Source organism: Salmo salar, chromosome 28, assembly GCF_965601325.2.
Source record: "Salmo salar chromosome 28, fSalSal1, whole genome shotgun sequence".
Classification (NCBI taxonomy): Eukaryota; Metazoa; Chordata; class Actinopteri; order Salmoniformes; family Salmonidae; genus Salmo; species Salmo salar.
The window spans coordinates 7,543,787-7,687,965 of record NC_138318.1 but is presented as its reverse complement, the minus strand read 5'-3'; the positions used below and the strand labels follow the sequence as shown (position 1 = coordinate 7,687,965).

Sequence of the window (144,179 nt, the reverse complement as noted above, 5' to 3'; positions counted from 1 at the left end):
GAGGAGAGGACTGGTAGGGGGTAACAATTCTTGATCATTATGTCATTAAGGCCCCGGTAGTCAATGCACGGACGCAGGGTCTTGTCCTTCTTTTTCACAAAAAAAAAACCCTGCGCCGGCAGGGGATGCAGAAGGACGGATGCCTCCAGCAGCCAGAGAGTCCTCAATATACTCTTCCATGGTCTTGGTCTCCTGGGCGGATAGGGAATATAGCCAACCACGAGGCAGTGTGGTGCCTGGGAGAAGGTCAATGGCACAATCATAGGGGTAAGAGAAGTAGCCCATGCCTTGCTGAAAACCTCCAGGAGGTCATGGTACTCTACGGAGATGGCAGAGAAATCTGAGGCTTGACTTAAGTCCTGAGGAGGCCGTCTCGGGGAAGGCTGCTCTGCTTTGTGGCAATGGGAATGGCAGAACGGACTTCAACCCAGGTTGAACTCATGGTCCAGTCAATAACGGGGTTGTGTTTTTGTAGCCAAGAAAATCCCAAAACAGGAACATGTGGGGACTCAATGAGGAGAAGCTGTATAGCCTCACTGTGATTTCCTGAAGCCCACAGATTAACATGAACAGTACTGTGGGTAACTCTAACAATGGAGTGGACGTCCAGTGCTCTAGCGTCCATGGGAACAGAGAGGAGTTGAGTGGGGATACCTAATTCAGAAACTAGGGTAACGTCCATAAAACTCTTATCCGCCCCAGAGTCAATGAGCACCCGGAGAGACTTAGACTGGTCTCCCCACAGCAGTATCACAAAAAAGGGAGTGTGGTTGATGGGAATTAGAGGATTCTCAGTCTGGCTCACCAGAGTTCTTGTACCTACTAAAGAAATAGGTCTCTTAACCGGGCAGGTGGCTATATAATGTCCCGCAGTCCCACATTACAGACAACTGTTGAAACTTAGCCTATGTGAACATTCCCTAGGCGATAATCTAGCTCCACCCAGTTGCATAGGTTCCGGTGTATCTGACTCACCTGTCGCCGATGATCCTCGAGGGAACTCGGGTGGCTTTGGGTCTTCTCGGAAATACAGCCTTCGTGGACTTCCGGATTCCTTAAGAGATGAACGAGCAGCAGCGGATGAAGGAGTGTGCCCAAGACCAGACCTCCTCTCACTCCTGCGTTCCCGTAGACGCCCATCAATCCTAAGAGTAAGGGCGATAAGGGAATCGAGGCCCAACGGTAACTCCCGAGCTGCTAGCTTTTGTCTTTTATTTCCTCTAAAAGTCAGTGAAGGAAGGTATCAAATAGGGACTCCGGATTCCAGGCACTCTCGGCGGCCAACGTGTGAAAATCTACTGCGTAGTCTGCCACACTACGGGAGTCTTGACGTAATTCAAGTAGTTTTCGGGCCGCTTCTCTCCCGGATACCGGAGAATCGAACACCTTCCTCACCTCTGCCATGAAATCTTCCAGATGACGACAAATGGCGGATTGTTGCTCCCAAACTGCCGTAGCCCAGGAGAGCACCATTCCCGTCATTAGCGTAATAATATACTCTATCTTCGACCGATCCGAAGGGAACAAAGATGGCTGTAGCTCAAAAATAAGGGAGCACTGAGAAAGAAAACCCCGGCAGGTTCCAGGATCCCCAGAATATCGCTCTGGAGGAGGTAAGTGGGGTTCTCGGGGAGCCGGGGTAGGTTGTACAAACCCACCACTGATAGTAGACAGGTTACTGGGTGGTTGGGAGGTCTCAGAGGTGGCAGGCTGCCTATGAGTTAACTCACTGATTTGCTCCATAATAGCCTTGAACCCTTGGTAATGGTCGTTCCGTCAGGGAACGAAGCCCTTCCAAAAGGTCCAGCAGTATCTCCTCATGCCTTCCAATGGTGGCTCCCTGCAGGGAGACAGCGTGGCGGAGCTGGTCCAAGTCTGCTGTGTCTGTCATGGCCAGTTCGTACTATAAGGGCACAGGGCAAGACCCAGATGCAGACACGGGAGGCAAATGGTTCGAGTCTGATATTTATTAGTATCCAAGGGGCAGGCAAGTGAATGGTCGTGGACAGGCAAAAGATCATATCAAGGTCAGAGTCCAGGAGGTACAGGGCAGGCAGGCTCGAGGTCAGGGCAGGCAGTATGATCAGGCAGGCTTGTGCAGAGTCAAGGCAGGCAAGGGTCAAAACCTGGAGGACTAGCAAAAAAACAGAGAAAATGAAAAAGCAGGCGCACGGCGTAACACGCTGGTTGACTTGACGAAACAAAACGAACTGGCACAGACAGACAGAAAACACAGGTATAAATACCCAGGGGATAATGGGGAAGATGGGTGACACCTGGAGGGGGTGAAGACAAGCATAAGGACAGGTGAAACAGATCAGGGTGTGACACAGCTAAAAGGTGACACAACCAGTTATTGAGTGTAAGGGGGAATTGGGTTTTGCATAACTATGTTTATGAAATAAATTAAATAAGTATGTAATTGTTGTGTTATTTATTCACTCAGGTTCCCTTGATATACTATTAGGTTTTGGTTGAAGATCTGATAACATTCAGTGTCAAAAAAGATGCAAAACTAGAGAAAATTAGAGAGGGGGCAAAAACTTTATCACAGCACAGTACAGTATATATCAATATTCATGCAGCAAATTAACATATGGTTGTGTCACCTTTGTAAGTGATCTTCCCGTTATTTTTCCAATGTGTTACTCAATATGCTGGGGTGGTTGCTGGTTAAAACATATTGGTGGTGTGTTGTCAGTGAAGATGAGAACTAATGGTTTTCTGAGCCGCAGGGAATACAAACTCCAGAGGGTCTCGAAGCCAAGCAATTGCTGGTCAATCTGCGCTTCCGGGTGTGTGTGGGTGTCTGTTGCAGAGAGTGATTTGCAAGGGCCTTGCTAAATTTGAAGGCAACTGAATTACAGATATTTATTTCAATCATTTTGGCAACTTTTTCAGATTAAGTGGTATATTTGCAAAACCCTAAATATAAAACTTTAAACTCATAACACTTGTAGGAAGGCTCTATTTTAACAAACCTAACGCAATGGGAAATCTAAGCACATGGGTGTAGTGCTATAGATTCAGGGGTGGGTCAGGAATCTTTTTGCTATTTGACTATTACAATTATCGGTGAACTTGCTGGTGTTGGTATCATCAAGACTCTTGGAAAAATGTTCTACGGACAGATGAGTCAAAAGTATAACTTTCTGGATGACATGGGTCCCATTATGTCTGGCGAAAACTAAACACTGCATTCCACAGTAAGAACCTTATACCAACGGTCAAGCATGGTGGTAGTGTGATGGTTTGGGGTTGCTTTGCTGCCTCCAGACCTAATCCCAATTGAGATGTTGTGGTAGGACTTGAAACAAGCAGTTCATGCTTGAAAACCCACAAATGTTGCTGAGTTAAAGCAGTCCTGCATGCAAGGGTTGAGCCAAAATTCCTCCAGAGTGACATGAGACTGATCAACAACTACAGGAAGCGTTTGGTTGCGGTCATTGCAGCTGAAAGGTGGCACAACCCGTTATTGAGTGTAATGAGGCATTGGGTGTTTACGAAATAAATGAAATAAGTATGTCATTGTTGTGTTATTTGTTCACTCAGGTTCCCTTTATCTAAAATTAAGTTTTGGTTGAAGATCTGATAACATTCACTATCAAAAATATAAAAAGTAGAAAAAATGATAGGTTCATGGGTGTGTCAGATTTCTTTGGGCTATTTTCACTGTTACAATTATTGGCGCACTTGCTGGCGTTGGAGCGAAAGGGCTGGGCTTTGATGAATAAACAAGTTGTGGGTGCGTCTAGGCTTGGCCCCTCACTGGCCAATCAGAAAGCGCTCCATGGCGAAATATGTGGTTGCTTCAAGTTATGTATTTACGCTCTTTTATGTATTGCCTTGGAATCAAATTCCAATGTTAGTCCGTTCTAGTTTGTTAAAGGGCTTACAGAAACAAAATAACAAAATGTAGACCTACAGTGCATTCGGAAAGTATTCACACCCCTTCCCTTTTTCCACATTTTGTTATGGTTACAGCCTTATTCTAAAATAGAGAAGAAAATCCTCATCAATACCCCATAATGACAAAGCAAAAACAGGTAAGATCTATTTCTTTTTTTTTAAAATACATTTTAGAATAAGGCTGTAACATAACAAAATGTGGAAAAATACTTTCCGAATGCAGATAAATTGCCGAACCTGAAGTTAGGGCTGGAAAATGCCACTGCGACAGTTTTTACATGATTCAATTGCAAACTAAAGTACTTTGACACTAATGCTGCCATGACGCCAGCCGGAAATAGGGCCCCACTACGTGCTACCATTAGGAATTATAGTGTAGTGTACAACGCCCTGCTGAAATACCCGGGTTGCATTTAAAAATATATTTGGACTCATTGTCTGAATTTCATTGATACACTGTAAGGTGAGGAATGTCAAGCAGAGAGACAGGCGATATTGTGTCAGTAGACAAGTCACGTAGAAAACAATGTTGCATGGGGTAGAAATGGCATACAACACCATGCTACATTTTTACAGTAGCCAGATGCTTTACAATACCCTTATTTCTGCAGATTTGTCATATGTACAGTATATACATATGCCATTTGCCACATAGAAGCTAAATATTTGTATAATGTAATTATAGGTCGCCCTTTTTCTTTTATTCTAGGCTTTATCTAAATATTCCGCAAACAGAAATACACAATGGACAGAAAACCATTGCAGTTTCTCCTCAACACTCATCCACATAATGCCAGGGTATGTCTGAAGGGCTTTCTGGAATAAGAGCATGCGTATATCGTGGTAAAAAGGCTTTCATTCTCTATTTCTTCGAGGTCAAAATAGTTACACAGTCTTTCCTCTTCCATTTTACCACAATACCAGCCTGTTTCAATATGCAGGGGCAATATCCCTGATCTTACATGTGCACACAGCGCTCTCTTGCTTTTAGGTAGGTTATACATATTATATCTCTCACACACCAATTCACCCTTAATCAAACAAAAAGGTTCTCAATTTGGGTTAATGATTAATCTCCTCCACCCATGTTTTTTCATTTTGCAGGATCGGTTGTTTTTTAATAATATCTATGTCTCCCTTAATTTGGTTTTGGTACAGGTGTTGACTGTTGGAAAAGGTCAGACATTTCAGTTTCCCAGGCCCCCCCTATGGATAGATCCCATTGAAAAACTTGACTGGCTACTCTGGCAATTGGCATAGCCAACAGTCTATTCCAAAGCCTCACCATACACGCCTTCCATCTCACCTCACAGGGTTCCCAGCCTATGTCCCCAGTTATTGCAAGTATACAGTGCATTCGGAAAGTATTCAGACCCCTTGCATTTTCCCACATTTTGTTACATTACAGCCTTGTTCAAAAATATAAAAACATCCCTCAATCTACACACAATATCCCATTTTTGCAAATGTATTAAAAATAAAAACAGAAATACCTTATTTACTTAAGTGTTCAGACCCTTTGCTATTATACTCGAAATTGAGCTCAGGTGCATCCTGTTTCCATTGATCATCCTTGAGATGTTTCTACAACTTGATTGGAGTCCACCTGTGGTAAATTCAATTGATGGACATGACTTGGAAATGGCACGCACCTGTCTATATAAGGTCACACAGTTGACAGTGCATGTCAGAGCAAAAACCAAGCAATGAGGTCGAAGGAATTGTTCGTAGAGCACCGAGACAGGATTGTGTCGAGGCACAGATCTGGGGAAGGGTACCAAAAAATGTCTGCAGCATTGAAGGTCCCAAGAACACAGTGGCCTCCATCATTCTTAAATGGAAGAAGTTTGAAAGCACCAGAACCTTCCTAGAGCTAGCCGCCCTGCCAAACTGATCAGAGAAGGGCCTTAGTCAGGGAGGTGACCAAGAACCCGATGGTCACTCTGACAGAGCTCTAGAGTTCCTCTGTGTAGATGGGAGAAACTTCCAAAAGGACAACCATCTCTACAGCCCTCCACCAATTAGGCCTTTATGGTAGAGTGGCCAGATGGAAGCCACTCCTCAGTAAAAAGCACATGACAACCCGTTTGGAGTTTTCCAAAAGGCACTTAATGGAATCTCAGACCATGATGAAGATGAAACCAAGGTTGAACTCTTTGGCCTGAATGCCAAGTGTCACATTTGGAGGAAACCTGGCACCATCCTTAGGTTCACCTTCCAACAGGACAACGACCCTAAGCACACAGCCAAGACAACGCAGGAGTGGCTACGGGACAAGTCTCTGAATGTCCTTGAGTGGCCCAGCCAGAGCCCAGACTCGAAACTGATGGAACAACTTTGGAGAGACCTGAAAATAACTGTGCAGCGACGCTCCCCATCCAACCTGACAGCTTGAGAGGATCTGCAGAGAACAATGGGAGAAACTCCCCAAATACAGGCGTCACACCCAAGAAGACTCAAGGCCGTAATTGCTGCCAAAGGTGCTTCAACAAAGTACTAAGTAAAGGGTCTGAATACTTATCCAAATGTGATAAGGCTGTAATGTAACAAAATGTGGAAAAAGTCAAGGGGTCTGAATACTTTCCAAATGCACTGTTGGTGCAAAGTTGTGGAGACCTAAAAAGTAACGTACTGCTCTGTTATAGACATATTCATTTTGGAGATACCTCTTAGCACTCCACACTCCTGCTGAATAGTCCAGAACAGGACCCATGCATGTCTGATACAGTTTGGAATATGTAGCATAAGCAATATCTTTTTTTTCTTTCACCTTTATTTAACCAGGTAGGCCAGTTGAGAACAAGTTCTCATTTACAGAGACCTGGCCAAGATAAAGCAAAGCACTGCGACAAAAACAACAACACAGAGTTACACATAAACAAACGTACAGTCAATAACACAATAGAAAATAAAAATAGAAAAATCTATGTACAGTGTGTGCAAATGTAGAAGAGTAGGGAGGTAGGCAATAAATAGGCCCTAGAGGTGAAAATAATTACAGTTTAGCATTAATACTGGAGTGATAGATGTGCAGATGATGATGTGCAAGTAGAGATACTGGGGTGCAAACGAGCAAGAGGGTAAGTAATAATATGGGGATGAGGTAGTTGGGTGTGCTATTTACAGATTGGCTGTGTACAGGTACAGTGATGGGTAAGCTGCTCTGACAGCTGATGCTTAAAGTTAGAGAGGGAGATTAAAGACTCCAGCTTCAGAGATCTTTGAGTGTTTTTTGTTTTTTCCTTTAACTCCCCCAAGAACTCTACTTGCTGAGTCGGCCAAGGCAGATGTTCTGTATAGAAAAGTCATATGTTCATCAATAAAAATACTCCAATATGTATAATTGCTAGCAAACTCAAGAATGTCTTCACCAAAACCAAATAGAAAAACACTTAGTACCTGGTATTCTAAAATGCATTATCTGTGTTTTTGTCTGGTTGGTCATGAGTCTCCATCTTTTGCACCAATTGATTGCACGTAATAACATTTTCTGCATAACTGTATAAGTATGATGAAACTGTAAGTGACATATTCCTCAACATGCTTACAACCTGTCATTGGATACAAATTATTTAAAACATTGTGCATGTTAAGTTAGGCAAATACTGTATGGAAAATGGGAAATACAAATAGATAGGACCCAGATTGCAGTTCCCATCGCTTCCACTAGATGTCAACAGTCTTTAGAAATGGTTTCAGGCTTGTTTTTTTAAATTAGCAAGTAGTTGTAGTTTTTCCAAGGTGTCTCTCATTAGAAAAGTAGTCTTGTTGGCGCGTAAATGAGGTGCGCGCTCTTCGTTATTTATCTTACCTGTTGAACATACTATTCTCCGTCTTAAATATTATAATTTATTTAGATATTAGAGTACCTGAGGATTAATTAGAAACATCGCTTGACCTGTTTGGATGAACTTTACCGGTAACTTTTTGGATTCATTTGTATGCATGTTGAACGAGTGGATTACTGAGATCCTTGGCGCCAGCTAAACAGACTTTTTTTGGATATAAAGAAGGACTTTATCGAACAAAATGACCATTCATTGTGTAGCTGGACCCTTGGGATTGCAAACAGAGGAAGATCTTCAAAGGTAAGTGATTTATTTCATCGCTATTTGTGATTTTGTGACGCCTGTGCTGGTTGAAAAAGTGTTTTGATGTGGGGCGCTGTCCTCAGAAAATCGCATGGTATGCTTTCACAGTAAAGCCTTTTTTAAATCTGACAACGCGGTTGGATTAACAAGAAGGTAAGCTTTTAAATGATGTATGACACTTGTATTTTCAGGAATGTTTAAAATGACAATTTTTGTATTTTGAATTTCGTGCTCTGCAATTTCACTGGATGTTGTCGCAGGTGTCTCGCTAGCGGTTCATGCGCCCAAACAGGTTTAAGAGATTCAAAAATATACCACTTACTTCTGAAAAATTGCCCAAAGTAGCTAGGGTTCCAACCAATGGGCGACACATGTTCATGTGAATATTCTAAAACCTGCATAAAGAAAATGTTCATTTTCCCTCCAGTGATGAGTTTTCACCAAACTGACTTGTTGCAGAGAAAACTGAGTGCGTGATGACATAGTGCACACAAAATGTAATTTTTCGCTTAAGTTTACATGTACCGAATAAAAATTGAAACTTCAATGTGTTTCCATCACATTTTCAACTCTACCGATTGCTGTGTATGTTTTGTCACAAAAACTGTTGCGTTAAATAGCAAATGCGCCAAAACCAGATTAGGCACATGCGTTCTAGTCAAAAGATGGCTGATATTTGAGCGGGTAGGCTAGTCTACATTCTGAGATTATTATAGATAAGAGCGAGAATATTTGTATTTGTCAAACGGCAGTGAAACATCGATCATCATGTCACCAGAATAAGACCGTCGATATTTATTGGAAATGAGCATTTAACTCGTGGACTTTCGCCACCCTGTGAAGTTCATCATCATTGATTTCATCTGTAGCCTAATAAACTGCATGGTTTCCCAAATTGTAATGGGAGGACCACATACCATATCATTGCTCCTAGTTTGCTTCAGTATGATGGTTACTATATTTTTATTTATTTATTTATTTTAAACTTTATTTAACTAGGCAAGTCAGTTAAGAACAAATTCTTATTTACAATGATGGCCTACCAAAAGGCAAAAGACCTGCGGGGAGGGGGGCTGGTATTAAACATTTAAAAATAAATAACATAAATATAGGACAAAACACACATCACGACAAGAGAGACAACACAACACTACATAAAGAGAGACCTTAGACAAAAACATAGCAAGGCAGCAACACATGACAACACAGCATGGTAGCAACACAACATGACAACAACATGGTAGCAACACAACATGGCAGCAAAACAACATGGTAACAGAACAAAACATGGTACAAACATTATTAGGCACAGACAACAGCACAAAGGGCAAGAAGATAGAGACAACAATACATCACACAAAGCAGCCACAACTGTCAGTAAGAGTGTCCATGATTGAGTCTTTGAAGAGATTGAGATAAAACTGTCCAGTTTGAGTGTTTGTTGCAGCTCGTTCCAGTCGCTAGCTCCAGCGAACTGAAAAGACGAACGACCCAGGGATGTGTTTACTTTGGGGACCTTTAACAGAATGTGACTGGCAGAACAGGTGTTGTATGTGGAGGATCAGGGCTGCAGTAGATATCTCAGATAGGGGGGAGTGAGGCCTAAGAGGGTTTTATAAATAAGCATCAACCAGTGGGTCTTGTGATAGGTATACAGAGATTACCAGTTTACAGAGGTGTATAGAGTGCAGTGATGTGTCCTATAAGGAGCATTGGTGGCAAATCTAATGGCCGAATGGTAAAGAACATCTAGCCGCTCAAGGGAACCCTTACCTGCTGATCTATAAATTATATAGATATGATGGTTATTATATCAGTATTTGTGCATAAAAGCATATCCACCACCATTTTTCGCAGTATACATTTTAGACACAAAATGATCCCACCATGGAAAATTAACAAATTATCTGTAGGCATTTATAAAATTGTACCGAAACGTCCTGTTTCCATCACAGCTGTCCTGATTTTTTTAAATGGTACAACTTTACTCGCATGAAAACTGTGGATTGAAATGTGGTTACATCTAGCTTTCCATCCAATTCCATCCAATGCCAAGAGTATGCAAAGCTATTATCAAGGCAAAGGGTGGCTTCTTTGAAGAATCTAAAATATATTTTGATTTGTTAAACACTTTTTTTGTTAATACATGATTCCATATATGTTATTTCATTGTTTTGATGTCTTCACTATTATTCTACAATGTAAAAATAATAGTAAAAATATAGAAAAACATAAATGTCCTCTCACTGTCAACTGCGTTTATTTTCAGCAAACTTAACATGTGTAAATATTTGTATGAACATAACAAGATTCAACAATTGAGACATAAACGGAACAAGTTCCACAGACATGTGACTAACAGAAATTGAATAATGTGTCCCTGAACAAAGGAGGGGGGGGGTCAAAATCAAAAGTAACAGTCAGTATCTGGTGTGGCCACCTGCTGTATTAAGTATTGCAGTGCATCTCCTCCTTATGGACTGCACCAGATTTGCCAGTTCATGCTGTGAGATGTTACCCCACTCTTCCACCAAGGCACCTGCAAGTTCCTGGACATTTCTGGGGGGGAATGGCCCTAGCCCTCATCCTCCGATCCAACAGGTCACAGACGTGCTCAATGGGATTGAGATCCGGGCTCTTTGCTGGCCATGGCAGAACACTGACATTCCTGTCTTGCAGGAAATCACACGCAGAACGAGCAGTATGGCTGGTGGCATTGTCATGCTGGAGGGTCATGTCAGGATGAGCCTGCAGGAAGGGTACCACATGAGGGAGGAGGATGTCTTCCCTTTAACGCACAGCATTGAGATTGCCTGCAATGACAACAAGCTCAGTCCGATGATGCTGTGACACACCGCCCCAGGACCATCCACATCCAAATTGATCCCGCTCCAGAGTACAGGCCTCGGTGTAACACTCATTCCTTCGACGATAAACGCGAATCCGACCATCACACCTGTTGAGACAAAACCGCGACTCGTCAGTGAAGAGCACTTTTTGCCAGTCCTGTCTGGTCCAGCGACGGTGGGTTTGTGCCCATAGGCGACGTTGTTGCCGGTGATGTCTGGTGAGGACCTGCCTTACAACAGGCCTACAAGCCCTCAGTCCAGCCTCTCTCAGCCTATTGCGGACAGTCTGAGCACTGATGAAGGGATTGTGCGTTCGTGGTGTAACTCGGGCAGTTGTTGTGCCATTCTGTACCGGTACTGCAGGTGTGATGTTCGGATGTACCGATCCTGTGCAGGTGTTGTTACACGTGGTCTGCCACTGTGAGGATGATCAGTTGTCTGTCCTGTCTCCTTGTAGTGCTGTCTTAGGCGTCTCACAGTACGGACATTGCAATTTATTTCCCTGGCCACATCTGCAGTCCTCATGCCTCCTTGCAGCATGCCTAAGGCACGTTCACGCAGATGAGCAGGGACCCTGGGGATCTTTTTTTTGTGTTTTTCAGAGTGCGTAGAAAGGCCTCTTTAGTGTCCTAAGTTTTCATAACTGTGACCTTAATTGCCTACCGTCTGTAAGCTGTTAGTGTCTTAATGATCGTTCCACAGGTGCATGTCCATTAATTGTTTATGGTTCATTGAACAAGCATTTACAATGAATATCTGTGAAGTTATTTGGATTTTTACGAAACATCTTTGAAAAACAGGGTCCTGAAAATGGGACGTTTCTTTTTTTGCTGAGTTTATATGTTACGAACTTGCAAACATACAAGATGTTACAAATATGTTATGAATTCCAATTTCTTGTGGCTAAGTGTCTAGGTGACTAATGCCAGCTAGCTGGTGAATGTTAGCTAGGCTAAGGGTTAGGGTTAAGGATAGGAGTTAGGTTTAAGGTTAGGGTTAGGGGAAGGTTTAGCTAAAGTGCTAAGTAGTTGCAAAGTAGCAAGTAGTTGAAAAGTTGCTAATTAGCCAAAATGCTAAAGTTGTCCGTGATGAGATTTGAACGCGCAACCTTTAGGTTGCTAGACATTCATGTTATATGACTACCCATCCACCACGACCAACCACCACTAAGTAACCTTCTGTCTTATATAACCAAATCAAATCTGACATACTAATTTGAGTGTCCCGGATTTTGTTTACTATGTTTCTTCTGGACTACGAGACCAGGCTGGCCATTTTGATGATCGGTTTAGATTTTTGTGCCAAGAGTTCTGAAAATGTACCACATATTTGCAAAAATTGCACCAAAGCGATTTAAAAAACCGGTAATATGCTTCTGTATCTCCCTCTCTCTCTTTTTCTCGCTTGCTCTCTCAGAAATGAAAGTGTATTGGTGCCTCCTACGAGATTCATTATGGTTTACGCCTGCGTGGGTACATTGGGACAACACCGACTGTTGGAATATGTCAAAGGCTGTCTGAATTTGGCGCGATTGGAATGGCGTCTCCCACGTTGAGTGCTTAGGTGATTATGCCTTACTGAAATGCATCAAAAGGTAGAGTAATTGCACTAATTGCTTATATATTATCCTCCGAGTAATACAGATGAGCAGACATCAGCACAGGTCATCGCTTGTTGTTATGTGCTTACTTTGTGGTTTTTGCTGTCTCCACACGCACACATGGAGGGAATCAAAGCCAAGGCTGGTTTAGCAGAGAGGTTGCTCAGCCTGTCTGGGAATCCCAGTTCCCCACCTCATTCCAGAAAGGAAACAAGGATTTTTGCTCAAGTGCCACAACACCATTTCCATCGCTCTGTACAGGCCAATGTATAATACCATTTTCCAAGCCCCAAAACATTTAGATTCCACACCTTGTGTGTGGCTCTGTCTGACATAGGATTTCCTATGGAGAGACAGTTGTAGATCTGTGTGATGCCCAGGGATTGACTGTGAAGGACTAGGCAGGGAGCTGCGGGTTAAGCCCGCCTGGAGTGAGTGCCCTATCTATACTGAACAAAAAAATGTAACGCACATGCAACAATTTAAAAGGTTTTACTGAGTTACAGTTCATACTGTATAAGGAAATTAGTCAACTGAAATAAATGCAGTATGCCCTAATCTATGGATTTCACATGACTGGGAATACAGATATGCATCTGTTGGTCACAGATACCTTAAAAAAAAGGTAGGGGCGTGGATCAGAAAACCAGCCAGAATCTGTTGTGACCATCATTTGCCTCATGCAGTGTGACACATCTCCTTCGCATAGAGTTGATCAGGCTGTTGATTGTACACTGTGGAATGTTGTCCCACTCCTCTTCAATGGCTGTGCGAAGTTGCTGGTTACTGGCTGGAACTGGAACACAGTGTTGTACACGTTGATCCAGAGTATCCCAAACATTAAAATTGCCATTGATAAAATGGAATTGTGTTTATTGTCCATAGATTATGCCTGTCCATACCATAAACCCACTGCCACCATGGAGCATTCTGTTCACAACATTGGCATCAGCAAACGACGCCATCTTCCCCTTACAGTTGAAACCGGGATTAATCCATGAAGCGCACACTTCCCCAGTGTGTCAGTGGCCATAGAAGTTGAGCATTTGCCCACTACGACACCGAACTGCAGTCAGGTCAAGACCGTGGTGAGCACAAGAAGCACGCAGATGAGCTTCCCTGAGACGTGTCTGACAGGTTGTGCATAAATTCTTCGTTTAAGCAAACCCAAATTTTCATCAGCTGTCCGGGAAGCTGGTCTCAGATGATTCTGCAGGTGAAGGTCCTGGGCTGGCGTAGTTACATGTAGTCTGCGATTATGAGGTCGGTTGGACGTACTGCCAAATTCTCTAAAACAACGTTAGATGTGGCTTATGGTAGATAAATTAACATTACATTCTCTGCCAACAGCTCTGGTGGACATTCCTGCAGTTAGCATACCAATTGCACACTCTGTCAAAACTTGAGACATTTTTGCCATTGTTGTTGTGACAGAACTGCACATCATGGCCTTTTATTGTCTCCAGCACAAGGTGCACTTGTGTAATGATCATGCTGTTTAATCTTGATATGCCACACCTGTCAGGTGGATGGATTATCTTGACAAAGGAGAAAAGCTCACTAACATGGATATAAACAAACTTGTGAACATCATTTGAGAGAAATAAGCTTTTGATGCGTGTGGAACATTTCTGTGATCTTTTATTTCTACTCATGAAACATGGGACCAACACTTTACATGTTGCGTTTATATTTTTGTTCAGTATATACTGTTGACTACAAATGCTTGAAATGTTAAAAGTATTTAATGAACATTTAAGAGTAAAGGAGTTAAGAGTTAAGGACGTCACGCTGCTTGCTTAGCGAGTATCACTTCCTCCCATTTCAGCTCAAATCCAGGACTTCCTCCCGTTTCAGAACCTGGACCTTTTGCCTTTCTAGCACACATGACCGCCCCCCTAAAGTGTCTTACCAGTCAGGGCCAAGCAAAAAGCTAGCTATTCGGTGGCGCAAGTGGGGATACGTAAGGTTGAGGAGTAAATTTCACACATCCCCATGTGCTACATAAGTATACCCTTCATTTGTAAGTGCTTTCCCCTTTCCCCCGACCCTTTCCCCTCTGCATGTGCTTTCCCTCTCCCAATTCTACAAGAATAATATCACTGTATGGGATGGATTATAGGCTTCCACAAACATCTACTTTCTTGGAGTTTGAATAGTGAAGCAAGGATGGATGGAGCTTTGGAGGTTTGTCTGTCAGTCAACGGACACGGATAAAGGCAACCAGGCAGGATGGTAAAACTGCGGTTGGGGGGGAATATAAAGGGCTGTATAAGACCATGTTAAAGCCTGAGCCGTTATGTTGCCTCCGCTGCCTGTCACGTCACCCTGAGAAAGCCAATCTCATCTCATTAGACCCATGCTCACGCTGCCATCTGCTGGGCCCCAACACACACACACACACACACACACACACACACACACACACACACACACACACACACACACACACACACACACACACTGCCTGACATGCTGACAGCTTGAAAAAACTGTTGGTCGCTAAATCCGGCGAGAACTAGGACCATGAAAAAACGGCTAGCTGGAGCTGGTCTGAGCGGTTGGCTGTATACAGTATGCCCTCACCCACTATCTACTTAATTCTGATTGGTTTTGGTTCTGCCCACTATAGGGCTGTCCGGTTAGAACCTGATGTTGAGGCCTATCACTGTAACTTGGTCACCCACACACACACACACACACACACACACACACACACACACACACACACACACACACACACACACACACACACCATTTACATGGTTGTTGTGGTTGTAAGGAAAGGCAAAACAATACAGTCATTAGGATCCATTTACAAGAGACTCTTGAGATATGCAATAGTGAAAGTGAACTCTACATAATTAAGAATGCAATAACAAAAAGAGATGTACAAATAGAAAGCATGCTGTTCTAACAATGACTGCTATAATATAACATGCAAACACTGGATATTCACACAGCAGGAATATATCAAATCACCAGGGAGAGAAATAGAAGGCCAGGGTAGGCACTTAAGATGTATTTTCCCTCAGGCTTGGCTATAGATCTTATCTAAGGCAATTAGTTACTGCGCATGTGCAAGCGCACGAGAGCAGGCTGGAAAGTTAAAGAAATGACAGAAATTCTACAATGGCAGCCTGCTAATAACAGTAGCATATAATGCCTTACAAATCACTGCGGTAGCGTGTGATAAACACTTCCAATAAAGGTCATTAAACAACACTCAATGTGTGGAAATGAATTAGGCTACCAATAATATGTCAATACAAGACATGCATAATAGCGCTAGAATTAGCTACAAGCTAACCATAACAAACAAAACTCTTAAACCTAACAAATTGGCCTGGTCCTGCAAGTGGCAGACGTTGCAGCAGCGAAAGGACGATTGATACCGGAGCTCCGATGCAGTTTTCAAACTACTACCGACCCAATGTACCGATGCTCGTTTCAAAGTAACATTGTCACGTGATCAAGGGTGTCAGAAGCTTCTGATCACGTGGTTTTTCTGATCCGAGATCCCACAGATTTTGCTGTGGTTCCGGTGATTCCAAGTTGCTTTCAAACACGACCTCTGCTTGACACCTTACAATATAGTTAGGATTTTTTTTTGTTATGTAGAGCCACCTGAACGGTAGCTCAGAAGGTAGAGTTGGGGTCTCAGAGACCAGCACCACGGAATTGGGTCGAATCCTGGGGAAGGCACATTATTTTGAAAATTGTTTTACGTGAAACTACTTTTGGCACGTTGTTGTTCAAACAATTTATTTTATTTAGTAAAGTATACACTTCTGTATTAAACATCCTAAATAATGCAATATATTCAGTTTATGTAAAAAAAAGAAAAAAAAAGTGATTCACACTTAAAAGGGGAAGCATGATTGAAGGTGCTAACCTGTTTGGTAACTGATAGTAGGCTACTAAGATCCGCGACTAGCCGCCGCGCTATGGGGATTTGACATTAATCAGTGGCGTGTATTCATGGATGCCAAGGGAAGTCAGGCTTCCCCCCAAAAATGTATATAAATATATAAAAAAAACATAAAATAATTGATCTGTTTCTCATAATTTTCCTTCAATTCGCAAGAAGCTGAATGTATCTCACAGGAGAACGCATCCGAGCGAGCGAAACAGCGCCCTTCTGTCTCCCTACGTGTAGGCCATCTATCCGATACTGTCTGGTCCAAACAGGTATGACATTTTTGCCCGTAGCATTGAATGCAAGGGAAGCCAGCAAGCATTTGGCCTCACTTGACAAAAAAAGTGTAAAAAATTTGCCAATCAGCGTTGGGCTAAACTAAACGAGCTCAGCTGTCGATGGTCCTGGCAACAACAACAAAAATTGTGTCAAGGGAAGCCAGCTGGGATTTGGCGTCTCTCCTATCAAATCGCTTTGAGAGCATACAACAATAACAATAACAACTTGAATTGTTGCATCTCATTGTGTTGTTGTCCTCCGGTGGCTAGCTAGCTAAAATTGTTCCTTTCCTAAATTAGCCATGGATGGAGATAGGAATTTAGACTTGTGGTTTTACTTCATTCTCAGTACTGGCCAATGATTATAACAGCGATTCTGATCCAACCATTATTTCATACATTGTTGTGCCCCTGGCCAGAGAGGCTGGAAGTTTAATATATGCAGTAGCTAGATGTAGAAGGCTAATGTTAACTAGCTAACGTTGCCCATGAATGGAAGTTAGACTAGCGAGCAAGCATTTTAGCTTGTAGTGTATGACAGAGTGAGAGACCGTTTCGTCAACATGAAAGAGAGGATGACATTAGCTTTTCTCTACAAGTAGGGTGAGACAACATGTTTTTCTACTTGCACGAACACGTGCGCACACAAACACACGCACGGGGGAAAGCAGAAATCAGAACCATGGGCAGCCACATCATATTTAGCTTAAGTTGGTTGGACTAAATTGTTTTTGGTATCTTTTACTTGTCAGTGTATTAGACTAGACTAAGCAGAGGTGATTTGATGATGACATTTTGAATTTGAAATGATGCTGGATAGTGGAGGCTGCTCCTGTTTTCTTTGCGACTTGCTGTATCTCTCTGTGGTAATAAAATCAATAGTTGTTTCGTAGTCCGAAACGTTCAGAAACATTAAATTGCTTAACCATGTAGGTCATGTACCTGTCTGTTCCTTGCAATATGCGTTGTGGACTTCACCGGACAGGGGTTGCTATCCTGTTTTGTGATAAAAACAAAGGTGTGGTTGAATTTATTCTGCCACTGTCTTCTTATTGTCTCGGGCTTTAGGCCTATATGTAACAGTTGTTAAAGTACTATGTGAATTTCACCAGGTTCATATATTAATATGTCATGTTGATTTGTTATTATGCATGTCTGCATCCTGGGAGTAGGGGAGTGTGTACTTACGTTTTGCCCTGTGTGCTTGTGCGCAAATCATTTTGATGCACTATGAGAGGTAGGCACGCTTTTTATGTCGTCTTCAGAAAAGTTTGATTCTTTTAAGCACAAAGTCATACACACAGTGTTTTGTTCATGAATAATGTTGTATATTTAGAGGTTACTCATAAGTGGATGGTATTGTTAGGATGCACTTGTAATTGTACTTTTTAGGATGATGTCAACATTCTGAATTCAACATGTGGTTAATAGCTAGCTGAGGTATTAGCAGGCTATTGTATGTGTGAACGATGGCTAGCTCCTCGAATGATCCCAGTCCCTTGTATTGTGCATCTGTTGTAGAACGAGGAGACGATTCGCGGAACATATGTGCTCTACAAATGTTTTATTTTCTTTTGGATGCAGATGCAGGATGCAGAGAGTGAATTCTGCTTAATTAAAACTACCTGATCTCCAAAGTCCACGTCTATAGTCTCAATCAACCACGCACAACGCAGAGTTACAGCGGTGCAGTGCAGCACCGGTTACATATATATCACGGTCGCAAGGCCTTTGAATTAACAGCAAACAAAGCAATTATCATAACAAATACAGTGTAGATTGTACCCACGCATTGTTACTGCCATTAGTGGAATTTCACACAAAATATGAGAGTACACTGTCCAGTAAAGTAAACAATCATCATTGCCACACACATGCACATACACACACACACATAGGCAGACCCACACGCAAGAATGCACACACATGTAAATCATTATGACAGTATACTGGGTCCTGTGCATGCAGAGAGGAGGTGGAGGTTCAGAATTTCATCACATGATGATTGAACCCATTTGCAAAGGTCAGCCAGTTGGCTGTTAAAGCTATCATAGCTGCTCATACAACACACAGCTGAGTTCATCCTCTCTCATTTTCTCTCTCTCTTCCCTTTCCCCACACTCCCACATTCCTTCTCCTCATTTCGCCTTCCCTCCACACCCTCCCAGTCCTTACACGCCTCCCCCATCTCACTCTTCTCCCTCTCTCTCGCTCCCCGCCGCTCCGCTGACTCATACTCCAAAGCCTGCCAGCCATGCCACTCTGCCCACACAGGCTCCCTCTGCTCTGCTCTCCTCTTGCCACCTGCTGCACAACCAACCCGGGGAACACTGCAGCAGATAATTACGAAGACTCCCCAGGCAGAATCTGACTGTGAGCTCAGGTTTCCCCGATAGCAAGCATGTGCACAGATAGGACTGTGGCGAGCACATACCGAAGTAGCCTAGCACCCAATACCATGTGATGTATAGGCAACTACTTAGGCAGTCAGGATAAAGAGGTTCTGGAAAGCCCATCTCTGGTCCATTCGGATCCAGGTCTAATGAGTCAATTAGCTCCAGAATTAGCATGATTAAATACTAAAGTGGCTAATGAAGCTGGTAGCACCTAGCAGACCCAGAGTAGCCAAGGGAGGTGATAGGTGGAGTCCCGTGGTTGTAGAAAAAACGTATTTGAATTTATTGCAGTTGAAGAATTTCAGGATACATGGCTTGTCCTGAAAACAGTTGTCCATAGCAGCAATATCCAGGTTACAAAAACCCCACCAAAATGACGGATGACGGCAGGTCTAAAGCTCAGCCCTTCAATAGGGTTCCTACTGCAGCTAAGACCCCGTTTACACCTTGCATGATCCCACAGATGTGATAAGATAACGTTGCGAACATGGGCCTCGTAAATACTTGCAATTACACCTGGTATTAAAATACGTGGGCTCTGGATAGTGTCTGCATTGTATTCGAATCTCACTTTTCCCTCCCATTTAAGCAGATTTGTTTGTGGTCACAATTCAAGTAGTAAGTTAAATCTTGCCTATACATCACATGGGTGCTAGGCTAGTTCTATGTATTTTCCCATTTCCATCTTATAAGACAGTGGTAGTCAATATTTCTGAGGGAGACACTTTTGTAAAACAAAATCACTTAGCGAATTGCCTCATAGGCCTAATAACATGATATCAAATGTATTCATACATGATATTATTAACATTGACTATCAAGCTATTTGAATCTCTGGTTCTCTATTTAGGACACTTGGGGGTATCAGAAACAAATATGTTAAAATTACATTATGAATCTTTTGAATCTGACCTTATTGCCATTATCTCAGTAAAAGTTATGGCACAAAGATATGCCAAATCAGGTAATGGCATATTCCAGTCTGAAGGAAGTATGCTTTGGAGTAATTGACATGCATCAGAAAGGTATTGGAAAGTTCAGGAAAACATCAGGGATCAGGGCCATGCGCAGCCCTTTCAGGGGGAAGGTGCTCAACATTTTAAAAATTGGCACCCCACTTGAAAAAAAAAGTAACTTCATTATTCATATCTCGAAATTCATAACATACCATACCATTTGCATAGGCCTATTTATTTCTGCAACAACACAGTCCCTCATTAACATAAATTGTAAGCAAGTCAGGGGCTAGCTCTCTCCAGCATCCAGCAGTATTGTTGGATGCAGAGAAAGCTTCTCTGTTTTACACACTCTCTAAATTTGGTTTTGGGTCTGTTATTATGCAGTGGATTAGGACACTCTATCATCAACCTATTGCTTCAGTTAAGACTAATGGCATAATATCTGACCTTTCAGCTTTTCCGTTCTACAAGGCAGGGCTGACCGGCCTCCCCAAGTACATTAATTTTGGCACTAGAGCCCCTTGCCTGCACTATTAGAGCTAAGGAAGATATAAGGGGTATCACTTTGAGTGGTCATGACTTCAAAACCAACCTATATGCACCAACCATCTCCGTGGCCGACGTGAGTAAGACATTTAAAACGTGTTAACCCTTGAAAGGCTGCCGGCCAAGACGGCATCCCTAGCCGCGCCCTCAGAGCATGCGCAGACCAGCTGGCTGGTGTGTTTACGGACATATTCAATCTCTCCCTATCCCAGTCTGCTGTCCCCACATGCTCAAAGGTGGCCATCATTGTCCCTGTTCCCATGAATGCAAAGGTTACTGAACTAAATTACTATTGCCCCGTAGCACTCACTTCTGTCATCATGAAGTGCTTTGAGAGACTAGTCAAGGATCAAATCACCTCCACCTTACCTGTCACCCACTCCAATTTGCTTGCCGCCCCAATAAGCCGCCATCACACTGCACACTGCCCTATCCCATCTGGGATCTCAGCATTCAACACCATAGTACCCTCCAAGCTCATCATTAAGCTCGAGGCCCTGGGTCTGAACCCTGCCCTGAGCAATTGGGTCCTGGACTTCCTGACGGACCGCCCCCAGGTGGTGAAGGTAGGAAACAACAGCTCCACTTTGCTGATCCTCAACACTGGGGCCCCACAAGGGTGCATATTCAGCCCCCTTCTGTACTCCCTGTTCACCCATGACTGCGTAGCCAACTCAATCATCAAGTTTGCAGACGACACAACAATAGTAGGTTTGATTACCAACAACGATGAGACAGCCTACAGAGAGGAGGTGAGTGCTCTGGGTGTGGTGTCAGGAAAATAACCTCTCGCTCGATGTCAACAAAACAAAGGAGATGATCGTGGACTTCAGGAAACAGCAGAGGGAGCACCCCCCCGGTCCACATTGATGGGACACCAGTGGAGAAGGTGGAAAGTTTAAAGTTCCTTGGCGTACACATCACAGACAGTGTGGTGAAGAAGGCGCAACAGCACCTCTTCAACCTCAGGAGGCTGAAGAAATTTGGCTTGTCACCTAAAACCCTCACAAACCTTTATAGATGCGCAATTGAGAGCATCCTGTCGGGCTGTATCACCGCCTGGTACGGAAACTGCACCGCACACAACCGCAGGGCTCTTCAGAGGGTGGTGAATTCTGCACAATGCATCACAGGGGGCAAACTACCTGCCCTCCAGGACACCTATAGCACCCGATGTCACAGGAAGGCCAAAAAGATCATCAAGGACAACAACCACCAAAGCCACTGCCTGTTCACCCCGCTATCATACAGAAGGCCAGGTCAGTACACGTGCATCAAAGCTGGGAACGAGCTCAAGGACATCAGATTGTTAAATATTCGTCACTAGCACAGAGAGGCTGCAGCCTACATACACAGACTTGAAATCATTGCCACTTTAATAAATGAATCACTAGTCACTTTACTAATGTCACTTTAATAATGTTTACATATACTCATCTCATATGTATATACTGTATTCTATACAATCTACTGTATCTCAGTCAATGCCGCTCTGACGTTGCTCATCTATATATTTATATATTATTCATTCCATTCCTTTACTTAGATTTATGTGTATTAGGTATTTGCTGTGAAATTGTTAGATATTACTTGTTAGATATTGCTACACTGTCGGAACTAGAAGCATAAGCGTTTCGCTACACATGTATGTGACAAATAACATTTGATTTGATTTGATATGCTGATGATATCTTACTAACACTGTCAAATTCCAGCTGTTCGATACCAAGTGTGCTACAGCTCATAAGAGCATTTGGCCAATTTTCTGGATATAAAGTGAATTGTAAGAGTGAGGCTATTCCTCTGAACCATCCCACCTTTCCAACCCACCTTGGTACTGCTCCCTTCATATGGAAACCACAAGATATGAAATACCTAGGGATAAATATCAGGTCACCGATCAATAAGATATTTGATCTAAATGGACCCGGTCTCCTAAAAACCATTAGGGATGACATTAACCTCTTAAGAGATGGATAGTTCTACCTTTATCACTATGGGGATGAGCAGAGGTGATAAAGATGAACATACTCCCTAGACTATCGTTCCTTATGTCAGCTATACCACTTCAGTTCCCTCAGTACTGGTTTAAAAAGATACTTCGTTTATTTCTGGCTTTTTTTGGAAAGATAAGAAACCAAGAATTAACTATAAAAACACAACATCAATATCCAACTGTGTAAGGTATGAAATGATTCCAATTAAGGTCTTGCATAGGGCTTACATTACATCTCACAGACAGAAAAAAAATGATCAAAGCCTTTCAGATTTGTGTTAGCATGGCTTGGTACGCTAATGTGTCTGTTATAGAAATGTCCAGCCGTCAAACAACTTGGACTGAGGTAGATGATATGTTGTCTGGAATTTTGAATGTATGTATCCCACTTGGGAGGGATACATACAAATACAGACAGTTACTATATTAGGCTCTTTGATTTGTATATGTTCTTACAATGTCCCAGAGACCCTCTAGACCATTGTCATAGTCCTGGAGCGCTGATGTCATCTGTAAACATGTTTGTGGCAGTCTTTTCCCATTCAAATGTTTTTTTCAACAAAGAGTTCAGTAATAGACACATGTAATACCAGTTCATATTGCGAGGTTTGTTTTGTTTGCTCAATGTGCTGTCTGTACTTCAGCAGATTGTCTAAAAAAGTGGATCTTCGTGATTCAATTTCCTTCCTCTAAAGACCATATAATAAAATACTTCAAATGGTAGGATAACCGCTGAGTCAGTGTCTCTCTCTCTCGCTCTCTCTCTGTCTCTCACTCTCTCTGTGGTAACTTAAGGAGAGTAAAGTTAAGGCCTCAACATCTTGCTGAATTTCTCTGAACTAACATCTATCAGAATTTCTGTCATTGTCTATTTCAAAAGTGCTGAACGAATAGGCCTACCTCGTTGCAGCTCATTTCCTTGCACTTGCTTATACTTAGAGCTAAGTGTTAACGATATAAGAACAAAGCAGTGTTCATTTTGACATTCTTTTTAAGATTTAGTCTAGTCTGAGGCATTTTGACCAAAATACCATTACGTCTTAGTCACATTTTTGTCAGTTGAATATTGATTTAGTCTAGCTACTGTCAAAATAACGAATACAGTGGGCCATTTTAGTCAACTAAATATCCTTTCATTTTTAGTCACATCACATTTCTATTGCCTCATGAATCTATAGTAAACATAAATCACATAAATCATAAATCATTTATACCTGTGTTCTCTGTTTGTCTATGCCAGTTAGTTTTGTTCGTGAAACCTACCAGCGTTTGTTCCCCTGCTCCTGTCTGTTTCTTGCTCCTGTTTCCTAGTCCTTCCCGATTCTGACCCTTCTGCCTGCCCTGAGCCTGCCTGCCGTTCTATACCTTGCCACACCCCTGGATTATTGACCCCTGCCTGCTATGACCCTGAGACTGCCTGCCGTTCTGGACCCTTTGCACCTTCTCTGGATTACTGACCCCTGCCTACTTTGACCTGTCGTTTGCCTGCCCTTGTATTAGAAATAAACTTTTGTTTCTTCGACACTGTCTGCATCTGGGTCATACCTGAAACGTGATATAAATTCCTAATTCAGCCTGCATAAATATGGCACACTACTTACAAAACAAACAGACACACACAAGTGCAGAGAGAGAAAGAGAAAGAGTAGCACAGTCACCAGTGTTGACAAAGTACTATGGGTTGCACCTCCATCACTTGGTTGCGTCATTGCCATTGTTATCAATGTTCCACAGACGCCGCAGCCAAATTGATGTCTAAAAGTAGAATGGGGGCTAATGGTGGAACAGGAGCTAATATTATAGAACAAAGCCTTCTTAGAGTCCAACAAGCTTTCCCTGCCCTTAACCTTGTTCTGAACAGCTCCAAAACAAAGTGATTACTACCTCTGAGGGTCCCTATGGCTGAAGTCCGAGTCCCGGCGCTCAAGTCTGAGTCCATGGGTCCACATTAACTCAAAATAAAGTTATTTACCCAGTCAGATATAGCATAGTGGCAAGATTCATTTTGTCAATAAATTGCTTGCTATCCATTTTCCTTACTTTCTGTTTGCATATAGGCTACTTGTAATGTTAGCAGGGCCACGCTCAACAACCCTGCGTTTGGGCCCTTAAATATTTGTATGTGCAACCTTTAATGTGCAATAATCAGAACATAGGTTGCAATATAGCTTTTATCCTGGCTTGGCTCTCCCAGTGATTTTACTGCTTTCAAAACGCAGGGCTCACGGTTATTCAAATAACTCTACAAATTCACTGCAGTTTACAGCCTAGAGTGGTGTACTCACTTGAAAACAAAACAAAAATGTGTTATTGCATATTGTTGTAGGAAGATGGGTAGAATAACTGTCTTGTCCCTAAAAACATAGGCCTAATCAATAGGGGTGCTGTGTCGGGGTCATTTCATAATCTGATTTTTTTTTAATTACAAAACATTAGGAATACCTGCTCTTTCCATGACATAGACTGACCAGGTGAATCCAGGTGAAAGCTTGTGTCACTTGTTAAATCAACTTCAACCATTGTAGATGAAGGGGAGGAGACAGTTCAAAGAAGGATTTTTAAGCCTTGAGACAATTGAGACATGGATTGTGTATTTGTGCCGAGGGTGAATGGGCAAGACTAGATGAAGGGGAGGAGACAGGTTAAAGAAGGATTTTTAAGCCTTGAGACAATTCAGAGATGGATTGTGTATGTGTGCAGAGGGTGAATGGGCAAGACAAAAGATTTAAGTGCTTTCGAACGGGGTATGGTATTAGGACATCCAGCCAACTTGACAGAACTGTTGGAAGCATTGAAGTCAACATGTGCCAGCATCCCTGTGGAATGCTTTCGACACCTTATAGAGTCCATGTCCCGACGAATTAAAGAGACATGTTTTGTACATTCAGTGTATATACACTGCTCAAAAAAATAAAGGGAACACTAAAATAACACATCCTAGATCTGAATGAATGAAATAATCTTATTAAATACTTTTTTCTTTACATAGTTGAATGTGCTGACAACAAAATCACACAAAAATAATCAATGGAAATCCAATTTAGCAACCCATGGAGGTCTGGATTTGGAGTCACACTCAAAATTAAAGTGGAAAACCACATTACAGGCTGATCCAACTTTGATGTAATGTCCTTAAAACAAGTCAAAATGAGCCTCAGTAGTGTGTGTGGCCTCTACGTGCCTGTATGACCTCCCTACAACGCCTGGGCATGCTCCTGATGAGGTGGCGGATGGTCTCCTGAGGGATCTCCTCCCAGACCTGGACTAAAGCATCCGCCAACTCCTGGACAGTCTGTGGTGCAACGTGGCGTTGGTGGATGGAGCGAGACATGATGTCCCAGATGTGCTCAATTGGATTCAGGTCTGGGGAACGGGCGGGCCAGTCCATAGCATCAATGCCTTCCTCTTGCAGGAACTGCTGACACACTCCAGCCACATGAGGTCTAGCATTGTCTTGCATTAGGAGGAACCCAGGGCCAACCGCACCAGCATATGGTCTCACAAGGGGTCTGAGGATCTCATCTCGGTACCTAATGGCAGTCAGGCTACCTCTGGTGAGCACATGGAGGGCTGTGCGGCCCCCCAAAGAAATGCCACCCCACACCATGACTGACCCACCGCCAAACCGGTCATGCTGGAGGATGTTGCAGGCAGCAGAACGTTCTCCACGGCGTCTCCAGACTCTGTCACGTCTGTCACATGTGCTCAGTGTGAACCTGCTTTCATCTGTGAAGAGCACAGGGTGCCAGTGGCGAATTTGGGGGTGTCTTGCTAATTGCCTATAATTTCCACCTGTTGTCTATTCCATTTGCACAACAGCATGTGAAATGTATTGTCAATCAGTGTTGCTTCCTAAGTGGACAAGTGTGATTGACTTGGAGTTACATTGTGTTGTTTAAGTGTTCCCTTTATTTTTTTGAGCAGTGTATATACTGAACAAAAATATAAACTTAACATGTAAAGTTTTGGTCCCCTGAACAAAAATATAAACATTACATGTAAAGTGCTGGTCACATGTTTCATGAGCTGAAATAAAACATCTCAGAAATGTTCCATATGCACAAAAAGCTTATTTCTCTGAAATTCTGTGCACTCTAAAATGGTCAGTTTTGTCACAAAACACAATGCCACAGATGTCTCTTGTTTTGAGGGAGTGTGCAGTTGACATGCTGACTGCAGGAATATGGAATATGAAATATGAAATGTATGCATTCACTACTGTAAGTCGCTCTGGATAAGAGCGTCTGCTAAATGACTAAAATGTAAATGTAATATCCAAAAGAGCTGTTGCCAGAGAATTGAATGTTGATTTCTCTACCATAAGCCGCATCCAACATTGTTTTAGAGAATTTGGCAGTACGTCCAATCTGCCTCACAATCACAGACTACGCCATCCCAGGACCTCCACATCTGACTTCTTCACCTGTGGTATAATCTGATACCAGCCACCCGGACAGCTGACGAAACTGTGGCTTTGTGCAACCAAATAATTTCTGCGCAAACTGTCAGAAACAGTCTCAGTGAAGCTCATCTGCATGCTTGTCCTCACCAGGGTCTTGACCTGACTGCAGTTTGGCGTTGTAGCCGAATTCAGTGGGCAAATGCTTAGCTTCGGTGGCTACTGGCACGCTGGAGAAGTGTGCTCTTAACAGATGAATCCTGTTTCAACTGTACCGGGCAGATGGCAGACGTTGTGAACAGAGTACCACATGGAGGCGGTGGGGTTATGGTATGGGCAGGCATAAGCTATGGACAACGAACACAATTGCATTTTATCAATAGCAATTTGAATGCACAGAGATATTGTGACGAGATCCTGAGGCTCATTGTCGTGCCATTCATCCGCCGCCATCACCTCATGTTTCAGCATGATAATGCATGGCCCGATGTCGCAAGGATCTGTACACTATTCTTGGAAGCTGAAAATGTCCCAGTTCATCCATGACCTGCATACTCACCAGAAATGTTTGGGATGCTCTAGATCAACGTATATGACAGGGGGTTCCAGTTCCCGCCAATATACAGCAACTTCACACACCTATTGAAGAGCAGTGGGACAACACAACACAATCAACAGCCTGATCAACTATGCAAAGGAGATGTGTCGCACTGCATGAGGCAAATGGTGGTCACATCAGTTTTCTGATCTACACCCTAACTTTTTTGGGGGTATCTGTGACCAAAAGGTGCATATTCCCAGTCATGTGAAACCCATAGATTAGGGCCTAATTAACTTATTTTCAATTGACTGCTTTCCTTATATGAACTGTAACTCTGTAAAATCTTTGAAATTGCTACATGTTGCGTTTATATTTTTATTCAGTTTATATGTACAGTTGAAGTCGGAAGTTTACATACACCTCAGCCAAATAAATTTAAACTCAGTTTTTCACAATTTCTGATATTTAATCCTAGTAAAAATTCCCTGTCTTAGGTCAGTTAGGATCACCACTTTATTTTAAGAATGTGAAATGTCAGTAGAGAGAAGATGTACTTCAGCTTTTATTTCTTTCGTCACATTCCCAGTGGGTCAGAAGTTTACATACACTCAATTAGTACTTGTCAGCATTTCCTTTAAAACGTTTCAGGTAGCCTTCCACAAGCTTCCCACAATAAGTTGGGTGAATTTTGGCCCATTCCTCCTGACAGAGCTGGTGTAACTGAGTCAGGTTTGCAGGCCTCCTTGCTCGCACACGCTTTTTCAGTTCTGCCCACAAATTTTCCATAGGATTGAGGTCAGGGCTTTGTGATGGCCACTCCAGTATCTTGACTTTGTTGTCCTTAAGCCATTTTGCCACAACTTTGGAAGTATGCTTGGGGTCATTGTCCATTTGGAAGACCCATTTGCGACCAAACTTTAACTTCCTGACTGATGTCTTGAGATGTTGCTTTAATATATCCACATATTTTCCCGTCCTCATGATGCCATCTATTTTGTGAAGTGCACCAGTCCCTCCTGCAGCAAAGCACCACCACAACATGATGCTGCCGACCCCCAGGCTTCACTGTTGGGATGGTGTTCTTCAGCTTGCAAGCCTCCCCCTTTTTCCTCCAAACATAACAATGGTCATTATGGCCAAACAGTTATATTTTTGTTTCATCAGACCAGAGGACATTTCGCCAAAAAGTACAAATTTTGTCCCCATGTGCAGTTGCAAACCGTAGTCTGGCTTTTTTATGGCGGTTTTGGAGCAGTGGCTTCTTCCTTGCTGAGCGGCCTTTCAGGTTATGTCGATATAGGACTCGTTTTACTGTGGATATAGATACTTTTGTACCTGTTTCCTCCAGCATCTTCACAAAGTCCTTTGCTGTTGTTCTGGGATCGATTTGCACTTTTCGCACCAAAGTACGTTCATCTCTAGGAGACAGAACGTGTCTCCTTCCTGAGCAGTATGACAGCTGCGTGGTCCCATGGTGTTATTACTTGCGTACTATTGTTTGTACAGATGAATGTGATACCTTCAGGCGTTTGGCTGATTTCTTTTGATTTTCCGATTATGTCAAGCAAAGAGGCACTGAGTTTGAAGGTAGGCCTTGATATACATCCCCAGGTACACCTCCAATTGACTCAAATTATGTCAATTAGCCTATCAGAAGCTTCTGAAGCCATGATATAATTTTCGGGAATTTTCCAAGCTGTTTAAAGGCACAGTCAACTTAGTGTATGTAAACTTCTGACACACTGGAATTGTGATACAGTGAATTATAAGTGAAATAATCTGTCTGTAAACAAAGAAATTACAAGAAAAATCACTTGTGTCATGCACAAAGTAGATGTCCTAACCGACTTACCAAAACTATAGTTAGTTAACAAGAAATTTGTGGAGTGATTGAAAAAATGAGTTTTAATGATTCCAACCTACGTGTATGTAAACTTCCGACTTCAACTGTATATATACACTACCGGTCAAAAGTTTTAGAACACCTATTCATTCAAGGCTTTTTCTTTATTTTTACTATTTTCTACATTGTAGAATAATAGTGAAGACATCAAAACAATGAAAAAACACATATGGAATCAAGTAGTAACCAAAAAAGTGTTAAACAAATCAAAATATGTTTCATATTTGAGATTCTTCAAATAGCCACCCTTTGCCTTGATGACAGCTTTGCACACTCTTGGCATTCTCTCAACCAGCTTCACCTGAAATGCTTTTCCAACAGTCTTGGAGGAGTTCCCACATATGCTGAGCACTTGTTGGCTGCTTTTCCTTCACTCTGCGGTCCGACTCATCCCAAATCATCTCAATTGGGTTGAGGTAGGGTGATTGTGGAAGCCAGGTCATCTGATGCAGCACTTCATCACTCTCCTCCTTGGTAAAATAGCCCTTACACAGCCTGGAGGTGCGTTGGGTCATTGTCTTGTTGAAAAATAAATTATAGTCCCACTAAGCCCAAACCAGATGGGATGGTGTATCGCTGCAGAATGCTGTTGTATCCATGCTGGTTAAGTGTTCCTTGAATTTTAAATAAATCAAAGACAGTGTCACCAGCAAAGCACCCCCACACCATAACACCTCCTCCTCCATGCTTTACGGTGGGAAATACACATGCAGAGATCATTCATTCATCAACATCGCGTCTCACAAAACACGGCGGTTGGAACCAAAAATTTCAAATTTGGACTCCAGACCAATGGACACATTTCCACCGGTCTAATGTCCATTGCTCATGTTTCTTGTCCCAAGCAAGTCTCTTCTTATTATTGGTGTCCTTTAGTAGTGGTTTCTTTGCAGCAATTTGACCCAGAGGCCGGATTCACGCAGTTTCCTCTGAACAGTTGACGTTGACGTGTCTGTTACTTGAACTCTGTTACTGTCTGTCTGTTACTGCTGCTCTTTAATTACTCGAAAGAATTGTCCTTAGAGCGCTGAGACAAGATTGTGTCGAGGCACAGATCTGGGAAAGGGTACAAGAAAATGATGCAGCTTTGAATGTCCCCAAGAACACAGTGGCCTCCATCAATCTTAAATGGAACAAGTTTGAAACCACCAAGACTCTTCCTAGAGCTGACTGCCCGGCCAAACTGAGCAATCGGGGGAGAAGGGCCTTGGTCAGGGAGGTGACCAAGAACCCGATGGCCACTCTGAAAGAGCTCCAGAGTTCCTATGTGGAGATGGGAGAACCTTTCAGAAGGACAACCATCTCTGCAGCACTCCACCAATCAGCCTTTGTTGTAGAGTGGCCAGACGGAAGCCACTCCTCATCAAAAGGCACCTAAAGACTCTCAGACCATGAGAAACAAGATTCTCTGGTCTGATTAAACCAAGATTGAACTACTTGGCCTGAATGCCAAGCGTCACGTCTGGAGGAAACCTGGCACCATCCCTACGGTGAAGTATGGTGCTGGCAGCATCATGCTGTGGGGATGTTTTTCAGCTGCAGGGACTGAGAGACTATTTCAAATAAAATTTTATTTGTCATATGCCACGAATACAACAGGTGTAGACCTAAAAGTGAAATGCTTACTTACAAGCCTTTAACCAACAATGCAGTTTTAAGAAAATACCTAAAAAAAAGTAAGAGATAAAAATAACAAATAATTAAAAACAGTATTATAATATCAATAGCAGGGCTATATACAGGGGGTACCGGAACAGAGTCAATGTGCGGGGGCACCGGTGTCGAGGTAATTGAGGTAATATGTACATGTTGGCAAAGTTATTAAATTGAACATGTATAGATAATAACAGAGAGTAGCAACAGCATAGAGGGGGGGGGGGGGCAATGCGAATAGTCTGGGTAGCCATTTGATTAGATGTTCAGGAGTCTTATGGCTTGGGGGGTAGAAGCTGTTTAGAAGCCTCTTGGACCTAGACTAGGGTGGCTGGAGTCTTTGACAATTTTTAGGGCCTTCCTCTGACACCGCCTGGTATAGAGATCCTGAATGGCAGGATGTACTGGGCCGTACGCATTACCCTCTGTAGTGCCTTTGTAGTCTGTAATAGTTTGCAAGCCCTGCCACATCCGACGAGTGTCGGAGCCGAAGTAGTACGATTCAAGCTTTGTCCTGTAATGACACTTTGCCTGTTTGATGGTTCATCGGAGGGCATAGTGGGATTTCTTACAAGCTTCTGGGTTAGAGTCCCGCTCCTTGAAAGCGGCAGCTCTACCCTTTAGGTCAGTGTGAATGTTGCCTGTAATCCATGGCTTCTGGTTGGGGTATGTACGTACAGTCACTGTGGGGACGACGTCATTGATGCACTTATTGATGAAGCCAGTGACTGATGTGGTGTACTCCTCAATGCCATCGGAAGAATCCCGGAACATATTCCAGTCTGTGCTAGCAAAACTGTCCTGTAGTTTAGCATCTGCTTCATCTGACCACTTTTTTATAGACCGAGGCACTGGTGCTACCTGCTTTAATTTTTTCTTGTAAGCATGAATCAGGAGGATAGAATTATGGTCAGATTTGCCAAATGGAGGGTAAGGGAGAGCTTTGTAAGCGTGTCTGTGTGTGGAGTAAAGGTAGTGTAGAGTTTTTTTCACTCTGGTTGCACATGTAACATGCTGATAGAAATTAGGTAAAACTGATTTAAGTTTCCCTGCAATATAGTCCCCAGCCACTAGGAGCGCCGCCTCTGGATGAGCGTTTTCCTGTTTGCCCATGACAGTATACAGCTCATTGAGTGCGGTTTAGTGCCAGCATCAGTCTGTGGTGGTATTTAGACAGCTACGAAAAATACAGATGAAAATTCTCTAGGTAGATAGTGTGGTCTACAGCTTATCATGAGATACTCTACCTCAGCCGAGCAAAACCTTTAGACTTCCTTAGATATCGTGCACCAGCTGTTGTTTACAAATATACATAGGCCCCCGCCCCGTGTCTTACCAGAGGATGCTGTTCTATCCTGCCGATAGTGTATAACCCGCCAGCTGTATGTTATTAATGTTGTCGTTCAGCCACGACTCGGTGAAACATAAGATATTACAGTTTTTAATGCCCCGTTGGTAGGATATACGTGCTTTCAGTTCGAACCATTTATTTTCCAGCAATTGAATGTTGGCTAACAGTACGGATGGCAAAGGCAGATTATCCACTCGTCACCTGATTGTCATGCCCTGACCAGAGAGTCCTTGGTTCTCTATGGTGTTTAGGTCAAAGTGTGACTAGGGGGGTGTTCTAGTCATTGTATTTCTATGTTGGTGAGTTGTGTGGTTCAAATTAGAGGCAATAATCGTTGCCTCTAATTGGGGATCATATTTAGGTAGCCTTTTTCCCACCTGTGTTTTGTGGGATATTGTTTTGAGTGAGTGCATGTAGCACTACAGTACTTCACGATCGTTGTTTATTTCTTGGTTTGTTTAAGTTTCACTAAAAGATGTGGAACTCCAATCACGCTGAGCCTTGGTCCGTCTCTCCTCACGATCGTGACAGAATATCCCACCAAGCAAGGACCAAGCAGTGTGTAACGGAGGTAAAGGAGTTTTGGACCTGGGAAGAAATCATGGGAGGACATGAGACCCTTCCTTGGCGGGAGTCGCCAAGGAGCATAGGGGGACAGCGACGACGCCGGGCCACAGAAACCACAAGATTTTTTTTTTGGGGGGGGGGCACGAGGGGTGGTCGGCCGAGCCAAGGAGAGAGCCAGAGCCTGCCTGGGAGTCGATGGAGCAGTGTGAGGAGGGTTACCAGAGAATGACTTTGGCGAGGAGTATGGCGTGCTGAAGAGCGTGACACCAGTCCGGTGCCATCTGTGCCAGCTCCCCGCACTCGCCCTAAAGAGCCAGAGACCGTCAGGGGGGCGATGGAGAAGTTGGGAGAGAGAGAGAGAGAGGAAAGAAATGTTATGTAGGTGTGTTCTGCATGGCATTCGACCTGAAGAACCTGTCAGCAGTCTGGTGAGTCCTGTGCCAGCTGCCCACACTCGCCCTGAAGTGCGTGTCACCAGTCCGGTGCCACCTGTGCCGGCTCCACGCACCAGACCTCCAGTACACCTCCCCAGTCCGGTACATCCTGTGCCAGCTCCCCGTACTCGCCCTGAAGTGCGTGTCACCAGTCCGGTGCCACCTGTGCCGGCTCCACGCATCAGGCCTCCAGTGCGCCTCCCCAGTCCGGTACGTCCTGTGCCAGCTCCCCGCACTCGCCCTGAAGAGCGTGTCACCAGTCCGGTGCAACCTGTGCCGGCTCCACGCATCAGGCCTCCAGTGCGCCTCCCCAGTCTGGTACGTCCTGTGCCTGCTCCCCGCATCTGCCCTGAAGTGCGTGTCACCAGTCCGGTGCCACCTGTGCCGGCTTCACGCACTAGGCCTGCAGTGCGCCTCTACAGCCCAGAACCTCCAGCGACGGTTCACAGTCCAGAGCTTCCAGCGACTGTTCACAGTCCGGAGCTTCCAGCGACGGTTCACAGTCCGGAGCTTCCAGCGACAGTTCACAGTCCAGAGCTTCCAGCGATGGTTCACAGTCCGGAGCTTCCAGCGACGGTTCACAGTCCGGAGCTTCCAGTGACAGTCAACGGTCCGGAGCCTCAAGTGACGGTCAACGGTCCGGAGCCTCCAGTGACGGTCAACGGCCCGGAGCTTCCAGTGACGGTCAACGGCCCGGAGCTTCAAGTGAATCCAGTACCGCTCCAAGGCCGGAGTCTTCCTCTGCGCCGATGCACAGTCCAGGCACGGCGTTCAGCCCGGCGCCATGGCCGGATCTGGGGTCTGGGCGGGGGCTACAACCTGCACCGGAGCCGCCACTGTCACTAGGCACCCCCCACCCTCCCCATTTGTTTTCAGGTTCTGCGGCCGGAGTCCGCACCTTTGGGGGGGTACTGTCACGCCCTGACCATAGAGAGCTAGGGGGGTGTTCTATTCATTGTATTTCTATGTTGGTGAGTTGTATGGTTCCCAATTAGAGGCAGCTGGTAATTGTTGCCTCTAGTTGGGGATCATATTTAGGTAGCCTTTTTCCCACCTGTGTCTTGTGGGATATTGTTTTGAGTGAGTGCATGTAGCACTACGGTACTTCACGGTCGTTGTTTGTTTCTTGGTTTAAGTTTCACTAAAATAAAGATGTGGAACTCCAATCACGCTGCACCTTGGTCCGTCTCTCCTCATGATCGCGACACTGATCCTCACAAGGCACCCCGATCTCTTTCCGCGAAGTCTCAGTTTCTTTCTCCAGTGAATAACGGGGATGAGGGCCTGTTCGGGTGTTTGGAGGATATCCTTCCCATCCGACTCATTAAAGAAAAATGATTCATCCAATTCGAGGTGAGTAATCGCTGTTCTGATGTCCAGAAGCTCTATTCGGTCATAAGAGACGGTAGCAGCAACATTATGTACAAAATAAGTTACAAACAATGCAAAAAATCTAACAAAATAGCACGGTTGGTTAAGAGCCAGTTAAACAGCAGCCATCTTCTCCGGCGCCAGTGAGATCGAGACAAACATGAACGGAGCAAAGTACAGAGAGATCCTTGATGAAAACCTGCTCCAGTGCGCTCAGGACCTCGGACTGGGGCGATGGTTCACCTTCCAACAGGACAACGACCCTAAGCACACAGCTAAGACACCTTGAGTGGCCCAGCCAGTGCCCGGACTTGAACCCGATCGAACATCTCTGGAGAGACCTGAAAATCAAATCAAATCAAATGTTATTGGTCACATACACATGGTTAGCAGATGTGTAGTGAAATGATTGTGCTTCTAGTTCCGACAATGCAGTAATATCTAACAAGTAATCTAACAAATTCACAACAACTACTTTATACACACAAATGTAAAGGGATGAATAAGAATATGTACCTAGAAATATATGGATGAGCGATGGCCGTGCAGCACAGACGAGATGCAGTAGATGGTATAGAATACAATATATACATATGAGATGAGTAACATAATATGTAAACATTATTAAAGTGGCGTTATTTAAAGTGACTAGTGATACCTTTATTAAGTCAATTTATTAAAGTGGCCAGAGATTTGAGTCTGTATGTTGGTAGCTGTCACGGTTGTCGTAGGGTAAAGACCAAGACGCAGCGGGAAAATATGTACTCATCTTCTTTTTATTTGGTGAAGAAGGAAAACACAATAAACGTATACAAAACACAAACAAACTGGACAGTCTTGTCAGGCACACAGCTAAACAAGCACAATCTCCCACAAAAACCCATGAAAAACAAACTCCTAATTATAGGACCCTCAATCAGAGGCAACAATAACCAGCTGCCTCCAATTGAAGGTCCAACCCCAATTAACTACACATAGAAATACAAAAGACTAGATAGAACATAGAAAATATACTAACATAGAACATAGACTAACAAACCCCGAACCACATAAAACAAACACCCCTCTACCTAAATACATAGCCCAAACCACATAAAACAAACACCCCCTGCCACGTCCTGACCAAACTATAATAACAAATAACCCCTATACTGGTCAGGACGTGACAGTAGCAGCCTCTCTATGTTAGTGATGGCTGATTAACAGTCTGATGGCCTTGAGATAGAAGCTGTTTTTCAGTCTCTCGGTCCCAGCTTTGATGCACCTGTACTGACCTTGCCTTCAGGATGATAGCGGGGTGAACAGGCAGTGGCTCTGGTGGTTGTTGTCCTTGATGATCTTTTTGGCCTTCCTGTGACATCAGGTGCTGTAGGTGTCCTGGAGGGCAGGTAGTTTGCCCCCGGTTATGCATTGTGCAGATCGCACTACCCTCTGGAGAGCCTTGCGGTTGAGGGCGGTGCAGTTACCGTACCAGGCAGTGATACAGCCCGACAGGATGCTCTCGATTGTGAATCTGTAAAAGTTTATGAGGGTTTTAGGTGACAAACCAAATTTCTTCAGAAAATAGCTGTGCAGCGACGCTTCCCATCCAACCTGACAGAGCTTGAGAGGATCTGCAGAGAAGAATGGGAGAAACTCCCCAAATACTGGTGTGCCAAGCTTGTAGCGTCAGAGTACTGAGTGAAGGGTCTGAATACTTATGTAAATGTAATATTTTTTATTTATCGATTTGCAAACAAATCTAAAACTTGTTTTTGCTCTGTCATTATGGGGTATTGTTTGTAGATTGGCGAGGAAAATAAACAATTTCATCCATTTGGGAATTAAGCTGTAACGTAACAAAAAGTGGACTAAGTCAAAGGGTCTGAATACTTTCCGAATGCACAGTATATGTAGAAATATTGTCTCAAAAAGACCTAGCAAAATAGCCTTTCAGAAATAACATTACCTGCAGCCTATCAGATAATGTAAAGACACGTGTATGAAATGAATTGATGGGGAAAGTCTGATGGGGAAAGAGACACGGTTAGGCCTTATAGTGTGATAGTGATGACGAAAATGATGACGAAATTGAAAACCATTAAACAGAAATTATATGCCACCTGTCCTGTAGCCTATAAATAATGAGCCGCCGTCGATACATTTTAGTAAAGCAGGTGGTTAAACGCTGACACCACCTTTTCATTTGCGACAGTCTGCTCTGCCCTTGCTCTTTTTCAATAGGTGGAACACTGAGGCGGAGTTTGAATAACGCTGGAATATTCTTAGGTGAGGCACTGATGACGCTAACCACTGAACGTGGTCAGGCTGGTCTGATTGCATTTACACTGAGCTGATATAGGAAAACAATGCGAGCTCGTCCACCTCTGGAGGTGGTCAGGCAAATCTGTTTACATTCCGAACCCTATATGCATATGCAATGCAATGCAATATAATGTAATGCAATATGCATTGTGTGCATTTAGACTTTGCATTAACATGAGTTTCCTGTCATGCGAATACAAATGCAGATACAGTTAATGGGGTCTAAGACCAGGCCTAAATGCTAAACAGCTTACCTAGGGATTACCCTTTTTCCAGCTCTAAACAGAGCCTAACTCTCCCGCTTGGCAGGACTAAGAAGAGTCACCCAGGAAAGCTAGCATAAACTGCCTGTACATACAGGACACAACAAACAAACTGCTAGGGAACGAGTTGTAAATAGTATTCAACACTACGCTTTACTTCGTGAATTAGACCAGGCAATACAATGGAAACCATGATATGAGTTAATTGCATTAATTTGTTTAAATGTGCATATTTTAGTCAAGTACGCTTTAGTTTAAAAGACAGAGCTGCATCAAATAGGCTGCGTTTACACAGGCAGACCAATTCTCATCTTTGTTTCCCTAATTGGTCTTTTGACCAATTAGATCAGCTCTGAAAAAGACGTGATGTGAAAAGATTTGGTCCCCCAAAAAATATCAGAATTGGGCTGCCAGTCTAAACGCAGCCATTGATAGATACTTTTAAGCATTGTAGATGATCATATTGTTAGAAAGTACATTTTAAACACATTTTAAAATGGTAATGAGGCCAGGCTATAGGCTGCATCATCACACTTAGACAGCCACTGAAATTGATTTCAGGAAATAGAGTTGGCAGGGCTGTGGCACGGCATGATGGGAACGGAGAGAGGGGGTGGGTAGAAATAAAATGGGTCTGGATGGAAGTGGAATCACAGTGGCACAATCCAATACCAGAGCTGTTGAATACTGAGTGGGACATCATCATCACAGAGCCTGTGCCTTTGAATGCTTGCTCGCTTGTCAAATATTCTGAGTGCACTGCCTTTTCAAATAGCCTGCCTGCCCCCAAATGTAATGAAAATAATGATCACACCCCTGTATTGATGGAGAGAGAGCGATGGAAATATTGCTCTCTCCTTTGAGGAGAGCGCATCTCCTTCCCCTGTGTGTTGTACCTTTCCTTTGACATACACAACATCCGTCACACATTAGTTGCAGATGGAGGTGAAAGGAATTATTGGTTTAACGTGTGACAGAACCTCTGACACTCACACACTTTTAAAACAACTCTTCAAACAACCAAATGCACATGCAAACACGCAAAGGACACACACGCACACGTAAACACACACACAAACACACAGACCTAACCCTCATCAACTCAAGACATGTTTAGTTCTGAATGATGATTCAGAAGCAGAACTGAAAATGAAATCCTGCAAAAACATCCTCGGAGGCAGGCATTTGGTTGTGAGACGATCACCAAGAGGTATAGTCTATAGTGGATCATTTACTCATTGGATAATACAGTGCTTTAATCTATCTATCCATTATCCTGACCGGATTGAATATGTATGGGAATCTAATCTATATGAGTATGATGAGACAGAGATCAAACAAGACCATTGTGAGCGAGGAGCCAACTCTTTCTTCTGCATCTAGGAATTGATGCCAACAGTGCTGGAGCTTTGGAGCTGTGGAGCACTACTGCCTGTGGGGATATAGTGCCCACTACTGGCCCCAAAGAGCAATTCCGGAACAACTGGTCCATACCCAGAGGTCTTCTGAATGGGAGGATCACAAGTCCAAGAGGATGGCAAGAGTGTGCACTTGCAAACCTCCCCATCATGGATTTAAAAGCATAGGATTGATGTAAGCATTGGCTTGAGGGAGTTTCCACCATTGTTACATCAATGTGATAAAGTGTGCAAGTGCACACTTCAGAAGGAAGGTGGACAATGGGGGCTCAGACCAAGAAAGAGGTCTGTTGTTGTTGGAAAGTAGTGAATGTACACAACAGGTTAGGAGAATGTATTCATGTATTCTTTGATCCACATCAATTCTTACTGAAGGTCTTCATTGAGGGAAACCAGTGCACACTCATTATGAGGTGAATAGCAGTTGAAATGTAATGGTTTGGACAGAGCATTTCTAAGGTCTTCACATCACTTCACAGATCTCTAAGGAGTTACTCGGTTACAGTGGTAGAAAAAGAACCCCATTGTCATACTTGAGTAAAAGTAAGACACCTTAATAGAAAGCAAATTGGTTTTACATGTACTTATGTATCAAAAGTAAACGTAATTGCTAAAATAAACTTAAGTATCAAAAGTAAAAGTATAAATCATTTCAAAATCCTTAAATTAAGCGAACCAGATGTCACCATTTCTTTTTTTCTTTATGGATAGTCACGGGCAACAGTCAGAAATAATTTACAAGGGAAGGAATTACGTCAAAGAAATTGCACCAACTTCCTGTCCTGCTAATCATTCAAAATGTAACTAGTACTTTCGGGTGTCAGGGAAAATGTATGGAGTAAAAAGTACATCATTTTTTTTAGGAATGTAGTGAAGTTAGAGCAAAAGTGTAAATAGTAAAGTACAGATACTCAAAAAACCTACATAAGTAGTACTATAAAGTATTGTTACTTACAGTTGAAGTCAGAAGTTTACATACTCTTAGGTTGGAGTCATTAAAACTCATTTTTATGAGTCAATTGGAGGTGTACCGGTGGATGTATTTCAAGGCCTACCTTCAAACTCAGTGCCTCTTTCCTTGACATCATGGGAAAATCAAAAGAAATCAGCCAAGACCTCATAAAAAAAATTGTAGACCTACACAAGTCTGGTTCATCCTTGGGAGCAATTTCCAAACGCCTGAAGGTAGCACGTTCATCTGTACAAACAATAGTACGCAAGTATTAACACCATGGGACCACGCAGCTGCCATACTGCTCAGGAAGGAGACACGTTCTGTCTCCTAGAGATGAACATACTTTGGTGTGAAAAGTGCAAATCAATCCCTGAACAACAGCAAAGGACCTTGTGAAGATGCTGGAGAAAACAGGTACAAAAGTATCTATATCCACAGAAAAACGAGTCCTATATCGACATAACCTGAAAGGCCGCTCAGCAAGGAAGAAGCCACTGCTCCAAAACCGCCATAAAAAAGCCAGACTGCAGTTTGCAACTACACATGGGGACAACGATCGTACTTTTTGGAGAAATGTCCTCTGGTCTGATGAAACAAAAATAGAACTGTTTGGCCATAATCACCGTCGTTATGTTTGGAGGAAAAAGGGGGATGTTTGCAAGCTGAAGAACACCATCCCAACTGTGAAGCCTGGGGGTGGCAGCATCATGTTGTGGGGGTGCTTTGCTGCAGGAAGAACTGGTGCACTTTCACAAAATAGATGGCATCACGAGGAAGCAAAATTATGTGGATATATTGAAGCAACATCTCAAGACATCAGTCAGGAAGATAAAGCTTGGGTGCAAATGGGTCTTCCAAATGGACCATGACCCCAAGCATACTTCCAAATTTGTGGCAAAATGGCTCAAGGACAACAAAGTCAAGGTATTGGAGTGGCCATCACAAAGCCCTGACCTCAATCCCATAGAAAATGTGTGGGCAGAACTGAAAAAGCGTGTGCGAGCAAGGAGGCCTGCATACCTGATTCAGTTACACCAGCTCTGTCAGTAGGAAGCTTCCCACTTATTGTGGGAAGCTTGTAGAAGGCTACCCAAAACGTTTGACCCAAGTTAAACAATTTAAAGGCAATGCTATCAAATACTAATTGAGTGTATGTAAACTTCTAACCCACTGGGATTGTGATGAAAGAAATAAAAGCTGAAATAAATAATTCTCTCTACTATTATTCTGACATTTCACATTCTTAAAATAAAGTGGTGATCCAAACAGGGCATTTTTACTAGGATTATATGTCAGGAAATGGGAAAAACTGAGTTTAAATGTATGTAAGGTGTAAACTTCTGACTTCAACTTTAAGTACTTTACACCACTGCTCAGCTAAATGATAGCAACCTATGGTGAAGTCAGTCAATCAAATGAACCTTGAAAAAGAACACTGTGGTAAATATATTGTCAGTATATTTGTTATGAGTCACCTGAAAATAACAGACATCCTGGCTTTCACTAGCTCTTATCCCCCTGCCTTTGGTGGGCCTGGCTTCTTCCGCCCTCTCCGTGATTTTACGCAGTTTCCCAGGGACACAGCACCATCCAATGGATAATTGATGAAATCATCCCAGAGATCCCCAAAATGGAGTCTGCCTGGCCTGGGTGTGCCCCATTACACACAACAAGTGCCATCATAGGAAAAAAGTATGAAAATGTATAGTCTCACTACTGCAAATCACTCTGGATTAGAGCGTCTGCTAAATGACTAAAATGTAAATGTAAATCATAGCTTGTGGTCCAGCGACACGCTTGGGCTAAAATTTGACTATGGCATCCACGGGGTGCCGGTTTTGCCTGACGGCCACACACTGGGCAGTCTAGGATGATGGAGAGGGTGATTACAACACAACGGAGCCCTGTTAATACTGTATGAGGATGAGTGTGAGAGGGAGAGAAAGCTGGAGCGTGGGACGGTATGCACTACATGACCAAAAGTATGTGGACATGTGTCCGTCAAACATCTCATTCCAAAATCATGGGCATTAATATGGAGTTGGTCCCTCTTTGCTGCTACAACAGCCTCCACTCTTCTGGGAAGGCTATGTTGGAACATTGCTGCAGGGACTTGCTTCAATTTAGCCACAAGAGCATTAGTGAGGTCGGGCACTGATGTTGGGCGATTAGGCCTGGCTCGCAGTCGGCATTCCAATTCATCCCAAAGGTGAATTCAAACCAGGCGGCGAATCGCATCTCTGCATGTCTGTCAGACATATCAGTGTGGATGACGGATCACCAGCTCAAGCTGAACCTCGGCAAGACGGAGCTGCTCTTCCTCCCGGGGAAGGACTGCCCGTTCCATGATCTCGCCATCACGGTTGACAACTCCCTTGTGTCCTCCTCCCAGAGTGCTAAGAACCTTGGCGTGACCCTGGACAACACCCTGTTGTTCTCCACTAACATCAAGGCGGTGACCCGATCCTGTAGGTTCATGCTCTACAACATTCGCAGAGTACGACCCTGCCTCACACAGGAAGCGGCGCAGGTCCTAATCCAGGCACTTGTCATCTCCCGTCTGGATTACTGCAACTCGCTGTTGGCTGGGCTCCCTGCCTGTGCCATTAAACCCCTACAACTCATCCAGAACGCCGCAGCCCGTCTGGTGTTCAACCTTCCCAAGTTCTCTCACGTCACCCCGCTCCTCCGCTCTCTCCACTGGCTTCCAGTTGAAGCTCGCATCCGCTACAAGACCATGGTGATTGCCTACGGAGCTGTGAAGGGAACGGCACCTCCGTACCTTCAGGCTCTGATCAGGCCCTACACCCAAACAAGGGCACTGCGTTCATCCACCTCTGGCCTGCTGGCCCCCCTACCTCTGAGGAAGCACAGTTCCCGCTCAGCCCAGTCAAAACTGTTCGCTGCTCTGGCACCCCAATGGTGGAACAAGCTCCCTCACGACGCCAGGACAGCGGAGTCAATCACCACCTTCTGGAGACACCTGAAACCCAACCTCTTTAAGGAATACCTAGGATAGGATAAAGTAATCCTTCTAACCCCCCCCCCCCCTTAAAAGATTTAGATGCACTATTGTAAAGTGGTTGTTCCACTGGATATCATAAGGTGAATGCACCAATTTGTAAGTCGCTCTGGATAAGAGCGTCTGCTAAATGACTTAAATGTAAATGTAATGTGTTCGATGGGGTTGAGGTCAGGGCTCTGTGCAGGCCAGTCAAGTTCTTCCACTCCAATTTCGACAAACCATTTCTGTATGGACCTTGCTGTTGGAAGCACAGAAGCGTCTAGAATGTCATTGTATGCTGTAGCGTTAAGATTTCCCTTCATTGGAACTAAGAAGCCTTGCCCAAAGCATGAAAAACAGCCCCATACCATTATTCCTCCTCCACCAAACTTTACAGTTGGCACTATGCATTAGGGCAGGTAGCGTTTTCCTGGCATCTGCCAAATCCGTTTCCACTGCTCCAGATCCCAACGGTGGCGAGCTTTGCACCACTCCCACTGATGCTTGGCATTGCACATGGTGATCTTATGCTTGTGTGCGGCTGCTCGGCCATGGAAACCCATTTCATGAAGCTCCCGACGAACAGTTCTTGTGCTGACGTTGCTTCCAGAGGCAGTTTAGAACTCAGCAGTGAGTGTTGCAGACGATTTTTCTGCGCTACGCGCTTCAGCGCTCAGCATACCCATTCTGTGAGCTTGTGTGTCCTACCACTTGGTGGCTGAGCCGTTGCTGCTTCTAGACGTTTCCACTTTACAATAACAGCACTTAAAGTTGACCGTGGCAGCTCTAGCAGGGCAGAAATTCTACGAACTGACTTGTTGGAAAGGTGGCATCCTATGACGGTGCCACGTTGGAAGTCACTGAGCTCTTCAGTAAGGCCATTCTACAGCCAATGTTTGTCTATGGAGATTGCATGGCTGTGTGCTCGATTTTATACACCTGTCAGCAACGGTGTGGCTGAAATAGCTGAATCCACTCATTTGAAGGGGTGTCCACCTACTTTTGTATATGTATTGTATCTCTGGTTCTCCCGTCACCCCGCTTGTGACAGATGCGGGAAGCACTGGAACTTCTTCAGCATCGGCAGTGCCCACTGAAGGAATATCCCATGTCCTATTATACAGTGTCTCCATGGATTATTTATTGAAATATAGTACAGGGATATGCTGGGAGAGAGATTAAAGAACTATTAAAAGTTCTATAGAGCATTCCTTTAAAATCAAACCAAAATGTCAGCTTTAGATTCTTTAGAGGTTGGTATAAAATACTACCGGGGTTAGTATAGAAATGCTACTATTTGATCTAGGCTGGACATTTTCTATATCAAAAGATTCACAGATACCTTGGAAATCTGACTGACTGAATGTCTGACTTTCCTGTAATATTGGTATTCTCCACTGTCTGAACATTTTTGGTCGACACCCTGAACAGCAAACCACGTTTTTATGAGAAAGAAAAAGATGAGATGAATTTCAAATGAACCCGTCTCCCATGTTCACTGGAGTGAATGAGTCGGGAGGAGGACAGACACACAGACAGGCAGACACAGACAAACATATCGGACGGATGGACAGACTGAAGGACAGACGGACGGACAGACGGACAAACGGAAGGCCGGACAGAGAGGTTCACAGAGAAGGGTGTGTTGCTGAGCATGTTTCCTACTCTTTGGAAGTCAGTGTACCTGTCTCCCTGCTCAACAGGAGTGGTCAAGTCCTCCTCTCACACCAGACAGGGTTGATAATAGGACTTGACGTATATGAGGCGCCAGCTCTGAACTCTCTCCCATCTGCCCTAGCTTTATTCATAATTAACAGATCCGAATAGGAGGTGCTACGTTCGTTTAGGAAACGCAGCAAGACACAGATGAAAGGGTCAGGTTATAAAACGAAAACAACCTTTCCAAAAAAACTGCTGTCAAACTATTTTTTATGCAACAGCTCACTGCATATAGGCAGAGGAATTAAGCAGCGGGTCTATGTGCTCTCTGTTTCTACCACCTACATCCCTTTAGTGGAGTTCTTCCACTCTATCCGTCCTACACTAAGAACCCGTGTTCCACCACGCAAACATAGCTCAGCATGGTGCATCCAAAAAAATAAAAAATATCTATTCAAAACAATTTACCAACCATAGTTCTACCCAAAGCACAATCCAGCCATTCATTCTGAGTAGCTCATCCATCTGCCCTAAACAACACAGTCACCTTATTGCAATTCATCCACGAACACAGTGAAGTATCCATATATCCATCCACAGCCCAGTCCATCCATCTATCCTTCCACACTTCGTGGTATTGTTCATCTGTCTAGTACCCTAAATATAGTCCATCTCTGCCACAGACATACAGTGATCGATGGTACGGGGAAAATAATGCACTCCTCAAAAAAATGTATCTGAGTGAATTATCCAGGAGGATGCAAATAGGGGTCCTTGGTGTTCCGGCCTCCTTTTGGAAATGATTTGTGGTGGGGGAAGCTGCAGAGGCTTGGTTTGCTCTGAAATGAATTGTACTCTTGTGGGAATATGCTAGAGGTGTGCTGCTGATGAAATGTGGGTGGAATGGTGTGTTGTGCCTCCTTATCAACCCGAGATGAGGATTTCACAGATTTCACAGCATTCATTTCCATTACATTGCTGTAGGAATCCTCTATATTGAGCCCTCTGCATATGAGGGGATAATGAAAGCAGAATTTGGTAACCAGGTAGGTGTTGATTCTACCCCAAGGCTGAAGACCGTATACGATTTAAACAGCTAGTAGTTTGAAATGAATTACAACAGTAAGGCCTTCCAACACTGAATAGCACATGAGAAACATGAAAATGCAGAATTCAATGAAAAGTCTGTTGGTGAATTGGAGAAGGGATTCGAAGGGGTTGCATTAACGCCTGAAGGTGTTGAACATGGATTCATTTGTTCTGCCCATGACCTGCTTTCATCTGCTTTCCTGCCTGTCCGAATGACTAACCTGCCTTGGTAATTGTAATGATACAGCTAATGAAAATAGTTCCCCTGCCTGTCTGAATGGCTAGCCTCCCCTGCTAATGTCAGTCGTTTTTCTGCCTGTCTGAATAGCTAGCTTCCCCTGCTAATGTCAGTAGTTTTCCTGCCTGTCTGAATAGCTAGCTTCCCCTGCTAATGTCAGTAGTTTTCCTGCCTGTCTGATTGGCTAGCCCCCTTGCTAATATCATTAGCTGTGCAGACGTGTCTGAGGTCTACTAATGGCCTACTAAACACATTGAACCCAGCTGTACCGGAGCTTCACTGTGAGCTGTCTGACACACACACATCGCTTCCCATCACTTCCTCCCTGTAGAATAGCACTGTGCTACACCACTGGAGGGGAGAGAGAGAGAGAGAGAGAGAGAGAGAGAGAGAGAGAGAGAGAGAGAGAGAGAGAGAGAGAGGGGGGGGGGGGGGGGGGGGTAGAGAGAGAGAGAGAGAGAGAGAGAGAGAGAGAGACATACCAATTAGGAACTGGCTAAAAATACCTTTATGGTTGTGAGGTCTGGGATCCGTTCACCAACCAAGAATTCACAAAATGGGACAAACACCAAATTGAGAGAGAGAGAGAGAGAGAGAGAGAGAGAGAGAGAGAGAGAGAGAGAGAGAGAGAGAGGAGAGAGAGAGAGAGAGAGAATATCCCAGGTCCATCACCTGTTTCAGGCTGTTTTTATTTTATTTATTTAACCAGGAAGGGCTCATTGAGATTTAAGATAGGCAGCACCAAGTCATTACACCATTACAGACAAACTACAGGTAATCTAGTAAAAAAAAAAAACATAGAATTCACAGGAGTATAACATAATCATAAAACATTGACAGGTCAAGAAATCAGTCTCAAAATTCTTCATCGATGATTTAAAAACACCAATCGGGACAAGTTCTTCCAGTTTAAAAGAACTTTGTAAGGCATTCCAAGCCGACGGCTCAGAGTACTTAAAATCCTTTTGTACCAAATTCAGTTTGGTATCTTTCCTCATTTAATGACACATAAACACCCATACACGTGCGTGCGTGTGCACACACACATTCAAACACATCTTCATCCCCACACACCAAACTCCAAAGAAGAGTAGGATTGTACTTTTACACATTTTGCATTTTTAAAGAACACATGCTCACATTAACACGAGCAATTCATGTAATCTGGAGGATTAGTCACCCTCTATGTGCGCTCTGAAAGGAAAAGGCTTGGCTAGCTATCCTGGTGTGTTAACATGGTAGGTCGGCACCACGGGACACAGACCCCCACCATGCACCACAGTCCGCGGGCACCAAAGAGCAGTGTCTACTGTGTAGCGCTCCCCCCCCCCCACTCACTCGGCTTCAGATTAGAGCGGAGTGAGATTTGTTTGTGAGCAGAACAGAAGACAGCCCTCCAGTTTAGTATCAGTTTCATACAGCACAGCCTCATGCATATTTAATGCGTCACTGAGTGGAGCTCAGCTTCGGCGCTGTGAAAATGGGATCGCAGCGAGTCCAATCTCTCTCTTCTACCTAGACAGATCCAGCCTCACAGGGATGCGTGGGCCGTTTTACTCATATGTACCTGCCTGTGGGTGCGCTCCAGATTTAGTGTGTGTGTGTGTGTGTGCGTGCGTGCGTGCGTGTGTGAGAGCACGTGAGTGCATATGGGTATGAATTTGCGTGTTTGGGTGTAAGTGAGTGTGTGCATGTGCGAGTGGATGAGCGAGAGGACAGTGTGTGTCTGTGTATGATTCCGTGATTAAAGATTGCCATTAAGGAAAGAGCAAGATGAAGCTGACTCTTCATTCATTTTTAAACAGCCTCCAGAGACCTCGTCGTGGAGCACTCGCATTTATCTCCACAAGACAAATTCCCAAACCTTACTGGGGAACAGAGGCCAGCACATTACAGATACACTGTGGACAAAACATTAAGACCACCTTCCTAAAATTGAGTTGCTCTCCCCCCAGAAAACCTTACTTCAGAACAGCCTCAATTCATTGGGGCATAGACTCTACAAGGTGTCAAAAACATTCCACAGGGATGCTGGCCCATGTTGACTCCAATACTTCCCACAGTTGTGTCAAGTTGGCTGGATGTCTGTTGGGTGGTGGACCATTCTTGATACACACAGGAAACAGTTGAGCGTGAAAAACTCAGCAGCGTTGCAGTTCTTGACACAAACCGGTGCACCTGGCACCAACTACCATATCCCGTGCAACGCAATCCATGTCTCAATTGTCTCAAGGCTTAAAAAGTATTATTTTAATTATCTCACCTTCATCTACGCTGATTGAAGTGGATTTAACAACTGGTATCAATAAGGGATCATAGTTTCCAACTGGATTCACCTGGTCAGTCTAATGTTTTGTACACTCAGTGCATACTTCCATTCATTTCTTTAACTGGTAACGGGCTACCTTCAGAAGAGTCTTGTCAGGCGTCTTAGAGAAAAATGTGTTTGTGAGAGTCTCATCTTTCCATAGACGGGTTATATTAGTGTGTAGCACAAACAGTTCTGACGCTACAGACAGAAGTTGGCAGATCGGCAGTGCCGACTTCAGACGAGTTCCGTGACGATTGTGGGGGTCGTAGAGCAAAACAGAGCACACCATAATGTTCTGCACACTCAGTGTACATTTCCAGGAATAACGTTTACCAATTCTACGAGATTCAGCTCAGTACCCAGCACACTATTGGAGAAAACAATGTGATTCTTATATTCCAGTGCCAGGCTTAAGCACAACACACCCAAAATGCTAAAGTGTGAAGATCCATTTTGTGCTCACTCACTGACTGAGCTACCTCACATGATTACTAAGATGACTGCACTCAGAAACCACAAGCAGTCAGCCATGACCACACTGTCTGCACCCACACAAACATACAGAAATAAGGCTACACACCCACACACAAATAAACACGCGTAAACTCACGTCTCCTCCACACTTTTTTGCCTTCAGGTATCAATTGCTTAATAATGCCATCGATCCACATTGTTACTAATACATGGTCACTGCCATAATAATAGTTGGAAAGCAAGCAGAAATGTGATCCCTGTGGATGATATACAGTCTTGAAAAGTGCTTTGCAAATTAGCGACTCCTTGATGCATCCTAAAGCAGATATGATACAGTAATCATGTATGTCTCTCAGGAGTAGATGCAGCGTGAGAGAGGCAAAGTAAAAAATGAAGAAAAAAAAAAGAGAGAGAGAGAGAGAGAGAGAGAGAGAGAGAGAGAGAGAGAGAGAGAGACCAACCAGTGCATGCAGCAGAAAGAAAGAAGAAGCAGAGCTCTGGCGGAAAGAGGAAATATTGATCCCAAATTTAATTGGCTCCCCACCATCAGTGAGCAGCAGCCTTATGCCCACAGGCTGGTAAATAAACCCTCCAATCTGGCAACCGCTAGCTCTCAATATGCAGTGTTCTCCATTTATAATACATCATGTTATTTTCATTTTAAATACAAGTATGTTCTTTAAACTGCAACAGAAATGTGTTTTCAAAGTAGCCTTGACTTCTTTGTGCATAACAGTATGAAAGCCTGGTTTTCAAACGTGAAATGCCTCTTGGGCTTCTTTATTTGCGTTTTCAAAGAAAATCTACTTTAGGGACAATAAATTGTATTTGATAAATGCACGCAAGCGGAAACAAGAGATCCAGCCATCATGAAGTCTCATTTCTGTGTAAGTAAGACCTTCTGGTCATGTCATTTTTAGTTCTCTCTACCCTCTCTCTCTGTCTTTTTCTCCCTCTTTCCCCAAAGGTGCAATAACAGTTGAGGTTCATGATGTTCTGAGAGATAACAGAGATGTTCATCTACCTTCTGAGTATTCTCTGCCTCACCACTACTGTTAAAATAATCATGCCCTTCGAATCGTGCAGAAATCACATTTCTTCATGTACGTTTACCAGCTCTTGGATCTAGAACAACAATACTGAGAAAAATCTCCAGTGTTCTGATTCGAAACCCTGTATCCAAGCCATTGTCTGCATCCCAAATGGCAGTATATTCCCTATTTAGTGCACTACTTTTGACCAAGGCCCATTGGGAATAGGGTGCCATTTGCAACAAAGACATTTTTCATAATGTACTTGGAAGTAATCCCAATGCCTACTTCTTTGGCACACTGATAATTCAGTAGTTGCTAATTGTTAGAGGTGCGATTCACACATCATGCTCACACGTTATCAAACACCTGTTGCTCACAGATAGCAACAGGAGAGAACGCTGTGCCTGTGTGTCATCTGCTTAGTCTAGTGTACTACAGTCACTAAAACGTCTGAGCTGTATTGAACCCTGTAGTGCTAGAAAGAGACAGTGCCAAAATTCAGAAAGGGAAATGATAGATGTAATAAAAGGCTTCCATAAAATGTTATTGGATCGTCTCCCATCTCTACCAGTCGGATTTGGCTTTATTCACTGTGTTGATGGTGGATAAAAACACATCTAATATCCCAGTGCTGAGGATGTGGCCGGCCAGCTAAACTGTTTCTCATGTTCTGTACACAACATATAAATACTACAATAGCATACCATAGAATCCATACAGACATTACACAACCACTCGTTGAGAGGGTAAATATTACCACTATGTTATTACCTGGGGTTAGAACAAAACAGGCAAAGCTGAAATAACAGCTAAGAACAACCTGCCTGCCTTGCTGCATCAACCCTAATGGCTATGGCTATGTCACCATGAATGAAAAAGTAATTATCTTTCCCCAGAACAGGGCTGCTGTGGGCTGGGAAGGACAGCATGAGGACCAGGGGATAGGAGGGTTGGTCCTCCCCTGATCACCCAGGCACAGTCTCAAAGATCAATCAGGAATGCATCACTGCTAAGCAACACAATAGCACTGCATGGCAGGCGTCACGCTAAGAAAGCTGCTCATATAGGCTGTGCCTTCTACTGGTTTGGTATGCACTGGATGGCCGTCCACACGCATGTATAAACACACAGTCACACGTACAGACTAGACGCATGCTCATACTCTCTCTTTCTCTGTCTCTCTCTGTCACTCTCTCTGGCTGTCTCTCTCTCTCTGTCACTCTCTAGCTGTCTCTGTCACTCTCTCTGGCTGTCTCTCTCTGTCTCTCTCTCTCTGGCTGTCTCTCTCTCTGGCTGTCTCTCTCTCTGTCTTGCTCACACGTACGCACGAACAGACTCGCTCACTCACAGACACACACACATTCCTATGTGAGACCGGCTGGAGCCCTGACGAGGCGATAGGGGAGGCAGCTCTTTCATTAGCGGAGTGGCACGGCTGATTAAGTGTTCCCCAGCCCACATGCCTGGTTGGCCTAATCGATGATTGGTAATTGGACCTGTAGGGAGGCGACCACTGAGGCGACCAATGAGGGAGAAAGGAAGGCCCTCTGGTGTGAAATGAAACAAATGACCACCAGAGAGGAGGGTTGGTTGGTTGGTTGAGGATGACCACTCACGTCAATGGCTCCTAGAACTGAACTCCCCATCCTCTCTGTCTATAGGCCTACTAGGCTGCTACTGTTTCAACACATCAAAGTCTTTGGGCTGTTTTGGTTCACAATGACCACAGATGCTAAACGGGCCTTTAAGGTTTGGTTTTTGACAGGGTACCAAGGACGAGCAGTGGCGATTTACAGGTCCAATAGAAAGGAGATCCATATACAGTTACTATGTGCAGTTACATTGTATGTTCTCATGGAAAGGGTTCGTCAATTAGTTACAAGTGACAGAAGTGTGAGACATTGTGTAAAAAGCTATTCAAATAGCCTCCTCACCTCAGTGTAGAATGGATAAAGTGGTTATTTACTCACGTAAGTGGAGAATTTGGAAATGAGACAGAATATGCACAGTCCAAGATTATGATCAAATTGGAAGGGTTGGAATGGTAAACATTTTACGTGATAGCCAGACATGTTCTGTACCCACATAGTCTATGGGCCACCCCTCCTTCAGTGACCATAGCCTAATCTGATAATAATTTACAGTAGGCTACTGTAAGATCCATAATTACCTTCATGAAGCCTATAGATTGGGTGTCGCAAAATAACAGTAAGCCTTCAGGTCATGTCCATAGTTTAGTAGGCCTTACGTTTTCATATTCTATAGGAACTTGACTTTGAACGGTTTTCTCAAACTTTCCTCATCATGAAACATAACTCTGAAATATCAAGAAGACGTATCAGGGTGACTGATCTTTATCGATTATGTGGTCTACTTCTGTCTGTGCCTAGGATGATGGAAAGGGCTCGCTAGCACTGACAAAATGAGGCTATTAATGAAGTGGGCTCATAGAGAATGATAGAGGCTTCTAGTGGCCAAAGGGCAGTATTAACATAGGGAGTGCCATTGAGGGTTTCCACCATTTTAATGAAGTAAACTGGGTGGGCCTTCCAACTAAGGGGCCAGTGTTCCCGGCCTAAAAACACAGTTGACTGCTCCTACAGTTTTGCTTCGGTACTGCAGTTTAACTGACGCCCGGCCCAGAAAGGTAATTTCTATAGACGGCCACACAGAGAAGTCCAATTTTAAAAAACCTAATAAGACACTTTACTCATCACCTTTGTCCACAAAACATCCATTGAATTATTATAATAACTGTCGCTGAGGCCAATTTTTTCCCCAACACTCACAGCCGAAGATATTAACATTTTATATTCCTCCAATGTCTGCCATGTTTTTGGAAGACGTGATGACGTTGTCGCTGCTCGCGCTGCTCCCTGAATGCTAGTGCACATGTAATTTTGGTCCGTATAAACCGAATGCAACCCAGATATAGAAGGTCCATAAATTGGCGTATGAGAAGATTAGTAGATTACCTTGAAAACAACGGTCGACATCTTCGGCGCAGTCTCCAGTTCGTATTATACCTCACTGCTTCCAACTTCATTGGGTGATCCCTCCTGGTGACCCTGTTGAAATCATGTCCAACCGGGTCATCAGGGGGGATCAGTCAATCTTGAAGAAGAAAATTGACTACTTCAAAATAGAGATTGCCTTAATGGCGTGGCCGATGTGGTCACAGACGCTATAATGGCACAGATACAAAGATGGCTCCTCTATCTATCTCTATAAGTGGGCCCCGGATTATAGACAGAATCCAATTTACAACATTCTGACCCTATACAAATGATCAGGTAATAGCCTGGCTAGTTTATATTTTATAAAGGTGCCATGTAACCAACGTTCCTTCTAAACTGTGCACGTGTGCGGCTGTGCACTTCCTCCAGGACTGCGCCACAGAAGAAATGCCATGCCGCGCAGAGAGGCAAGATATTGAGTTCGCCCCATTAGTTTGCACTATCAACGTTTTTCAGTGATCGAATCAACACTATATCAGCGCCTTTTCAATGCAACAAGCCAAAACAAATCTAACTTTGCAAGACTGACTCTGTGATTTTGTTGTAGGTAGAGCCAGAGCTCAACAGAGTAGAATTCTATTGGCCGGGACAGAGCACCAGCGGTTTTTCAATCACCCATGAGTGAATGCACTTTTCAGATCAGATCAGAGCCTTGCATGTGCACATTTGCTGATATTCTTTGCAATTTAGCAATTTATTAGCCCAGTTATAGATAAGTATAGTTCAGCAATGGGGAGTTACTGCTTCCTGCAAGGGCACAAAAGGTGTAGGCTACATTTCAAGCTGTCTTTGAAAAGCCAGTCAGGTAAAAAGATTCTAGCTGTGTTCGAATACCCATACTAACATAATGTGTACTACATACTTAATGAGTATATACTACATACTATATACGATTAGTTCATTTTAGTATACTGTAAACGAAATGTATCGTTTCAGTTGAGCGTACTAGAAATGTGATTGTCTACAGGAAGTTGATGCTGTTGCTATGCAACCTCTTGCTAGCTTGTTAGCATAACAAATGTCTAGCTAAACATTTTACGATTTTGAGTGTGTTCGTCAACTAAATCTGGAGTGCCAGTGTGCGCTCTGGACGTTTGTAAATCCAGAACGTTGACAGATTGTCCATTCGTAAATTCAGAGTGCACACTGGACACTCTGGCCGAGGAGTAGGGTTGATCCTGTAGTCTATCACAGTGCCATCCGTTTGTCAACAAAGCCCCATATACCACCCACCACTGCGACATGTTTGCTCTCGTTGGCTGGCCCTCACTTCATATTAGTCGCCAAACCCAATGGCTCCAGGTCATCTATAAGTCTTTGCTAGGTAAAGCCCCGCCTTATCTCAGCTCACTGGTCACCATAGCAGCACCCACACTGGTCACCCCCAAAGCCAACTCCTCCTTTGGCCACCTTTCCTTACAGTTCTCTGCTGCCAATGACTGGAACGAATTGCAAAAATCACTGAAGCTGGAGACATATCTCCCTCACTAATTTTAAGCATCAGCTGTCAGAGCAGCTTACCGATCATTGCACCTGTACATAGCCCATCTGTAAACAGCCCACCCAACTACCTCATCCCCATGTTGTTATTATTATAATGTTTTTGCTCCTTTGCACCCCAGTATCTCTACTTGCACATTCACCTTCTGCACATGTATCACTCCAGTGTTTAATTGTTAAATTGTAATTATTTTGCCACTATGGCCTATTTATTGCCTTACGTCGCTAATCTTACTACATTTGCACACACTGTATGTAGACTTTTCTATTGTGTATTTACTGTATGCTTGTTTATCCCATATGTAACTGTGTTGTTTGTGTCGCACTGCTTTGCTCTATCTTGGCCAGGTCGCAGTTGTAAATGAGAACTTGTTCTCAACTGGCCTACCTGGTTAAATAAAGGTGAAATAAAAATAAAATAAATAAAAAATCTGAGCCTTCAACGATAGTCAAGCACCCAAGCTAACTGGCTAACGTTGGCTAGCAACTTCCAGACACAAACGAGAGAAATCCTCACTCTGACCATTTTACTCGCCCTAGCAGATCTGGTTAGGCTGTTTTCATGTTATCCAGAGGGTTGGTGACTGTAACTGTGCTGCTGGCAACACTTTAATTACGCCTTTTTTTGCCGACGTTTACACCGGCCATATTCAACGGGTGTTGAGCGTTTGTAAATGCATGTTATTCTGCGCGAAAATGCTCTGAAATCCGAGTAGATTAACAATGTCCATTGAAACACACAACGACTATATCACTTAGCTAAGAATGATGTGAATAATCAAGTCAATAAACGTTGGGTAGATAGATAGCAGATAGTTAACATACTGCCTGGCAAGTTCGATGTAGTTGTAGCCAACTAACGATAGGTAACTAGCTAACACACCGGTACATACACAAGTAGCACAAAACGTTCCTGGAACCTAAGCCAATGTTGGACTAGGTTGGGAAAGGTTGTATATTGGTGTTGCAAAAACAAACGTTGTAACAACGTTCTCTCAACATTCCTAGGGTTGCCAATTGGTTGAGATTTGGTACTGTTGGACACTTATGAAAGGGAACTCTTGGCCAACGTTTCTAAACATTGTCAGGCGGTTTCAAAATGAACGTTTAAAAATAAATGTATTTCAAACCTATTCCAAAGTAGCCAATAGGTTGGGATTTGGTACTGTTTGACACGTACAAGAAGGAACTCTTGGCCAACGTTTATAAACATTGTCACTAGGTTTCAAAATGAACTTTTGCTTGCACTCCCATTGCCATAAAAACGCACAGTTCCGCTTGAGTGCAGACAAGACGCTCTTTTCTTACTGCCCGTGAAGTGAATTCCCTGCATTAACGTCGTCGGGTCACTTGGTAATTTGTATATGTGATAACATGTGACGTTAGCTTTTCATTATGCAATCAGTGTTGATGTTAAATTATTAAACAACTGAATGCCTGGAGTTAGCTAGCTAACGTTTAGTTAAGTTAGTTAACATTTCAGTACAAGGTAACGTTAGCTAACCTAACTCGGTTGACTCACTTAACATAACGTTAACATTAGCTAAATTGACTAACGTTAGAGTAAACAAGGCTTATTAACACTATCTAGCTTTACCATTCTGCTAGTTAACCAGCCAGCTGACCAGACGAAACATTACGTTACCCCCTTGCCTTGTGTTCTTCGGATCATAATTCTCCTTTGGTTGTATTGGTTACTGCTGCTGCTTCGGATTTCTCAAGCCAAGCCCAGGGTGTGTTCGCTGACACAGATGTGTCAATGTAACTTAGATCAAGTCACCTTGCATTGAAATAAAAAGTACATGTTACTAGTCCAATGATGAGTTTTAACACTCAGTTACTTTGTTTCAGACCACACCACCTGAAATAATAGAGAGAGACAGAAGCCCAAGAAAGAGAAGGAGCACAAGCACGGAGTCCAGGGAAATAGTAATGTAATTAGTTGTTAATCCAGTTATAGTTCATCAATAGTTAGTAATTAACAGTTGTATTTCCTTGTTGGTTAAATAAATAAAAGGTTATGTATTATAGTCCCCTTTCAGTCATGTAAATAGTTACCAATCCAAACATAGTTAATCAAGAGTTAGTAATTAACAGTTTTATATTGTATTTTGTATTTCCTTGTTAGTTAAAAAAAATAAAACTATATAGCTGAAATTTCCTGTCTTTATTAGTTGAAGCCATCATCGCATATAACACCTATTACCAACGTTAACCAACGTTTGTTAAACATTGACGAACGTTGGACGTTTGAAACCCAACCAACGTTGTAAAATACACCTATTATAAATGTTCATTAACATTTAAAAAGGAACTAATAGCCAACGTTGTAAATTACACTAATACCAACGTTTACCAAACGTTGATGACACCTATGACAAACCTACACTTTAACCAAAACCGAACATTTATCTGAATGCATTCAGAATGTTTAGACAACCAATCCAACACCTAAAAAAAAACGTTTATAAAACCTGTTTTTGCTACCTGGGTACTGCTATAATGCTATGCGGTTCGTAACGTAAATTATTTCTTTATTACATTGCTCAACATTTTGTTAAAATGTATCATAATTAGTTAGAGCAACGAATTTGTATCCGCTCTCTTCAGACTTCAGTTGCATATTTTCCGACATTTTCTTCAAATCTGAAACCGTTGTGAAGCCACGCCCATTTATGAAGAATTGCAGTACGGGCTCTAAAAGTACGACATCCGCGAAATTTTGGCATACTATATCCATACTATACCCAAATCACGTCACAAATAGTACGGTTAGTGTGGTTAGTATGAATATTCGAACACAGTTTCTGTCTTAAAGGGCCACTGTTATATTTTGAGACTGGCGTGAATGTGAAAATAAGCCAATATGCAGAGGGGTAGCCTACATTGTCTAATTCTCTGTATGGTAAATAATAATTAATTGTATTTTGTAAAGTGGCATCTTGCATCATACAACACAATACCGTACAATTTGCAGTCATCTACTTGGCCCATGGTGTTACAGACCAAGTAAAAAAGTATGAATTAATATCAAGCCCATGCAATGTATTGTACACCACTTATAGACTACTGAAGGCTATATCATATAAATCAAAAGCTATGTCGATGTGACAATGTTATGGAATTTGCTCCATTAGTTTTGTTGGTAGGCCTCAAATAGCCACAATAGCCTATTGACTACTGTCTAAAACTGTATGGGTACAGCTTCAGTGTTCACTGACGAGCGGAGGAAGTTGCACAAAATTCTCACAATGCTCAAGTTTCCGCTCACTAGATCTAAAATTTGCTCAGTTGCCCCCATAATTTGAGGGAACATTGCATATAACCTCTCCTGTAGACAGCAACGACAATGGGTTCTGTTTCCTCTGCTATTATGAACTACATTTTTGTCCAATAAGCCTAGATGAATGTTCCCTTATTCTTCTCCCAGTAAAATACTAATTTGTCTGAAGATTAGGCTAATTTGTGAAAATGAAACATGAGTTTTAAAAATATAGTGACGTTTTAATTATTCTTTGCTAAAAGCAGTGGATTATTAGCCTGCTCTATCATGAATAATCAAATCATCATCACCAAATAATTTTTCAGACTCTTGATCCGTTTTAATCCAATAGGAAAGGAATACATTTCCTCAAATCAATTGTTTGTCTTGGCCTATTCAAATTCATATTTTGGGATTAAATCGAGTAGAGTTTGACAATTTACGGTTAAATCATTTGCTCATTAGAATGCGCTTGTTTTATTAGATCTACTTTACTCGACGCACCGACCAAGTTAAAGATTTCTAACAAGCGTGTGCCTCTCCTTTCAATTTTGCTCGTGCGTCCGGTTTGCGTCTTATGTCGTCGATGGCAAACACTGAAAAGAAAAAAAATGCCCGTTTTACCCTCCACCTTTAATCCCGTCAGTGAAATTTGGTCTCGTTTCTTCTTGTCTTGCTCTGACAGGCATGCATGCACCCCAATTTACCCTCGTGGCGGGGGGTTCTAATCTACCCATCCGGCAGGGTTTGATCGCAGGCCCGTGTCCTCGGTTCAATGAGACGCTTCATTAATTTTAATATGCGGAGTGTGCCAACAACTGTCAGGACCTCCTAGGCCTATACCCAACCTCACCACGTGTTACTGAAGCTCTCCAACTCGCAGACCAGTCTTCAATATATGTGTAGCCTATTATTGGTTTATTTACTGTTTTTTGGAGAAGCTGTGGTATGAAAAGCGTGGGTCACCGCAGTTACAATGTGCGCGGAGAAAACGGGTCACATTTCTTTAGTAGCACCGCTAAATGGATTAGTTTAAGCACTGCGTGTGTGGCAAGTCAATTAGCCTGCTGTTAATGTCGCTTTTTAGACACATTTATTTATAATTATTTCACCCAAGGTTTTCCTCTCTTCTGTGAGCGTGAGGCTAGACCCTTGATTTCAAATATCAGGCCTACAAATCACTTTGTGAAGATATGAAGTTATTGTATTTGTAGTCAGGATATCTCACAAAGGCCAATATTATTTGATACAATTTATATTTTTCCATGGTTGCAATTATCAAAAAAGGTATGTTTTGACAGTTATTTTTTGCAGAAATAACAAGACATTCATAGCCTATGCTATGCCATTAGCCTAAATCTTAATAAAAATAATGAATAGACAACGAACTCTAAAAGTGGCCTGATCGCACTCCTCCCCAGAGCCAAGCCACATGCACCCAGTAATCACTCAAATGGACCTAATCCACTTTTGATGAACTTGGTTAATAGACTTCCTGCTGACATTATCAAAGGGATCCAACTCTATTCATTACGTGCACACGACCCTCGCCACGCCCATAGCATCCTCACAAGCTCTGGCGTTTGTCAATAAATGCACCCCTCACACTCAAAACTTTAAGGGACGGGTCTAGAAATTCAGTTACACGTCTGCACCGTTGAATCTATACCCTATTCAGGACAATGCCACGCCGCAAAAGTCTCTTTGTGCCATTTATCTCCAGAGACGCAGACACTGGTGCGGATTTGAAAGTGCAAGCGCATCGTATAGACGGTCCACATGGAGCTCTTGTGCAGACCAGTTGGATAGAAGAGAGGGCAGAGCGCAGGGGCAAGTGTGACCCGTGCGCTATTGTGGAGCTCAGATTGCCAGGGCTCAGATACATTGAGCAGGACCGGAGCACCATCGATAGAGCGCAAAGGCGTCGCCGTATGGCTGCAAACTCCCGCGAGAGGAGGAGGATGCTCGGGCTCAATGTCGCATTCGACCGCCTCAGGAGCGTCATCCCCAACCTGGAGAGCGACAAGAAGCTGTCCAAGTCAGAGACTCTTCAGATGGCGCAGATCTACATCACGACGCTCAGCGAGTTGTTGCAGGACAGGCCCTGCGGCACGGAATTCAGCACCACTGAACTTGAGAGCACCGAGCAAGTGCGCACGGCCCCAACTGGCATGCCAACAGTGAACGATACAGCAGAAGACTCAACTGTTGAGCTACCTGGGCCAGGAACATACGATACCGCATGTAGAGACAGTGGGAAAGTGATACGTGCGCCCTGCGAAGACCAGAAGACAGAGCTTAGAGGGTTTATGAACCTGTGGGAGAGAACTAGTGGCACAAAATAACTGGTTTTGTTTGTGCTTCGTAATTGTTTATTTTTTTTCCCATAAAAAAAACATGTTGATTCGTGTTTGATACCTTATGTAGATTATTTGGCTCAAGTAAAAACACATTAACAATTTGGCATCTGACTTTTTCTCCCCCTCACAGTTCAGTCTACTTTTGCATGTCTGAAAGTTATAGGGGCAGTTTATGCTGCATAAAAGAGCAATAGATTATTCCAAAACATGACACAAAAGTATCAGACACAGATGTACTGAAAGTAGCAATTTTTATTCAAGTTAAAATTATATACAAGTAACCAAAGACATTCTTGAAATTGGTACAAAGAGCATGTTCCTGCATTTGGCTTTTTACACCTTTTTAAATCTGTCTTTCAAATAACAACTGAAAATGCTGTATAAAATAAATTGGATTGGATTCAGAAAAGTAGTCTACCATTTCTAAATTTCCAATATTTACAAAAGTATTTACATTGTTCCATCCATTTCCAGATTTGTGAATAAAGCTCTTGTAAACTTCAGAAGTGTTAATTAAGCTTAAAAAAAAAAAAAAAAAAAAAAACGACTGGTGTGGCTCCCGACTACAGCGTACATCAGATTGAAATACAAGAGGCTTAACAGCTTAGAAAGTATTGATGAGGGTGTGTGCATGGAGATGGTTGAAGCGTTAATGTCTGCATGGCTGTGGGTGTGCATGCGCGTAGTAGAAGAGAAACAAAAACATGTCGGAAATATACAAAGGGGAATGAACGCAACTAGGAAATAAATGGGGAAACGTAATCTCCCCAATTCTGTACATCTTAACGCCAAACAGCCCCACGACCGACTAACCTCCGCATTCAAGCTGGGATAAGAGGATTTTACAGTTTTATAGGAGAAAACTATGGGAAACAGCATATAACCAACGAATTAGCTGACGACGTCATGCAGCCGACAGCAGTCCCAATCAAGCCTGAATTGAACAAAACTGAGAACACTGGCCATGAAACAGATTGGTTATATAATGGGCATCACATTATGAAACTCAGAACGGAGTGAGTATGGATACAGAAACCGCTAAACTGAGAGGCTCAGTTCATGAACAACAGCGCTCTTATCAATTCAAGTGCTTAAATTAAAAAGTTTGAAAAGCAAAAAAAAAAAATTATACTTGTAGTCTTTTAGTCCAGTTGATTTTTTGAGAAAAGCTTAAAAAGAAATTGAAGCATTGAAGAGAGGAAGAACATAACTTAATGCCAGACTGGCATGTATTTATTCAGAAACAGAAAACCAACACTGTAATGTGGTCTACAGCCTTTAACAGCTAGCTGAAGCACTGTGGCCATTCAGACCCAATAGTCTCTCCAGTACAGACTAAATTATGTAGTTCTCTCACGTTAGTGAAAACTACAGATGAGGACCATTTCAGGTCTGTCCTTGAACTACTACAATCTCCGAAAGTATCGACTTGGGCAGAGGTGAGGTGCTCACAAAACTAGCAATTCTCTCATCCTCGCCACTCCATGTACTTCGAAACAGAAAGAAAATCTATTTGTTCATTTCTAAACCTTTTTACACCCTCCCCTCAACGACAACGACAGAGGTTTTTAGAACACACACACACACAAAAAAGGAGGACAGTCGTGAAGGCAATAAAAGCGCTTCAGTGCAGTGGGGCCGTTGGGCTCTGGGGGCTTTCAGCATTTCAAAGCGGGCTGAGAGCTTTTGCTTTGCGTTCCTATTCCAGTTGTGTGGGTCACTGCCGAATGCTTTCTATGGATTGAAGGGGGGGGGGGGGGGGTCAGGCACACAGGCACTTTGATGACAAATCGGAAGTAAACAGAGGAGGGAGGCAGGGGGAGAGACATCTTTTACAGCAGGCAGAAAAAACTATGGAGGATGTGGCAGATGTAGCAAGAAGGCAACATATCGATTTGGGATACAAGGAGTTTTTATATAAATGCACAACCTGAATAGCACAATTGGGGGTATCGAATAAAGAAAAATGGTCACAAACCAAAAAAAAAATTAAAAAAAATAAGCATTTAATGAATATCATTCTGAGAATCATAAATTACAACTTCGTGAGGGAACAGAAAGGGGAAAAAAACAGTGTTTGGAACACAGAACGTCTAGAATATAAACGGAAGGTTGTTCTTATTTTCTGTTATCTGCTCCGAGTTCTCCTGTTCCAAACAGACATCATAATAGGAGTGGTGGAATACTGAAACAGTGCTTCAGGCCTCGCGTGTTTGAAGGGAGGCCATCACAGTATGTATAGTGAACGTGGTGTTGACGATGATGAAGATAGGTGGTTGTTATTAGCAGGCTGTGTGTGTGGGTGTGGTGTGTGTGTGTGTGTGTGTGTCTGGACTTGGGTCTACCAAACTGTCCTGGTCTCTGTGTGAGGCGAGTGGTCAGCCCCCAGTGTGGTCCCTCCCCACAGAGTCAGGTCTCTAACAGTGCTCCAGATAGTCAATGACCCGAGAGATGGACTTCTGCCCTGCGGTGCCCACATCACACTGCGGAGAGAGCGATGAGAGGGAGGGAGGGAAAGAACGATAGAGCAAAGGTCAGTTACCACACACACACTCTCTCCACACAAAATCCCTATTCAGATATAAGGCTACAGGGGCCAGACTGGGATATTAGTCATTAGCCTGTACAAGCTCAATGACACAAAAAGGCCACAATAAAGACCTTTAAGCAGACACTTGTAGGCAGACATTTTATCTAAAATGTGAGAGAACTTACTGTAAGATTCATGAAATTTAGGAACTTCTTGAGCATTTCTGTCATTATTGAGAAATCTCCTTTGGGCAGGTTTTCCCTCACAGTAGTCACATTCATCTGAAAAAGAAGACAATGAATCAAAACAGAATCCTTTGTTAGTTCTACTCACATTTCCAATCTCTGAAGAAATAAAGCACAACAGGCAGATGCATAATGTTGTGTCAGATAACAGTAATTCTAGTGATAAGCGAATGTCCGTATCATCTCAGAGGGAAAACAAGCAGTCACTGTAACCATCAAATCCAAGGTTGGCCGTGTGCAGTAGATTACATGCTGGGTGGCGACGAACAGTGGTGATGCATGTAGAATTGTTGGAGAAATTAAAATAAAATTATTTCCAAATGTTCTGTGGTCAATTCTACATGCATCACCACCCAGCATGTAATCTGCTTTTAAGTACACTCGGCCATCCATTGCTCTGGTGTTCTCTCTTGAAAGCCGTATTCAGGCAAGGCTAAAACTTCTGAAATCATTTAATTGGAACATATCCATAAACAGTTTATGGTTTTATTTTAAAATGAGTGGGGCACCCTACTCCCCACATATTTTTGTGTGTTTTATTGGGGAGGACAGTGGTAGAGAGTTAACGTAGGAGAGAGCGCTACAAGAGCAATGAGCTGGATTTGGATCCATACTGGAAGCTGTATGTTTTTCATAGGCAGCTGCTTAGACCGCTAGACCAGGCAGGCCACAACCATTTTGTTTTACAAGACAAACAGAAGTCTGAGGTGTGACCTTACCGAGTTAAAACACAGAGCCCCTGTCCAGATTAAAACTACAGCCTGGGATCGGTAGAGGTTTATCAGAGCGAGATAATGACCGTGGCACAATCAATCACAACCTAACGGCCCATTGGGAGAGACCGTGAGAGAGAGTCCATTACTAGAGATGCACTAAGCTCTCAAGGCATCATTGAATCGCTAATAACAATCTTCAAAAGAGAAAAAGGCCATTAAAGCAGCAATAAAAATCAACTCCGCTTTTATTTTCCTCTCGACAGTCGGCCGTGAAACTTTTAAGACCGCAATTCGGAAGGAAAACATTGATGGTCCCTGAAAGGTTTTAAAATGACGGATGTTCACTACCGATGTTCGAACGAGGCATCGCTGACGAGTGAGTCTGTGTCTTAATGATGATGTGGGTATTTGAAGTTCAGATTGGGCACATTGGAAAAGAACAGAATATTCAGAAAGGTATACGTAATGGGTCGACCTCAGCACTAGCCAAGTGCATCTGTATACAATGGATTCGTTAGCTTTCCCTACCTCTGGAAAAGAGCATCTGCTAAATGACCAAAATGGTACGGAAAATGTAGCCTAAATCTGTGTGTCTAGTGAACAATCCCAAACTAGGTCCATGTCGTTCATTATGTAATGATGGAACTGTTATTACAGATTCTTTGATTCATCCATTTTATTGCCTTTTGTGTATATATATATATATTTAATCTTCTTCATTTGAATGACTTCTTTGGAAATGCACTTTATATAAAAGTTTGATTTGATTATGTAGAGAAGCCGTGGTGCTCAGAACGTCAGGAGAGTTGCCTTACCGGACTCCCCTGGCAGAGACAGCCCAGTAGCAGAGCAGTGTAGGAGGCCACGATGCTGTCCTCCATGTGCTTCCCAGCATGCTGCAGAGCTGCAGGGGGAGAGAGGAGAAAGAGTCGCCAATTACTTCAACCTCCGATTCAGCAATGCCTCATTTATAATGCAAACATAGGTTCTACTCAATCTCTTTTCAGAGTTACCTAATGTCAGTATGGATCTATTACTTGGTTACTTAATTAGTTAAAACTTTGTCTTTATTTATTTAGCCTTTATTTAACCAGGTAGGTCATTACCTTTGGTAAGGTCTAGCTCCTCGTTTTCCTCCTCCTTCTTGGCCTTCTCCTTCTCGCTGACGGCGTTGGTGTTGTTGTTCTCCGAGGCCACCCACTGGATCTCGCCACCAGACTCCTGCCACTCGCCGCTCTGGTCCAGCTTGGGTTTGGGCACGTCGTTGATGAAGTCATCCGTCTCCGCCTCTGCCGCTATGGCCGCTTGCTCCCGCTGGAGGAAGAGCTGAGGGCGCAAAACGCATACGGTCAGAAAAGTTTGCGCTTGCATGTAATCAGTTCATCCACCCTTCCAGATCTATGCCTACGAGATCGTATAACGCTCACTGAAAATGTACGCGGTCTCTATACAACCTGACCTATGAACACGCGCACACACACCACATCGGCTCTCTAACCCACCTGCACCAGGGCAGCGATGGCGGTGAGCGATCCTTCCGTCTTGAGCTCCTCTTTGTCAGCCACCAGGACAGAGTTGAAGGGAGCTCCTCCGTCCATCTCCATCTCCATCAGACAGTGGCGGTTCCTAGCACTGTACTCCACCAGGTTGATCAGCAGACCCAGACCCTGCATGGAGAACCATCACACTTGAGACATACACATATACACACCTAGAGTACCATCACCAAGACCAGACCTTGCAGACACCAGTTGCATCCCAAATTACACCCTTTATGGGCCCAGGTCAAAAGTAGTGCACTTGAAAGGGAATAGGGTGCCATTTGGGAAGCAGTGACAATCCCACCTCAAAATGGACAGACACACAGTCCAATATCATCCCCTACACTTAAACCCTCCTCTATCAATTAGGTCGAGTTGAAACATATTCAAGTAAGTTCCTTACAGAGGAATGGTAATAGAACTGGGGACAAAAACAACAACAAAAATCTAGGAAGTCAGGGCCCGTATTCATAAAGCGTCTCAGAGTTTGAGTGTTGATCTAGGATCAGTTACCTTTCAGATCACAATGAGTACAATTACATGGACAGGAGAGACCTGATCCTAGATCTCATACTCTGAGACACTTTATAAATATGGGCCCTGGAAACCCATCTAACCAAAGCCATGGCTGCAATGTGATACTTGGGTAATGACGACGCTCACCAGTACTCGGATGTCGAACCTCCTCTCCTGATGAAGGTACTGTGGGACGCGGAGCACACAGTTCAAAGCTGTCATGATCATGTCCTCCTGCTCGCCTGTCTTCGTGCTTCCCCACTCTACACACACAAGGGGTAGAACATACAGCTGTGACGATACCAGTACTGCGATATTTTCTCCATGGCATAAATGAAAACATGAAGTAGACCAAACTCTTTAGTCCTTTAAAAACCTGCTGTTAGTAAAATACTGTGTGCTATAGCTTGGAAAATAAATAAAAATGTGAATCACGATGACAACAATGTTTGTTTCCAACATTAGAGCCATTTTCCTAAAGAAGTTAAATCTGCTTTGTGTTATGACTCCTTGCCATGATGCTAACAAGTACGGCGATACTGGTATTGCCCCGACCCTAGTAAAACAAAGTTATGACGGGACCTCAACAGTTATGTGCATAACCCATTTTTGGGAAGCTGAATGTCTTTAGGTGTCATCTTAAAGCACTTCTATGAACGAGCGGCGAGTGCACAACGTAGTGTAGGTATTAGAGATTCTGGGTTTGAGTCCAGACTCTGTCGCGACCGGGAGACCCATGGGGCGGCACACAATTGGCCCAGCATTGTCTGGGTTAGGGGAGGGTTTGGCCGGCAGGGATGTCCTTGTCCCATCGCGCACTAGCGACTCCTGTGGCGGGCCTGGCGCAGTGCACGCTGACACGGTCGCCAGGTGTTTCCTCTGACACATTGGTGCGGCTGGCTTCAGGGTTAAGTGGGCATTGTGTCAAGAAGCAGTGCGGTTTGGTTGGGTTGTGTTACAGATGGTTGGGTTGTGTTACGGAGGACGAACGGCTCTCGACCTTTGCCTCTCCTGAGTCCGTGCGGAAGTTGCAGCGATGAGACAATTGGATACCACAAAATTGAGAAAAGGGATAAAAAATAAAACACTTAAAAAAAAAAAAAAAAAGATAGTGTAGGTATGCAAATTTACTCAATAACCATCATAATTGACGACCACCGAAGGGAGTGGCATTGGCCCTGTCTGGTCAATCTATATCCAGATGATACAGTGTGTGTGGAGCTCTCACCATTGTCGTGGGTGAGGTTGAGCAGCACGCCGATGATGGCCTTCATGCAGTCCTCCACGGCCTTACCCACATTGCTGTGGCTGGCGTATGGCAGGGCAGTGCCCGCCGAGCACAGGGCACTGTTCACCTCAGTCTCCTGGCTGTAGCGCTGGATCATCTCCTCGCAGTGCCACAGGGCCCTGTCGACAACACACAGGGGCAATGGGTTAGCACGCCCGCATGCTTCCCATCCGAAACAGTTTGTGCATATGTTATGATGACATTGTGACATTTTTGCTTGTTTTGGTCGGCTATATAGCCAATTTCCATTTATGGTCCCTTATGCCAATGTCTATTCAAGCTTGATAGTTTCTCATTTTGGCATTGAACTTATAGCCTGCCGATGTTGTGCTGGGAAAGAATAGTCTTCATATTTGATGGGAGGATCGTTTGATTGACAAAAGACTGGACTGAAAGTATATGGAAGCGGGCTCTGGAAGGACTTCACATGGAATTAAAACACTAACAAACAGAGTGCGTCTGGAAAATAAGCTTTAAAAAAGTCAAAAAGGGCAACAATTCTTCCTATGAGATTGTTGTATTATTCAGAAACCGTGATGGTACATGGGAAACAGGCCCGCAAAAGATACAAAAGCAATAACACGTCTCTAGTGTTTCTCTTCGCATATAGACAGAGCCCTACACCATTAGTCAGACAGCATCCCCGCCAATACCTTTGAAAAAGGCAGTGTGCAGCGGGAGAGAACGGAGCGTAAATTTAACCTATAACAAAAAGGTTAGCAACAGCCGCGCACGCCGGCTGCATGGCTAACCAGAAGCAAAACAGCTTCATGCAAAATAGCAAAATAATGAGATTAGAGATAATGGGGGTCATTTATTATTAAGGCAGAGAGGAGAGCGGAGGAAGAGTTCATTCATTAGAGTGGGGGGGGGGGTGGGCGGTTGTTAATGAGGGCATCTGAGCTGCTGTGTGGCTCGACCCCTCTGATTTCTCCCCCCCGTAATTGAATTAGCGGCTAGTGAATCCTCTGTGTAAAATCTGACAGCGGTTCTTTCTTTTACCCAGTCGGAGAGGCCTCCTGGCTGGGGGTGCAAGGGCAGTTCACAAAGGGTGAGGCAGGGGTTAGGAACCAGAGCAGGGCGGTCAGGGTCCCGGCTGCAGTCAACGCACCCTGCCTGGGACGAGGCTAATTCAGTTAAAGACGGAAGAGTTTAAACAGATAAGTGGCTGTGGTGGAACGAGGCGGGTGGGGGACTGGGACGCTTGGGGGGTGGCTGACCCTTACAAGGGGAGAGAAATGGGGGTATTGATGGAGGGCTGATGGGTCCAGCGGGGACACAGAAGTGGCAGAGTTTGCTTTACAGAGGGGAACACGGACAGGGCGAGGGCGGATACTGTGATTGACAGTGTTAAAAATGTGGAAACTACAAAACAGAGCTCCATACAGAAACTTTTGTGCATGAATTATCCTTGCGATATAATCTGTCAGTGAGGAGCCAAGTGCATTTCAATCAATATAAAAAAGGCAAAGAAGATCTATGTGAATACTTGGATTGGGATGGAAAAAAGCTGTGTAAACTTAAAGACTAAGATAGAACAATTTTTTAAATAAAATCTTTGAGCACTAACCAATCACCAAAATAAAAGCTAAACAGTCAAAAATCAATGAATTTAGCAATATATATTTTGTTATTATGTTTGAGCAAAAGACCACGCATTAAACATGGAAAAATGCATCGGATTACAGGACATTTGCTTTAAAACTGCACAATTCTCTCTCAGCTCTATTAACGTGGGCCTCAAATTCTCTAAAAATGCAGGCACGACGACAGGCTGATCGCTCCCCCTGCCATAACGACCACCTACGCCCCTATTTGATCCAGAAAAAAAACCTGATGGCAGCAGTATTCTAAGTCTGCAGCTGTAAAGGCTGATAGGAGTCAGTGGCTCCTGAAGCAGTCAACTGATGAACCTGTAGGTTCATGCTCTACAACATTCGCAGAGTACGACCCTGCTTCACACAGGAAGCGGCGCAGGTCCTAATCCAGGCACTTGTCATCTCCCGTCTGGATTACTGCAACTCGCTGTTGGCTGGGCTCCCTGCCTGTGCCATTAAACCCCTACAACTCATCCAGAACGCCGCAGCCCGTCTGGTGTTCAACCTTCCCAAGTTCTCTCACGTCACCCCGCTCCTCCGCTCTCTCCACTGGCTTCCAGTTGAAGCTCGCATCCGCTACAAGACCATGGTGATTGCCTACGGAGCTGTGAAGGGAACGGCACCTCCGTACCTTCAGGCTCTGATCAGGCCCTATACCCAAACAAGGGCACTGCGTTCATCCACCTCTGGCCTGCTGGCCCCCCTACCTCTGAGGAAGCACAGTTCCCGCTCAGCCCAGTCAAAACTGTTCGCTGCTCTGGCACCCCAATGGTGGAACAAGCTCCCTCACGACGCCAGGACAGCGGAGTCAATCACCACCTTCCGGAGACACCTGAAACCCCACCTCTTTAAGGAATACCTAGGATAGGATAACGTAATCCTTCTAACCCCCCCCCCCCCCTTAAAAGATTTAGATGCACTATTGTAAAGTGGTTGTTCCACTGGATATCATAAGGTGAATGCACCAATTTGTAAGTCGCTCTGGATAAGAGCGTCTGCTAATTGACTTAAATGTAAATGTAACTGTGGAGGGAGGAGAGATTCACCAACCTGATGCATTGAATCAGCACTGCTACCGATCAAACACAATGATGCCGTCTGGTGATACAGGACTGTGTGTGTGTGTGTGTGTGTGTGTGTGTGTGTGTGTGTGTGTGTGTGTGTGTGTGTGTGTTCGTTCACGCTCATACAGGACACTCACTTGGCTGAGGAGCAGATAAGCTGAGAGTCCTTATAAGCAATCAGGTAGCCCTGGTTCTCTGGGTTGTGAACAGTTACCTGCGCAAATCAACAAGACAGAGAAAGTTAATTACACAGGGAATTCAATGTATTAACAGTTCATCTCAAATCAAGAGCACACAGAGCCCCCTATAGGAGACTCACATTGGATTCACAGACTTGAGTTGATCAGTAATCTAACCTCAGCAACCTGCTATCTAAATATACACTGTAGTCTGGCTGAAAGTGAAACAGAGCACAACTGCAGGCTTAGAGGGGCATGGGCAGCTGTTACAAAGATCAACATTTCCCATCAATACTTTATAATTGATCTTAAAGACACGCTTCGGAAGTTTTGTGACTAGTGAGTATTTTTTTTAACCTCCCGGTTTGGCCTGGATGTGTCAATGTGTAGTTCATACATGCATAATCTATGAGCAGAATTACTGTTTTACCTCAATCAGCCACGAAGTCCCTAGTTTGAAAGCGACTGTTTACTGGAAGCTGTACGGCGCCATTTTCCCTACATTAACCCTCGTGGGCCAGCCCCCTAGGAATTCGAGTTCCAGCCAATGAGAATCAGCCCCTTGTCATTTGAGTGACAGCTAGCAAGATGCACACAGCAGAGCTGAAAGAGAGCAATGACGTGGTGCACATATCTGCACGTGTGACGTAGTACGCAATTTGATGATCACTTTTGACTCATGAGCGCCACTTTCAGAACTACTGGCTAAAAAGTACTGGAGAATATCTTTACATTAAGATATAGTAAGGGCTATGACTGGGGCTCCTGACCCTGATTATGAATTGATGTAATTTTCAGCCTTCTAGTAGTCAGAAGTGTTGTCCAACACAGTAGTGTGTGTGTGTGTGTACACACACGTTTTCCTACCTCATCAGAACTACGTCTTAACATGTGACCAGAATTTGGGCTGGGCGATATATCAAATTAATTTGAATTCATGTTTTAGCACAATGTTTCACATCTCCTTGACTCCTGTGCTGTATGCACCTTCCCACACAGACACCAAGCCCCTCCCCCTGCCACTCACAACAACGAGACGAAAGATCACTTCTTCCTCCCCGACAACAAGCCGTTTCAACTCGCTATTTGCATTTGAGGTTTAGTCCGACATAAAAATGGGTCATATGGACACCCAAGCACGTTGAGACATTTCACTGTAATAGAGAAGTTAACCTTTGACCTTTGTAACTTTTGTAACGATACCCTTAAGTCTCAACTCCCAAAATGTACAACAGAGCAGACCCTACTAAGACAAGAGTATCTTAAAAAAAAAAAAAAGATTTTCTTTCTTTTATAAACAATATAAAAACACACACATACAAAACGACAATGTCATACAAACCTTAACTACATCACACCTGCCCAGACCCCACGAGCACATACCGCCCGCATCACATTCCGCCACGTGGCCTGAAACGCCACCATTGTGTTTCTCTCCGTAGGCCACGCAATTTCTATATCTAAATAGCTCATTTGATTTTTCCATTGTGTTGATGGCAGATTGATTACTACTTATTTTTGTTTAAGAAGGGAGTATCAATTAACATGATTGTGGAAAATGCATGATCGGTTTGTCATACGCGGCATTGCAGTACCACTTACAGCTAGCAGCATTTCAGCCACAGACTTATGTGCAAAGCAATCTAGTCTGTTTTAGAAATGTGAAATGAGCATCAAAAGATGCTTTTGCCAAATCCTTATACAAATTCATCTTCGGATCCAGGTAGATGTTCAAATCAAGTGGCCCATCTAAACAAAGTGAACAGGCTGCTGTTGTTCAAACAGATGGAGACAGACAGGAGGGTGTATTCATAAAAGTTCAACTGTTCTACCTTGTTGGCAAGCAAATAGATCCAATTTGGCTAGACTTGAAATATAAAGATCAGCTGGCTACTGACTAGTAGTGGGCTTGTGCTTGAGAGATTGTTTATGAGACCTGTGTTAATGTTCTATAATGCCTGTTACCAGAAGTTGGCCATTATTAGTGGATGTGCAGAGTTCTGGATACATTTGTAATGAAAAGGGCATTTTCATATATAGACTTGAAAGCCAGATTAGTGATTATTGCCACAAAGCAGGTTCAAATGAGTAGAATTTTACAAGCCCTGAATTCATTATATTATTCCCAACTGTTTGAAATGCAGTGTATTGACCTTTAACTGTGCAACAAAAGCTTGTAAAAAATAAATCGATTTTAGGCCATGTCGCCCAACCCTAACCAGAATGTCCTGACAAGGTAGGAAAACAAGAAATAACATTTTCGAAAAGAAAGGACTTTTTTCATGTCCTGAATTTGTTAAAAGGCTTTCTTAGGCTTAAGGGTCAGGGAAAAACTGGTTTTTGAATGGGAATACATTTTCACTCGCCAAAAAGTCCAGAAAATTCACAAAAACAAAGCTGTGTGTGTGTGTGTGTGTGTGTGTGTGTGTGTGTGTGTGTGTGTGTGTGTGTACTCACGCTCTCCAGCACACGTAGACACCTCTCGGCTCCCCACAGCGATGCCACCAGCTTCTCCTTGTCATCCTCGTGGCTCAGGTTCTCCACACATTCTTTCACTGCAGGAAACAAGATGGTTCAACCTCTCAACCCCATCGATCAGGTTAGAATGAAAAAAAATGGAAACGCCATTGAAGAGCCATGACCTCAACCCCATTGAACACCTTTTGAATGAATTGGAACGCCGACTTCGGGCAAAGCCTAATCGACCAACATCAGTGCCCGACCTCACTAATGCTTTTGCGGCTGAATGTAAGTCCCCGCAGCAATTTCCAACATCTAGTGGAAAGCCTTCCCAGAAGAGTGGAGGCTATTATAGCAGCAAAAAGGGGGGGGACCAACTCCATATTAATGTACATGATTTTGGAATGAGATGTTCGACGAGCAGGCGTCCACATACACTACATGACCAAAAGTATCATTTTTGGTTGTTGCATTGGCTGCGTCTCAATCCACCACATCTGCCGATGTCGGCCATCCACATTTGCGGTGAAAGGTGGCAGAGCTACGGCAGTATTAGTGAGACCATGAGACATCCAGAAAATCCTTCTGACGAAAACGTCCAGTGTTGAAAAGGTTTGGTCTACAAACTAATATGACCACACGGAAAGATGACCCTCACGAACATAATGGTGTTCTCCATTTTGCTCTACGACCCCCACATGCATCACGGGACTTGTCTAAAGTCGGCCCGCCGATCTGCCAACATCTGTCTGTAGCGTCAGAACTGTTTGGGATACACACTAATATGACCCGCCTGTGGAAAGGGGAGACTCTCACGAACACGTTGGTTGTTTTGGTCTTGCACGCCCACAAGCCTCGTCTGAAAATAGCCCTGTACCAGTTAAAATGTTTAACGGAAGTACGCAAAACATTAGGAACACCTGCTCTCTCCATGAGATTGACCAGGTGAAAGCTATGATCCCTAATTGATGTCACCTTTTAAATCCACTTCAAATCATTGCAGGATTCCCGAGTGGCGCAGCGGTCTAAGGCATTGCATCTCAGTGCAAGAGGCATCACGATAGTCCCTGGTTCGAATCCAGGCTGTATCACATCCGGCCGTGATTGGGAGTCCCATAGGGCGGCGTCCGGGTTTGGCCGGAGTAGGCTGTCATTGTAAATAAGAACGTTCTTAACTGACTTGCCTAGTTAAATAAAGGTAAAATAACAAAAAAATGTAGATGAATGGGAGGAGACTTGAGACAATTGAGATTGTGTAGGTGTGCCATTCAGAGGGTGAATGGGCAAGAAAATATTTAAGTGCCTTTGAACGGGGTATGGTAGTAGGTGCACGGGTTTGCGTGTGTTAAGAACGGCAACGCTGCTGGGTTTTTCACACTCAACAGTTTCCTCTGTGTATCAAGAATGGTCCACCCCCCAAAGGACATCCAGCCAACTTGACACAACTGTGGGAAGCATTGGAGTCAACATGGGCCAGCATCCCTGTGGAAAGCTTTTGACACATTGTAGAGTCCATGCCCCAAGGAATTCAGGCTGTTCTGAGGGCAAAAAGGGTTGCAACTCAATATTAGGAAGGTGTTCCTAATGTTTTGTACACTCAGTGTATATGGAAGTAGTACAGTGCCAAAAAAAAAAGAGGGGTTAAATATGTTAAAATATAAAAAAACAATTTCCTGGTCTTATCGCTCTCAGATATAGGACATCGCCTTTTGACTGTTTTTCCATGTATGAATCGGTTATTCAATGCGTTTCTATGGGCAAGACAAATTCAATGTTTAATCAAATATTCAAATATTTTATTTCTTTGGAAAACTGCAAACTCATTCCTTGGAGGGCCTAGCGTCTACAGGTGTTAGTTTTTTCCTTTCAATGAATCCCTAAACAACCAGGAATGGGGAGTTCCTTAACCTGTTAGGGCTAGGGGGCAGTATTGACACGGCTGGATAAAAAAACGTACCCGATTTAATCTGGTTACTACTCCTGCCCAGTAACTAGAATATGCATATAATTATTGGCTTTGGATAGAAAACACCCTAAAGTTTCTAAAACTGTTTGAATGGTGTCTGTGAGTATAACAGAACTCCTATGGCAGGCCAAAACCTGAGAAGATTTCAAGCAGGAAGTGGCCTGTCTGAGAAGTAGTGTTTCATCTTGGCTCTTTTTATTGAAGACTCAGGATCTGTGCAATAACGTGACACTTCCTACGTCTTCCATAGGGTCTCAGAGCCCGGGAAAACGTTGAACGATATCGAGGCAGGCTCTGGCTGAAACACTACTATGGGCTTAGGCGCGTGCCCGCTTCGACCGAATGCTTTGTTTTCCTTTGTCTGTTTATCTAAACGCAGATTCCCGTCGGAATATTATCGCTTTTTTATGAGAAAAATGGCATAAAAATTGATTTTAAACAGCGGTTGACATGCTTCGAAGTACGGTAATGGAATATTTAGAATTCTTTTGTCACGAATTGCGCCATGCTCGTCACCCTTATTTAGCCTTTAGGATAGTGTCTAGAACGCACGAACAAAACGCCGCTGTTTGGATATAACGATGGATTATTTTGGACCAAACCAACATTTGTTATTGAAGTATAAGTCCTGGGAGTGCATTCTGACGAAGACAACAAAGGTAAGAACATTTTTCTTATAGTAAATCTGACTTTGATGAGTGCTAAACCTGCTGGGTGTCTAAATAGCTAGCCCTGTGATGCCGGGCTATCTACTGAGAATATTGCAAAATGTGCTTTCACCGAAAAGCTATTTTAAAATCGGACATATCGAGTGCATAGAGGAGTTCTGTATCTATAATTCTTAAAATAATTGTTATTCTTTTTGTGAACGTTTATCGTGAGTAATTTAGTAAATTCACCGGCAGTGTTCGGTGGGAATGCTAGTCACATGCTAATGTAAAAAGCTGGTTTTTGATATAAATATGAACTTGATTGAACAAAACATGCATGTATCGTATAACATAATGTCCTAGGGTTGTCATCTGATGAAGATCATCAAAGGTTAGTGCTACATTTAGCTGTGATTTGGGTTTATGTGACATTATATGCTAGCTTGAAAAATGGGTGTCTGATTATTTCTGGCTCGGTACTCCGCTGACATAATCTAATGTTTTGCTTTCGTTGTAAAGCCTTTTTGAAATCGGACAGTGTGGTTAGATTAACGAGAGTCTTATCTTTAAAATGGTGTAAAAGAGTCATATTTTTGAAAAATTGAAGTAATAGCATATCTAAGGATTTGAATAACGCGCCACAGGATTCAACTGGCTGTTGAGTAGGTGGGGCGTCCCACCTAGCCCATAGAGGTTAATAATTAATAACCTTAATTCAATCACATACAAGGTAGGAGTGAAAACCCACAGACACTCGACCCTCCGTGGAATGAGTTTGACATCTGAACTTCAAAATCAAATAGCTAAACGATCCTTGGCATCACCATCTTAAAATAATTATACATGTTAGTTTAGTAGAACCTCCCCGCCGGCTTAGACTCTTGGGGGTTAACCATGACTGCTTCTGTAAGTCGCTCTGGATAAGACCACCTGCTAAATGACTCAAATGTAAATATCTAGGTCTAGCTTACCTTTATCCACTATGTGGTCCAGGCCTCCCAGGAGCCTAAGCTCCTCTTTAAACCAGTCCCCAGCCCGCTTGGAGGTCAGCGATAACAAGGTCTCCATGGCTAAATGCCCCGTCTGCGAACACACAGGGAGTAATGAAAATATACTTACTTCACACACACGCACAGGGTATAAGTAGACATGACTGACTCGGTGTGTTGTGATTCAAAGACGCTAACTATGACAGACGATAACAGGGTGAGGAATTGGAAGAAAGAAATCTAGATTGTCAGGAGAATTCTAGATTGCATGTAGGTAGAGTTCGGGTCCAACCACAACACTGACATCTTGAATTTCACTGTCGATAGATAGAGATATTAATTATGAAAGCGTTAGCTTCTAACGTTACAAATTTTAAAACAAACTGTTGAGCTCAGATGATAAGCAAACATTCAGTTCTTCCACCAACATTCAATCAGATTCTCTAATGATTAATTCAACATGGAAGCTTACAAAAATATAAAAGAGAGTGAGTCCCTGTGATTATTCCGAAGAGAGACCGCTTGAATTCATCAAAATCAGTTGGGGTGGGCCTTGAGGCGAATGGTCAGTCTGCTCTCTATGAAGAATAGGGCTTCATCCCAAATATCACCCTATTCCCTACATAGTGCACTACTTTTGACCAGAGCCCTATGGATGACATTTGGGACACGGACTAGAAAATCAGTGGAGAGGATATTTATAGAAGGAAAGGAAACCAAAAGGCTAAAAAGCCAGATATCAAGGGCCATGTCATCATGTCTTCAGATTAAACCTGGTTTTAAATGCTGTGCAGTTCCGCCAGTCCCAATTCAAATACATTCTTTCCATTGGCTCTAACGTGCAAAGCCATTGTGTGTCAGGGGCGACTGTTCATCTCTCTCTACATCTCTCTCATTTCACAAACAAAAGTCATGTTTTTTTGGTGACCGTCACAGAGACCTCTCATTGCATCAATCAAGCAGTGTTTTCCCCCAACAATGTCTGAAATAATTATTCAAAACATGGCTTACAGCAGCCACGGCCATTAGAGGTGCCAAAGCAGGAAGATTATTAACGTAAATCCAAGATTACATCTACACAACACCTGCTAATCCATACTGGTTTAAGGCCTGCATTTAAACCTCTAGTAGTCCATCTGCCACAGGACAGAGGGGGAGGAGAAGAGTTAGAGATAGACGGGGAGAAAACAAGGAGGAGGAAAGAGTCTCGGGCTCTGAGCTACAGCTAGTCTCCATCCTGTAATCATAGACCAGAGTTATATTCATTAGGCACCCCCCAAAGAAATAATAACTGGCCTGAAACGGGGAAGGACTACCTGAACTTGTCCAACAGGAAACACAAATTTTTGTTTTCCGTTGCATGCCCTAATGAATATGACCTAAGGTAGACTCTCTCTAGGGAACCCGTACCGTGATGTTCTCCAGGTCCAGGTGCTTGTTGTGCACCGTGTCGCACAGCTTGCGGATCTTCTCCTTGACCTTTGACATCTCCTTGGCAGTGAGCTGGTTGTCCTTGGCCACAGAGTGGTCCCCCTCCAGCTCCAGCAGGCGGATCATCAGGTCTAGACTGGCCCGGTCCAGGTCCATGTTGAGTCGGTCTCGGCTCAGGATGTACATCAGACTGGCCGTACACAGGGAGAGGTTCTGGGAGGGGGGGGAGTAATGGAGAGAGAGGGAAAAGGGAGGAGGAGAAAGGATACGTGAACCTGATATCCAGATTTTAAGTTGTGTTACTAAGCGCCAATGCCTTTTGTCACTTGGCAGGCTCCAGTTAAAGGTTTGAGCTTCAATACTGATCTGACAGAAACCAAGTCGAGTCAGCCACAATCTCTGGAGGAGCAGCCTTAACTTACCGGGTGCTGTGGGGCATCGTTGAGAGTCTTGAAGACCTGGGCCACCTTCCCTCTGGCCCGCAGGTGCATTCTGAAGCTGGGCATGGCACACCTGGTGGCCAGGCTAATGATACTGCAGGAGAGGAGAGATTAATAAAGTTGAATTGAACAGAGAAGAGGGGAGAGGGGGGTCACTCTTCTGCTAGATCATCGTCCAGTTTGCCATCATCTGATGGGAAAGGCAGTGGTGCATATGCTGCGAGGAAAACCGTGCTGTTAACCGCAAACCTAGGATCAGATGAACATTACCTTAATCATTATTTTAAAGCTGGAATCCTTAATTAACCTGTCTGGGCTAGGGGGCAGTATTTTCACGGCCGGATGAAAAACGTACCCAATTTAAACAGGTTACTACTCTGGCCCAGAAATGAGAATATGCATATTATTAGTACATTTGGATAGAAAACACTCTGAAGTTTCTAAAACTGTTTGAATGGTGTCTGAGTATAACAGAACTTCTATGGCAGGCAAAAACCTCAGAAAAATCCAAGCAGGAAGTGGAAAGTCTGAGAATTGTAGTTCTTTTGATTCTCTATCGAAACGACAGTGTCTGTGGGGGACGTTGCACTTCCTAAGGCTTCCATTGGCTGTCAACAGCCTTCAGAAAGTGGTTTGAGCATTCTCCTGTCACTGGGCAAATAATAGGAGCTCAGTTACTGAGTGGTCTGCCTGGCAACAAAGTGATTGGATATGCGCGGTCACGCGAGCGCGCCGTTCCTTCTTTTTCTTCTTGAATGAATATGCTATTGTCCGGTTGGAATATTACCGCAATTTTAAGTTAATAATACCATAAAGATTGATTTTAAACAGCGTTTGACATGCTTCTAAGTACGGTAATGGAACATTTTGACTTTTCATCTCTAGTTCCGCGATCGCGCGTTATGCCTTTGGATAAGTGATCTGTACGCACGAACAAACGGTAGGTATTTGTACATAAATATGGATTATTTCAAACAAAAACAACATTTATTGTGGAAGTAGCAGTCCTGGGAGTGCATTCTGACAAAGATCAGCAAAGGTAAGAGAATATTTCTAATACTAATTCTGAGTTTAGGTTGCCCCGAACTTGGCGGGTGTCCTGAATAGCTCGCCGTGATGGCTGAGCTATGTACTCAGAATATTGAAAAATGTGCTTTCTCCGTAAAGCTATTTTATAATCTGACACAGCAGTTGCATCCAGGAGTAGTCCATCTATAATTCTTTAAATAATTGTTATATATTTTGTCAACGTTTATGATGAGCATTTTTGTAAATTGATGTGCACATTCACCAGACGTTTTGGTGGGAATACATTTTCTGAACATCACGCGCCAATGTAAAATGCTGTTTTTGGATATAAATATTTACTTTATTAAACAAAACATACATGTATTGTGTAACATAATGTCCTAGGAGTGTCATCTGATGAAGATCGTCAAAGGTTAAGGCTCCATTTAGCTGTGTTTTGGGTTTTATTGACACATGTCCTTGTTTGGAAAATGGCTGTGTGATTATTTTTGTCTATGTACTCTCCTAACATAATCTAATGTTTTGCTTTCGCTGTAAAGCCTTTTTGAAATCAGACTATGTGGTTACATCAAGGAGAAAGTTGAATTATGACATTTTGTTATTTTTGAATTTGCCGCCCTGATATTTCACTGGCTGTGTCCCGCAGGTGGACGCCAGTGTCCCACGTAGCCCATAGAAGTTAAAGTGGAACTCTAGCCTCCGTTTCACCTCATTTACCTGATTTACTTACAAAGGCACATCTCAATAGGTGGTCCAGGTATGTCATGACAGTAAAAGTTCAACAATTTCTGTCAAAGCATGTCTAACGGTGAAACTGCCACATCCGTTTGCAATATTACAACAAATTTACAGCAAACAAACACTTTTTCCCCTGACATCATTGACAAAACAGAAAAATATGCACTCCAATTTTCATTACCAAGTCGTACGACACTCCTCACCTCCACATTGTCTACAAAACAAAAACAATAAGAACGGCCATGGGGCGGACAGTGGTGTCATTTCCACTACTGCCGATTCCATCTTTAACCATCAATGAGATGCCAAAGAACCCCGTATCAGTAGTTAAAGCATTAACTAGCAGCTAGTCAGCTGGTCTTACCTAAGGCAGCGTGTGTTGAGGGGCTGGCCACTCTTCAAGCCAGTGGCCAGGTACTCAAAGTCATCGGTGAACTCCTGGTTCTCGCCAAACTCCACCACGTCGTTGAAGTGCTTGACATGCTGGACTACTGTGTATAGCTGGAACAAAGTGTTGATGTCATGTCAATGCATGCTGGGCTCATTAAATCACATGGTACAATGCATTCGTAAGGTATTCATACCCTTTCTCCACATTTTGTTGCATTACAGCCTTATTCTAAAATGGATTAAATAAAACATCCTCAATCTACAAACAATACTCCATAAAGACAGTGAAAACTGGATTGTAGAAAAGTATTAAAAATAAAAAAAATGAAAATAACTTATTTACGTAAGTATTCAGAACCTTCGCTATGAGAGTCGAAATTGAGCTCAGGTGCATCCTGTTTTCAAACAACCTCATTGGAGTCCACCTATGGTAAATTCAATTGACAGGACATTATTTCAAAAAGCACACACCTGTCAATATAAGGTCCCACAGTTGACAGTGCATGTCAGAGCAAGCAATGAGGTCGAAGTAATTGTTTATAGACCTCCGAGACAGGATTGTGTCGAGGCACAGATCTGGGGAAGGGTACCAAAACATTTCTGCAGCATTGAAGGTTCCCAAGAACACAGTGGCCTGCATCATTCTTAAATGGAAGAAGTTTGGAACCACCAAGACCCTTCCTAGAGCTGACCGCTTTGCCAAACTGAGCAATCGGGGGAGAACCTCAGGGAGGTGACCAAGAACCCGATGGTCACTGACAGAGCTCCAGAGTTCCTCTGTGGCAATGGGAGAACCTTCCAAAAGGACAACCATCCCTGCAGCACTCCACCAATCACGTCTTTATGGTAGAGTGGCCAGACGGAAGCCACTCCTCCGTAAAACCACATGCCAGCCCGCTTGGAGTTTGACAAAAGGCACCTAAAGGACTCTCAGACCATGAGAACAAGATTCTCTGGTCTGATGAAACCAATATTGAACTCTTTGGCCTGAATGCCAAGCGTCACGTCTGGAGGAAACCTGGCACCCTCCCTACAGCGAAGCATGGTGGTGGCAGCATCATGCTGTGTGGATGTTTTTCAGCAGCAGGGACTGGGAGACTAGTCAGGTTCGAGGGAAAGATGAACGGAGCAAAGTAGAGATCCTTGATGAAAACATGCTCCAGAGCGCTCAGGACCTCAGACTGGGGTGAAGGTTCACCTTCTAACAGGACAACAACACTAAGCACACAGCCAAGACATTGCAGGAGTGCCTTCGGGACAAGTCTCTGAATGTCTTTGAGTGGCCCAACCATAGCCTGGACTTGAACCTGATCGAAATCTCTAGAGAGAACTGAAAATAGCTGTGCAGCGACGCTCCCTATCCAACCTGACAGTTTGAGAGGATCTGCCGAGAAAAACAGGAGAAACTTCCCAAATACAGGCGTGCCAAGTCATATCCAAGAAGACTTGAGGCTGCCAAAGGAGTTAACAAAGTACTGAGTAAAGGGTCTGAATACTTCTGTAATGACAAAGCAAAAATCTGTTTTTGCTTTGTCATTATGGGGTAGTTTGTGTAGATTGATGAGGGGATGTGTAGATTTGTGTAGATTTATTTTAGAATAAAGCTGTAACGTAAAAATTTGGAAAAAGTCAAGGGGTCTGAATACTTTCCGAATGAACAGTATATGTCCCAAATGGCATATACTCTATATAGTGCAGCAAATAGTAGTGCCCTGGTTAAAGTATAAGTGAATCGGGTGCAATTTCAGACACAGCCCAAGTCCCCCTGATACAATGTAACAAACAATAAGGGACCATGCCATCATCACCATGTTTCTCACACATACTAATTGCGTAACACATTTCCCTTAATAGTTACGCAACACACTTCAATTGTTAGCATGCTAATGACAAATTCTGATGTGGGGGGGAGCAGGGTAAGAGTTTCTGGATTCGCAGTGAATGTGGAGCAGGGATGAGGTAGATACTAGATCGAGCTAGAGAGCTCAGTCCTGCTATTCTTAGCATGAGAGCTATGCGCCCGCAGCCTGCCTTTTCGGTCGCGAGCCAAGCGTACAGGCACAAAAACAGCAAATGTTAACTGCAGGTGGAGTTTAAGGACGTGGGATGCCCATTACGCTGTTCCTGCTCATGCGACTGCCCACACTGCAGTTTCTAGCGGGGCTAATACTGCTTAGCATACAAGACACCCCTCAGACTCCTAAAATAACCAACTACAGATGGTTACACAAACCATTGTTTAGGGATTGAGGGATCCTGCAGTATATGGTCTTATAGGAAGGTGGAGTAATTGATGCACGGCCTTAGAATTCACTGTGGTTTGTTTCAAGAGTCTATATTTAAATAAGATGATCTACACCTGACCAAACCAGGTAGGTATGATCAGGACTAAACTGATGGACCATCCATGAAATCGGTGCTATTGTTCAAATCCATTTTTAAACATCGTAGACCAGGGCCCATATTCATAAAGTGATCAAGGATCAGGTCCACCGGTCCATAAACATATTCATTATTATCTGAAAGGCAAAACTAATCCTAAAATCAGCACTCCTACTCTGAGGCTTGAGCAACAGTTCCAGGGCAATATCTTGTGATTTTATTTTATTCAACCTTCATTTAAGCATGGAGTCACTTACAGGCTGTGCTTTATAGATGCCAAGTTACAGACCACAGTGATAGGTTGATGGCTAGAACAGAGAGTGTTGTTGTGTTGGTGCTCACCTCCTTGTGCTCTTTCCTGCATTTCAGTGCAGTGACAATGTCCTGGTAGGGCTCGGTGGGGAACGACACAGACTTGATGACTTTGGGCGGCGGGCATGGCGGCGCTTTGAACAGGCCGTCGTCTTTGTGAGAGTTGGCATCCTTGCTGCTCCCGCTCGACTGGCTGGCCTGGTAGAGAGAGGGAGAGTAGGAGAGACAGGGAAAGGGCAGAAAGAGAGAGAGAGAGAGTGTCAGAGAAAAGCAAAACCAAACACCTGCTCAGCACACGGCCCTGCTGCTGCTGCTGGCAATTCATGTTGTTGAACGCCAGCCAACAGCCTCCTGCCCCTTACGTAAGACCAGATAAGGCACAGTAAAAACTCACACGTGCACACACACACACACACACGACCCGAGTCCCTTCTAGCAGTCTGAGGGAGGAGGGCGTTATAGGGCCCTGTAAAACATGACTAACATTATCTGTAAGACTGAGAACTCAACATTCAGAGCAGTGTATTTTTAACAGGCTAATGAATTCCAGGGATGGCAAGGTGCCACAATGGCTTCTAATGACATTTGGTGAATTAATCAGACCGTGTGCATGCCAAATGGTACCCTAGTGCACTACAAAAGGAAATAGGGTGCCACTTGGGACACCGATTGGAGTAGTGGCCTTAAGGGGGCAAACCATGGCTAAGAGACCAATACGAGCATGTGTTTACTCTGGAAAAATGTGTAGCAGTGTGTGTGGGGGGGGGGCTCAGTTCTGGTGACTTTACATAAAGGACATTCTACTCCAAAATGAATGAAAATAAAATGATGCTGACACCATCTACAATATCATTTCCACCTCCAGAAATTAGCCAAATAATAATTTAACATATTGGACCATGTTGGACCATGTATATAGCCTATGCATGGCCCATATTATTAGGTATGCTATTAGTAATAAGCATTCAAATATAAATTGTTATTTAACATCTTATTTGGGGTTTACGGGATATCCGCAAAAAGCAACGATACCCACTATAAAAACAACAGTAAGGTAAACCTGTTTAAGGTAAACTTGTTTAGTTTAACTTATTTGATACAACTTAAAGATGTGTCCATCTATAGCAGTGGATAAGAAGTATGCAAAAGTGTTTGCTTTAAACCACCACAAGGGGTGGCTGGCTGAATGAGTTCAACATAGTCAATATGAAACGGCACTGTTCACAAGTTGAGAGCTTCAAGTTCCTTGGTATCCACATCACCAACAAACTAGAATGGTCAAAACACACCAAGACAGTCATGAAGAGGGCAGGACAAAGCCTATTGCCCCTCAGGAAACTAAAAAGATTTGGCATGGGTCCTGAGATCCTCAAAAGGTTTCTACAGCTGCAACATGGAGAGCATCATGACTGGTTGCATCCCTGCCTGGTACGGCAATTGCTCGGCCTCCGACCGCAAGGCACTACAGAGGGTAGGGCGTACGGCCCAGTACATCACTGGGGCTAAGCTGCCTGCCATCCAGGACCTCTACACCAGGCGGTGTCAGAGGAAAGCCCTAAAAATTGTCAAAGACCACAGCCACCCCAGTCACAGACTATTCTCTCTACTACCACATGGCAAGCGGTACCGGAGTGCCAAGTCTAGGACAAAAAGGCTTCTCAACAGTTTTTACCCCCAAGCCATAAGACTCCTGCTGCTACTCTCTGTTTATCATATATGCATAGTCACTTTAACTATACATTCATGTACACACTACCTCAATTGGCCCGACCAACCAGTGCGCCCGCACATTGGCTAACCGGGCTATCTGCATTGTGTCCCGCCATCCACCAACCTCTCTTTACGCTACTGCTACTCTCTGTTCATCATACATGCATAGTCACTTTAACCATATGTACATACTACCTCAATCAGCCTGACTAACCGGTGTCTGTACATAGCCTCGCTACTGTATATAGCCTCGCTACTGTTATTTTTCACTGTCTTTTTTACTGTTGTTTTTATTTCTTTACTTACCCATTGTTCACCTAATACCTTTTTTGCACTATTGGTTAGAGCATGTAAGTAAGCATTTCACTGTAAGGTCTACACCTGTTGTATTCGGCGCACATGACAAATAAACTTTGATTTGATGTTCACAAATAAGCATTGAAATGCAGTAACATGCCATTCGTAATGTCACCACTAGGTGTCAGCGCCAGCATTTGTTTTGAGTCGATTTACTACCGTGTTTACAACAGCCAAAGGTCATGTAAACAAACGCTTTATGGCAACTTTACAAGCACAAGTTAGCTGTTCATTACGACAATGTTTTCTTACAGGTACCATATTTACAATATACTGTTATTCAATACAAAATGTATTGGCTATACATTTCAACGACAATGGCATGCACTGCTGACTAAAAACGTTTATGCAGGCAAATGCTTGCCGCGCTGGTTTTAGTCCCATGTTCTAATTTAGCTAGCTACGGATCTCATCATGAATGCAAGTACATTGCCTGAATGACAGACATGTGCCAATGTCTTGCTTTTTGCAGATTGCATATTTAGGAAAACAAACTAAAATAAGTCCACTAGCTAACATAATAGGCCCAGACAGTAACAGTGTCACTTTTGTATCAAAGACGAGAGTTCACTTTGCCGGCAATCGAGTGTTAGCACATACGTAGCACAGATAGCTAGCTAAGCTAACTACCTTGCTGGCTAGATAGCTAAACTAAATAACTAACATGCTGGCTAGCTAGCCAGCCAGCCAACGTTACCTAAGTTAGAATGTGATGAGGACAGGGCTGCTTGCTTGGTGAAGTGTACTTTTGAACATTTACTTATTCAAATACGCTGGCTGTGTCAAGCTACTCACCATCAAACCACCATACTTACTATCTCCCTCTCTCTCCCCCCGTTGTAACCTAGGGCTGAATGTTGTTCAATGAGCAGCCTGTAGAACACCCTCTTCAGGAAACTATTAACATTGCTCACTTGCGGTCATTTTTTGACAGGCGCATTTGTTTATTCTATGTTTATAATATCAGCGCTTTCTCTGTTGAATAAAGGCCGATAAAAATGACTACATTATTTAAAAATATAAGAAACTCGGCCGATATTAGCCGGTCAACCAATTTAACGGTCGGGCTCTACAGTTAATAATTATTCAGGCTTTCGTTCATTAGACCGTACACGCAGGCCATATAAAGTGTAAACCAGTGTGGCTGGTAAAAGTTTGAGCAGCCTGCTTTTGCAGCCTATATTGGATTTTGGGAATTCCCTATGGCACTTGTAATTGGAATATTTATCTCCATAGAACACACAAGCAGACTGGGTAAACAGATAACCCCATAGTAGAATAGTTTCAGATTTCTCTACTCATTAGCCGTTTTGTTTTCTGAGGAAAAGTAATTGTGGACTGTTCCAGAATCTTCAAAGTGCGCCTCAGCAGAAATATTAGTTTCATATTTTTTGGGAAATTATTTTGCTGTGTCGCAGCACCCCAGCTAAATGACTGCAGCGGAAACACTGACGAGCATCACTGGTCGTGGAGGGAGGGTGTGAGTGATGCTAGGGAGAATGCAGTGTTCACGAGCTGCAGAAATCTCATACCTCTAGCTAGCTGGGGGGGTAGAGTCTGTGGTGAGCGACACCCCTTGGTGTTGACTAGGAGGTAACTTACGGGTGCAGTGGTTGATCGGGGTACGGGTGGCGGGGGCAGCTCCTCTGGCTCTCTATTCCAGTGTCTGGCGTTGTACACAGCTTTAGTGGGAGACTGCAGGGGGAAACAGAAAAACAACTAAACTTACACCGTGACGAGGTAAGTCCATGAAGTGTACTTCACTTTTTTATTTAAATCACACAAAATCCCATCAGCCCTTTCTACTAAAACAGTGTTAAAACAAAAATGAGAAACATTGATCAACACATACTCCAACCAGCTGCAACAGCCAATTTAAAGTTTACTCAATTTCTCCTAATTCAAGGTGATTTTTTATACTGGGAATGATCAGTGTCTTGGAACATAGCACCTTTTATTTCATTAGTCAGAGGGAGATGTAACAGAGAGATAGAGTGCGGATGGGATAGAAAACATTGGTCTTTGTTGGTTCGCGTAACAAAACAAGCCCTGTGGGGAGAGCGCACGTCTAAATGAATGCCTATTAAACCACGAGGCAGCCAGGACAGCTCAAACAGCAGGACTGATTGGAGACAACTGCCAGCACCGTGTACAGACACCGGAGTGCACACAAAAACCTTGGCTCCTCTCCGCTCTGCTTAGAAGAATCCCATTGGCTAAATCTGTTGCTGGGATATTAATAATGAAAAGAAAATAATAAAAAGAGAAAAAAAACATTGCTGGCACAGGATAGAGCACTGCAGGAAACAATGAACTGAGTGTACCTCAACTTTCAACCATGATCCTACTCTAATCAAGAGGACACAGACCGGCAGGTTCACCGCACCCACGGCAGTGAGTCTTGAGAAGCAAGGCATTTTCTGTAAACATGGGCACTATCTCATGCAAACACACACTGTGCACACCAAGGTTTCAAACTCATTTTATGGAGGCCCTAGTGTCTGCAGGGTTTTGTTTTTCTTTCAATTAAGACCTAGACAACCAGGTGAGGGGAGTTCTTTACTAATAAGTGACCTTAATTCAATCAAGCACAAGGGAGGAGCGAAAATCCGCAGACACTCGGCCCTGCGTGGAATGAGTGACACATACGTTAGGCAATAAATACCAACTTTTGGCCGATAAAAAAAAGTTAAACTGATAAATAGAATTGCTACCGGCCAAATTGTCCAGGAGGGGAAAAAAACGATCCATTGAAAAGAATAATGCTTTTTAGTGTGGGGGTGTGTGTTTCTATTTTTACTCACGCAAAAGATACAAGGTCCTAATAAGGGATTTCAGCTAAGTGTACCCCGACTGGGCAAAATTGGCGAAGATTGTGTTGATTATTCCGCCGAGAGGGGATTGTTTCTCCACAACAGAGTAAAAGATGGCTTCAAGATCGCGCCTCCTTGTGGGAAAAAAGTAACGAGGCTAATGCGCATCGCACGCTGCTCCAAGGAGTTGGACAGTTTTGACTTCCCAACAGCAGCAGCTCATTTTGAGCAGGCCAAGGTCCGCCGGAAATGCAAGTAAATTTAGAGGCAAATTGTGTAGGTCAGGGCTAGTCCTAGCAGTTCGGCTGCAGCCCTAGGCAAGATCAAGATGTGGCGCCCCTCTGTCATGTATAGTATAAAGATTTGGAATGGATTACAGTAATGATGTGAAGCATGCACAATTGGTGCATTTCAGTTAGTTTATGCAGTAGCACTTGTAACCGAAAAACTGTTGCCAACTATTCACATCAGAGAGTTGATGTTGCAAATCACTAGGCAGCCTACTGCCTATAGTAGGAAACAGTTATCAATAAGTTTAGGAAACAGTTTCACAGAAGCATTGTAAAATAACTCTCAAATGAACCAGCCTTAACGAATTGTTTATTTACATATAGGATATTTTCTTAATTTTGTGGCCGCCTAGTGTCCGCTTTCCACTGATGGTTCTGATTCGTAGCTGGAGTGGGGCGGGTCGGAAAGGTCATGGCTAGACGGGATCCAGCTTGTCAAATTAACATCAAAATTATTAGATTATTTTAGCTAAACTTAACCTTTTTCCTAACACGTTAATATTCCTAAACTGCTGTGTAAATTCTAACCTGCTACAAAAAGTAAAATCTGCAGTCAATTTGACAAAAGCTGTATCCCTTCTAGCCATGACCGGCCGGCCCTGGTGTCGGTAGAGAGCCATGTTTTGATATTTATTAGGCCTAATTAAAATGTTCATGCCTACACTAAATTAGAGGCCTAGATTGCATTTAAAAAAGCTGTTTTTTGTTATTTATTCATTCAAAAAGTCCATACAAATAGCCTTTAGGATGGATCATTCACAAATTATATTATACAAATATTAGATTTGATTTTGAAGATGTATTTTATTACTGTGTAGGCAACTTGATCTTCTAGGCTAAATGTAAAAAAATACAAATCTAATAATATTAATTTATGATTTATAGCAGGGATGAAGACAACGGGCAATGTTTTGCTTTCCACTAAAAACCTGTCATGTTGGTATAAGAACATTGTACTTTATTAGAACTTTACAGGCTCATTTATATTCTGTTAAAATGAATTACAATAACGTAAATGTGATTTTGAGCACCGTGAGTGGACATCCTAATGCGTTACGCACCCAATGCATATGGATTGCGGTAAATAGAAAGCTTACCGGTCACGATCCACCAGCGCCAAATTTCCCAAACAGAAACCCTGATGCACACGAGAGAGTTTGTGTGTGTGTGTAACAGATACATGGCAATTAGCTCTAAGTGCACTACTTGAGCTCCCCCTCCCCAATGTTTACCCAAGGCCCTCTTCATAAGTCAGAGACGAGTACAAGCAAGTACACACACACACACACACACAACTACTGTCTTGGACAACACTTCTGACCACTAGAAGGCTGAAAGAGAAAGAGGCTGAGTGCGAGAGAGAGCCACAGCAGAAGACTGAGGATCATTTACAGCTGCAGACGGGGGACTTGTGAAAAACACTGGTGAAACCACACTGATGAAACCAAACCACTCAACCAGCCATCAGCTGTTGTGGTCCAACACCACTCGAGACAGTAACAGGAGCCCTGCTCTGGCCTTAGGCAGGCAAACATTTTATGACGCATGTCTACACCATCTTACACACACACACACCCCCAGGGTTTCCTTTAGCCAGTAATTGCTGACTTTTGTCTTCTCACTCCTTGCGCGCTTGCAAGAGAGTGAGGGGCCTAGGCTATTGTTGATTGCAAAGATGGAGGCCTTTTTCATTGAAGTAAAACAAAAGTTAGCGGAAAAAGAGTATACCTATAGAGAAAAGCCTACAACGGGGATTTAATACTATAGTGGACAAAGATGAAAAGAACGTTGGTACGGCCAAATGCAGGCTAATGCTAACTAGCGTTAACCCATAGACTTCCAGTCGTTGCCCTATCTACTAGCATTCCAGCAGACACCCATAGACTTATATTCTGGGGACGATGACTGATGCTAGACTGCCGTTTCACAAAAAAAAAATACAAAAAATCTTGCTCTTTTGTCCATAATAATCTTGTCATGTAGGAATTACCCACAGTACATCTGCAAGCTGTTCTACAGACTATAACGCACGTGCCAATACCAGAGTGGTCACACTTACATAACGCAACATTTGTGACAAAACAATCAGAGTTGAAAAACGAGCGAGCGCACGTGTGAGAGAGCGCGACATGAATGAATCAGGGGTCATGATAATGACGGCCATTAAATCAACCTCTAACATCTGACATCATAAGACAGGCATATCCAGAGCACAGAGGGCCAGACCATACATACACAAATAATGCATGAAGCACAACTGGTTATGCAGAATGAAAAGTAGAATGAAAAAAAAAAAAGACGGGATTGTTGGATTATCATGCAAAACAGCCACCTTTTTTTAAAGCAATTTGTAAACAAACTGCAAGAGAAGAACATTCATTGTTAAGCATCAAATTTAATTGGTTTTTCGGAAGGTTCTTACAGGCTGCTTCCCAAATGGCACCCTACAGTACATAGTGCACTACAGGTCCTGGTCAAAAGTAGTGCACTATATAGGGAATAGGGTACAATATGGAACTACCATAAACCGGCAAAATTATGCATTACCGCTGCATGCGTCAGACTGCCACTTCACTACCCCTGCAGATAGCCCAGTCGTAATCGAAAGCGCTGCCTTTTGACGACTCATGAATACCCAGGTCATTTTGGAGGGCTATTGTTTTTTTTTATGTGTTCAGCTCGCCTATTATGTTATCTGCATGGAGGACATTACAGGGCAAGAGATGAGGACTGTGGAGAAAGCATCTCGGAAGACTTGGAAGGCACCTTGGCACTCTACAGGTTTGTAGTAGCCCGAATGCAAAGAAAAACAATTCATGACAAGCTGCCTTCAAACTATCATTATATGAACCATTGTATAAACTATAACCTGCACCTAACAACTAGGGCTGTGACGGAAAAAAATATTGCGATATTATTATCACTGCAAAAATGAAAACAAAGCAGATCACACTCTTTGGTCTACTAAAAACCTGCTGTATGTCAAATATTGTGTCCTATAGCTTGGAAAACAACTTGATGTTTCCAACATTGGGGCTGTTTTCCGCTTTATGTTTTGTTTCCTTGCCACGATACTAATGAGTACCGCAATACTGGTATCATCCCGGACCCTACTAACAAACCCAACTCATATGCGTCTGGCTTTCCCACAATATGATTTCAAATCGCATTCTTAACAAGGCCTTGCTCTCAACTCGCCTTGCTCTTAACTTTAAGTCTAAGCCCTGTCTAAGCTAGCGTTTGTTCTGAAGTGTCTGCCCAACATTTGAGAGATAAGAAAGATCAGGAAACAAATTTTATATGTATAAAACTATTTATTTTGGGAACTATCTCCATATATACAGCGCATTCAATAGTGGAGCTCTTAAAGATCAAGTTCATCTAAGCGATTGGAGAACAGGCATTACTGGTTCTCTTGATAAATGAGAACCATCTCAGAGACTACAATGACCGTTCATCCATCCACATATAAATAATCCAACAGGCCGTTTTGGCCTGGCATCTCTTACAGAGTACAGGCTACTCATTCTCTGCTGAAAGTTCTGGGTCTAGTTCATTAGGCACCAGACTGAAACAGGGAGGGACTACCTGAACGTGTCCAATGAAAAGCTTGTTTTGTTTTCCGTTGCAAAGAGTTTCGCTATGATGTGCCGTTGTGGCCTGGTTAACACGACCCTGGACAAGTGTTCTATAGGAACTCACCCCGCACTCTTACCTTTTTGGGACCACTGAAGATCTTCCTATTGGTCTCCCTGCTCTCCTTGGATTTCTCCACCTGTTTTGCCTGAGGTCTCCTGGGCATCTCTAGGCCCACAGAGGCAGAGTTGTCCTCTGGGAAGTCCATCAAATCTACAGGGGACATGCCAAATGTAAATGTGTGTTAGACTAGAGCAGAACATCACAGTTCATTACCAAGTCTATATAATTACATATAATTGTGAATCTTTGTGACCAAGTCATTAATAGGCAAAAGTATTTCATTAGAATAGATTATTGAAATCTATATTCAGATCTACACTGGCATGTATGCATGTATGTATTTACATTTACATTTTAGTCATTTAGCAGACGCCCTTATCCAGAGCGACTTACAGTAGTGAATGCATACATTTCATTTAATGCATTTTTTTGTACTGGCCCCCCGTGGGAATCGAACCCACAACCCTGGCGTTGCACACACCAAGCTGGCGTTGCAAACACCATGCTCTACCAACTGAGCCACAGGGAAGGCCGTATGTATGTATGTATGTATGTATGTATGTATGTATGTATGTATGTATGTATGTATGTATGTATGTATGTATGTATGTATGTATGTATGTGGCAAGATAGGCGCTGTGCGTCTGTCTCTTCGGAAAGTATTCAGACCCCTTGTTAAATTAGTCTTATCCTAAAATTGTTTTTTTTTTTTTTTTTTTTTAATCTCTCAATCTACACACAATACCCCATAATGACAAAGCGAAAACAGGTTTTTAGAAATTTGAGAATTCATTGAAAATAAACAGAAATACCTTATTTACAAAAGTATTCAGACCCTTTGCCATGTGACTCGAAATTGAGCTCAGGTGCATCCTGTTTCCATTGATCATCCTTGAGATGTTTCTACAACTTCATTGGATTCCACCGGTGGCAAATTAAATTGGACATGATTTGGTAAGGCACACACCTGTCTATAGAAGGTCCCACAGTTGACAGTGCATGTCAGAGCAAAAACCAAGCCATGAGGTCAGAGGAATTGTCCGTAGAGCTCCGAGACAGGATTGTGTTGAGGTACAGATCTGGGGAAGGGTACCAAAACATTTCTGCAACATTGAAGGTCCCCAGGAACACAGTGGCCCCCATCATTCTTAAATGGAAGATGTTAGGAACCACCAAGACTCTTCCAAGAACTGGCCGCCCGGCCAAAACTGAGAAAATGGGTGAGAAGGCCCCAGTCAGTCAAGTGACCAAAAACCTGAGTTATAGAGTTCCTCTGTGGAGATGGGCGAACCTTCCAGAAGGACAACCATCTCTGCAGCACTACACCAAATCAGGCCTTTATGGTAGAGTGGCCAGATGGAAGCCACTCCTCAGTAAAACCACATGCCAGCTCGCTTGGAGTTTTCAAAAAGGCACCTAAAGGACTCTCAGACCATGAGAAACAGGATTCTCTGGTCTGATGAAACCAAGATTGAACTATTTGGCCTGAATGCCAAGCGTCACATCTGGAGGAAACCTGCCACCATCCCTATGGTGAAGCATGGTGGCGGCAGCATCACGCCGTGGGGATGTTTTTCAGCGGCAGGGACTGGGAGACTAGTCAGGATAGAGGGAAAGATGAACGGAGAGAAGTACAGAAAGATCCTTGATGAAAACCTGTTCAAAGCGCTTAGGACCTCAGACTGGGGCGAAGATTCACCTTCCAACAGGACAACGTACCTAAGCACACAGCCAAGACAACGCAGGAGTGGCTTGGGGACAAGTCTCTCAATGTCCTTGAGTGACCCAGCCAGAGCCCGGACTTAAACCCGATCGAACATCTCTGGAGAGACCTGAAAATAGCTGTGCAGCAATGCTCCCCATCTAACCTGCAGAGAAGACTGGGAGAAACTCCCCTAATACAGGTGTGCCAAGCTTGTAGCGTCATACTCAAGACTCCAGGCTGTAATCGCTTCCAAAGTGCTTTAACAAAGTGCTGAGTAAAGGGTCTGAATACAAATGTAAATGTCATATTTCAGTTACATTTTTTAAAATAAATTAAACATTTATATAAACCTGTTATTGCTTTGTCATTATGGGGTATTGTGTGTAGATTTAGGGGGGGGAAAAAACTATTTAATCAAGGCTGTACCGTAACAAAATGTGGAATACTTTCGAAAGGCACTGTATATATCCATCTATCTCTGAGATGTCTGTCTTGTATAGGAAAGAGCTGTGAGTGGGTGAGGATGAGTCTCAGTTTTCTTATCAGGACTGTTTTGTTTGTTTGTGCTCATCCCAAACACTGCCCCCAAAAAAACTCCCCCCGCTAATGGCCTTACAGACCTACCACGAAGGTTGAAACAAAACGTTACTCGCTTTTCTAATTAGCTTTTGAGGAACGTAATAACATCATTTAGTGAGGCTCCTGTGAAGAGACCTCAAAGTTCATGTTATTGACCTCGCCTGAGGCCTAAGTATGCCCTGTACTGATGCCGGTCTGTGTATTCCCAAGGGGGGTTGGTAGTACTGACCTCGCCTGAGGTCCTGTCCCTGACCTGTGTTGCTGCTGGTCTGACTGTCCAGCTCCTCACTGCTGGACAGGGGGCTGTCCACCCTCATCTCCATGGCAGCAAGGGAGGCTGTGGCTGCAGCAGCGATGGCTACAGCCCTCTTAGCCTTCCTCTCTTTGGCGTGAGAGCCCTCGTCTTCGTCGCTGTCACTGCCGCTCATATCGTCAAAGCCAAAGTACTTAATCTTGTAATTGGAGCTGCCGGATGCCACAGGGTCAGAACTGCCCTCCTCCTGGTTGGCACCACAGCCTGCCTCGTTTTCCTCAAAGCCAAAGAAGTCCAGCTTGGTGTCTTTCTTGGCCTTGCTCTGTGTAGGTCTGAACCTGGGAGAGAGGGAGAGAGAAAGGATATAATATTGTCCAAAATAATATTGCAATATGTAACTATCGATCCCCCCCCATCACTAGTAGGTAGCAGGTCGTCACCTGATGGGCTTGGCCGGTGCTGGTTCATTCTTCTTTTTCAGTCGGCCAGCCTCTCCCGGGTCTGTCATGGGGGCAGCCACGGCGGAAGCGGGGGTGTATTCCTCCATGACCCGGTCCTGAATGGTGACGTTAAACATCGACAGGCAGGACGGGTGCAGCACTGTGTAGTCTCTCGTCCTCCCACGGCCCGCCGGCTTGTTGCTGTTCTCCGTATTGTTGGTCTTGAGTGGGCCAGATCCGGGCCCACTACTGAAGGATGTGCTGGTACTGGTGCTAGTACTACTGGTACTGTCAGAGTCCCCGGCCTGCTTGCCTTTGTTGGGCCGGTGGTAGGTCCGGCAGTTGGTGCTAGCCCTGAGGAGAGACTGGGAGTGGTCCTGGGACTCGGAGGGCTCGATGGGGACTGCGAAGTCCCCCTGGCCCACTACGTAACTGGGGATCGGCTCTGGGGATGGCTTGTCCTCCCTGGCCAGACCCAGGCCGTAGCTGCCCGCGCCACCCCACATTGAGGGGTTTCTAGTGGGCTCTGGGGTGGGCGAGGTGGGCCCCAGAAGCATCACAGCATCCCAGTTGTCGTAAGAGTCCTTGGCCTCGCTCTTTAGGGTGGTGGTCTGAGCGATGGGTTTCTTGTCGCTCTCCGAGGCGTTGCTGTACCATGAGTAGCTATGTTTCTCTGCAGTCGCACCCTCATTAGACCAGCTCGGTTGGCTTGGCTTGGCTGGAGGAGAAAAAGCAATGTATTAGCACCACATAAGTCTTGGCAGTTACCGTCTCTGACAGAGATGTAGCATAGAGCAGCTGAAGTGCTCAAAAAAAAAAGTTGATGCCTGTCACAATGCCGCATGGGTGCCATTTTCACAGCAGAAAGTGGAGATAACCATGTATTAGGGAGTGTTTACTGCTAGGGCTGTGAGAGGAGCAGCACACCCTCGAAGCTTTTAGCAAAGCTGGAAAAAAATCTCAGTGCTGAGTCAGATAAACATCTCCAACTCTATTGGTCTCATTCACCACAACAGGAGCAGACCGGGTTAGCATACATGTGAAGACAGGGTGTGGACATTGAAAACACGGGCACCTGTAATTATTTATGTGGGACAACAATGACTTCCTAAACAACTATACTTGCAGTTGAGTTCCAATAGGCTGCTACATACCACTTGCATGCAGGCATGCACATTCTGGTGAATCCCCCTCAAAAGGAATAATACACCACAAAAAAAACATTCCTATGATTTACGGTGTTAAATAACACTAACATGTGCTAACAACATTTTTTTGACGGTATAATAAGGTTGGGAGCAACATGTGAAAATAGTTTACGAAATATTTTGCAGCTCAAGTTGAATACAAAACTCACAATGCAATGTTCTCTCTGGGCAGACTGGCTGGCCAGCTAGAAAGCAAACGTAGCTACACACAATAATACCAAAGTCAATATGAGCATGTGATTGTAGCTAGCTAGCTGTAAAATAACCTAAATAAAACAGCAGTATCAATTTAGGAATGTATAATCTCACCATGTTCAACCTGGTACAGGTAACTGCCAAAATAAAAGATAACCCTTTGAGTAAATGAGGGATACAAAGTATGTTGAAAGCAAGTGCTTCCACATAGGTGTGGTTCCTGAATTAAATTAAGCAATCAACATCATGCTTAGGCTCATGCAATACAAATGCCTAGTCGCCCATTATTTTGGCTACCATGGCTAGAAGAGATCTCAGTGACTTTGAAAAGGGGTCTCAAAAAGAACATAGGGGTTTAAAGTGTCTCTCTCAGTCACCCAATCTCAACCAAATTGAACACTTACGGGAGGTTCTGGAGCAGCGCCTGACAGCGTTTGCCACATTGCAACAAAAATTGTCATATTTATTTCTGCCGAGATGCATTTTAAAGTGGATTGTTGTTGGCTCATTGACTGGAAGTCTAAGGGAACAGCTAGCATGTCATTGTGTGTTGCCTGGCCAGTGTTGCACGGTATACCAAAACGTCTGTACTTTTTCAATACTAGATCATTAAAAACAGTTCGATACTAGAATGTGTTACTTTTGGTACTACTGTCAAATGAGTCTGGATCTCTCGATTTTTTTTAAATTTAACTAGGCAAGTCAGTTAAGAACAAATTCTTATTTACAATGATGGCCCACCCCGGCCAAAACCGGACAACGCTGGGCCAATTGTGCGCCGCCCTATCACGGCCGGATGTGATGCAACCTGGATTCGAACCAGGGACTGCAGTGACGCCTCTTGCACGGAGATGCAGTGCCTTAGACCGCTGTGCCACTCGGGAGCCAAAACGTGAAGAGTAAGGCGGGCGTTCCTAAATCACAGAAGATATTTTTTAACAAAGTTATCAAAATGTTGTTTTTTTTGTTGCAGAAATTCTTTTTTGAACATGTGAACTTTCACGTGTCTTAATTTGCAGGTGATCTCTAAATATCAACACATATGAGTCTAGTTATTAATCATGGAGAAACAAAGGATTCTTCCTGGCTAGCCTTGATTGGCTGAGATAATGGAGGGGCTGGTCATGCTGAGAGATGAGTCCTGATTGGTCTGCCATGCCATAGGCTACTGCCTATAACATAAAATGGGGGCATCCCTAATCAGTAGTCTAACACATTTGTTTTTAAAGATAATAGCAATGTCATTGAACCAGAAATTGCTGAGTTTTCTGATGACAGTGATAGAGAAGAAACAGAGATCAACAGTGTTTTCAGAGAAGAAGTGGACTGAGTTTTGAACTCAGTGGAATGCCTGGTAGAAGCAGAGTGCGAGAAGGAGATGCATTTAGAAGTTTGATTGCAAATGCGCAGAGCTGAAGAGAACTCAGAAGGCTCATATAAAACAACTCTCACTGGATTACATCTACAAGGAGTTTGTCTGCCATGAAGCATTCATCCATGTATACATGTAAAAGCCTAACATTAGCTTCATGTATATTAGTATCTCATTTTGTTATAAAGTAATTTGCATTGCTAGTTAAAGCCTACTGTTAGCTAGCCAGCCAACATTAACCCTAACTAGCTAGCTAATGCTAGTTGCTTAGCCTGCTAACATTATAAATGGCATCTAATTTAGTCAGAAACCCATTCGCATTGCTAGTTATAACCTACTGTTAGCTAGCTGGTGGGTTAGCTTTGCCTGCAGATTAATACTGCGCATTTCATGCATGGTGGATGGCTAGCTAAGTGGATGACAAACCGTTTGTATTGCTAAACTGTATGGGTTGGAATTATTAACTTGTTTAGCTAGCTAGATGTCTAAACAAAATACTCCACTTAGCCCGTGTGGCTCAGTTGGTATAGCATGGTGTTTGCAACGCCTGGGTTGTGGGTTCAATTCCCACGGGGGACCAGTACGGGGAAAAAAATGTATGAAATGTATGCATTCACTACTGTAAGTCGCTCTGGATAAGAGCGTCTGCTAAATGACTAAAATGTAAATGTAATGATTACATGACCCATAAGCTTAGCCAGGTGTGTCTGGGGGTGATAAGGCAATCTGTTTTCGTTCATGAATGTGTGAACAGGTCTAGACAATAGCAACCCATCCACTTAGCTAGATGTGTCTGGTTTGATATATAGTGAATGTGAAGAACATGTTCAGATATAGGCCAAGGACTCTATAGCGTATTTTTACCTGGATATGTTCCTTATTGTAGGCTACTACTTTCACCCCTTGTTTACTATACTACCTTAAAACCACTAAATTTAGCACATGGCTTCACATGAATACTTAGAGATGGGTGGCGCTAAGGCTTAAGAGGGTGTGAACATGAATGGGCATACTAAAAGATGCCAGTGTGAACCACATGAAATAAGCACAACTTTCCCATGTTTCCCCCAACTGCAGTGTATACATTTAACTAGGCAAGTCAGTTAAGAACAAAATCATATTTATAATGACGGCCTACACCCAGGAGCCCATGACTATGATATACCATTTTGAAGCTGAGTCTGTACTTTAATAAAATGTACAAAGCCAATCTTGTAAATGGTACATAAAACTGAAATTGGGAAATGTAGTCACAAAATGTGTCTCACAGATCAAGCCTGTATCAGCACAGCCTACCCCTTATCCAGTGATGCCAACTTTGCTGCTAGATTTAGCAACTTTTCAGACTACCCAGGCAACTTCTTATTTTCAAACAGCACCTAGCAACAAATTGAGCTACTTTTAAAAATGTATTTGGAACTTTTAGCAACTTTTGAAAAGTGACTCTAAAATGCACGCATTTTCCCTCTAAATGACACAAAAACGATTTTCTCTGTCACACACTCACTCAGTCACAACACACGTGCCTGGCTGCAAATGTGCATTGTGAGTGACGTCAGCAGCAGGCGCTCAGCTCGTGCACAGGCAGCAGCCGGCCAGCAGCAATTTCAGCAAATTGCAAATCATTGTTGGCTGACTGCAGCTGCCTGTGCACGAGCTGAGGGTCTGCTGGTGACGTCACTCACAATGCACTTTTGCAGCCAGGCATGATAACTACCAATACACTGCTTAAAACTATAATTGTTCAGAATGTGTAGGTTTACTAGATAAAAATAAAATAAATAAAAACGTACAATTGTTCAATAATTAAATGTGTTGTGTTTAAAAATAAAAATCTGATCATCTAAAATGTGTTGTGATTATATTAATTTTACAAATAAAAATATGTGATAAACAAATCTAAACTAACGAATGTCAAATCGTATTTTTCGTCGAGATGGCCAGTCAATTTGAGTAACGTTATTGCGTATTCTACGTAATCATTACGTTATTACGCAATGATATCACAACGTCATTTAGCAACAAATCGACCTGCCTCTAGCAACTTCCCCTAATAATTAGTTGGCAACGCTGCCCTTATAGCACGCACCGTACATGTTCCACCTACTCATTGCTAGCCTGGGCTGCATTATGTTAGCTCCCCACTCATGCTGCACAGAAGTTAACGCACTTGAATAATCTGACACAGCATTGTTGAAATGTTTACACTTAATTCCTAGTAGCAAAACAATGTCCATAAAGGCTAGAACACTTTACAATACAAGATGATACTGGTAGCGTTCAGCTTTGTAGTAGGTCAACTTTCCTTCAAGCTGACGCTAAAGCTAACATCAATTCACTACCCTAGTACTTTGGTTGTGATAGCCACAATGCAAAATATGCTGATTTCAAAGCTGATTGCAACCAAAAATATACATTCACTTTGATTATCCATTACCTCAGCTAACTGACTACTCCAACTCGGCGCAGGTCTGACAATTAGGCTAACATTAATTCAACATGTCTTGTCAATGGTGAGCTGACCATCACATTAGCAGCCTGCAGCTATATCAAAAGGACATATAACAGACTGTTAAATATTAGTAGGCCTAATAACTTTCTGTGAAGGACGGTATTAGCGTAAAATCTCTGCCATGTCAGTTACCACCTATGCTAGCGCACGTTTTTTGCTCGTCATAACGCTCGCGCCAACTTCCGGTGCGAAGATCAAAGCACGTGTGGGATCGGAATCTGAGGCAATCCTCTCTTGAATTAATGTTGTCTAATATTTGCTTTGTGAATGCCGCAAACTGCGTTTTGAGATACATAACTTTATGAGCTGGGTTGTCAGTCTTAGTAACAAATCCGCTACGGAGATTCCTTAGTACTTCTGGTAAGTGACGTTTGGGGCTTACCAGAAGTTTTAATACAGTACATCTCGGGATGGCACAGGCACGGTATGGAAATCTGGATACCGCCCAACCCTAGCTGATATGGCGATAGGGAGTGCAGGTAATGTTTAAAAAAAGAGTTATGAAGTGTGATAGGGAATAACAAACTCCTCTCCAGGATAAGCACAGTGATGACATGGCACAACAGGATTTCCTGATTTCCTAGACGGACTACTTAGAAGTTATATTATGGTGAAAATATATGTTTCACCTTCTCATAGAACATAGACCAGTCGTCACCAACCGGTTGATTGCGATCGGCTGCTCATTCTCCCAGGCATTCCTAGTCGATCTCCAAACATTTCTGTAAAAACCAACGATAAAGCGCTCCTATTTTTAATTATTCGTCTCGCGCTATTTTATTTAACTAAACAAGTCAGTTAAGAACAAGTTCTTATTTTCAATGACGGCCTAGGGACAGTGGGTTAAGAACCTGCTGTAGTGGAGCAGGTTGAAAGCTGCTACTCATGCATAGTCAGTCACTTTACCTACATGTACATATTGCAAAATAGCTTGACTAACCTGTGCACTCGCACATTGACTCTGTACCGGTACCCCCTGTATATAGCCTCACTACTGTTATTTTATCATTTTTCTATTTTACTTTTATTTTTTGTAAATACTTTTTTTTTAAATGATTAACTGCATTGTTGGTTAATTGTTGTAAGTAGGCATTTCACTAAGGTCTACACCTGTTGTATTTGGCGCATGTGACAAATACAATTTGATTTAATTTAAGTAATGCAAAAACAGTGTTGGAGAAGTCAAAGTGCAATATGTGCCATGTAAAAATGCGAACGTTTAAGTTCCTTGCTCAGAACATATGGTGGTTCAATATTCCCAGTTAAGAAGTTTTAGGTTGTAGTTATTATAGGAATTATGATACGTTGACTATTTCTCTCTTAACCTGTTGGGGATAGGGGGCAGTATTTGCACGGCCGGATAAAAAACATACCCGATTTAATCTGGTTACTACTCCTGCCCAGTAACGAGAATATGCATATAATTTTTTGATTTGGATAGAAAACACCCTAAAGTTTCTTAAACTGTTTGAATGGTGTCTGAGTATAACAGAACTCATTTGGCAGGCCAAACCTGAGAAGATTCCAAACAGGAAGCGCCCTCTCTGACCATTTCTTGGCCATCTTGATCATCTCTGGCATAACGTGACATTTTCTAACGCTCCCATAGGCTCTCAGAAGGCGCCAGAACGTTGAATGATGACTTTGCAGGCCATGGCTGAAAAACAGTAGCGCATTTGGTAAGTGGTCGATCTGAGAACAATGAGACTGTTGCGCGCGTGCACGAGACGACACCATGTTTACATTTTCAGTCTGAACGAAAACAGTTTCCCGGTCGGAATATTATCGCTTTTTTACGAGAAAAATCGCATAAAAATTGATTTTAAACAGCGTTTGACATGCTTCGAAGTATGGTAATGGAATATTTTGACATTTTTTGTCACGAAACGCGCCGGGCGCGTCACCCTTCTTTACCCTTCGGATAGTGTCTTGAACGCACGAACAAAACGCCGCTATTTGGATATAACTATGGATTATTTGGAACCAAACCAACATTTGTTATTGAAGTACAAGTCCTGGGAGTGCATTCTGACGAAGAACAGCAAAGGTAATCCAATTTTTCTTATAGTAAATCTGAGTTTGGTGAGTACCAAACTTGGTGGGTGTCAAAATAGCTAGCCTGTGATGGCCGGGCTATCTACTCAGAATATTGCAAAATGTGCTTTCACCGAAAAGCTATTTTAAAATCGGACACCGCAATTGCATAAAGGAGTTCTGTATCTATAATTCTTAAAATAATTATGTTTTTTGTGAACGTTTATCATGAGTAATTTAGTAAATTCACCGGAAGTGTTCGGTGGGAATGCTAGTCACATGCTAATGTAAAAAGCTGTTTTTTGATACAAATATTAACTTAATTGAACAAAACATGCATGTATTGTATAACATAATGTCCTAGGAGTGTCATCTGATGAAGATCAAAGGTTAGTGCTGCATTTAGCTGTGGTTTTGGTTTTTGTGACATATGCTAGCTTGAAAAATGGGTGTCTGATTATTTCTGGCTGGGTACTCTGCTGACAATCTAATGTTTTGCTTTCGTTGTAAAGCCTTTTTGAAATCGGACAGTGTGGTTAGATTAACGAGAGTCTTGTCTTTAAAATGGTGTAAAAGTCATATGTTTGAGAAATTGAAGTAATAGCATTTCTAAAGGTATTTTAATATCACGCCACGGGATTCCACTGGCTGTTGAGTAGGTGGGACGCTAGCCCAGAGAGGCTAATATTGCCTGTGAACATGAATTTCTTTCTACTAAATATGCAGGTTTAAAAATATATACTTGTGTATTGATGTTTATGGTTAGGTACATTTGTGAAACGATTGTATTTTTGTTAAATCATCACCCGTTTGGCAAAGTTGAAGTAGACTGTGATTCGATGATAAAGGAACAGGCACCGCATTGATTATAGTCATCTTTTTTAGTCATGAAAATGTATTGAAATTACTTAAGAACTGTGCACACTTTGGAGAGGTGTGGCCATGTGGAGACACCAGTCAGTCCTCTCCCTCAAACCCTTATACCCCACATTTCCCAGGAATATTCTTGTTACTGAAAGTATCCAAAGTATTTTCAGATTTCCTTATGAAAAAATAAGGTGAAATGGCTAGCAGGGGTCTCCAACCCTGTTCTTGGAGAGTTACCCTCTTGTTGGTTTTTGCTCCAGCCCCAGTTGTTGCTAACCTGAATCATTTTATCAGCCAGCTAATTATTAGAATCAGATGTGCTATATTAGGGTTGAGTGCAAACCTACAGGACAGGACCTTAACTCTCTAGTAACAGGGTTGGAGAGCCCTGGGCTAGGCTATATGAACACTGAATAGATGTGTATAGTATATAGCTTACCTTACGCACTCTCCACAGCCTGATCATCTCCGACACCTAGATGTTTCATCACTGACAAGTCCAAAACTGAATTTAAGCTCTTCATCCAAGGGAATTCAGATAAGTTTGGATGGATATCATACAAAGCAGCTAGTTATTTGTATTTCTGACATAATTCCTTACTTTTGTGGAACTCAAGTAAGGAAATATGCAAACAATTAAAAACCTGTGTCACAAATAACTGACCTTAACTGAGCTTGGTTAGGCCTACTCCATGAGAAAATCCATATCACAAGAGAGATGGTACATCCTCGCTCTTTACATTTATGACTTCAAAATAACTAGTTATTTCATGGTGTTGTGGTTTTTGCTGAGAATGCCAAGACATTTAATTAACGGGCTTGTGTTTGGCATTTCCCTTCCTCCTGTGTAAATTATTTTAATGGGAATGTTTTATTATTTCCAAATCCTTTGCACTTGAGAAATCATCTGACTGAGAAAATGCCTGATTAGAATCCAACCAGAGCTGTAACAGACCTTGTTCATTATGCAGTCGGTCCTTTGGAGGGATTGAGACTACCCTCTCTCTCTCCCCATGTCTGGGCACTCTCAACGCAGAGACGATCACACCTTTCGTCACCATCACTGAGCGCCTCAGAGTTAACGTTTTCTTGGGGTCAAATTAAGCTTTTAAACGATTAGCCACATTAAAAAAAGGGCGGAACACTAAGCTTGATGAATCCTTAATGGAGCTCAAGAAGTATTATCATCATTCCCAAGTTCTGGCTCTGAAAAATGTATTTTAATCTCTGGTCTGCTGTGATTAATTTCCCCGTCAGCCAAACAATAAGTTTCTACGGGTGGACAAGTGAACACTGGGCCTTGGAGGATATCCAGGGTTTGTGTAGGAACGTGGCAGTGTCATTGCTAAATGTGCAAATGATTGATGCTTTCAGTTCAGTTTTCATAGACTGAAAGAAGAATATACACTCAGTGGCCAGTTTATTAGGTACACAAATGGTTTGCTCCAACTGTGTGAGTCACGTGGCCGTGGCTTGTTTTATAAAGCAGGCAGACAGAGGCATTCAGTCACTGTTTGACTGAACGTTGGATTGGGCAAAACTAGTGACCTAAGACTTTGAGCGTGCTATGTTCGTCGGTGCTAGGCTCATCTCAGAAACGGTCGGCCTCCTGGGCTTTTCACACATGACAGTGTCTAGGGTTTACCGAGAATGGTGCAACAAACCAAAAATTGTCAGCGGCAGTCCTGTGGGCGAAAACAGAGCGTTGATGAGAGAATTCGAAGGACAATGGCAAGAATCGTGCAAGCTAACAGGCGGGCCACAAGTAGGCAAATAATGGCGCATTACAACAAGTGGTGTGCAGAACAGCATCTCGGTATGCACAACCCGTCGGACCTCGTCATGGACGGGCTATTGCAGCAGACGACCACACCGGGTTCCACTACTATCAGCTAAAAACAAGAACAGGCGGGCACACGATCACCAACACTGGACAATTTCATGATACAGGTAACTGCCAAAATAAAGGAAACGAAGGGTATATACACACAAAAATAGTTGAACAGTTCTTTTAAGTGATCGGCTACAGTCCAGTTAAAAAAAGTGTGCACGCGAGACAGAGGAAGAGCAGGTCTTACACCATTGTTTGAAATTCAACCACCCGCATCATTCAGTTCCTTCAAACTCAAGTGCACAATTATCCGTTTTTATCTGGTTTCAAGTACCCATTCACGTCATTAATTTAGTGAGGAAAGAAACATTAGCACCTGGCACCAAAAGTTAACACCGAACCCAGAAGCATTATCAGATTTCTAACTCCCCCTTGCGGTGACGCGATGTGCCAGACGTGTACCTTAATGCGCTGCAGTATAAACTTAATCGAGGAACCACTGAACATCGTTTTCATGCTCATCAAACCCTTCAGTGACCACTCGTGCACCGTGGATTAGGACATTGGCTATGCCGCCATAGGATGATATGGTAGGCAAAATAATGGCCTGCCCAGCATTTTTATGCATGATGGGATGTTACTTGCTTAATTAACAGACACCACACCTGTGTCATTTTTCACTGAGATAATATACACAATAACATTTTTTTCCCCAGATACTATACATTAAGAACATTCACAAAAATTCTCATTACCATAAGTTTTCACAGTCCAAAAAAGTAAACAAATCCATATAGTATTTTTTTTTAAACATTGATCCCCTAATGAAAAAGGCCAGAGTTAAACGTAACACTGAAAATACATTTTTTAAATGAAATTATATAAATCTGACTTTTCCCCCCAATTTGACCATGTCGGTAATGAGAAGGCCAAGTGGGGTAAAGGGAGTGTTGGAGAATTTAGAACATCATTCTGAAGGGATATAAGCAAATAAATGAACATATCATCCTCTAGATCAGTGGTTCCCAAACTTTTTAATAGTCCTGTACCCCTTCAAATATTCAACCTCCAGCTGCGTAACCCCTCTAGCACCAGGGTCAGCACACTCAAATGTTTTTTGCCATCATTGTAAGCCTGCCATGAGTGAGTTTGTCACTTCCACGAGCCGGGTTGTGACAAAGAGCGCTTATAGAACCAGGGCACAAATAATAATCAACAATTTTGCTATTTATTTAGCCAACTTAATTTGTTCATCGAAAATAGTGAATACAGTGCCTTGCAAAAGTATTCACCCCCCTTGGCATTTTCACTATTTTGTTGCATTACAACCTGTAATTTAAATTGATTTTTATTTGGATTTCATGTAATGGACACAAAAGTCAAATTGGTGAAGTAAAAAAAAATAACTTGTTTCAAAAAATTCAAAAACAGACAAGTGGTGAGTGCATATGCATTCGCCCCCTTTGCTATGAAGCCCCTAAATAAGATCTGGTGCAACCAATTACCTTCAGAAGTCACATAATTAGTTAAATAAAGTCCACCTGTGTGCAATCTGTGTCACATGATCTCAGTATATATACACACACACCTGTTCTGAAAGGCCCCAGAGCCTGCAACACCACTAAGCAAGCGGCACCATGAAGACCAAGGAGCTCTCCAAACAGATCTGGGAGAGAATTGTTGAGAATTACAGATCAAGGTTGGGTTATACAAACCTGTCAAGAGAGGGCCGCCCACCAAAACTAACAGACCAGGCAAGGAGGGCATTAAGCAGACCAAAGATAATCCTGAAGGAGCCGCAAAGCTCCACAGCGGAGATTGGAGTATCTGTCCATAGGACCACTTTAAGCCGTACACGCCACAGAGCTGGGCTTTACGGAAGAGTGGCCAGAAAAAAGCCATTGCTTAAAGAAAGAAATAAGCAAAAAAGCATGTGGGAGACTCCCAAACATATGGAAGGTACTCTGGTCAGATGAGACTAAAATTGAGCTTTTTAGCCATCAAGGAAAACGCTATGTATGGCGCAAATCCAGCACCTCATCAACCCGAGAACACCATCCCCACAGTGAAGCATGGTGGTGGCAGCATCATGCTGTGGGGATGTTTTCATTGGCAGGGACTGGGAAACTGGTCAGAATTGAAGGAATGATGGATGGCGCTAAATACAGGGAAATTCTTGAAAGAAACCTGTTTCAGTCTTCCAGAGATTTGAGACTGGGACGGAGGTTCACCTTCCAGCAGGACAATGACCCTAAGCGTACTGCTGAAGCAACACTCGAGTGGTTTAAGGGGAAACATTTAAATGTCTTGGAATGTCCTAGTGAAAGCCCAGACCTCAATCCAATTGAGAATCTGTGGTATGACTTAAAGATTGCTGTACACCAGAGGACCCATCCAACTTGAAGGAGCTGGAGAAGTTTTGCCCTGAAGAATGGGCAAGAATCCCAGTAGCTAGATGTGCCAAGCTTATAGAGACATAGCCCAAGAGACTTGCAGCTGTAATTGCTGCAAAAGGTGGGTCTACAAAGTATTCACTTTGGGGGGGGGGGGGGGGGGTGAATAATTAGGCACGCTCAAGTTCAGTTGTCTTATTTCTTGTGTCACAAAAAATATTTTGCATCTTCAAAGTGTTATGTATGTTCTGTAAATCAAATGATACAAACCCCTTAAAAAATATTTGAATTCTAGGTTATAAGGCAACAAAATAGGAAAAATGCCAAGAGGGGTGAATATTTTTGGAAGCCACTAACTCACCACAGGTTAATGAGAATGGTGTGCTTGAAAGGATGCACATAACTCTGCAATGTTGGGTTGTATTGGAGAGTCTCTGTCTTAAATCATTTTCCACACAGTCTGTGCCTGTATTTCGTTTTCATGCTAGTAAGGGCCGAGAATCCTCTCACATAGGTACATGGTTGCAAAGAGAATCAGTATCTTAACAGTGAGATTTGCCAAGGCTGGATACTCTGGGCGCAGCCCAATTCAGAAATCTGGCACTGGCTTCTGATTAAGTTCAATTTTCACAGAACCGCTTGTTGCAATTTCGATGAGGCTCTCTTGTTCAGATATCAGTGTGTATTGGAGGCAGGGCATGAAAGGGATAACAAATCCAGTTGTTTGTGTCATCCGTTTTGGGAAATTACCTGCGTAATTGTGCATCCAACTCACTCAGGTGCTTCCCTATATCACATTTTACTTTGTCTGTATACTTGAGTTCATTTGCACACAAATCATAGTGATGGAAAGACCTGTGTTGTCCTTGTTAATGCAGACAGAGAAGAGCTCCAACTTCTTAATCATAGCCTCAACTTTGTCCTGCGCTTTGAATATAGTTGCTGAAGTCCCTGTAATCCTAGATTCAGATCATTCAGGTGAGAAAAAACATCACCCAGATAGGCCAGTCGTGTGCGAAACGCGTCATCATGCAAGCGGTCAGACAAGTGAAAATTATGGTCAGCAAAGAAACTTTAAGCTTGTCTCTCAATTCAAAACTTGATAACCAGCGCACTTCTTTCTGTATGTTGTAAAAGCGTTACATGGTCGCTGCCCATATCATTGCATAGTGCAGAAAATACCCAAGAGTTCTTTTAACTAGGGAAAATGTGTCACTTCTCTTGCAAACAGAGTCAGGGTATATGCAGCAGTTTGGGCCGCCTGGCTCGTTGCGAACTGTGAAGACTATTTCTTCCTAACAAAGACAGCCGACTTCGCAAAACGGGGGATGATTTAACAAAAGCGCATTTGCGAAAAAAGCACAACCGTTGCACGACTGTACCTAACCATAAACATCAATGCCTTTCTTAAAATCAATACACAGAAGTATATATTTTTAAACCTGCATATTTAGCTAAAAGAAATCCAGGTTAGCAGGCAATATTAACCAGGTGAAATTGTATCATTTTGCGTTCATTGCACGCAGAGTCAGGGTATATGCAACAGTTTGGGCCACCTGGCTTGTTGCGAACTAATTTGCCAGAATTGTACGTAATTATGACATAACATTGAAGGTTGTGCAATGTAACAGGAATATTTAGACTTAGGGATGCCACCCGTTAGATAAAATACGGAACGGTTCCGTATTTCACTGACAGGAAAAACGTTTTGTTTTCGAGATGATAGTTTCCGGATTCGACCATATTAATGACCTAAGGCTCGTATTTCTGTGTGTTATTATGTTATAATTAAGTCTATGATTTGATAGAGCAGTCTGACTGAGCGATGGTAGGCAGCAGCAGGCTCGTAAGCGTTCATTCAAACAGCACTTTTGTGCGTTTGCCAGCAGCCCTTCGCAATGCATTGCGCTGTTTATGACTTCAAGCCTGTCAACTCCCAAGATTAGGCTGGTGTAACCGATGTGAAATGGCTAGCTAGTTAGCGGGTGCGCGCTAATAACGTTTCAAACATCACTCGCTCCGAGACTTGCTTCGAGGGTGGCTGTTGTCGATGTGTTCCTGGTTCGAGCCCAGGTAGGAGCGAGGAGAGGGACGGAAGCTATACTGTTACACTGGCAATACTAAAGTGCCTATAAGAACATCCAATAGTCAAAGGTATATGAAATACAAATCGTATAGCGAGAAAGTCCCTATAATAACTACAACTGAAAACTTCTTGCCTGGGAATATTGAGGACTCATGTTAAAAGGAACCACCAGCTTTCATATGTTCACATGTTCTGAGCAACAAACTTAAACGTTAGCTTTTTTACATGGCACATATTGCACTTTTACTTTCTTCTCCAACACTTTTTTGCATTATTTAAACCAAATTGAACATGTTTCATTATTTATTTGAGGCTAAATTGATTTTATTGATGTATTATATTAAGTTAAAATAAGTGTTCATTCAGTATTGTTGTAATTGTCATTATTACAAGTAAATAAATAAAAACATGGGCCGATTAATCGGTATCGGCTTTTCTTTGGCCCTCCAATAATCAGTATCGGCGTTGAAAAATCATAATCGGTCGACCTCTAATTGAAACGGGCCCGTAACTAGAGCAACAAGTTGCTGCCTTGATGCAGTAAATTACATTCAGCGTGTCTACTTAAGCCTGTTCCATGCTTCCAAGTCAACAGTTGGCGCATATATTACGACGAAATTTGAAGTTGTCATCCGTTGGTGTTCAGCAGGTTTTATTTCGAAGTTTGGTAGGCGAAGTCTGCGATTGGTCAACAGTACTACGACGCCTAGTAGGAGTGGGAACTATGTACGGGATTCTTCAGTGAAGCAGTTGTTGCCATTCAACGAGAGACATTTTTTCACTTGAGAAATACTGTACCAAACATCTTAGGTAGATGTAAAATTGCACGACTAAGACCTCAGCGAAAACATAAAAATTACAGATTTCTTCATTTATCTTGGATTCATTTTGAGGAAGGGTTTCTGCCTATGTTGTTGCTATGGTTGCTCAAGAGGGACAAACGGCAATATTGCCCCTTTTTGTTTCTCGAACAAAAGGTCTTTAGGGAGTATGCGAGGCACAGACGTTTGCGTCGCCTAGCCGAATTCTGCTAGGGGCAAACAACCTAATATGCGGGCGCCTTTAGCAATGCTGAATACAATCATAACCACCTGCCACAGAGAAGCCGGCTTCCCAAAAACGAGGCTACCCCCGTCAGGTGGACTGGTTTTATATTAGTGAAGCGCGTCAACATAGACTGCACATTCTGATGGGTTTGCATCTCCCTGGCGAACGCGCTTTGGAAGTAATCCACGAGAGCCTGCCAGGCTGACAGTTTGTCCCCAATATTCCATTTACATTTTAGTCATTTAGCAGACGCCCTTATCCAGAGCGACTTACAGTAGTGAATGCATACATTTCATTCACTTTTTTTCTCCCCCTACTGGCCCCCCGTGGGAATCGAACCCACAACCCTGGCGTTGCAAACACCATGCTCTACCAACTGAGCCACAAGGGGCTCAGTTGGTAGAGGGTGAGCTAAACTCACTCATGGGAGCCTGTTGAAGCCTGCTCCAAAGACACAGAGACAGATTAGAGGCTTGTCTGTTCCAAGAGTTGGGAAACTTCTCCAAAGTCAAACGCTAACAGTGTTTGCAAAGTGGTAAATTGTCACAAGGCAGGGTGTTGCATTAAAAATGGCCACTCGTCTGAATCATGAGGTCAGCTACCAATCTGATGACTAAATGAGATGGGTGGATGACATATGGTCTGAAATGAATAGAGACAATTGCAAGTGCATCCTAAATGAATAATTATGCATATTCTTTTGTAACCTCACTAGAAGAAATGTCTTCTTTACTGCTCAGGATTGGATCACTAAATCTAAGGACAATCAAAATATTTAGTACCTAATAATAACCTTGTATTCATTCGCATGTAATGAATTACAGGAAATCAATCTGTTTCAATAATTGTAACTAAGGATGGCTGACTTGGCACACAATATTTCATCTTAAAGACATGATCCGGAACTTTGGCGACAACTAAGTATTTGGGCTCAGTGTGTTAATGTGTAGTTCATACATGCATAACCTATGAGCATAATTACTGTCTTCTCAATTAGCTGCAATTAGCCCTTGTTTGAAAGTGGCTTTTTCTGGAAGCTGTGCTGCGCCATTTTCCCCCTCGTGGGCCAACCCCTAGCAATTTGAGGTTCTTGCTAATGAGCATCAGCCCCTTGTCATTTGAGTGACAACTAGCAAGATGCACACGTCAGAGGGAGAGACAGCAATGACTTGGGGCACATATGAGACTTTATACACAATTTTCGGGGGCCACTTTTGGCTCAAACACTACTTTCAGTACTGGCTAAAAAGTCTAAAAGTACCAGAGAATCTATAACAAATAAAAACTGCCAAATTGCAAGGCAGAGAAATTCCATGCATGCACAATATTTAGATATGTTCAACCCTACACCCTCTGAAAGCCAAAGTCTTCTGGCCCCATCTAACATTCTACAATGTATTATTAGTCCTATTTTGCAACATGAGTGTCCTCCTACCTGTTGTGGGGGTGGTGTTGAAGAACCTGGCTGTGTCCTCGGTGACCCTCAGTTGGGTTCTGTCAATCCCCAGACTAGAGGTTGCTCTACTGGGAGCAAGGCTGGTTCTGCTGCTGGACTCCAGGGTCAAGCCTGGCCTCCCTGCCAGGGGCAGTTCTGTGGATGCAGGCTTGACTGGGGAGGCTTTTGCCTGTGGGACGCGAGAGGTGACCGTCTTGGACTCCTCATCGCTGTCAAACCCAAAGGGGTCCTCGGAGCTCTCGTTGGAGAGTTTGGGCCTCTTGGGCTGCTCTGCCACCTCAGTCTTCTGGCCGGGGCGCTTGGAGCTCACCTTGGCCTTGTATGTCGTCTCGCCCCATTTGGTGCTGAGCGTGGCTCTCTTGTTGGACAGGACCTCGTCAAACTTGGATGATGAGCCGTCACCTCCCTTACGGCTGTAGGTTTTACCAAATCTGGACGTCATCGTGACACCTGTTTCATATTCTCTGTGATGGGTACAAAACATGAAATGCATTATTTGCAGTCATCATATGCCATTTCTCATCAAAACAATTAAGTTTACTTTTACTGTAATGTTTTAATCTAATAAATCTGGACTAATGGAGTTTTAGTTCATCTCTACCCATATGTTATTTGGAAGCTGTCATTTCGCCACAGTTTTTTTTCTACCGTGTGATCCTTCATTTTCAGGTTCAGCAAACTGAGGCTCCAACTGCTCTGGAAGTGGCTAACGCAATGTGCAGTTAGGTACAATACATCCCCATTAACTTAGACACTATAACATTGGGTAGCTAGTCAACTAAATCAATCAGCTAGCGGTATTAAAGAAACAAGTGTGTCTAACGTTAGCAGCAGGACATAAACGAAGTTTACTAACGTTAGCTGGGATAATATAGTAGCTACATACTACTAGCTAGTATTTCAGTGTTCAACAACCAAAACAGACCCATATGGCTAGCTAGTTACGATGTTAGCTACCTAGATCAATTAGCTAGATAGCTAATGTTCACTAACGAACTAGCTGCTAACTTCAGGTGACACAGTCGAGGCTGGCTACCCAACTAGCCACATAACGTAAACAATTCTCGCGAAAAATCTAAAATAATGCAGCCAGTTACAGTAACTAGCTAGCTTACGTTAACTACTTGGCTATAGCTAGTTAGCTTACGTTAGCTAGCTGGCTCAGGCTAACAGACGCAACATGATAGATGACATCCAATTCTCACATTGATTTTAAGGTTAAGTAGTTTGAAAATCTGTGTATATTTCACAAAATTGCATTGAATATACAACTGCCTCACTTACTTGGTGAGCGAAAAGACCGAACCACTCAACAACAACACTCCGAAGAAGGCGGCCGCTTCCCGCACCAGATTGGGCCTCCCGACCCTGTTCAAAGCTCGCTTGCAAAACAATATAAACAAGGCTCAACTGCCTTTAGTAATGACAGATATAGGACAGTCAAATACTGTAAAAAGTCCCGTGTATCCTGGGTAACAATGTTATTTTGATAATGTTGGTTTTACGTCTGATATATTCATTTTTTAAAGCTCTATCAAACTCGATTGTCTCCTCTGTGTTGCACCGACGCCTTCCATTCGAGTTCCCCCTCCCTCATCTTTTTGCTTCCAACGGAATTGAGGGAATTATTTTACCCTGTCTCGGCTTGAACTGGTCAATGGCCCGTCACGTCATCGGGCGAAAACTGGGAAATAGGAGCGCCCTCTTAAATCAACCAGTAATCTGCACCACTCGGTCATGTTGTCAACAAGGCAGCATGGTGCATCTTTTCCATGAAATAAATGTTTGAATTTTCACCCCAAAAAATATTGAGAAAGCAGACAATGCGTTTTTGTCCAAGCAAATGACTTTTGCATGGGAAAACACAGAATCCTACTAATTACTACACGTACTTAATTACGTCACTTTTGTTTTGAGCCCAATTCACCGTCGTACAGAGCGGGGTACCTGGATCACGGCCGGGAGGCAGCCCATTTCCAAATCGAATGAAATCAACTTTCAGCCGGTGCAAAACACGCCAACACGCGCGCCCGGACGAGATTAATCGAACCCCCTCACTGTCACCTCACCGCAAGTACCGTGTGGTCCAATCAGGAAGATAGATCTTTGAATGTGACGGAGAACTATCGCTGCGAAGCACTATTCTTCCTTGTGATTGGTTCGAAAGCCGAGAACGCCTGAACAACTTTTTATTTCATTGGACTATGGAAAGTGTTCTCCGGGATCATTGGGACGTCCCTACCCTAAACCCTAACTCCTGCCCTAACCCGAACCTTAAAGGCCCAGTGCAGTCAAAAACTAGATTTTTCTGTTTTATATTTCCACACAATGAGTTTGGAATAATAGGCTACTATGAAAATGATAATGCCCTTTGTAAGAGCTGTTTGAAAATACCGCCTTAAATTTCAGCCTGTTTTGGTGGGATGTAGTTTTGGCCTGCCTGGTGACATCACAGAGGAGTCCCCAACAACTGGATGTTCTGGTTTTCAGGAGAAATGGAAAGAGAGCCTGTGACACAACTTCTGCTTTTGGAAAAAGACAACACTCCATCTTAGCTCCTCCTCCACATTTACCAGATTGGTTGAATAGCGCAGAAGAGAACCAAGACCAGTATGTAGGGGATCTAGTTTCAGACATTTATTTTTTGACTACTACATTAGGTTGTTCCCAGACAGTCCAAGCAAAATTGTTGCTTCAGAAATTGCTCTTTGCTAAGAAGCTATTTTTGTTTATTTCTGACCATTTTAATTGCAAACAATCACATTAAGTTACTTAATTGTTACCCAGAAATTATTTGATATTGACATTGATTTGATATTTGATACTGCATTGGACCTTTAACCCTTACCTTAACCATTTTACATTTGAACTTCAATGGGGTAGGGATGTCCCAACGACTTTGGATAGCAAGGACCATTGGACTGTTGGTGAGATGTGTCCTCTTTGGGGGTGTCATCGAAGCTAGTGGAATGAAATAAGTATGGTAACTGTAGTAAATTTGGTACTGAAATAAATAATAAATCAATCAAATGACATTTATATGGCACTTTTGACTAGGTGCTGGCCAAGATCCCAAAGTAACAATTGGCCTACAGTGACAAGGAGAAAAAAAAAACACTTGAAGACCATATCAATAGCCCAAATTAGCCACAAATAAAGTGCATTCTAACGTGAAAGACACTCTACCATAAAGTAGATGAAAATGTGTCCACCTGTCCTAGAGAAGTCTATAGGCCTACAATCAAATAAGTGATGGTTTTATGGAGAGACATAGTTTGATGGACCAGTTCCATTAAATGATGCATCCCACCAGAACATACATCCCCAGATACCTTGTCAGAGCATCATTCCCCTGAAAAAACAGTCAGTGTCATTTTTAAAAATGTTTGTTTATGGTCATGTGGGCAGCCGAGTATGTTTTAAACATAAATATTTACTGTTGTAGGTTGCCATTCACCGGATAGATTTGTAGGCTGTATATTCTGTGATTCATACATTATATTATTTCTTACATCTTTGATGTGTGCAGTACATTTTGTATACAGTAACTACGTTGTATTGTCCACACCCACTTTTCATGTTGTTTGAAATGTGAATATATTTGGGAACGTGTGCACTTCTGTTTGACCTGATCAACTTTTAGCTGGATAGGTGGTAATTCTGTTCTTTTCAAATTAATTGATACCCAGCTATGAATTACTTGGGGATAATATCCCTCACTTAATTTCTGTCCTGACTGAAGTTGTTGGGCCCACAGAGTTTGTGACATGAAGTTGAGAGTCAAATAATTTCACTGCCATCTACTGGAAAGGCTTTTTGACACGGGGCCTAATGTGTACTCCTAGACGTGATCCCTATGATGATAATAATATGGTCACACAGATCAATTACATTTCAATGATCAAGGAATGGAACAGTGCACCCAATCCTTGCGTGCATAATAATCACCTGTCTCTAGTAGAACATCTTGATTCTCTGTCCATATCGGAGAGAGTTAGCCGTTTTTTTTGTCATCCAAGTCACACTTTCCAAACAGTCCTTTTTCTCTGTCGATGGTGTGAAGGGGAATCCTTAGGGCGACGACGATGACACATATATTGCCAATGGGTGTGTGTGTGTGTGTGTGGATGCAGCTCGCGCAACTCCATGGGAAAAATCTTCGGAAACCCTTTATCTCATAAGGGTGTAACGTAATGGCTTTCAGTCCGTGTAAGTCAGGGGGGGAAAAAAATACAGAACCCTGTGATTAGCTGTTATTAACGTTACATTACTGAATACACATTCCTGATCATGTTGTTCATAAGATCAGTGTTAGAAGGCTCCTCTCAAGGCATTCCGAGGCGGTCTGTCCCTGGAGGGAACAGTAAGAGACATGTTGTAGCGCTGCGTTATCCTTACCAGTGCTGATAGTTACTTCTGTCATTTTATTTATTTGACTCCTATGTAGGACTACAGGGGTAGTTAGTTGTAGGACTGGGAGTGAATAGGGATAAGATGAGCATGGATGTGCTGCCTAACATTTCTATCATTACCATATGGTCCTCGTTTTCTTTCTTCTTCTATCTATCTAATCGATTTTGACTGGTTACGTGTCCAACTGTCTGCCTTGTCACATACGGGTTGTCAACAGAGACGAGCAGGCCACACCAACCGCTGGCAACTGTGTCACCCGCTTGGCAGTGACCTGGTGGGGCAAGCGATAAGCTGAGAGAACTGTGAGAGTGGACATCGACATATCCATCACGACCATAAGGACAGGTGTGTGTGTGTGTGTGTGTGTGTGTGTGTGTGTGTGTGGTGTGTGTGTGTGTGTGTGTGTGTGTGTGTGTCTGTGGAAGTCACCTATGTCTACAATGTGACAGAAGTGTTGACATTTCTTATCCTAAGATGGTTTTGAAGAGTACAGTATGGAGATCAGTTCAGGTTGGCAGAGGGCCCAGGGTTCTTCTAGGTACTCCTCCTATGTTACCAAAGAGTTCTTAGCCAGCCGAAATCTGTAAGTAGCATGCTGTGTCGGAGTGCCAAAGTCAGTGTACCCCAGCCAAGAGCCGTGCGTACCAGGAGGGACGCTAGACACGATCGGTGCCAACCACGCCAACCTGGTGTTGAGAAACTGGCAAAGTTGTGTGGAGATTGGCACCTGGAGAGATCTGACAGCAGTCTTTTTCCAACAAGACTGGCAATGCCATCCCAGAGACAATTAGGCCTTTGACCACTTCCAGATACGCTGTGCGAATCTGTGAGAGCAGAGAAGAGTCACAGGGGAAACGATTGCAGAGAAATGCAACTATTATGAATACTTTGCAAAGGTTCCATTGGGATACAGAATACCAGATAAAGTTGAAATGAGAAGTTTTTAAACACTGGTAATTTGGGGTCTTTTACATGATCACAATTTCAATGCAAATCCATAAGTTCACCTCTGAACTTAAAATGAAAGTTTGCCATTGTCACTGTCACAGTAACAATGTTACTGTTGAGTCCAAACCCCACTGTGTATCACCACCGTCCTCACCACACCTCCTCCTTCTGTCTGTTTTCCAGCTGACTCTTCACAGTCCCGCACGCATGATGAGCCCCCCCTGCCACAGCTTACCCTCCCAGCAGGCACCAGCCTGCCCAGCAGCCCCAGACGCTGGTACGCTGCCAGGCCCACAGGGGCACACACTGACAACCATAGAGAAGCAGAGACAGAGGGAGGACAGTTGATCAGACATTCGGGACACATCTCCCACCACGGGCCTGCTGCCAGCTGCATGCAACCAGTATGGAGCAGGCTGCTTGCCACATTGGAACATGATTATCTTTCATTTGGTCTGCTTTTGTGTGGAGTACAATGGCCACCATAAAGGGGGCAGAGCCACCTGTAGAGTTAATGAGATGGTCACGCTTGGAGCATTTGGGCTGGACGGGAGGGGTGATTTACGATGGTTGTGTTCTGAAGTGCTCACCTTGTTTGTTTGTTTGTTTTTTCAAGTCACAGACAAGAGTTCACACAGTGTTTACATGAAATAAGTGTTTTGAGTTTTCAGTTATCATGTGGGTGCTTATGATGTTTCTTTCTTTGAATGTGTAGTGTGCCAGGTCATCCCAGCAAGGCTATTCCAGAGGACCTGTTCTACCTCCTGTCGCGCAGGGTTGTCCATAACAACCAACCAGGTTTTTATTTGTTCGGCCATCCGTCTGTTCTCTCTTTCTCTGTTTCTCTTTTCTACTCTCTCTGGCTCTCTCTCTCTCTCTCTCTCTCGCTCTCTCTCCGTCTCCTCTCCATTAATGTGGTTTTCATTTATTATGCTCACCTCTTGCTCCTTTTAATGAAGTCAAATATTTACAATGTTGAAAGCACAGCAACAAAATGCTTGGAGGGTGCTGCCTCACTGAAAGGTTGACGACCCCCAGTGGAAAAATGTGCCATGAAAGGTCATGATACCGTAGCAGTTGGAGCTGTCAGAAAACGTAAACAACAACAACTCGCCTGGCTCAGTGTTTTGTCTGTCTTTTTATTATCAATGGGTTGTCAGACGTGGTGTTGGAGTGCCTGGGGAGCTAGTGGGAGCTGCACTACCCTCATCTCACCGAGTCAGGTACCCCGAGTGACCTCTACATGTCAGCCAGGCAGAAGAGGGCAAGGAGCCTTCAGGACAGTGCAGGTGCGGTGCTTAAATGTGTCCCCCCATCTACCAGAGTTTATCCGAGTACAGTATCTCTGCATCTCTTACTGACTTTGCCACTTGATCTCCATCATAACCTAATGAGCACAACTGTAAGTCATTTCTCATTGGTTTCACACACAATGCACATTTTTGCAAAACAGTAAACACAACGCTCTACAAAAGATGCGAAATTCAGTTGAGTAAATCATAAAAAAATAAAAAAAATATATTGTCACAGCTGATACAAATTACTCCCATGAATGTGAACCTCTTCCGCACGTGTGCTAAACTTCTTTGCACAATTGTTCAATCAGCAATCAGTCCTTATTCATGCATAAAAGAGGTCACCTCTGAGATTGCTGTTTGCAAGAGTGGACCAAGTAAGAAGCAGAGGGAAAGGAGAGGGAGAGAGAGGGGCCTATAGAGGAAGATAGTTCAGCTCTCAGTTACAATTGACAAAGGTCAAATAAAGCCTTTTGTTTACAGATACTCATGCTCTTGAGTGACATTCTTTCTTTACTGGTCATCTTTGGTAAAAAAAAAAATTGGTAAAAATAATACAGCCCATGCTGTGATATGTTTATTTGCCCTTCCCTGCGTGTTACTTGTTTTGAAAAAGTTGATTCTGTTTGGACAAATCAAGCAATCGAGAAAAACTATCTGCGCTGGAGTGTTGGAGATAACAGTATTAGAGTCCTAATGTCGCTGCATCCTATCATTGGGCCTATCTGGTGTGGGAGACAGACATGGCCCTAGTCACAGGAGTTAGTGCCAAATACTTATCCTCTGATAACATTTTGAGGAAATTTGTGTTATAGTGACAATCCAGAATTCATTCTCTATGAGGACAGACAACTCATTTTTGTCAGTCCCTTCTGCAAGGACAGAGGTGATTAGGTTATTGGCTTTGTTCTCCCCCAGCATATTGGTTTCATTTTCTCATTCAGTAAATCCAACCAATAACTGTTGTCTTGTTAACTTGAGGGAATTAAATATATATATAAGGGTTATTTTTCCTCACTGCCTTATCATTACAATATTTGTATCTTAGGTGTTTGTGTGCATATCTATGTCATCTGATTACTTCTGTCATAATTGTAGCATGTGTTTGTTCTTGCATGGACCAGACAGTGGTAAGAGTGGGAGTGACAAATCACACAGTCGACCAGGCAGCAGCAACTCGAGCAGGGACAAACAGAATGGGTAAAAACACACAGGCCCCCTGGTCCTCCAACTCTCTGTGAAAGATGCCACCAGCACCAAATAACATACATTTTCATTGGGGACATTAACCCTCCTGTTGTGTTCGTTTCATTTTAATTCATTCTGTGTTCCCGGTCCAAAATGACCGCCCCATTATAGCTGATTATAAATTCATAATAATACATATTATCACCTAATGTTGTGTTAGATCTTTTTATCAACTTAAGTTTTGAACTTCTATTCGCAATTTATGGCCTGTAGGCCTCATTGCCCTGCAACTCATTTTTGAGTAAAAACAAAAAGCATAATGTATGGATTATTTTGACTATAACAAATACTCAGATGAGACATATTGTGCTATTTATCACAGACTACTTTGTGTCAAAGTTTAACAAGGACTCTCTCCTTCTCACCAGTGTCACGATCAAAAATATGATCAAGAGCCTCACATACAGTATATCGTTTTGGACATTGCGCTGCCACAGAATGAATTGTGAGCAAGGCCTCAAAAAAGCTTTATATACCAGAGCTTTGAGAAAAGTTCTATGTATTATTGACACATTGTTGCGATTGTTTGTGAGAATGCCAACTGGCGTGGTTCCCGTGGGGGAAAGATTCTATTGGGTTAAGGTTCCTGTGGGGTTGCCATGGAAGCCAAGAAGGGGAGTGAGGTGTGTATGCTCAAACACACATGCATGTGGGGGTCTTTGGAGAGGAAGTGTGTCCATCTGATGAATGGCATGTGCCTGAACTCAATTTTATACCCTAATTGTAGTCTCACCCATTCATTTCTAACGACCGGTCATTTTTGACCGGGAACACCACAGGTGAACAAAAGTTAAATACAACACCCAAAATGTTATGAAAATCATCAAAATATATTTTGTGTGTTCAGATGCCCTGTGTGGAGAAAGTCATGGAACCTTATGACAGATTAAATTAACTACATTTTTCAGAGAGATAACTTGTAAATCAGTCCAATTTGACCAGAACACAGCAAGGGGTTAAAGTAAATCCTAACTCCTATTGACAAACCGTATATTTGGTTCAATTTCAGTTCATGTTCCCATAATCGCTCAAACAGTATACTGATAACTGATGAATGAAATTAATGGTCAGACTGTTAAGCTTGTGGTTTCCCCCAGCCCTCTCCTCTGCCGTCAGCACTTATAACCCAGAGGCATTTCCTGAACACCGGGGAGAGGGGGTGCTCTCTGCCATGGCCCTGCCACACCTCTTCCAGAGGAGCCAGACTACCACAACACACTACTATTCCTGGGAAACCCATAGGAGTGCATATTTGTAGCACTGAATCACCTGATTCAACTAATCAAGTGCTTGATGAGAGTTGAATCTGACAAGCTAGTACTGGGTTAGAACAAATATGTGCACCCCTATGGGTCACCAAGTTCCATGTTTGAACTTCACTATACTAGACTGTCCAGCAACACTGTTGGGAGGAAATCTGCACTGTAAACAATGCTGTGGCATGTAAACACAGGCAATCACTCAGCCAAAACCGATAAATCCTATTTTCAACAAAAACAAGGTCCAGGAGGTGCTTGTATAAAATGATGTCAGATTGGATAACTCATTTTGTAACTTATACTATGATGCCTCCAGAATACACCCCATCTCTTGTGGGTCTGACCTCAGTTGGATGAATCCATGTCAAACTTGCCCATATTTCCACAGCTTGTCCTGGAATGTACTGTAAGATATTTCAAGCTGAAATCATAAACGGCCATACAGAGTCCAGGTGAGTGTCATAATGCGCAATTACGCGTTACGACGGTGACAAGTGTGCGCCATGACGAGCAGACTGGTGACCTAGAGGCCGGAGAGGGAGCACACGTGACAATTTTAACCAAAGTAGTGTAGTAGAGGTACAGTATACACCGTATCAATAAATAAGGCTAATGGAACAGATCAGAATATTTAGCCTCAAATAGTGATTAACTACTTCTTAACATTTCAGGCTCAGCAATGTGCACGCACGTAGGCCTATGTGCAAATGTTTAAAAATGCACATGCGAGTGGTTTCATGGACAGAGATAGAAATGTCCGTTAGACAATTAGAAAGAGGTGAGATTAAAGATGCAACAACTATCATGGGTTGCTAATATGAACAGCACAATGCCTTTCCCAGCTAGACAAGGAAAGAAATAAACCCAATAGAACAGGAGAAAGCGTATGAGGAAGTCTTTCTAAAATAATTGCCTCCACGTTTCTTTGGTGGGATTTAGGCTACTTTGAAGAAAGGTAAAACCTGCTCCATAATATTACAGTGGCAATTTTAGCATGTAAATCTCAGTGGGGCAAACTCACATTTTTTTTTTAGATGCATGCCAGAAAAGCCACTATAACACTAAACAATACATTGCACTATAACGGTGACAAAGGGTGCCCACAAACTGTTAGGGCCTACATAAAGCTGTCCCAACAGCAGAGCTTTCTTTTCAGCACCATGGAGTGAATCCTTACCACTGCTACACCTGGCTATCAGCGGAGCCTTGTCTGGCAGCGAAACAGTTCATTCAGCCTGGTTTACTGACTTTTTAAAAAACATAGCTGATATGGCTGACTTGCTTAAACAAATGTGGCTTCTACTGGTAATTGAGATGCACAAACTATGGCATAACGGGATGACGAACGGATAATCCACAATTTCGATTAAGACATTAATGAGCCAGCTAAAACGGACATAGTCAATTTAACTATTTGTTCAGCACTTTCGAAATGTACAGCCATATAATTCAGAACACGGAAGTTCTTACAGTATTCTTCCTGTACACCAAGTCAAAACTTTAGGATAAATAAAGGGGGCATATAAGCAGACAATGAAAGCTCTTACAATAGTCAATGATTGCATTTCTCCAAAACAGGTTATAGGCTACATGTGCACCACCAAGTCAAAACAGTAGGATAAATTATAAGGGGGAAAGAGACCAAATTATTAGGGTAAGGCACATGGGCTACTAACAGCTTACTACACAACATGCACTTAGTATTACTTTCTTAGCTACAGTATACATATCTCCCTGGCATATTACATAATTTATGCAGCAGCATACAATACATTTTTTGGAATCACCTTGTTGTGCTGTGCTCATTCGAACAGGAAGGTGGCACAGCGGTCCTTTTGGGCAAATTTTATAATCAAACTTTGTCATCAAAGTCTGGCATTCTCTGGATTCATGCTGCTTTCATGACAGCTGGGAACTCTGAAAAAACAAGGTTGAATCACGACGTCAGTGATCTTCAGGTCGGCGCTCTAGAAAGAGGCCTGAGTTCCCGACTTGGAATTCCGAGTTGAATGACTGTTTAAAACGTATTTTCCCAGTTGGAGATTTGGAGTTTTTTCTCCCAGTTGTCTTGAACTCACTGAAGTATGAGATTTCCCAGTTCAGAGTTTCCAGTTGTTTTGAACGCGGCAGAAGTCATGCTGGATTGACAGCAAGAATGTTTATCCTTTTAAGCTTGGAAAAGAGACCCTTAAACCCAGACTTGGACCACACACCCACTCCACTGTATGGCAGGCTAGTGTTTGCTTTGCAATGCCTGCAGTTAGCCATTAATTCCTTCCAAACCACGCATTGTTGAATTTGCAATTTACAACTTGTTGTGCAATGTTCATGTCCAATTGCCAATGAGCAATTACCGATACTCTTTATAATTTCTATATATACTACATACTATATACTATTAGCTCATTTTAGTATACTGTAAACAAATGGTTTCGTTTCAGTTGAGCGTACTAGCGCTTCACCTGTCCCCCGGAAGTTGATGCTGTTGCTATGCAACCTTTTGCTAGCTTGTTAGCATAACAAATGACTAGCTAGACATTTTACGATTTCGGGTGTGTTCGTAAATTCAATCTGGAGTACAGGGGGTGCTCTGGGCATTCATAAATCCAGAGCGTTGTCAGATTGTCCGTTAGTTCAGAGCACACACTGAATGCTCTGGCCGAGGAGTAGGGTTGATCCGAGCGTTGGCTAGCTACTAACAGACACAAATGAGAGAACATCTCACTCTGACCATTTTACTCTCCCTAACAGAGCTGGTTAGGCTGTTTTCATGTTATCCAGAGTGTTGGTGACTAATTGAGCTGCTGGCAACAATTTAACTATGCTTTTTTTGGCCAACATTTACTGACACCGCCCATATTCAACGGGTGTTGACTGTTCTGAAATTCATCAGTTATTCTGCGCTCTGGCACACTCAGACGAGAGTGCTCTGAAATCGGAGTAGATAGCCAGAATTAACAATGTCCATTGAAACGCACAACAACTATACCACTTAGCTAAGAATGATCTGAATAAACGTTGGGTAGTTAGTTAGATATCAGATAGTTAATATACTGCCTGGCAAGTTTGATGTATTAGTAGCCAACTAACATTAGGTATCTACTGGTACATACTGTAGTAATGCTATGCAGTTTGTAAGGATAACGTAGCTAACAAATTGTCAGCCAATGTAACTTATTTGAAAAGTCATTACTTTATTACATTGCTCAACATTTTCTTAACATTTGTCATAATTAGTTAAAGCAATGAATTTGTATCTGCTCTCATCTGACTTTTTTAGCTAAACAGGTGGGGCTCACCTGCCCTGAATGACAGGTCGCCACTGTAATATTACATAAAAAGCCCAGGTTTCAAACGATTAAGGAACAGGAAAAATATTGAGATGCTAATGATAGGCCTAACCGTACTCTGGTAGATACCCTTCTCAATAACATTTTAACTAGCTACAAAGTAGCCTATGCCTACTTGGCAGAATTATATCATTATTATTTGCATCAATCCAGTGACCATTTTGTTTTGCTCCACCTCATATGCTACAGAAACACCTCTAACCAAACAACAGTGCTTTGTGCATGTGCGCTTGAATTAAAGGGTAACTACACACAAATATATACACATTATGTTCAAAAGTTTGGGGTCACTTAGAAATGTCCTTGTTTTTGAAAGAAAAGCAATTTTTTTGGTCCATTAAAATAACATCAAACTGATCAGAAATACAGTGTAGACATTGTTAATATTGTAAATGACTATTGTAGCTGGAAACGGCTGATCTTTTATGGAATATCTACTTAGGCGTACTCAGTCTCAACGTCAACAGTGAAGAGGCGACTCATGCTGGCCTTCTAGGAAGAGTTGCAAAGAATAAGCCATATCTCAGACTGGTCAATAAAAATAAACGAGTAAGATGGGCAAAAGAACACAGATACTGGACAGAGGAACTCTGCCTAGAAGGCCAGCATCACGGAGTTGCCTCTTCACTGTAGACATTGAGACTGGTGTTTTGTGAGGACTATTTAATGAAGCTGCCAGTTGAGGACTTGTGAGGCATCTGTTTCTCAAACTAGACACTCTAATGTACTTGTCCTCTTGCTCAGTTGTGCACTGGGGCCTCCCACTCCTCTTTCTATTCTGGTTAGAGACAGTTTGCGCTGTTCTGTGAAGGGAGTAGTACACAGCATTGTACGAGATTTTCAGTTTCTTGGCAATTTCTCGCATGGAAGAGCCCTTATTTCTCAGAACAAGAATAGACTGACGAGTGTCAGAAGAAAGTACTTTGTTTCTGGCCAGTTTGAGCCTTTAATCGAACCCACAAATTCTGATGCTCCAGACACTCAACTAGTCTAAAGATGGCCAGTTTTATTACTTCTTTAATCAGCACAACAGTTTTCAGCTGTGCTAACATAATTGCAAAATGGTTTTCTAATGATCAATTAGCCTTTTAAAATGATAAACTTAGATTAGCTGACACAACGTGCCATTGGAACACAGCAGTGATGGTTGCTGATAATGGGCCTCTGTATGCCTATGTAGATATTCCATAAAAATCAGCCGTTTCCAGCTTCAATAGTCATTTACAACATTAACAATGTCTACACTGTATTTCTGATCAGTTTGATGTTATTTTAATGGACAAAAAAAAAATGCTTTTCTTTCAAAAACAAGGACATTTCTAAGTGACCCCAAACCTTTGAACGTGAGTATATATATATATTGAGAGAGAGAGAGAGATTTTCCCAGAACTTTAAAGTGGTCTCCTGATGTGGTTTAAGCATTGTTATGGATTTACAATATCCAGTTTTGGTTTTCTATTAACAAAGTGTGACTTTGAGAGCAAAACCCAGAAAAATCTGAAACCTGTGAATTTCTGGCTCAGTTGACAGCCTCGTTTACCTGTTCCAATAGTAGGCCTACTATTAGTCTACTTGCACAGTACCGCTTGGGTTGGCCTGACTGTGAAAGACCAATATGGGATTTATAATTTCAGGTCATTCAGAGTGTCATAGAATTATTTATTTTTTTGTGCAAAATTATAGTATAACCACTTTTCCAGGCACCACTGCACCCGGTCACTTAAAGACCCTGGCCTGTATCGTAAATGGAGCAGAAATGTATTATGGTCTATAACCGAGGTGACAGACAATACGTGTGTGATTGGCAGGTGCCTAACGGAGATGATAAATAAGATCAGCTCTTCCACTTTGTGTGACTTTCGTCAGGTACCTGCAAGGTAAGCTGGGGTAGGTAGCACCTGCTTTGTGTGTGGGTGGGTAAAATTTGCTTCTCAAAAATATACAGTAGGGGGAGCCAAATCTCCTCAAACACATATCCATTGCTTGAAAAGCAAAAAAGGAAAGATTATAACCATAAATAGGTGCTAAGTGGCATAGTTTTTTGTGGTCATCATTTTTGCTTTTCAAATATGATTCTCCTTCAAGAGCACTTGTGGTTGTTGTGGAATACCTGAAGAGCTCCTGCTACTTTTCTTCAGCGTGTACACTGCTGTCTGAATTGTGTATCCATCCATGTTTGTCTATTGTTGTCTCTGTGACATTTTGTTTGTGTGCATGTTGATATATGTTTTTGTGCACATCTGTGTGAGTGTGTGTTTACTTATTTTTCTGTGTGGTTCAGTGTAACGAAACCAGTCTTCAGAGAGCATGTGAACGATGGCTGGAGCTTTACTTGGTGACTGAGTTGACATGTTTCATCTACCTTAGAGACTTACCCTTTGAACTCCTCCACGAGACCTTAAGCTCACCCAGGTAGCTGCTAGGTGCTAGTACCACCCTTAGAGTAATGTCAAACTTAAATGACACCCTATTCTAGTCATAACTCACACAGTTGGTTGTCTACGGCCTTCTCGGGCTCCCGAGTGGCGCAGCGGTCTAAGGCACTGCATCTGAGTGCTAGAGGCATTACTACAGACCCTGGTTCAATTCCAGGCTGTATCACAACCAGCTGTGATTGGGAGTCCCATAGGGTGGCGCACAATTGGCCCAGCGTCATCCGGGTTAGGGTTTGGCCGGGGTAGGCCATCATTGTAAATAATAATTTGTTCTTAACTGACTTGCCTAGTTAAATAAAGGTTAAATAAAAATATTCTCCAGGGTCTTTGCTGCCTGTGAGTACCAGCTCCTGAAGACAGTGCTGTACTGGGTATTGCTACAGTGCAGCTAAGATCCTGCTGCTCAGATCCTTCCCTACCATAGGTTCGTTATTACCTTTTTCTCCAGGTACAGATCACATAGGGCTCAAGGTGGGAGTCTTCAGGCGTAAGTTTCGTTTTATGTCTATTCAAGTGGAGGGAATTCATAGACAGTGGTGTTAAGTACTTAAGTAAAATCATTTAAATTACTACTTTAGTATTTTTTTTATATATGTACTTTACTATTTATATTTGTGACAACTTTTACTTCACTACATTCCTAAATAAAATCATATACTTTTTACTCCATACATTTTCCCTGACAACCAAAAGTACTCGTTACATGTTGACAGGAAAATGGTCCAATTCACACACTTATCAAGAGAACGTCCCTGGTCATCACTACTGCCTCTGAACTGGCAGACTCACTAAACACAAGTGCTTTGTTTGTAAATTATGTCTGAGTGTTGCCGAGTGCCCCAGGTTATGCGTCAATAAAAAAAGAAACGATAAATGTGACGTTTGTTTGCTTAGTATAAGGAATTTGAAATGATTTATTCTTTTACTTTTGATACTTAAGTATATTTTAAACCAAATACTTTTAGACTTTTACTCAAGTAGTATTTTACTGGTAATTTTCTATTACGGTATCTTTACTTTTACTCAAGTATGACAATTGAGTACTTTTCCACCACTGTTCATAGGCAACTGTCCATGGGTAACATGTTCGTTCTGTTTGTTTGAACATTGATTCTGGTGGACATGTAATTACACTGCCCCACAAGCTTTCTCTCACTCTCACTCTCTCTCACTCCAGTTGGCCGAGGGCTGGCGTCTTCCTTCGTTTGCTCTTGTTAACTTAGCGCATAATTCATGTTCAAAAGCTCTTTCATAGTAATGATGAACACATTGCACTATGTCGCAATGGTGTAAGGAGAAGGACTTAACTAAAGACAGACCTGTTGGCCGTGGCCTCTGTACGTGACTACAACACTCTGGAGCCCGTGTCCGTCCCATCGTGCAGCTGGAGACACATGTAATGTGTTGCTGCAGGGGCCGGCGGACTAGTGGTCCTTAGGCGAGCAGACAGTTTTAATATCAGTTTGATATTAAAGAACCACACAACGTGACTAGCCTCCCAGTGTAATTATGATAAACAGCCTCCTCTACTGTGAAAACCAAGCACAGTACACACCGTGGCAAATGCCTAAGTGGGCAAGCTCCCAGGCAAATAACAAGTTCTCAGCCTCTGCTTAGATTCCTGGAATCATGGTGTGATTCATTCTGAAACTCTGCAGATGTCTTTTCTTTTTATTGACTTGGATTAGTCAACATTAAATGAATCTCAGACCACTGGCGCCAGCCATAGATTATCACTGGAGGGTTGTGATTTTGTTTAGGTGTTACATGGTAACTGTTAACTGCTTCCACGTAGTTGCTTTTTAGTTGTTTGGCATTCATCAGAGGTGGTGTTGTGTGTGTGTGTGTGCGTGCATGCGTGCGCGTGTGTGTGAAAGGGTAAATGTGAGTGACGTTATGGTGAGTTTTCGGTTGATGATGAACCCTTACCTTTGATCCCCACCTCCCTTATCCCAGCTCCACAGTGGAGGAGACATGCAAGGAACAGATTGCTCCCAACAAGCAGTGCGCTTCAGCATGGTCATTAAGAGGGCAAGTCTAAATTACTGTTACGTACCTTGGTAAAATGGCGAAATGTGAAAACAAATTTGTTTTGTAAGTCATTGGTGCTATTGTTTTGGTGTCGTCCTACAGAAGCCTCAGTACTGCACGCAAACCATTGAACTGTAGGACTTCTACTTCCTGCCCAAAGCAGCCAACGTGAGAAAGCCAGACTCGCATGGCTTCTCTTTGCAGGTCAGGGTGCATCAAACACTGTGTCTGCGTCTAAAATGGCATACCATTCACTATGGGCCCTGGTCAAATGTAGTGCACTATCAGTGACGATTTTAGCATGTAAATCTTGGTGGGGCAAACTCCCCCCAATTTCTTTTGATGCATGCCAGCAAAGCCACTACACACCACAATACTAAACAATACATTAATTGCACTATTAATGGTGACAAATGGTGCCCACAAACTGTTAGGGCCTACATAAAGCTGTCCCAACAGCAGAGCTTTCTTTTCAGCACCATGGAGTGAATCCTTACCACTGCTACACCTGGCTATCAGCGGAGCCTTGTCTGGCAGCAAAACAGTTCATTCAGCCTCATTTACTGACTTAAAAAAAAGATATTGCTGATATGGCTGACTTGCTTAAACAAATGTTGTTTCTACTGACAATTGAGATGTACAAGCTATGGCATAAGGGAACGATGAGTGGATAAGAGGAAATCCGTCATTTCGATTAAGACATCAATGAGCGAGCTAAGACGGACAGTCAATATAACGATTTGTTCAGCACTTTGGAAATGTACAGTGACAGAATTCAGAACATGAGCCTTTTCACAATATTCTCCCTGAAAACCAAATCAGAACCGTAGGATAAATAAAGGGTGCATATAAGCAGACAAGGAAAGCTCTCAATATTCAATTACATTTCTCTAAAACAGGCTATAGGCTACATGTTCACCACCAAGTCAGAACAGTAGGCTAAGTTATGAGGGGGAAACGGACCAAATTATAAGGGTGAGGCACATGGGATGCTAACAGCTTACTACACAACATACGTAGTATTACTTTCTTAGTTACAGTATACATATCTCCCTGGCATATTACATAATTTTTGCAGCAGCATACAAGACGTTTTTGGACTAACCTTGGTGTGCTGTGCTCACTTGAACAGGAAAGTGGCATGGCAGTTCTTCTTGTGGGCAAATTTTGTCATCAAATTTTGTCATCAAAATCTGGCATTCTCTGGATTTATGCTGCTTTCAATACAACTGTGAACTCGGAAAAAAACAAGGTTGAATCATGACGTCAGTGATCTTCAGGTCTGAGAGGCTCGAGTTCCCGACTTGGATGACCGTTCAAAATGTATTTTCCAGTCTTAGCTAGTTTTTTTTTTCGAGTTCGCAGTTGTTTTGAATGCGGCAGAAGTCATGCTGGATTGACAGCATGGCCATTGTATTCAACCTTTTCTGGCCCATGGTGTTGCATTTGAATGTTTATCCTTTTAAGCTTGGAAAAGAGACCCATAAACTCAGACTTGGAACACACACCCTCCCCACTGAACAGCAGGCTAGTGATTGCTTTGCAACACGTGCAGTTAGCCACTGATCCCTTCCAAACCACTCATTGTTAAATTTGTGATTTACAACTTGTTGTGTAATGTTTATGTCCAATGGCTGATGAGCACTGATACATTTTATCTATAATTTCTCTTCATATGACAAGGATTGAAATAGATTTGCCAGTAGATTGTCGTCTTGATTCATGATGATGACTGCTTGTCTAGCTTGCTAGTTAAGATTTTGAAAGTATGATGTTGACATGATCAGTCCAATCAAAGCTATGGTAGATATAACGTGATTTGACGTAATGTTACCTGTGGCCAATGACCTTGAGCCTTCTTGGATGGGCACTTCTAATGTAACTCTATGGCAGCACCCAAGGGGCTTGAATTTTCGAGCTCTCCCTGTAGATTTTGCAGTGACGTAGTGTCCCCATGAGTGACAGAACACTGAGCCAATCACGGCGCAGCTAGAGAACATTACCAACCCCTACGCTCTGTATTTTCCGCTAGCTGCCGCCCCACCACAGAAAGCACTGAGCTAGGCTGAAACACCGGCATTTTAGAGCTGCCTTACTCAAGAAAGCAAAAAGGAGACCATGTTTCTATGAGGCTTTATTTACTTAACATTGTTTGCAAACTGATACGTGACCCCATATTAATGACAAAATAACATGCAAAACAGGGTAAAAAAATGTTTTTGCTTGACAGGTGGGGCTCAAAACAGGTGGGACTCGGCCCCACCGGTCCTGAATGATGGGTCGCCGCTGTGCACTATAAAGGGAATAGAATACCATTTGGAACACAACCTGTGTCATCAATAAATGCTTAAACACATGCGTCAGCCAAACAGCTACTCACAAAGTATAATCTACCGATCACTGTCCATGGTCCTGAAATTGCGACATGTCTATGCGAATCGATGATAGGCTTTCTGTGGTGCCAGAGCATGTAGCCTACAGCTTTGCTTTAGCTAATGGATAAATGTTTATTGGTGGGCCTATCTGGTCGTCATTGTCTCATGTTAAGCCTAACATTTCACGAAGATATACACGGTGTCGCAAGGCTGCCATGCTGGCTGTCGGCAATAATGTTATTACTTGTTCAGTAATTAAAGTTGGAAATTCAAACGTTGCAGATTGCAAAATGTATTTCTATACAACAGCATACTAATTAGCAACCAATAGATTATTTTTTAAATACACAATTATCCTGTGTAGCCTACCTGAAGCTGCACGACATGAACCGTCCTCGCTAGAAAGCTGTGCGTAAAACCAGTCTGTTTATGCCAGATAATACAGTCAGTCCACCCTCCACACGAGCATACTATGGATTGTTTTATTATGCGGTCTAGCCTACCATCAATATACAGTACTTAGATGGTATTTATAATATTTAAAAAAAATTACACATCAAATAGCCTAAAAATTAGGAAAAAAGTAGTCGGCTTGATGACAGATGAATCCACTATTGTTGAGCTCAGCAGGTTTTGTCTGGCTAATAGCCTACAGAAATGGGCTGCAATCTCTGGTAAATTGAATTAAATCAAATTCAATTAAATCCAATTTTAGAGACTCTCACCTGGTCTTCTGAAGTCCTTTTCCTGCTTCTGCTTTGCTCTTTCTTTCTTTTAAAAAAAAGTTCCCTTGTTTGTACTTGTCTCTTTTTTTTATACATACAGTAGAGGCCTACAGTAGCTACAATATGCGACTGCGTCACCTTGCATTTTTGTGTCAAATGTTTTCACTTGGCCTGTAGGTCCAGGTTGCGGGCCTGTTTTCCTCACTGAGAAGAAACAAACACTTAGCTTCCTATTAAATATGGATATTAAAAAGGTTTATGAATGACTTTTTGGAGGGTTAATGTCAAAATTATTTATAAATTAAAACAGAGCATGTAGGCCCCCCCACCTTGCGTGGGCTGCGGGTGTGTCAGGTACGCCAGTGATCTCTCAAGACATTTCTTGTACATGATCTCATTTGTACTACAGATCAGTGGCAGGTAAATGCTTTTCAAACTAACTCCACTAGGTGTCACTAGGACTATTAGAACCATAAATCAGGATATTTGCTCTCAAAAGTGGAAAAGGGGATACCTAATCAGTTGTACAACTGAATGCCTTCAACTGAAATGTGTCTTCCGCATTTAACCCAACCCCTCTGAATCAGGTGCAGGGGGATGCCTTAATCGACATCTACGTCTTCGGCGCCCAGGGAACATTTGGTTAACTGCCTTGCTCAGGGGCAGAACCACAAATATTTACCTTGTCAGCTCGGGGATTCAATCCAGCAACCTTTCGGTTACTGGCCCAACGCTCTAACCACTAGGCTACCTGCTCAAGCGCATATGGCGAGGTTAAAAGCAATAAGCAGCAGATAAATTACACCAAGTAAACACAGTATTGAACGAGGAGTGAATGGCTGTGTACCTGTGGTCCACTGCAGAGACTGAGACACTGGGACCTTGCCATGTCTGTGCGGACGTGTGAGAGACACCCCTTCAGTATGATAACAGAGCTGGCCGTGTCCTATCAGATCAATATGCAGGCCCATGTGCGCGGTCATTGGCAGGAGTTCAAAAGTAGTCCCATCAACCAGGAGTTTGGGCTGAGCAAGTGCACCTGCAAGAGCCAGGTATGGAGGGATTAGAAGGGATGATGCAGGAAAAGGGAGGGTGGAGCAAGTGTTTGTGAGATTTCAGGACAGGAGATAGGGTCTAGTACTTTCAGGATATGAGTTCTGCAATGTTGTGGTTTAGTTGGATAAAAGTAAATTGATAATTTGGGTAGCTTAAACAAATAAACTTCAAGATGATTGACTCAGATACTAGCTAACAGGGCATTGTATTCAAATTGATGTTGTATTTAGAAGGTTCTGATAGATGAGTACTGAACTGCTTTACCTCTTCTTTCCTCTGTGTGCAGGTGTTCAAGGTCACAGCTTGCCCATCTTCGTGAACTTTGCCCTCGCCTTCCCTGCAGTCTGATCCCCTGCCAGACAGTCTCCATGGTGCTCGTTATCAAACAAAAACATCACACTTCCTGTCTGATTTAAAGTATCCAGACATATCCAGGCAGGAGGACGGTTCTCAGTGGTGTAGCCTTGATAGAAAAGAAGATGTGGTTAACTTCTATGGGCTAGGTGGGACGCTAGCGTCCCACCTGCGGGACACAGCCAGTGAAATATCAGGGCGGCAAATTCAAAAACAACAAAATGTCATAATTCAACTTTCTCAAACATACAACTATTTTACACCATTTTAAAGATACACTTCTCCTTGATGTAACCACATTGTCCGATTTCAAAAAGGCTTTACAGCGAAAGCAAAACATTAGATTATGTTAGGAGAGTATATTGACAAAAATAATCACACAGCCATTTTCCAAGCAAGGACATGTGTCAATAAAACCCAAAACACAGCTAAATGAAGCACTAACCTTTGACGATCTTCATCAGATGACACTCCTAGGACATTATGTTACACAATACATGTATGTTTTGTTCAATAAAGTTAATATTTATATCCAAAAACAGCATTTTACATTGGCGCGTTGATGTTCAGAAAATGTATTCCCACCAAAATGACTGGTGAATGTGCACATCAATTTACAAAAATACTCATCATAAACGTTGACAAAATATATAACAATTATTTTAAGAATTATAGATAGACTGCCCCTGGATGCAACCGCTGTGTCAGATTTTAAAATAGCTTTACGGAGAAAGCACATTTTTCAATATTCTGAGTACATAGCTCAGCCATTACGGTGAGCTATACAGACACCCGCCAAGTTCGGGGCAACCTAAACTCAGAATTAGTATTAGAAATATTCTCTTACCTTTGCTGATCTTTGTCAGAATGCACTCCCAGGACTGCTACTTCCACAAGAAATGTTGCTTTTGTTCCAAATAATCCATATTTATGTCCAAATACCTCCGTTTTGTTCGTGCGTACAGATCACTTATCCAAAGGCATAAAGCGCGAGCGCGGAACCAGAGACGAAAAGTCAAAATGTTCCATTACTGTACTTAGAAGCATGTCAAACGCTGTTTAAAATCAATCTTTATGGTATTTTTCATGTAGAATTGCGCTAATATTCCAACCGGACAATAGCGTATTCATTCAAGGAGAAAAAGAAGGAACAGCGTGCTCGCGTGACCTCGCATATCCAATCCCTTTGTTGCCAGGCAGTCCACTCAGAAACTGAGCTCCTATTATCTGCCCAGTGACAGCAGAATGCTCAAACCACTTTCTGAAGGCTTTAGACAGCCAATGGAAGCCTTAGGAAGTGCAACGTAACCCCACGGATACTGTAGTTTCGAAAAGGACTAGAAAGAAGAACTACAATTCTCAGATCCTCCACTTCCTGGTTGACTTTCTCTCTTTTTGCCTGCCATATGAGTTCTGTTATACTCACAGACACCATTCAAACCGTTTTAGAAACTTCAGTGTTTTCTATCCAAATCTACTAATAATATGCATATTCTCATTTCTGGGCCAGAGTAGTAACCTGTTTAAATTGGGTATGTTTTTCATCCGGCCATATGACTATTTTACACCGTTTTAAAGACAAGACTCTCGTTAATCTAACCACACTGTCCGATTTCAAAAAGGCTTTACAACGAACGCAAAACATTAGATTATGTCAGCAGAGTACCCAGCCAGAAATAATCAGACACCCATTTTTCAAGCTAGCACATAATGTCACATAAACCCAAACCACAGCTAAATGCAGCACTAACCTTTGATCTTCATCAGATGACAACCCTAGGACATTATGTTATACAATACATGCATGTTTTGTTCAATCAAGTTCATATTTATATCAAAAACCAGCTTTTTACATTAGCATGTGACTAGCATGTGACTAGCATTCCCACGGAACACTGCCGGTGAATTTACTAAATTACTCACGATAAACGTTCACAAAAAGCATAACAATTATTTTAAGAATTATAGATACAGAACTCCTCTATGCACTCGATATGTCCGATTTTAAAATAGCTTTTCGGTGAAAGCACATTTTGCAATATTCTCAGTAGATAGCCCGGCATCACAGGGCTAGCTATTTAGACACCCAGCAAGTTTAGCACTCACCAAAGTCAGATTTACTATAAGAAAAATGTTAATACCTTTGCTGTCTTCGTCAGAATGCACTCCCAGGACTTCTACTTCAATAACAAATGTTGGTTTGGTTCAAAATAATCCATAGTTATATCCAAACAGCGGCGTTTTGTTCGTGCGTTCAAGACACTATCCGAAAGGGTAAATAAGGGTGACGAGCATGGCGCAATTCGTGACAAAAAATGTCTAAATATTCCATTACCGTACTTCGAAGCATGTCAACCGCTGTTTAAAATCAATTTTTATGCCATTTTTCTCATAAAAAAGCGATAATATTCCAACCGGGAATCTGCGTTTAGGTAAACAGACGAAAGAAAATAAAGCATGGGGTCGACTCGGGCACGCGCCTAAGCCCATAGTACTCTGATCGGCCACTTGCCAAAAGCGATAATGTGTTTCAGCCAGAGGCTGCCTCGATATCGTTCAGCTTTTTCCCGGGCTCTGAGAGCCTATGGGAGCCGTAGGAAGTGTCACGTTAGAGCAAAGATCCTCAGTCTTCAATAAAAAGAGCCAAGATGAAACACAACTTGTCAGACAGGCCACTTCCTGCATGGAATCTTCTCAGGTTTTGGCCTGCCATTTGAGTTCTGTTATACTCACAGACACCATTCAAACAGTTTTAGAAACTTTAGGGTGTTTTCTATCCAAAGCCAATAATTCTATGCATATTCTAGTTACTGGGCAGGAGTAGTAACCAGATTAAATCGGGTACGTTTTTTATCCGGCCGTGTCAATACTGCTCCCTAGCCCTAACAGGATAAACTTATGTCTTACGCATCCTAAACAATGCCATAGATTCTGTTTTCAAAAAATAGTAAACTTGAAGGCAAAAAAGAGAAGCATGATGTGAGAACCTGGTATTCCAACTTATTATAGGCTGTGCCATGGAGTTTTGATGAAAACAGTGGAGAAAATAAAATATCTATCTGATAATCACACACTATTTATTGCTGACAAGCAGATGTCATTAATGTGCAATGTAAACCGATAATGAAGCTCTGTGTAATTAACTGTTTTTCAGCACAATTTGATGAAAGCTCTGAAGCCATTTCAGAAAGCCTCGGTCTCCAATCACTTCCGTTTACTATGTTACATCTAGTGTATGAGACCAGGCTGAACCACAAGGGGCATTGCACACCCTCTCTGGGGAGATAGCTCTTTTAAGGCAGTTGCTGGCCTTGTGGTGAGCAGTTGCCTGGAGGCTTTATAAATGTTGATCCATGTGGTTCAGGCCCCTGCTGTACCAGGAAGCAGAGTAATAAGTCTCTCTGTGTCTAAAAAATGCTGACTGTCAGTGGGTAAACTTCTGACCAGTGGAGTTATGTACTGTAGGGTCAGGTACAGCTGAGAAAACACAAATGTAGAGCCGCCCAGGAAAACTGAGGTTTATTGGCAAACTCATGAGTGAATGCAGTGGCGGTCTGTGACATTTAAGATGAGGGAGGACGATTATTGTTTTTATGTGAATGGCCTTATTTCTATTACAGCATATTGGAAGACTTTCATTCATTTTCCATTCACCCACCTCAATGTAACATCAACTGGTTTAGGCTACTACATAATACAAAATGTTGTCCTATACCCATCACGAGGTTACTACAACCTAGCCTATGAATGAAAGTTTACAACGTAGGTGCACAGGTCCACAGAATTTTTTAGTAATCAAGGTGACAGTGACACATTCAATATAGCAAACTCTTGCCTGCATCTAGCTGATCTTGCCTGCATCTAGCTGATGTAGGGTGTAATCCATTAGTTCTATTGGACAAATTCAGGTATGTTTATCCCTGTTTTGTTTCATTTGCTTCTGTTTAAGAGACGTTTTTCAACAGAATCCGCGGAATGAATACACCCCTAATCACAGGCAAACCCAGTTCACTTTCATAGCAGCCACATACAAACAGCATGAACATTTTGCACATTGTATAATTCCATCTCACCTTTTCCGTTCACTTGTGGACTTCAGTGCACAACACATCAGCTGTCTGTGACCAGGCGAGAGAACCTTTCCAAGCCAAACCTTCATATCATAACCGCTACACACAGCCTACATCATTGTCACCATAGTAGATAACGACGTTAGTAATGTCATAGTCAACATAGCGACTAGAACTAACGCGTTAGTAAACCCGCTAAAATCATACAGTACAGTGTACAGTCAGAAAGCAGTTTAACAGTTACACAGGCAGGCCCCAGTGATAATTAATAAAACCAATAATAAAGCTTACCTTAACTTGGAAGAGTTCCAGTGTTGGATAACTATAGACAGCTAGCTAACATGACATCCCTCTCTGTTTGAGCTGGGTGTTTGAGTAGGATAAACTAGCTAGCTAAGTGAAAGTGAAAGAAAATGCTCTCTCTTTCTTATTTTTCCTTCATTTTTAAAGGAATCAATTTCTTCCAAACTGTTCAACTATTGGCTTTCTCTCTCTTTGAGTCAACTACTCACCACATTGTATGTACTGCAGTGCTAGCTAGCTGTAGCTTATGCTTTCAGTACTAGATTCATTCTCTGATCCTTTATTGGGTGGTCAACATATCAGTTCATGCTGCAAAAGCTCTGAAGTTGTCATAATTACTGTGCATATGGGAGGGGGTCAGAACCATGAGCCTCCTAGGTTTTGTATGTAAGTTAATGTACCCAGAGGAGGATGGAAACTAGCTGTCCTCCGGCTACACCATGGTGCTACCATACAGAGTGCTGTTGAGGCTACTGTAGACCTTCATTGCAAAACAATGTGTTTTAATCAATTATTTGGTGATGCTAATATATTTAGTCTAGTTTAATCTAAAAAGGATAACTTTTTAGTGTTTCACAATTTAAATGTTTATGAAATTCACTGAGGAAGATGGTCCTCCCCTTCCACCTCTGAGGAGCCTCCTTGAGTGACTGATAAACATGGTTCGTATTTATATACACCTGGCAGGAGCACTTCATGTGGATTGGCTGTTCATTAGATTAACAGTTTTCGTCAGCAGGTCATTAGCAGGGCCTGCCAAGACTCAAAATCTGTCATTTCTGTTACCACGGGTCTATTCAATCTTTTTATGCGATTAAAAAAAAACATTCAAGACAGGCCTAATGGAAACAGCAAATTTATGTAAACTTTCCAAATGGCGACTAAACAAATACGCTAGACAACGTGAGATCTTTTTGTGTTGGTAAAATTAATTGTGCGATTAATGGGGGTTGAAACCCCTTTTTAGCGTAAATATTGATATAATAACCATCATATTTTAGTAAACTTGGAGTCACGCGATGACATGTGTGGTCCTCCCTCTACGACTCGGGAAACAAGCATGGAGTTTATTAGGTTACAGATGAAATAAATTATGATTAATTTCACAGCGTGGGGAAAGTGCAAGGTAATGAGCTTGATGCTCCTTTCCAATAAATATTGAGTGTGTTATTCTGGTGAAATGATGATCGATGCTTGGCTGCCTTTTGACGAAAACAAATTATAAATGATGTTGCCCTTTTGTCCATAATAATCTCATGTGGGTTATATCCTCACTATATATATGCACGCTGTTGGCTAGAGTGGGCACATTCACTATATAACGCAAAAACATTTTGTGGGAAAAAAACTGAGTTGAAAATGCGATGCAAACCCATTTAATATGTTCTTTATTTAACCGCAAAAGTTATTTTTATGTGCATTACGTCATCACGCAAAGCCATTTATCCGTAACAATTGAATTTGATGAGAAAGTGCGCATATTGTTTTTATGCAGATCTTTTGTCACGTGAAAATCTGTTGCCAATTGGATGAAAACCTAGCTAGTGATGCCAGTTCCTCTAAAATGAACATGTACCAGAACACTGGAATCCTCATCTCTCCCAAGTGGACATTCTCTCTTTCTCCCCTGACCCATCTGTCTATCTCCTCATTTGAATTCCATGCTGTCACAGTTACCAGCCCTTTCAAGCTTAACATCCTTAACATTTATCGCCCTCCAGGTTCCCTTGGAGAGTTCATCAATGAGCTTGACGCCTTGATAAGTTCCTTTCCTGAGGATGGCTCACCTCTCACAGTTCTGGGTGACTTTAACCTCCCCACGTCTACCTTTGACTCATTCCTCTCTGCCTCCTTCTTTCCACTCCTCTCCTCTTTTGACCTCACCCTCTCACCTTCCCCCCCTACTCACAAGGCAGGCAATACGCTTGACCTCATCTTTACTAGATGCTGTTCTTCCACTAATCTCATTGCAACTCCCCTCCAAATCTCCGACCACTACCTTGTATCCTTTTCCCTCTTGCTCTCATCCAACACTTCTCACTCTGCCCCTACTCGGATGGTATTGCGCCGTCCCAACCTTCGCTCTCTCTCTCCCGCTACTCTCTCCTCTTCCATCCTATCATCTCTTCCCTCTGCTCAAACCTTCTCCAACCTATCTCCTGATTCTGCCTCCTCAACCCTCCTCTCCTCCCTTTCTGCATCCTTTGATTTTCTCTGTCCCCTATCCTCCAGGCCGGCTCGGTCCTCCCCTCCTGCTCCGTGGCTCGACGACTCACTACGAGCTCACAGAACAAGGCTCCGGGCAGCCGAGCAGAAATGGAGGAAAACTCGCCTCCCTGCGGACCTGGCATCCTTTCACTCCCTCCTCTCTACATTCTCCTCTTCTGTCTCTGCTGCTAAAGCCACTTTCTACCACTCTAAATTCCAAGCATCTGCCTCTAACCCTAGAAAGCTCTTTGCTACCTTCTCCTCCCTCCTGAATCCTCCTCCCCCTTCCCCCCCCCCCTCCCTCTCTGCGGATGACTTCGTCAACCATTTTGAAAAGAAGGTTGACGATATCCGATCCTCGTTTGCTAAGTCAAACGACACCGCTGGTCCTGCTCACACTGCCCTACCCTGTGCTTTGACCTCCTTCTCCCCTCTCTCTCCAGATGAAATCTCGCGTCTTGTGACGGCCGGCCGCCCAACAACCTGCCCACTTGACCCTATCCCCTCCTCTCTTCTCCAGACCATTTCTGGAGACCTTCTCCCCTTCCTCACCTCGCTCATCAACTCATCCTTGACCGCTGGCTACGTCCCTTCCGTCTTCAAGAGAGCGAGAGTTGCACCCCTTCTGAAAAAACCTACACTCGATCCCTCCGATGTCAACAACTACAGACCAGTATCCCTTCTTTCTTTTCTCTCCAAAACTCTTGAACGTGCCGTCCTTGGCCAGCTCTCCTGCTATCTCTCTCAGAATGACCTTCTTGATCCTAATCAGTCAGGTTTCAAGACTGGGCATTCAACTGAGACTGCTCTTCTCTGTGTCACGGAGGCTCTCCGCACTGCTAAAGCTAACTCTCTCTCCTCTGCTCTCATCCTTCTAGACCTATCTGCTGCCTTTGATACTGTGAACCATCAGATCCTCCTCTCCACCCTCTCCGAGTTGGGCATCTCCGGCGCGGCCCACGCTTGGATTGCGTCCTACCTGACAGGTCGCTCCTACCAGGTGGCGTGGCGAGAATCTGTCTCCGCACCATGCGCTCTCACCACTGGTGTCCCCCAGGGCTCTGTTCTAGGCCCTCTCCTATTCTCGCTATACACCAAGTCACTTGGCTCTGTCATATCCTCACATGGTCTCTCCTATCATTGCTATGCAGACGACACACAATTAATCTTCTCCTTTCCCCCTTCTGATAACCAGGCGGCGAATTGCATCTCTGCATGTCTGTCAGACATATCAGTGTGGATGACGGATCACCAGCTCAAGCTGAACCTCGGCAAGACGGAGCTGCTCTTCCTCCCGGGGAAGGACTGCCCGTTCCATGATCTCACCATCACGGTTGACAACTCCCTTGTGTCCTCCTCCCAGAGTGCTAAGAACCTTGGCGTGATCCTGGACAACACCCTGTCGTTCTCCACTAACATCAAGGCGGTGACCCGATCCTGTAGGTTCATGCTCTACAACATTCGCAGAGTACGACCCTGCCTCACACAGGAAGCGGCGCAGGTCCTAATCCAGGCACTTGTCATCTCCCGTCTGGATTACTGCAACTCGCTGTTGGCTGGGCTCCCTGCCTGTGCCATTAAACCCTTACAACTCATCCAGAACGCCGCAGCCCGTCTGGTGTTCAACCTTCCCAAGTTCTCTCACGTCACCCCGCTCCTCCGCTCTCTCCACTGGCTTCCAGTTGAAGCTCCCATCCGCTACAAGACCATGGTGATTGCCTACGGAGCTGTGAAGGGAACGGCACCTCCATACCTTCAGGCTCTGATCAGGCCCTACACCCAAACAAGGGCACTGCGTTCATCCACCACTGGCCTGCTGGCCCCCCTACCTCTGAGGAAGCACAGTTCCCGCTCAGCCCAGTCAAAACTGTTCGCTGCTCTGGCACCCCAATGGTGGACCAAGCTCCCTCACGACGCCAGGACAGCGGAGTCAATCACCACCTTCCGGAGACACCTGAAACCCCACCTCTTTAAGGAATACCTAGGATAGGATAAAGTAATCCTTCTAACCCCCCCTTAAAAGATTTAGATGCACTATTGTAAAGTGGTTGTTCCACTGGATATCATAAGGTGAATGCACCATTTTGTAAGTCGCTCTGGATAAGAGCGTCTGCTAAATGACTTAAATGTAAATGTAAATGTAACATACACATTGAATATCGTCTCAATTGTAAATGCTTGTTTGATTAATTTAGGAAACATAAGTTATACCATTCATAAATTACTTATTGTTAAGTTGCCCACTAACCTAAACTTCTATATGTAACGTCCATTGATGGAATGAGACCAAGGCGCAGCGTGGGTTGAGTTCATCATATTTTAATATAAACGGTGAACCAGCAAAAACCAAAACAAGAAGCAACACAACGAACTAACAGTTTCGCAGGCTACTCACAGCAATGCAAAAATAACTTCCCACACAGACAGGCTACCTAGGAAAAAGGGCTACCTAGGTATGGCTCCCAATCAGCAACAGCGATGTACAGCTGTCCCTGATTGAGAGCCATACCAGGCCAAAACACAGAAATACAAAACATAGATAGGGAACATAGAATGCACACCCCAACTCACGCCCTGACCAAACCACAATAGAGACATAAAAGGAACTCTAAGGTCAGGGCGTGCCACTATATTGCTCAAAATAGAGTGCATAACCTCAGGCCTTTCAGTTCAAATACACTCAGTTTACAAAACATTAGGAACACCTTCCTAATATTGAGTTGCACCCACTTTCTCCCTCAGAATAGCCTCAATTTGTCTGGGCATGGACTCTACAAGGTGTCGAAGGCTTTCCACAGGGATGCTGGCCCATGTTGACTCCAATGCTTTCCATAGTTGTGTCAAGTTGGCTGGATGTCCTTTGGGTGGTGGACCATTCTTGATACACACGGGAAGCTGTTGAGCGTGAAAAACCCGTCAGCGTTGCAGTTCTTGACACACTCAAACCGGTGCGCCTAGCACCTACTACCATACCCCGTTCAAAGTACTTACATCTTTTGTCTTGCCCATTCACCTTCTGAATGGTAAACATACACAATCCATGTCTCAAGGCTTAAAAATCCTTATTTAACCTGTTTCCTCCCCTTAATCTACACTGAATTAAGTGGATTTAACAAGTGACATCAATAAGGGATCATTGAATTCACCTGGTCAGTGTATGTCATGAAAAGAGCAGGTGTTTCTAATGTTCTGTATGCTCAGTGTATGTTGCATGCATGGCTAATGTTTAAGAGAGCTTCAATTATAGGAGAAAAGGGAGCATGGTTTCTCTGTAGTTGATGTGTTTTCACATGGGCAGACTGCCACTAAGGAAGAGTCCAATCCTGTAGCTCCTATCGTGGACCAGCCCAGAACTGAGTAGATATTTCAGACCGGACCATTGCAAATTCAAAGTTGGTTACACTGCTGCTCCTTGCTCCCTAAGGCTGTGCAATATTTCCCCCACCCACTTTGTGGCTCTGGTAACCAACACACCACTCTTAACTCCTGTAAAGCACCCATCATGTCAGGAAGCCGTGCAATATTTAACCGACCACTTATGCCGGTGAGCTAATTGCCACGGAAAAACTGGTGTCTGCATATCACAAGGGACTGTCAAGAATGGATTAAGCGATGGCTCAAAAACCAAATTGCATCTATATTCCGATCTTTCCTTTGAGCCTATGATCTCCTTTTTTAGGTGAGAGAGACTGAAAATGCACTGTAGTGGAAATGCAGTGCACAGCTCCCACAGTGAGTGGGAACGAGAGGCTTCTAGGTCACACTGTCTGCCTGTTTTAGCGCTAGTGTGCATCTTGCTCACATCTTTAAACTTGGTTAAACTCACATCTTCACAAAGACCCTACTGTCTAAACACAGAAATGCACTCCATCCGAGAGCAACTCGCTGCATATTAAGGATCGGTTGAGGGCTGGGAAGTCCCCCTGTCAAATGTAAAATGGTAAACCAGATGTTGTTTCCTTGTTTTGCATTCATCCAGTCCCAGGTTGCACCCTGATAGAAAGCGAGACATGGCACATATTTCAGTCAATGTACAATTCTCAGGAAAGTATTGGTCAGGAAATAACTGGAGTGCTCTGACCAAAGACCAAAATATTTTGTACACAAGAAAGCGAATGTAACTGAACTAAATGACTATTGCCCCGTAGCACTCCTGTCATCATGAAGTGCTTTGAGTCTATTTAAGGATCATATCATCTCCACCTTACCTGACACCTTAGACCCACTTCAATTTGCATACAGCCACAATAGATCCACAGATGACACAATCGCCATTGCACTGCACACTGCCCTATCCCATCTGGACAAGAGGAATACCTATGTAAGAATGCTGTTCATTGACTATTGCTCAGCCTTCAACACCATAGTACCCTCCAAAATCATCATTAAGCTCAGGGCCCTGGGTCTGAACCCCGCCCTTTGAAATTGAGTCCTGGACTTCCTGGTGGTGAAGGTAGGCAACAACACCTCCACTACACTGATCCTCAACACGGGGGACCCACAAGAGTGCGTGCTCAGCCGCCTCCTGTACTCCCTGTTCACACTTGACTGCATGGCCAAGCACGTCTCCAACTCAATCAACAAGTTTGCAGACAACACAACAGTGGTAGGCCTGATTACCAACAACAATGAGACAGCCTACAGGGAGGAGGTGAGTGCCCTGGCCGAGTGGTGCCGGAAAATTAACCTATCCTTCGACATCAACAAAACAAAGGAGCTGATTGTGGACCTCAGGAGACAGCAGTGGAAGCACATCCCCATCGACGGGGCCGCTCTGGAGAAGGTAAAAAGCTTCAAGTTCCTCGGTGTACACATCACTGTCAATCTGAAATGGTCCACGCACACAGACAGTGTGGTGAAGAAAGCGCAATAGTGCTTTTTCAACCTCAGGCAGAAGAAATTCAGCTTGGCCCATAAGACCCTCAAACTTTTACAGATGCACCATTGAGAGCATGCTGTCGGGCTGTATCACCGCCAAGTACAGCAACTGCACCATCCACAACCGCAGGGCTCTCCAGAGGGTGGTGCGGTCGGCCCAACGAATCACCGGGGGCACACTGCCTGCCCTCCAGGACATCTACAGCACCCGGTGTCACAGGAAGGCCAAGAAGATCATCAAGGACCTGAGCCCCCTGAGCCATGGCCTAT

At 43.1% G+C, this 144,179-nt stretch overlaps 1 protein-coding gene across 3 annotated transcripts; it reads right to left on the bottom strand.

The window, feature by feature from the left end:
- Positions 1-59,884: 59,884 nt before the first annotated feature.
- Positions 59,885-112,616, bottom strand: LOC106589362 (wings apart-like protein homolog). Of its 3 annotated transcripts, none has more exons than XM_045710037.2 (20): positions 112,246-112,616; positions 110,941-111,425; positions 93,961-94,678; positions 93,521-93,858; positions 91,000-91,133; positions 85,784-85,876; positions 82,145-82,312; positions 79,395-79,531; positions 77,246-77,357; positions 76,803-77,036; positions 75,375-75,486; positions 71,785-71,882; positions 69,286-69,362; positions 66,427-66,605; positions 65,346-65,461; positions 64,644-64,808; positions 64,248-64,467; positions 63,957-64,045; positions 62,366-62,461; positions 59,885-62,133 (listed from the first exon to the last, which is right to left on the bottom strand). In XM_045710037.2, exons 2-20 carry the CDS (start codon positions 111,401-111,403, stop codon positions 62,068-62,070), a joined length of 3,615 nt encoding a protein of 1,204 aa, XP_045565993.1. In that variant the 5' UTR covers positions 111,404-111,425; positions 112,246-112,616; the 3' UTR covers positions 59,885-62,067. The 3 variants fall into 3 exon arrangements, with proteins under 3 accessions (XP_045565993.1, XP_014034710.1, XP_014034711.1); XM_014179235.3 differs by having other exon boundaries at positions 93,497-93,858; positions 112,246-112,606; XM_014179236.3 differs by lacking the exons at positions 110,941-111,425; positions 112,246-112,616 and adding an exon at positions 99,173-99,388 and having other exon boundaries at positions 93,497-93,858.
- Positions 112,617-144,179: the final 31,563 nt, after the last annotated feature.

What these genes read in the sequence shown, in the direction of transcription:
- LOC106589362 (XM_014179235.3), bottom strand. Translation starts at nt 111,403, where the DNA reads ATGACGTCCAGATTTGGTAAAACCTACAGCCGTAAGGGAGGTGACGGC. An exon ending in GGACCACATAGTGGATAAAG is followed by an intron (nt 71,883 to 75,374) that starts GTAAGCTAGACC and finishes TGTTTCCTGCAG; the next exon opens with TGAAAGAATGTGTGGAGAAC. An exon ending in CCATCGCTGCCCTGGTGCAG is followed by an intron (nt 64,468 to 64,643) that starts GTGGGTTAGAGA and finishes TTGCGCCCTCAG; the next exon opens with CTCTTCCTCCAGCGGGAGCA.